General features: G+C 34.0%; 12 protein-coding genes, 1 long non-coding RNA gene and 1 pseudogene across 17 annotated transcripts; 8 read left to right on the top strand and 6 right to left on the bottom strand.

The window, feature by feature from the left end:
- The first annotated feature begins 1380 nt into the window (after positions 1 to 1380).
- Positions 1381 to 4883, top strand: LOC147391483 (secoisolariciresinol dehydrogenase-like). The gene is made up of 2 exons (XM_086417337.1): positions 1381 to 1540; positions 3891 to 4883. Exons 1-2 carry the CDS (start codon positions 1506 to 1508, stop codon positions 4675 to 4677), a joined length of 822 nt encoding a protein of 273 aa, XP_086273463.1. The 5' UTR covers positions 1381 to 1505; the 3' UTR covers positions 4678 to 4883.
- A 6245-nt stretch (positions 4884 to 11128) lies between these two features.
- On the top strand, positions 11129 to 15652 carry LOC147391484 (E3 ubiquitin-protein ligase At3g02290-like). The gene is made up of 6 exons (XM_086459073.1): positions 11129 to 11137; positions 11234 to 11248; positions 12809 to 13235; positions 13482 to 13633; positions 14309 to 14368; positions 15614 to 15652. The coding sequence occupies exons 1-6, from the start codon at positions 11129 to 11131 to the stop codon at positions 15650 to 15652; spliced, it is 702 nt and encodes a 233-aa protein (XP_086315199.1).
- A 6312-nt stretch (positions 15653 to 21964) lies between these two features.
- On the bottom strand, positions 21965 to 22842 carry LOC147391485 (isocitrate dehydrogenase [NADP]-like). Its single transcript, XM_086460008.1, has 4 exons — positions 22688 to 22842; positions 22478 to 22581; positions 22218 to 22286; positions 21965 to 22122 (listed from the first exon to the last, which is right to left on the bottom strand). Exons 1-4 carry the CDS (start codon positions 22787 to 22789, stop codon positions 21990 to 21992), a joined length of 408 nt encoding a protein of 135 aa, XP_086316134.1. The 5' UTR covers positions 22790 to 22842; the 3' UTR covers positions 21965 to 21989.
- An 878-nt stretch (positions 22843 to 23720) lies between these two features.
- LOC147391486 (YTH domain-containing protein ECT2-like) lies at positions 23721 to 31391 on the bottom strand. Its single transcript, XM_086417399.1, has 4 exons — positions 31251 to 31391; positions 25361 to 25441; positions 24381 to 24906; positions 23721 to 24264 (listed from the first exon to the last, which is right to left on the bottom strand). The coding sequence occupies exons 1-4, from the start codon at positions 31302 to 31304 to the stop codon at positions 24260 to 24262; spliced, it is 666 nt and encodes a 221-aa protein (XP_086273525.1). The 5' UTR covers positions 31305 to 31391; the 3' UTR covers positions 23721 to 24259.
- Positions 31392 to 33748: 2357 nt separating this feature from the next.
- LOC147391487 (uncharacterized) lies at positions 33749 to 35495 on the top strand. Its single transcript, XM_086457304.1, has 2 exons — positions 33749 to 33910; positions 35113 to 35495. Exons 1-2 carry the CDS (start codon positions 33824 to 33826, stop codon positions 35368 to 35370), a joined length of 345 nt encoding a protein of 114 aa, XP_086313430.1. The 5' UTR covers positions 33749 to 33823; the 3' UTR covers positions 35371 to 35495.
- Positions 35496 to 39469: 3974 nt separating this feature from the next.
- On the top strand, positions 39470 to 40239 carry LOC147391488 (uncharacterized). Its single transcript, XM_086457277.1, has 2 exons — positions 39470 to 39630; positions 39830 to 40239. Exons 1-2 carry the CDS (start codon positions 39544 to 39546, stop codon positions 40085 to 40087), a joined length of 345 nt encoding a protein of 114 aa, XP_086313403.1. The 5' UTR covers positions 39470 to 39543; the 3' UTR covers positions 40088 to 40239.
- Positions 40240 to 51985: 11746 nt separating this feature from the next.
- Positions 51986 to 60575, bottom strand: LOC147391489 (uncharacterized). Of its 2 annotated transcripts, XM_086458757.1 has the most exons (3): positions 60193 to 60575; positions 54568 to 54593; positions 54272 to 54466 (listed from the first exon to the last, which is right to left on the bottom strand). In XM_086458757.1, the coding sequence occupies exons 1-3, from the start codon at positions 60409 to 60411 to the stop codon at positions 54460 to 54462; spliced, it is 252 nt and encodes an 83-aa protein (XP_086314883.1). In that variant the 5' UTR covers positions 60412 to 60575; the 3' UTR covers positions 54272 to 54459. The 2 variants fall into 2 exon arrangements, with proteins under 2 accessions (XP_086314882.1, XP_086314883.1); XM_086458756.1 differs by lacking the exons at positions 54272 to 54466; positions 54568 to 54593 and adding an exon at positions 51986 to 52670 and having other exon boundaries at positions 60193 to 60570.
- A 2492-nt stretch (positions 60576 to 63067) lies between these two features.
- Positions 63068 to 72455, top strand: LOC147391490 (Clathrin adaptor complexes medium subunit family protein). Its single transcript, XM_086458325.1, has 13 exons — positions 63068 to 63416; positions 64872 to 65049; positions 66208 to 66298; positions 66500 to 66594; positions 66859 to 66948; positions 67027 to 67075; positions 67159 to 67297; positions 68313 to 68429; positions 69300 to 69390; positions 69477 to 69619; positions 70510 to 70624; positions 71482 to 71526; positions 71994 to 72455. Exons 1-13 carry the CDS (start codon positions 63334 to 63336, stop codon positions 72072 to 72074), a joined length of 1317 nt encoding a protein of 438 aa, XP_086314451.1. The 5' UTR covers positions 63068 to 63333; the 3' UTR covers positions 72075 to 72455.
- A 4325-nt stretch (positions 72456 to 76780) lies between these two features.
- LOC147391491 (DNA-directed RNA polymerases IV and V subunit 2-like) lies at positions 76781 to 89886 on the bottom strand. 2 transcript variants are annotated; one of them, XM_086457818.1, is made up of 8 exons: positions 89729 to 89886; positions 88356 to 88929; positions 86581 to 86793; positions 83656 to 84536; positions 81997 to 82291; positions 80026 to 80979; positions 77633 to 77904; positions 76781 to 77465 (listed from the first exon to the last, which is right to left on the bottom strand). In XM_086457818.1, exons 2-8 carry the CDS (start codon positions 88911 to 88913, stop codon positions 76964 to 76966), a joined length of 3675 nt encoding a protein of 1224 aa, XP_086313944.1. In that variant the 5' UTR covers positions 88914 to 88929; positions 89729 to 89886; the 3' UTR covers positions 76781 to 76963. The 2 variants fall into 2 exon arrangements, 1 of the variants encoding a protein (XP_086313944.1); XR_015182619.1 differs by having other exon boundaries at positions 77329 to 77465; positions 77553 to 77904.
- A 1615-nt stretch (positions 89887 to 91501) lies between these two features.
- Positions 91502 to 99892, bottom strand: LOC147391492 (uncharacterized). The gene is made up of 2 exons (XM_086458788.1): positions 99575 to 99892; positions 91502 to 92005 (listed from the first exon to the last, which is right to left on the bottom strand). Exons 1-2 carry the CDS (start codon positions 99805 to 99807, stop codon positions 91819 to 91821), a joined length of 420 nt encoding a protein of 139 aa, XP_086314914.1. The 5' UTR covers positions 99808 to 99892; the 3' UTR covers positions 91502 to 91818.
- A 580-nt stretch (positions 99893 to 100472) lies between these two features.
- Positions 100473 to 105678, top strand: LOC147391493 (uncharacterized). Of its 3 annotated transcripts, none has more exons than XR_015182508.1 (7): positions 100473 to 100764; positions 100868 to 100960; positions 102052 to 102183; positions 102282 to 102355; positions 104048 to 104168; positions 104889 to 104940; positions 105179 to 105678. It is a non-coding gene; the product is annotated as an uncharacterized LOC147391493 (long non-coding RNA). The 3 variants fall into 3 exon arrangements; XR_015182507.1 differs by having other exon boundaries at positions 102087 to 102183; XR_015182509.1 differs by lacking the exon at positions 100868 to 100960 and having other exon boundaries at positions 102087 to 102183.
- A 10739-nt stretch (positions 105679 to 116417) lies between these two features.
- Positions 116418 to 117100, top strand: LOC147391494 (uncharacterized). The gene has a single exon (XM_086459661.1). The coding sequence runs from the start codon at positions 116624 to 116626 to the stop codon at positions 116999 to 117001; it is 378 nt and encodes a 125-aa protein (XP_086315787.1). The 5' UTR covers positions 116418 to 116623; the 3' UTR covers positions 117002 to 117100.
- Positions 117101 to 123555: 6455 nt separating this feature from the next.
- LOC147391495 (Heavy metal transport/detoxification superfamily protein) lies at positions 123556 to 126146 on the top strand. The gene is made up of 4 exons (XM_086460013.1): positions 123556 to 123684; positions 124262 to 124443; positions 125516 to 125603; positions 125689 to 126146. The coding sequence occupies exons 1-4, from the start codon at positions 123561 to 123563 to the stop codon at positions 126024 to 126026; spliced, it is 732 nt and encodes a 243-aa protein (XP_086316139.1). The 5' UTR covers positions 123556 to 123560; the 3' UTR covers positions 126027 to 126146.
- A 5926-nt stretch (positions 126147 to 132072) lies between these two features.
- On the bottom strand, positions 132073 to 133353 carry LOC147391496 (AT-hook motif nuclear-localized protein 23 pseudogene; annotated as a pseudogene).
- Positions 133354 to 144179: the final 10826 nt, after the last annotated feature.

The following is a 144179-nucleotide window of genomic DNA, read 5'->3' on the forward strand; positions in this document are numbered from 1 at the left end:
ATTATAACTATTCAATTTTTCGATCCACAAACATTAATTTTATTTAGTGGATCGAGATAAATAGAGAATCAGAATTCACTGATAAAGCTTGTGAAGGTTTATCCAATTGATCTACACTTCTCTTTCGTATATTTTAGTTTTTATTTTAGTTGTTTGTTTTAGATAAATCTCGGTTACATAAACTTGAATTGGATTGGAAGTAAAAATACTTTAGATTAACATTGTTTCTTTGGTTCGACCTTTGTTTACCAATGTTTGCTTTTGTTCTTTATTTTATCATCATCGACAGCTCGAACAGGTATTACATTTTCACATTATAATTTTTTTCACAATACTCACACAAGAAAGAAAAAAAAGCCAAGAATGACCAGTATCGATAATAATCCATCAAAAAACAAGTTGACATCAGCTATTATCATCTACTCCAACTTCTTGATGTTGATCTCGTGTTCTTCACACTTTGATCTCTCTCCATCAAAGAGAAGTAAAAATCCAGACCTAATGTTCTTTCTTAAATTGAGAGAATGATAGTCTCGCCCTATTAATTTTTTGTTTTTTTTCAAGATTCAATTGGGGCATACTAAGTAAGAGTTGGGGTGCAAATAGCAATTCTTTTTATTATTTTTTGATCGAAGAGCAAAGACTTGCATAACCATCCGTTTCAAGTTGTGGTCTAGGAATGAGTGTTCCATATTTGATGGTTTAGGTTCCAAAGGGAATTGGGACAGCTTCGATATTGGATTTCTTCCAATTGATCCAAGAGCCACTGGTGGAAGAGACATTGCAGCTGCCAATATTCTAACAAGTCTCTTAATTTATTTTAGATGTCAGCTTATGCATAATTTAGAATGAGAATCATGTGTCCCATTTATTTTATGATTATTGTAAAAGTTTAATCCTTTTTGACCAAAAATAATAAACATCACGAATTTAAAACTCGGAAATTAGAAACAAATTAGATGCAATCCAGTTAAGATAATTGTATGCATAGTAGAAAATTTTATTGTGTAAATGGGGAAATAGAATCCCTATTCCAACCAACTTCAAACCAAGTTTAGGACTCCATCAAACATTTACATTTTATTGAGATGTGAGGAAGAACACAAAAATTCTATGGATTCTCACTAAAATTGAAAACAAATGCGAATACAAAAATTTACAAGGTTCACCAGTTAAATCGAAAAAAGACTTTTTTATTGTTCATCTTTACCATCGGAAGCAAAGGATCACAAAGAGATTCACATTCTTCATCTCCCCTTTTCTCAAAAATTGTTTTCTCTCAGCTCGAAATCCTAGTCGAAGTTATATGTTCACGATAAGTTTCAATTAGATTACATAAATATCCTCAGAAACATTAATTATAAGTAGCTGAACCCAACAACATGTACATTGGTAGGTGCTGATTTTTTTTTCTTCTTCCCTTGGATTATTATCTATAAACTGCAGTTCTGATGCAATTTGAAGATCAATACATCAAGCATAATAACTAGAGCAGAAAGACCAGAATGAGTGCCAGTGTTCTTGCTTCAATGGGGAGAAGGTTTGTACTAAGTGACTAAACTTTTTTCCATGGCTAAGGGCCTGTGTGGATACACCTCTCCATGCAAGAGCAAAAGCTCAATCACTCCCCGCAAGAGCAAAAAACCTCTCCGCGGAAGAGCAGGTCTTTGAAGCTTCTCCACAAAGAGCAAAAAACCTCTCCCCGCAAGAGCAAAAACCTCTCCACGTCAAAGCAAAAATCTATCCAAACGTTTGCTAGCTCCCCGCAAGAGCAGAAGTCGTCAAGAAGCTCTATCCAAACGCAGTGTAAGTTATTCCTGATGAAGAAAACCTTCACCCAAAAGATCTTAAGTTTTCCTTTTGGTTTTATATGATTATAGAGAAATATTTTTCAGAAAAAGAATTCCTCAAAAATAGACGTGAGAAATTTTTTTTTTTAGAAAATGACTTTTGGATATTTGATTGTACCTATAAAAATATCAAAAACACATTTGGTTTTAGTTTGGGTTGGAATCTGTTGACTCAAGACGAAAAATGACATATGATACATGTTTTAATTATTTTGACAATTGTTTCCGTGGTACAATAGTTTGGATTTTGTATTTTTTTCACGAATTATTTTTCATGAGTCAATGGATCCCAGTCCCTTTAATTTTGGTGTTGAGGATATAGTTTTTATTGTTTTTGATAACCGGGTATCCCAATAGACGGCAGACCAAGCTCATCTCTGGTCTTTGCCCAGTCCACAGACCATGGACTTGTCCAAAGACTAGTCCTTGAGGAATTATTGCTCATACTGAGTATCAAACTCAGAACCTACGAACTTTCATTGTTTATCGGTTTGAAATTGCCATTGAGCCAACCCCTCGAGGTTGTGTTAATTAGGCTTATGAGAGAGTAACCTCGCATGTTGTGTGATGGGAAATTTATTTCAAGCATAAATTTATTGCTGTCTAGATAAATATGTTTTACTAAAAAAGAAGGAAAAAATAATTACCTAGAATCTTGCATGAAATTGTATCTTCCTCTTCTCTGGTATATGATGGCTTCAGTGGCTTTCTTCCTTCTCTAACTTCTTACTTTCTCCCCATCTAACCAACGGTTGAGACAGAAACTTACTTCTAATCAATTACCCTAGAAAATGTATTTATTTTTTTTTATGCGACCAAGCCCATCTAATAGAAAACCTAGTTGGGCCGAATTGCATGAGTAGAGATGGACCATGAACTTAGCCGGGTATAGATTACATGCTGATGTAGACCAAGATCGAGATATTTTTTTTTTTAAGCCGCTTAACTCACTAAGATTGTATTTGGTATTATTATTGTAACTTTTGAGTAACTTCTTTAAATATTCTTAGGTCAGATTGGTCGTTTTTTTTTTTTTTTTTTGGTTTAGTACTGCTTTCTAACAATAGAAGATCGTCTGGTAATGCTGATTAGCAAAATTATTGACTGACTACAAGTGAAAAATATTACCATTGCTATAATTCATGATTAAAATAATAGTTATTTTGAACACATAATTAATTTATTACAAGCCTACTTGCCCGCTGATACATTTAACCACTAGCCTGAAAAAAAAAATAGTTTTAATGTAATTCAAATATTGCATATTTCTCTATTTTCTTTGAGTCATAAGTTAGTAAAATTACTTTCTAACTGTATTACCAAATGCATAATGGAAGAAGTACAGAAAAAAATAACAAATCGTGATAATCTGATGCTCTTTTCATGCTCCCTGATGTGACAGTGCATAGAATCATATATCTTCTTTCCCCAGTGTCAGGGAGCACATAAAGAGTGTCAGGTTTGAGAGCTTCAATTTACAATTAATAAAAAATACTTGCAGTGCAAACTAACTTGGTTGATAAAGTTTTTGGGTGATGATGCCATAGACTTGGCTTCGATTCCCCCAACACCACCAAGTTAGATCTCATTAAAGACAGGCTTACCTATTAAAAAAAGTTGAGCTTCCATTGCCACACCAACTTTTTTTTTTTTTTTTGATTGATCACACCAACTTTTGCTAACATCATCTCAAGATGTGTGTTAATTCTATGGTGCTTTACGTAAGAATTGGTGTGCTGATAGAAAAAATGGTGTGGCAATAGCATCTCTTTAAAATAAATAAGGTCCTTTAACTTACAGGGGTTGGCAAACTAGAAAGGTGTTCCAAACTGGTTAGCCTCCTAACTTGCTCTATTGTACGTTGGGAAGTTAGAAACTTCCGTGGAGTCAGGGCGTGCGATCCTAGGGACTACTCCCATTCTAAAATGTGTGGGGGGATCGATGCCCATAGATATCAAAAAATGTCACTAAATGTAACCTAATAGTTGATCTTTCATTTGAGGCTATAATCTCATATGTCCCTTTTAACTTGTTTGACAGACTAGAGGGTAAAATTGCCATAATTACTGGTGGCTCCTCTGGTATCGGTGCGATCACTGCCAAATTGTTTAGCCGTCATGGTGCTAAAGTTGTCATTGCAGATATCCAAGATGAACTGGGTCAGTCAGTTTGCCAAGAAATAGGTGTGGACAATGCCTTATTCACGCATTGTGACGTCACGAAAGAAGACGACGTTAGAATTACCATTGACCGTACTATTGCTAAATATGGAAAACTTGATATAATGTTCAATAATGCGGGAATCGGTTGCCCTATTAAGTCGAAGATAACAGATAATGAAGTATCCGATTTTGAAAGGGTCCTTAGAGTTAATGTCACAGGCGTCTTCTTGGGCACAAAGCATGCAGCTCGTGTTATGGTACCAACAAAACAAGGTAGCATCATTATCAATGGGAGTGTTGGCTCAGTGATCGGTGGGGTCGCCCCACACGCTTACATAGCTTCAAAACATGGAGTGGTAGGTCTTATGAAGAATGCAGCCGCTGAGCTTGGGAAATTTGGAATTAGGGTTAATTGTATTTCACCATTCCTTCTTGCCTCTACTTTGGCCAAGGATTGCAGTAAAATGGATGGGAATGAGATTGAAAAATGGGTATGTGGATTTGCTAATCTCAAAGGGGTGGTGCTAAAAGCAGAAGATATCGCTAACGCTGCAGTCTATTTTGGGAGTGATGAATCTAAATACGTGAGTGGACATAATTTTGTGATAGACGGAGGTTTTAGTACTAATAATGGAGCATTTGGTATTTTTAACCAAGATCTCTGAAGTTGATTTGTCAACAATTGATTAGGATTGTGTTGCAGAAATGTATTTGTCGCTTGTTTTAGGTAATGGAGTTAAATTTTGTTTATGATTTTGAATAAGGCACTACAACAATATTATTCTACGGATGACAAGGGCTGAACGAAATATCCGCTGCTACAAGTGTAATTTTTAGAATTTTTGTTTCACAATCTCTTCCCTTTCGAATTTGTTGGCTTCATATCTCTCTCTCTCTCTCTCTCTCTCTCTCTCACAATAGGAGCAGAACTTGAAAACTCCCAAAATCTGAAACTTCTCTCTCGCTATCTGATACAAACCTACTTTGATCGGATCACAAAAATAATAAAAGATGAAGAAAGCTCATAAATTGATCTCATTCGAGGGAGATCGGACCTCCAAAGTAATCAATTAAAGATTATTAGTCTCCAAATCCCAAAGAACTTTTGATAATGATAATTCTCTGCATGCCTTATTCACATTATTGATTACTTAAATAGATTTTACAAAAGTTTAGCACGTTGCACCATTCCTAAAAATTAGAAAAACTACTTCCTAAACCCTGTCCACTACTCAATTATTTCCTTCTCAGAGTAAAACGCTTACTTCCAAAACCATCCCCACTATTTACAAGGGAAATAACTTCCTTTTCCCACGTATTCTAAAACAACTCTAAAACTTGTGAGTTGTGATCATATGCTCCTAACAACCCAAGCTACAATAGTCCCTTTTCAAATATAGGCACATAACACTATTAGTCGCTCACAAATCCCCAAAACTAAAACATCTCTTTCTTTCTCTATCAGTCGGAGAAGAACTCCCTCAAAATCTAAAACATCTCATTCGCTCTCTCTTTGACAACATTTAGGATTAAGGAGATGAAAGATATAGGAAGAAACCCTAGAAAAATTGTGAAAATGAGGTCAAGATAGGAGGAAACTAAGAGAGATTGATAGTTTTCATAAATTGCCATCTGAATTTACTTTTCGAGACTGAAGAGTGACTCTCAGATTATTCAAATTGAAAGGTGTGTAATTCTATTATTCAATCTGAATTTTAATTTAATTTTTAAAGTCAGGTTTATTTACTTTAATTCAGATTCTTCTCCTCTTGATTTGTTTCAAAACTTTTCAAAATCAGTAAAAATCTTCATCTCTAAAATAAATCCTGAAAGAAATCAATTCAATTTCTCAAAAACAATCATTTCTGTCCCAACACTAGCTCTAGGTAGATGTAGCTTTCTCGTCCTTGTAGTTCCTCTTAATCTTCATCGAGTTCAGCTCATCTTGTTCATCTGTGTTGTTTTCATTTGTAATGTTTGATTCTACTCTTCTTAATCGAATATTTTTTACTTTGTCATATTTCGGTTGTTTTCTTTGGTACATTGATTGGAATCTATATGTTTTGTGGAGTTTGATAGAAATTATTACAAATCCGAGTGTTCATGCTAGTTTTGTTATCTAATTCGTGATTCTGAATTGATTTTTAATGGATCTTGACGCATGAGTTAAAGATCTAGCATTGGCAATACTTTTTTTTTTTTATCACTCTTGTGATGAACGAAGCTCTTCGATGTTTGAACTTATCATTGAGCCTTGGAAATTCAGATAACTAATTTTTTTCCTGCAATTCAGTGTCAATTTGGAAGTGAAGTTCTTGTTGTTTTCTTTGAAAAATCGATTAGTTATGGTATTTTGGATTCCTTGTTTCAAAAACTTGCTAGCAGTAGTTGTAATTAGTTGTAGTTAGCAATATCATAGGAAGAATTACTACTGTTAGTATTAGTAGCCAATAGTAGTTAGCGATAGTAGTAACATTAGCAGCTTTATAAAGTGTTGTCTGAAATAGCAATAGTAATAGATGTTTAATTGAATAAAATAGGCACAAATAGCGAACATAAATTGCATACCTTGCACCATTGCTAAATTCTTAATCATTTTACATTTCAATCGCTTATGTACACTGCATTCCAATCATGATTAATCCAAGTTTAACAAACCAACAAATTGGATTAATTTCTTTTGATTCACCTTCTCTCTCATCTCCATTATTATAAATAAATAAAATTATATTCTAGATAAGACACATTCATTTTATTTTCCAACTGAATGGATGTCTATTTTGGTGTCTTGGTTGGGTTCATGGCAATATATAGGTCAGAAACTTAACCCATTACCATTTTAGTGGGAAAAGTAAACATGGTAGCATGTAAAGGTTTGAGATTAATATTTCAAAAGAGTTTGGAAATATTTTGTTGGGTTTTATTAGTAAGATTTTTGCACCTTCAATTACTTGACCAAATAGTGAAAAGACTTGCATGTACCCGTGGGAGGAACCCATATGCCTTTGCACCGGCACTGGCTCTTCCAGTCCCCCTAGTTGGACGTAAGTTCAGACACCCCATCATAAAAAAATAGCATTCTCATTCTGATTAAAAAACCATTGAATCATGATTTATACATTATGAATTTTCCAAAACCTAAAGCTATAATATTACATGTAAATTTGATACATTCATGTGATTGCTTCAACATTCAAAATAATCATATATAAATCGGATCTTAGATTCACGAGATAATTGAATAAAATAGGCATAAATAGCGAACATAAATTGCATACCTAGCACCATTGTTAAATTCTTAATCATTTTACATTTCAATTGCTTATGTATTATGCATTCTCTAGATGCAAAAACTTGCACTACCTTGAGATATGTGATGCTCATTTCCTCGTTCTCCTAGGTGTGCTTGCAACACAACCTCCCGACGTCCAATTTAGAAGTTTAGTATAAAAATAGTGTCAAGTTTAGAGGGGGAGTACTCATACCTTTTAGTACCTCTGTCCATCTATTTATAGGGATGAAACATTAGGATCCATTTAGATCCTATTATCAATTTTACCCTTATCCAATTTAGAAGGAGATTTTGGAACGTATCTAGTCAATATCCCGTCCTCATACATTCCTTCTTCCTTGAGACTTTTTTTCACCAAGATTTTAACCCATTTTTATCTAATCCCTGCGTTTTAGGGATTTGGATTGTGATTGAACGGCTCTACCTTGTGTCATTGACCCCCGACCAACCGAGACCGACCTATGGTTGATTTGTAACCGAGCCATCAAGCTTACCTTTGGACGAGTTTGCTCGGATCTTCATGTCTAATTCGAATCCCTAAGTGTCACGTGTCACCCCTTAATACCTAACGAAAAATATCCTCCATAATACCCCCTCTCGGGGGTTTGAACTTTTAGTCCAAGCACCCAACAATAAATGAATGGTATCATGCAACACGTGGCCGCACACTTTATAAATTCTCATTTCGAAGTCTAAGATCTGTTCAACCAATGTCCATGACATGCATCATCAATCTGTTTTACCCCTGAAAATGTGATGATTACAATTACCTCAATTTATTTAAATCGTTGGTTTTGTTACATGCCTCAAGGTATTTTTTATTTTACAAATACATTGTCTATTCCCCTATTTTTTGTCATTTTCTGCTTATCAATTGAACTTTGTGCTAGCATGAACCGAAACGCCAAAGCCAGTAGATATAACCCCAATGGTCGGGCTTGGAACAAAAATCAATTAATCCCACTCCCAATTAGGGGACTTACTTCCCTTACGAACCAATCGTTATTAAAAACAAGGACGAACTAGCCTGACCTTCATCGGTCAGGCTTGGTTCCCTCATGAACCAAGTTTTAAGTAGTGAAGGACTGATCCCCAACAATCATGCTTGGTTCCCTTTATGCGTCAAAACTTTCGCTATGTGATAACCCCCTTACGATCGAGTTTTATGAGCTAAGACTCATTGTAAACCAACCCCCTTATAGTCGAGCTCGACTCCCGTAATGAGCCAAGGCTTTCGCTAAATCAATCCCATACAGTCGGGCTTGGCTCTCATGACAGGCCAAGATTTTCACCAATGATAGAAGAATCGATCGAAATCCCAAATCGGGTTTGGATCCCAGAATAATCCAAGACTTCGATAAATAATAGATGAAATGATCGAAATCTCATATCTGGCTTGGATCCTAGAACAATCAAACAATTAGATAAATAATAAATGAACTGATTGAAATCCCAGATCAGACTTAGATTCTAAAACGATCTAAGACTTAAATAAATAATAAAATGCTCAATCGAAATCCCAGATCGGGCTTGAATCCTAAAATGATCAAAGACTCTGATAAATAATAGAAAAATCGATCGAAGTCCCAGATTAGGCTTAGATCCTAGAACGATCCAAGACTTAAATAATAAAATAACCGATCGAAGTCTCACATTGATATTGGATTCTAGAACAATCTAAGACTTAGATAAATAATAAATAAACTAATCTAAATCCCAGATCAAGCTTAGATTCCAAAACTTAGACAAATAATAAAATAATCAATCGAAATCCCAAATCGAGTTTGGATCCCGAAATGATCCAAAACTTTGATAAATAGTAGAAGAATCGACTGAAGTCCCAGATCGGACTTGGATCCTAGAATAATCCAAAACTTCGATAAATAATAGAATGATAGATCAAAGTTCTAGATTGAACTTTGATTCCAGAATGATCCAAAACATAAATAAATAATAAAAGTACCAACCCCATACAATTGGGCTCGACTCCCATGATGAACCAAGACTTTCGTTAAACCAACCCTGCACGGTTGGACTCGACTCCCCTGAAGAGTCAACGTTTTCGCTAGACCAACCTCACACGGTCGAGGCCAACTCCCATAACAGACCAAGGCTTTTGTTATAAGCTGACCCCCCATGGTTGGACTTTGCACTAATTGGTCATGCACGTCTGACTTAGGATGTGGATTAGACTCCCCATATGAGTTGGGTGTAGTGCTAAGTGGTCCCATACGATTGACATAGAATGTGAAGCGGTCCCGCACAACCAACTTAGGATGTGGACCAAACTTCCCATATGAGTCGAGTATGGCGCTAAGTTGTCCCGTACGACCGACTTAGGATGTGGATTGGACTCCCAAACGAGTCAGGTGTGTGTCCAATTCCTTTGCATCATGCATCTTTAAAGTAACATTGACACAAAACAATATTAATTGCATAAAATAATAAGGTAATTAGTTCTCAGTCCGGTGTTGTCGATCTATGTAATTGTCTAAAATAACGTAATTTGTTCGAATCCAACTTATAAATCGATTTCCTAAATCAAACTCATTCGACTCGTTGAGTCAAGGTCAATTGCCCATTAACAAATTAGTCCTCTAAATTTGACTCTTATTTATACCATATGACCTGAATAGTTGGGCTCGAGCTAAACCCTCATATATAAACTTTCCATTTTAATCCATTGAGTTCCTTGACTCAATTAATGTCCCAAATATTCGTCACATGATTCGATGGAATCCGTTGACACGACCAAATTTTGAGTTATAAATTGAATTACCCGACTCAGTGAGATCCCTTAACTCAGTCAAGTTTTAGATTAATAGATTTACTTTCTTGCCTCGATGGAATCGCTTGATTTTATTGAATTCCTAATAAATAAAATCGCGCTACTTGAGTCAAAGGAGTCCGTTGACTCGGTCTAACTCGATAGTTCCTTAATTCGTCGAGTTCATGATAAATTGAATCCAATGTCTTGATCATATTACTTAATAATAAATTTAAATACTTTATTCGATTAAGTCCCTTGGCTCGATTAATTTATTGAATAATCAAAGAGCCGAAATTAAGTGAAATCGGATTGGCACCTGCAACTTTTTATATTTTATTTTCCATTAATTTCGGTGCCTATGGACATACCCAAATTTTTGTACCTCTTACTATCCTTACTTTATTACCAAGATAGGATTTTTATGCACATCAAAAATTGGTGTTAAGTCAAGCATTGAGTTTAAACCCTTTCCCATTTGAAACCATTCCATGTTATTGTGCGGTGTTTTACAAATGAAAATTGTTCAATGTATACCATAGATTAGTGTACACATGGTATACCATCCTTTTGCCTTTCTTATCCCAATTCCATTACTAAGATAAGGGCTTCCTATTTTCATTAGTGACTGATGGTCATTGTTACAACCCCTCTAAAACCCACATATTATTTACCTTCCTACCTTTGTGTGTAGTTTTTACCATTGGGGGTGTTCAACAGTCATTCAAGTTGATGCCTATTGACACATCAGAACTACCCCCCAATAAAAACCTTTACCTTTATGCATGAGTGGGGTCAAAGTAATTCTTGAATTTCTTAACCCCTTTTGGTAGCAACGAGTTGCCAATATCCCGAGTGATTCTATTCTGCCAGCTTAGATGTAACTCTCGGATTACGTTTCCCTTTTCTCTTTTCTCTTTTCCCTTTTTTCTTTCTCTCTTCTTGTTGATAAATGGAAGTCTTTCTTGATGGTAACGGTTGATATATTGGATATTTGTGATTGAAGTTTGAGAATTACCTTGGAGGCCTTTAGTTAAAGAAGAAACTGAAGTGTACCATGTGTGCTGTTTGTTGCTGTTTTCACGATGAGGACTTTGAAGAGTATGTAAATCCCAACAGTTCTGTTTAAAGAAACTGTTTCTGTCTCAAATGCTTTGTTCAGAACTGCTTAAATGCGGTATGTTTTTATCTTTTAAGTAATCCAGTTTTAACTTTTTTTATTTTTCCAGTTATCCGTTTTTAAGATTTAGAAAATCATTTGGGTATATTTTAGTTGTAATTTTAAATATTGTGGTTTTGTATGTATGCTCTTGGTTGATACATTATGTTCTAAGATTCAAAGGTTGTGTTTCCATTAAATGGAACCTTTAGTTCTTTTGAGCGTTTCTTTATGTTTCTTTATTTCTTTTCCCCATTGATCTTTTTTTTTTTTTGGCATTAATAAGAACCATAGGCAGTGTTGCTGACTGCATTTGTAGCTTTTGCCATTTTATTACATCTAACCATCTTGGATATATAGAGCATCTTCATTCTATCCTGCTAAAACCTCACTAGATCATATGGTGTGGGAGAAGAGTAAGGGAGAGGGAGGTTAAACGTGGAAAGGTGAAGAAGGGGAGGTGGTCTGAACCTAGCTATTTCTCAAGACATCTCCCAGAGATGCCATTGATTAGATGGCTTTGATCGTCTAACCCTTGTCATGAAGCACCACTAAGCATGGTCAAAAGGATCAACTAGCATCTTGCCACTATGCAATAATGTGCACCTATGCTTGCATCCAAGCACACGTGGTGCTAAGACAATGTACCTCGATACTCTGGATCGTTTGGTCTTGCGTTATATAACTCATAATTAATAACTAAGTGGAAATGGACAACGTTTATCCCACTGCCTAACTCTTTTCTTGAGCAATGTTGGACTATCTCCACACACTTCGTTTTAAAACAAGACATCATCAAAAACTGGTGAGTGGGGTGAAAACCATATGAATATGGGGTCTAACCAATATTAAAATGGGTTGTTCCCCTTGTTCAAATATTATAAATTATGTTTTAGATAATTCTAAATTTAAACATAAAGAACAGTTTTTTTTTTCTTTTTGTTTCCTTAAAGTGAAACTTGAAAACTCGGTTATCCGCAAATCACGGTTGCCTTGCATGTGGTACTTTCACGTTTCCATTTCTTAAGTTAGCTGTTACAAGAAATACCTCCTCCAATGCTTTTTCTAATGAATAATAATAGTGAATTATATCTATTATACAGACCCATGTCCTCCCCCCTTCCCCCTTATCTCTTGGCCTGCTTAGTGCTGGTAAATTTTGCAAGCCATAGCTTAACATTTCCTTGATGGTCTTCTGAAATTATAATGAAAAAGTATGCCGTGAATGATATGAGGATAGGATTGTGGGCTGAAATGTACAAATTGGCCTATAAACTTGCTAAGGACTAGCTATTCAGTCGAACTAGATAAATTTCATGCTCAAGGCAAAGTCTGTAGGGTTCTTGGGTTATAATGAACCTGGTACTACAAAGTTTAGGAGCTTCTTGCAACGGTGGTTAAGGTATGGATTAGTCATCTGTTTAAAGATTTAATCATGCATTATTCCAACTAGCTTTGGTTTTAGGTATGGAAACTTAATTTATTAATGTCTAATAGCTTATCATTAAATAAGATATTTCAATTTCGGTGATTCACAGTCATGTTCTGAAATTCTTCTTTTCTCCCCTTTCTCTGTAGTACACAGCATTGTTTCGAAGAGGGGAACTGCATGCCACCCCTTTATCTGTTCAAGGGGCGGCATCTTTGACTTCTACAGCATCACATGGCAGTACTCTTTCTGGCATAAACAGCTCTCCTCCAAGGCCTTTACCTTATGATGCAGATCCAAGATGTTTACTTTTTCCATGGGAAGGACTTGTCTCAAAACGTGAGAAGGGCTCAAGTCAGTCACATGAAGAATCTGAACCACTTAGAAAAGGTGACATTGATGTGCCTTTAGAATCTCTAACTGCAATACCCACATGGAATGGGTCTGATGGAATAGTATCGAAAGAACCTCCTTCGGAGTCCTCAGTGAAGCACTCCTCAACAAAAGTGGCAAGTGGAGTTGGGTATCTTTACATATCACCAGAAGATGATGATGTCTGCCCCATATGTCTCGAAGGTATGATTTATGGAATTTGTTTTGATTGCGTCCATTTTTGTTCTATATCTATGTGGGATCAAACATGAGTTCTACACCCTATTTGGCGATGAAGATACAATTTCATTAAGTTTACTCATAAAATCCTGGGTGATACTACTGGAATGGGTTTTGCATCGTATCTTTTACACTTATGTCTAAGAGTACTTTAGTTTCTTAAAGTCCAAACTGCAAATAACATTAATTCCTTATATTTTTTTCTTGCAGAATATACTCTACAAAACCCCAAAATTATGACCGGATGTTCTCACCATTTCCACCTTGGTTGTATATATGAGTGGATGGAGAGAAGTGAAACATGTCCAATATGTGGCAAGCACTACGTCATAATTCGCCAAAAACGACTGTCCAAGACAGTCGTTTTTTTAAAAAAACAACTACCCTACAGTCGTAAATGGCGTCGTTTTAAAAGGAGTGGTTTTTTAATTGCGACAGGCTAAAACAGTCGGAAAAAACGACTGTCCTTGACAGTCGGGAAAAAAACGACTGTTAAATTAAAAGAGGATATAGCGACGGTCAAATGAGGATATAGAGACGGTCAGTGACCGTCGCTATATGGTATTTTTTTTAAAAAAAAATTTATTTTACACCTACCCCCTCACATGTTGCTGAATATTGGAGATACCCTTATATTTTGAAATTGATGACCTAGACCCCAACTAATGATCCTTTAAGAATTGGCATGGGAGATGGTTCTGTCATTTGATTTGCATTTTCATAGTAGTGCTAAGTGTTAGGTCTGAAGCTCAAACTATTTGGCATGCCAATTCTCCAACTTGGCCAAGTTCTATTGGGTTTTTAAGCATACCTTTATGAACCATTAAGGTGCAAGTCAAGTGCGTAAAGGCTGACTTAGTACAGTCAAATTGTGTTAACTTGAATCAAATTGAGTATGGTGATTCAAAGGATCAAAACTTAGCGATGACTCCGCTGAGGTGTACGGCATTGGTTCGAAGTCTTGACCGAATAAGAACTATAGTAGAACAGTTGGTATGATTAATTGGACTAAACCTTAATTCTTGTGTGCTTCAAAGAATGCCCAGAAATCTAAGAGACATGTATTCCTACAGAGTAGTTGTGCTCTGCATGTACAGGTAAAGTGATAGTTGACAAAGATAAGAAGTTTTTCTCACAACCAATCTCAGGAAATAGGAATCCTAGGTTTGGTGTATATTTTGATTAATTATTTTTACAAAGTAAATAGTTTATATGAGAATAGGATTAAATGTGTATAAATTTGGATGGCAGCTTTTATTTAGTTATGATATCACATTCAATGAGTGTATTATATCTTCCAAAATAAAATGGCTGCTTATGTATTAAGCCGTTTAGAACTCAAACTTGAGATAAATATGCATTTAGGTATGAAAGATTCACTATTAAAAGGGGGAGGAAATATTTTTTTCATACAGAGTAATACACTTTGACATGATTAAAGGGGGTTGGATTTTGTTTATCCCTTTTCTTTTTGTCAGTGATTCCAAATCCGCTAGGTTTCTCACTCAATCCCCTCTTCTACAAATAGATCCGAGCAGAAATGTTTCACTTACATAAGTTTCAATTTTTTTTTTTTTTTTGGGTGGGGAGGAAGATACAAGGATAAGAAAAATATGAGGAGTTGTCGACTGTAAAACTGGGTCTCTCCTTTATCATGTAGAAAATATGGTAATCATCGTCCAAGCCTTATCCCAAAGATCTGTGTTTATCTAAACGAATCCTATACCTCCATGAACTTTCGTTCTCATCATGAGTGAAGAGATCCAAGGGTAGACAAAGAGTAAAATCTCAATGGCACATTCTGATTGAAATATTTATTTATGTTTTCTGGTTGAACTTTATTATGTTCTTAATATCATTCTTTATTATGAAATTGTTCTCATTTGGTTGGCTTTTCAAGATGATGGTATTCGATGAAACAACTTGATCTCAAAGGTTAAACTCATCTCTGTTGTAGCTGAAAGATTTACCATTTAGGTGTAAATCTTATTATTCATATATCAATCATATTGTGAATGGGATCCTATGATCTAAAATAGATCATAGGACTAACATTTGTAATGTTTTTAGGAGGTGCAATGTATTTGCTCATGGTATTAAATTTTGGTATATCTCCGAACAATTTTCTCGAAATATTTCAAATTTTGTTATATCAGTCAAATTTGTACACCAATAATGGCTTCATTTTATAGTTTTCTTGAATTTTCACTTACGTAAAATCGAAAATTTTATGTTGTAAATGCTACCAATTTGTATAAGTTTTAGGTTTTATTTAAAATTTACATTTTGAAACTGCTTTCTATTCTTATTCAATTACTAAGATTTGTACTTGTTTGTTACAGATTTTAGCAATGATAACCAATGATGAGAAACATGTATGATATGCTCAAAAAATGACATTAGGTGAGTTGCAGTATTACCTTACTACTTCTAATTTGTTGACCTTTCTTATGTTCTATTTCCCATGATAAATTTTGAAGGAATTTGCGCAGTATGGCTATTCCTTGAAATTGTAAATTTTACATGCATGCATTTAGTCTCATATATTTACAAGAAAATCTGGGCATATGTGTTTGTACTTGGTTCATGTGTTTGATGCATTTTGGATAGATGTGTACTCATGGTTTGATGAGTCTACATTAACTCTTTATTTAATTTGCATATGTGTTTCTCTATTGAAAATTACTACTTTAGTATAAATCGATTTGCATTACAACCTTACGCTCACATATCAGATCTTTTACATGATTTCTATAGTATTTATTTAAATGTTGATTATGTTCATATTAATTTTTACTTATTGCAGTTAGTGCATTATGGTGTTCATAATTAAATATGGGAGTACAACAATGTCAAAACACCTCATTTGCGTAGTTAATTTTTTGTTTCTTAATTTTATTTTCTTTGTTTACAATGTTAATATTTTAATTAGTAGTTGGTTTGTCACTATAAGAACAAACCCTTATATGTTTTATAATGTGAATGTTGTATTTTATTCTAATTATGGTGTGATAATTAATTGAAGTATAATAAGTAAAATGTGGGGTGCTAATAGTAGTTCTTTTTCTTAATATAATTGCAGGTTTTATTTTGGAACGAGAATTTTAATAAAAAAAATTTTACAACATTAGAGGCGGTTTTGAACCGCCTAAAATAATATTTATTTAAAAAAAAAATTTGTTATTAGGAACGATTTTCAAACTGCCTCTAAAATATAAACACTGCCCTTAAAAACATTAATTAGAGGCAGTTTTAAAACCACCCTTAAATTCTTATTATTAGAAGCGGTTTTCAATCAGTCTCTAAAAATATAAAAACCACATTTAATTCACATTATTTAGAGGCGGTTTTAAAAACTGCCCTTAAATCATATTCTTTAGAGGCGGTTTTAAAACCATCATTAAATTTATATTATTGGAGACGGTTTTTAAACAACCTCTAAAAATATAAAAACCGCCCTTAAATCATATTTAGAGACGGTTTTAAAACCGCCCTTACTTGGCCGCTAAAAAGAATTAGCGACACCACTATAGTAGGCAGTTTAACTAAACCGCTCTTATATATAGTGGAGGCGGTTTTCATAAAATTGGTGGTAGTTTAAAACCGCCTCTAAAAACCTCATATTTTATAGTGATTTATTAATTGTGTTCATGTTAATCTTATCACCAGGGCTTTATTGTGTTCTTGTTCCCTTTTTTTAAAAGAAAGCCTCTTTATAAACCTGTACTCATCAATTTAGATATACTTTGTCAAATCTTATAATTCTAAACCTTTTAGAATTCTTAACCTGTCATTATCATCAAACATTTTTAGAACTCTAAAACCTATAACAGTCTAAAGTGGGGTTGACTTTATAATAGGACTTAAAGTCCTAACACTTTGTTGGTGCTTGGGACGACGACTTTATCTCTATCAAAGGAGATGTTTAATGAATCAAATCAATATACGCAATGGCAAGATTTGCCCCACTGTTTCCACCAACAATCATCTATGTAATCCACTACCTTCGATGCAATCGATATGGATCTAAAAAATACATAGTTGTGCAATCTCGACCATTGAAGAATCTGATCGAAAAAGTATAATTCATTCTTCGATAGTGTCAGATCAAGAACCATAAATCTACGACTAAACTTATGAATAATTTTCGTCATATATATTGGTCGTTTCTTGTTGTAAGATCCTCACAGACGACATCAAATTATAGATGTAAAAAACTTACACTACCTTGAGATATGTGATGAAACATCGCGATCTCCTCTTCTCGTTCACCTGGGTATGCCTGCAATACAATCTCTCTAACGTCCAAATTAGAAGTTTAGTACAAAAATAGTGTCAAGTTTAGAAAGGGGAGAACTCATACCTTTTAGTACCTCTGTACATCTATTTATAAGGATGAAATCCTATTGTAGACATCCCATTTTTGCATCTACCTAATTCGACAATTCGTCACCTGGTTACCGTGAATTCTTAATGATGAGTGTAAAGATCTCAAAGGCTTGTGAGTACTATCTTTGTTTCCTCCTATTCCCAATCTTTTCACCCCCTACTCGCTACGACTCGACATAAAAATTTACGCACATCCAAAATCGCTACACGTTATACCCGATTTAGCAAGCACGTACACTTAGGTTCGTTACACAGTTCAATTAACCTAGAGACATCGCTACGTTGAAAAAATACGACTTTAAAAGATAGAAATAATCACGTTGGGACTGAAAGAAATTTCACGCTAAAATTAGTAAAAATCGATAAAATAACGAAAATACCCCTCATAAATTTCAGACCTCCAAAAAACTTCGAAAGTACTTCCATTACACTCAGAACATGATTTCTAGTCTAACGGGGCCCAAACCAACGAAAACAGAGAAATTTAGGAAAAATCATAAAAATGACCAAAATGCCCCTTAACATCCAAATTCAACTTAGAGATCCCAATCCTTAGGAAAATGTAATAAAAATCAAAATCTAGTTAAAAATCCAATCTAACTCAAAATAAAATTCAAATTAAAAATTAAACAATTAAAATTAAAATCAAGCAGGAATTAAAATTAAATAATTAAACAATTAAAAATAAAATCAAGCAACAATTAAAATTAAACAACAAAACATTTAAAATTAAAATTAAACAACAATTAAAATTAAACAACTAAACATTTAAAATTAAAATCAAATAACCAATCAAATCAAAATCAAAACACAACCAACAAATTGGATTAAAATTGAATCAACCAATTAAATTAAAATTAAAATTAATCAATAAAAAATTTTCAAACCAAAAATTGATTCATAAGAACCAAAGTCAACCAATCAAGACATAAATAATGAAAAATTAACAAGGTACGAGTAGCGTGAGATCGCCCCCCATTCTCCAAAAAAGAAACTAAGAAAACGTGTTAAGAGAGTATATTTTTTAAAATAGAAATTGATTTTCTATAAAGGAAGGGGACTTTGATCTTCTTCTTCCTGGGGAGCCCTCCTCTCTCTCTAGAACGCCCTCTACAGCACACCCAGTCGGCTCTCTTCTTCTTTTGGGGAGAAAACCTTTCTCTCTACTATACTCCCTTCCTGCTACACCATTAGAGCATCTCCCCTGTTGGCTGCAACAGCCCTCATCTCTTACAGTCCTCACAGTTCACGTCTTCTTTCTCTCACAATTCATTACAGTCCACGTTTCTTCTCCAACATCACCCACGGCAACCCTTGCTGCATCTCTTCTTCTTAGCCCACTATTGGACGACCCAATTTTTATTTTTATTTGCTTTGCATCTTAATAGGATTAGGAGAATTATTTTTATTTATTTATTTATTTATTTATTTATTTGTTTATTTTTGCATCTTTCTATGAATTTGTGGTTACATGATCCTTGTGTTTGAGCATGATGGTTCTATATGTTTTCTACAATGAATTTGTGATAAAGACTAATCCACGTGATGATATATTTTTGAGTTGACAAATATGCATGTCGTTGAATAATCGTTATTTCGATAAAAATCGAAAATCATGTATGCATGCTTGTTTTGGTTAGTTTAAGGATTTGATGAACATGAAATTTTTCTTGTGGATTTTTCTTTCAAATTTGGAAATTTTATGCAATGATATTTGTCAATCTCCAATTTGGTAAGTTTGATATCCTAGATTCTTTGTTATTTGATAAATTTTCAATTTGGTGATTCTTGGCAAATCCATAATCTTCTAATTTGGGACTTCATGTTTATATAATTCTCCTTATAAGAAATTATTTGCGAATCATTGGAAAATTCATATTTCAAAACCTTCTAATAGGAAATGGTGTAATTTCGCAAGATCGGTTGTTCTTGTGGTCTCTTTCTTTCCTTGTATTAATCCGTTGCCCACCACATATGCGTGTCCTCCAATGTATCCCCAATTCGCAACTTAAATTGCTTGTATTTATTGGGGTTAGCATATGACTTGTGAAATTCATTTTTGACTTCACTTGCTATAAGCTTAGCGTGCCTAATTTTTCATTTGCCATTATTCTCGTTCTGCTCGAGAGTGGGGTATACGGGTAAATGTTGCCCCATCTTCCCCTCAATCTCGTACGTCGTAAGTGGTATGGCTGCGTAGTCGACGCACGTTTTTTATTTGAATTTCCATACTCTTATGACTAGTCGCCAATTATCCTCTTGAAAAAGAAGGGCATGTCCCAGGTATGGCTTGTTTCTTCTGTGGTTTCTCCCCACAGGCTTATGGTCTTCATGTGCACTCTTCGCCTTTCCCCTCTCTTGTTCCCCTTCGGCTGTGGACACATATCTATAAATTTCCATTTTAGGAATTTCATGTTTTAATAATTTCCCAATTTAGAGAATTTTGCATTTTCCCATTCAATTTCATGTCCATAAGAATTTGAGATTTCCTAATTCAGAAATTTGATATCTTTCGGAAACTTTCCATTTTGGGGAATTCATTTTGTAAACTTCCAATTTGGTAAGTCATCATATTTTTTTTCAAATTCTAGATTAGAAAAATTCAAGTTCCTAATTTAGAAATTGTACAAATTTCAACTTAGTAGTTCTTGTATTTATGTTTTTTTTCTTATTTGGAGAATGTTTCGGGAGCTTTCTATTTTGAATAATTTGGGAATGTCGCTATGTGAATTCTAAAATGTGATGGGCACGCACTATCGCACGTATGTAGATTAACACGTGATGGGCAAAGCCTGGGTGCAGGGCATAGGGACTAGTCTGGTGCGCGTAAGCTGGCTTGGATACCCTTCGTTATCAAAAAAAATAATGTGAGGTGCGATTCAAGACTTTTTCAAGGTTCTCCTTTTTTTCGAAATTTAAGAAATAATCATGTAATAATCGGGACATTTTCTGCTATAAGGTTCGTTTGGCAAACCCGATATAAATTGGTGATGATGATTGGACCATAGTCTTGACTTTAGTCTCTACCCGTTGACCGTAGGTTAGTTTTGGATTGTAGTAGAGACTGATCATTTTGATCGGGTGGGTTCGATGCCTAACACCTTCCGAAACTTGTAATCTGATCCCTTACCCATATCTCTAATCCGTGGATCAATCCATATCCATTTGGAGTTATTTATGGTTCCTAGACCTAAACTAGGTGGTGACTCCCATTTTTCAAAAGTCCCCTATTTACAAATCAAACCACTTTGAGCTATTTGAGTGAAAAAGGGTCGAGACAATTTCACCTATGATCCCTTTAGATCTTGTTATCGATTTTACCCTTATCCAATTTAAAAGAAAATTTCAGAACGTATCCAGTTAATATCCCATCCTCATACATCCCTTCTTTCTTGAGATTTTTTTTTCACTAAGATTTTAACCCCTTTTGATTTAATATCTGCTTTTTAGGAATTTGAACTGATTGAACGGCTCTACCATGCGTCCTTGACCCAATATTTTCCTGACCAACCGAGACTCGAATCCATGATTAATTTGTAACCGAGTCACCGAACTTACCTTTGGACGAGTTTGCTCAAATCTTCATATCTAATTTGAATCCCTAGGTGCCACATGTCACCTTTTGATATCCAATGAAAAATATCCTCTACACATTCCAATCACAATTAATCCAAGTTTAACGAATCAACAAATCTAATTAATTTCTTTTGACTCACCTTTTCTTTCATCTCCATTATTATGAATAAAAATTACTTATATCCTAGGAAATACAAATCCATTCTACTTTCCAACTGAATGGATGTGTATTGCAAATATATATATATATAGGGTAGCGTTCAATGGCTAACTTTTTGGCAAACTTTTTGGCAAAACATTTTTCAAAACATGAGTTAGAAGTTTTGGAATGGGCTGAGTTTTGGTGAGGATGATCTCTACGGCGAGGAGACCATCCTCAACCAAAATCAGCCCATTCCAAAACTTCTAACCCATGTTTACAAGTTGAAAAATTGTGGGCCATCCCTTTTTTGTAAACTATTTTTGATGGGGTTAGAAGTTTTGGAATGGGCTGCTTTTTGGTGATGATGATCTCCTCACCGTAGAGATCATCCTCACTAAAAATCAGCCAATTCCAAAATTTCTAACTCATATTTTGAAAAATGTTTTGCCAAAAAGTTAGCCATTGAACGGGACCCATATATATATTTTGATAACCAAGTATCCCTGTAGCCATCAAATCAAACCTATATATGGGCTTTGCCCAATCCATAGAACATGGTCTTGTCCAAGGACTAGTCCTCAGGCACATGCAACGCCTACACATAACATGCACTAGGCACTACAGTAAAATAGGGCTATGAAATCACTCTGAACATCTCCATCATAGTTCTTGCATGCCCAAACATATCCCCCTTCACTCTTAACTGCGTAGGCAACCATATCATCGATGAGCCGATGTTCATACCTGCCAAGTGAATCACATAGGCTTAGTTAAACCACAAGCATTTGAAACAGCAAAGACACACCAACACCCGGGAGAGGGGGAGGGGGGTAACTCACCATATTCCTGCAGCCTCATACTTGGATTTCCATTGACTTTCATATACTTCTTCAAATATATCCTTGAACCTACAAAAATAAGAACAAAAAACCATGCAAATGCATAAAGCATTGTCATCTAACACAAAAACCCTAAAAATTTACAATTTTAGAGTAACATGGGCATTCCATGAAGTTACATTTTGATTGTGTTTGCTGGAAAAGCAAAACGAAGGAAAAAATCTAGTATAGAAAAAGCGCTAACCAAGCAAGACACATACCTCCCATCATATTTCTTGAGAATTGTGTTTTTTGTACTAAGATAAAGTGGCCACTTTTTCTTGTAAGTTGTATTCATTGAAGCCTCAGCAAAAGCGCGTATGGACTGTACAGGTTAACAACAAGAGGATCGTTAGTGCCTGGTAACATACAAATTTGATTTCTTATTGGGACCCACAAAGTAGCACAAATGGGGACTGCAAAATCCAAACCTCATCAGTGTTATACATGGCTATGGCTACTCCTCCAGCACCAGTAAAATTGTAAACCTCTAATTCTGTCTTTTCATCTTTTCCTTCTGGTACCGGAAACATTAAAAAGAGACTTTTCTGATGACCATTCTGAATAGATAAATAACAATAGAAAGCAAAATAACAATAAAGCATGCATCTATAATGTTAAATCCAATATCTACAGAGCATATTTGAATTTCAAATAAAATCATAACAAATATTGTAGGATCTGTAAGCTCTCTACTGGAAAAAGGCTCCTACCATATACCAATTTGAGCTTGCCAGGTCCTATGATAACTGCATCAGCTGCTCAGTATTGATCACCAAAAGCATGCCTTCCAATGCATATGGGTTTGGTCCAGCCTGGCAACAACAGAAATTAGGGTTATTCTATGAATCGGATTAAGATGATTGTGTCAACAAGCCATATATGCTTCTCACAAAGAAGCACAGAGGAGAATACTTAATACCTTTAGGTTGAACACACATGCTTAACACCTGCACACGCACACACAAAAATTCCTATTTACCAGTTTTCTTTCTTCTTGGAATAATAGAAATGAGCTTAAGTATGCCTATTAACCAGTTTTCTTTCTTCCATTTCTGGTTCTGCTGCCCATAACAAAAATGTCACAACATCTTTCCCCATCTGCACCAAAATTACAAAAGCTCAAGTCGATAATAAACTACTGTACACTTGGTGTCACTCAATTTCTTGTGTTTCGAATTAAAACTAGAAAAATCTAGGGCATTATATAAAATTTCAAATCAGAAAGGAAATTGACCTTGAATTGAACGAAACCCAGATGAATCTATATGATGAAGAGGAGCTCCACCGGATCTTCAGTCAAAAAAAGCTTACAAAGAGAGAAAATTTTCAAGGATTTTACAGAGAAAACAAAGTCCCTAAAACATGTAAGATGAGTAATAATGCTGCAACAGTAAGAACAACCAACTTGCAGAGAGAGAAAGAGAGAGCATCAGACCAACTTATTTAAAAGGAAAAGACATAGGTACTAAAATATATTGAACTGCTATATCATAAACACCTCTCCAGATTATAAACCATCAGTTAAAAATAACAAGTCTAAAATGAAGGGCAAATGAATTACTGCTATCCCAGACCTTTATTGTGACCAACAAACTCTTTCACTGGTGATATCGTGTTTCTCACATCCCAGAGTTGTGTATAAATATAATAGCCAATTAGTGAACTTAACATGCTTATTAAACTAACACCTAAACAGAAAAAGAATATCTCAAAAAGAGATTACTCTTAGAGAAGGTGAATTATCATCATCAGATGAAACAATGAGTTGGGTGGCGACATCGGGATTCCACTGCAGAACTGAGCACCGTCTTCGATTTGAATCCGAAAAATTGACAGCAAACAAAAATCAAATCCGAAAATTAGTGTTTGGTACATCTTTTACTATATGCCACTTAACAGGGAAGCTACCACTCCATTTATCTTGCTGCCAGAAATCCATATCCTTGTTAAAGTCAACTGTGCCAATCATCTCTACAACACCACAAAACTGCCCACTTGCATTAACCTGCATTGGAAAGAATCCCCATCAGCAAAGCTTAAAACAAAACCAAAGATGGAAAAAAGCAATACCCAAATTGATTATAAGAAAACTCACATTAAAGAACAGAAATACAGGACAACCTCTTGGATTTCCAGGAGCTATTGTTTGTGCATCTTGATACACTAGTTCCAGTCTCTTGTTCCCATTAGGAGTACTTGACCATACATTATATTTAATGCTCTGATGCACATCATCCTCACTATACGATTTGATTACGAAGAACTTGGCATTAGCATAGTTAACAGGAAAATCTTCCATATTATACTGATCAGTATAGATAATGATCTTTCCCTGTTCACTAGTAGATCCTGTCTTTGTTGAGTAGGCATCAACAGAATTAGTTGGCATCCATTGGCTTTTTGACCTGTTCATCCTAGGCCCCCGATTATGTTCACCCAGCAAATCCTGATTTCCATTTCCATTGTTTGAAACCCCACCATAGTGCAACCTAGGCCTATCCACCACTGCCCATCCACGTGCATTTGATCCAAAGTCGGGTAAAACATTAGTAATGGGAGAAGCAACTTTTAATGGGCTACGGATAGTGGAAACCTTCCTAACAGGCAATTGATCCACAGCTTGACTTGAGCCAGTAGCATTTCTACCCTGGAAACACATCATTTCAAACAATGATCTAAAGATCAATTCCTGGAGCATTTTGTACGAGAATAGGCATACATTAGTACACACAAGTTTAGTGGCTGAGTTTGGGGCTAATTTCCAAATTTTCACAATTTATGAAGCAACACCTGCATTCCTGATCCTTTTTGTCGCTACCATGTAAATGGAAGACAAAGGGCTATACCATGTACATTGTTAAATAGACCTCAGTGAATTAAGGGCTATACCATGTACCAGAAGTAAGATTAGTGTGTGCCACAGGCTGCTTACTAGATGCCACATTAGCTACAGAAGAATGGGTTCATGGGTGGGTTCGATTTCATTCAATTTTAAACATATCTATGAGTTTACATTGATATAAGAATCAAAAGCTCATATTTACACAGCAGGACACACATTAAAAACAAAAAGAAGCATAAAGAGAAAAAAAAATCATCACCACAAGCCTGATCTCATCTTTGCTCAACTGCCTTTGTTGTCGACTGGAGACCTTCAAAGCTACATACACTACGAAGATTTGCTGCATATAAAAAAAAAAGTTCAGATATCTACAAAACCTGATTATTTATGTCTTGAAATATGAAACAATACCTTATCTTTTCCCTCCTCCTTTCTCCGGGCTTGGGACCGGCAATGTAAAATATTTAATTTTACATTGGCGGAGTTAAAAAGGGGTTAGTTACAACAACAACAAAAAATAGTTATTAATTAAACAACACGTATGTAAAAAAGTCTAAAGTGGAGATATTAAATGTATCAAAAACTAAATGTATCTAATTGACTTTCAAGGTCATTGACTGGGAGGATGACTATTAGGAAACATGGAGCGAAAGTATAGGGCTATATGCTCTTGGACTTAGCTCTGTACTTGGCTATGGATCTCTCTTTGCATCTGCATCTGCATCTCCTTTTGTAGCTCAGCAATCCTCTCTTCATGTTGTCGATCTCGTTCCACTTGCATGTTTTGCAACTCAGCAATCCTCTCCTCATATTGCCGATCACGTTCCACTTGCGTGTTTTGCATCTCATTCAACTGGGACTGCATCTCGGCATAAGTACTACTACGAGATGAGTTAGAAGTAGATGTAAATACTGAACTCGGGGTCGGGCCTAGTCCATATGTACGCACTCTACCATGCCGCTCTGGTCCCATCTCCTCAGTAAATATCTTCTCACTTATGGATGTAGAATCAGATCTGCCACTATCTTTATGTTTTTTTATCATATTATTTTGTAGAAAAAAATACATTAGTAATTATCTTACAATAAATAATTTATTTTACAATTGACTTCTTACGTACAATAAGCTCGACCGATTTAGGATCACTGTAAGACCCATTTTTCCTAGTATGGATTTTCTTAAAAACTTCAGTCCGAGTAGGTAAACTACCATCTTCTTTACCATAATTACATGAAAAAAAAACAAATTAGTATATATCGTAGGTCACTTAAATATTTTATATATATATATATAATTAACATATAAACACGCACCATCTCCGACCAATACTGTGCACAACTCTTTGTCCCCCCCGTATGTTTAATTACTTAGTTTTTCCTATTCTTGCTATTCCTTTTTTAGATAACCTACACAAATTTAATAACATTACAAACATATCATTCTTTAAAAATGATTAGTTAAGAAATTTGTAATAATTTATACATGAGCCTCGGGGGTACTCCAATAATGGACAAGCCAAGTCCAATCAGCCTTTAAGACGCCAGTAGGAATATGTAGCAATCTCTTCATCTGTTTTATATTTTTTGTAATCTTTCTTTAAATCATTCTTCCAATCTCTATACCTCGCCGACATACGTTTCATCACCCACTTCTTCTTTGAATCATCAGTTCCGGTCTTATTCTACAAAAACACATAATTTAATAAATAAATAAAAAATGATATAATTAGAAAAATGACAAACACATTAATTTATAACACTGTCTCCAACATCCCCGAATGGTAGAACTCTAGAAGATTCTCCACGAGACATATCTAACTAAGCAATTCATAACAATGAAAATTAATATATTCACCAATTAGAAGGAAATTTCACTTAACAAACTATCAATAAGTACAAATTTTATTGAAAAATAGGTAAGGAGTCCTCAAGAGAAAAACAAGCAACAAGAAAAAAGAAGTAAAATAAAATGACTAAACATCATCATCATCATCATTAATGAAGGTATGATCACTGCCATTTCCTTCGACAAGTACTCCTTGGATATCATTCCTATACCAAGTGACAACATAGTCATCAATGTCGACTTCGGTTTGGTACAACTCATGCTCATTCTCATTATCTTGGAAAGTCTCTTCTTCAACATCCTCTTCAGGTATCATATTGTATAAGTTTCGTGGTTGCGTATTTATTACTACTCGCCAATCATCATTAATGTTGTCTTTAATATAAAAAACTTGTTGTGCCTGGTTTGCAAGGATATAAGGTTCGTTAGTTGATAATGTCTGTGTACTATTCACACAATTGAACCCATATTCATCTTGTTTGAATCCCCCACGACTCAAAACATCCCACCAATGACATTTGAATAAAACAACTCGATACCCATTAGGATACTTTAACTCTAAAACATCATTTAAGATGCCATAATATCCAACATTGCATGTCACCGGATTCATGTCCCTCACGCTTGCAAAACTATGTGTCTCTGCAGATACGAACACATCACCATTTTGAGTATTTCGCTGTCTGTCGCGCTCTTTTGTGTGAAATCTAAAGCCATTCACAATATATCCCTTAAAAAATCACATTATGTGATGGACCCAAAGCTAGATTCTCGATACATTCATCTACAGGCTCACCATGTAATCGCATTTGAGTAACCTATTTAAAATTAGAAAATGGGATAACTAAAGTTACAAGTATATTGAAATGTACTTAATAAAAAAAAATGTAATCATGATATTGAATACATACGTGATGTATAAACCATTCGGAAAATTCTTTAATATGTTTTCGCTCCATATCCCTCGCATTCATGTGATTATGGGTGTCTTTAATCAACTGTCTATGTTGTCTATAAAATAAATTGTTCCATTAATAAGTAAATAATGAAAATTATGAATATATAAAAAGTAGATTTGAAAAAATTTATCTTACCGAACAAATGGAGCAATTTCATTACAGTTGTTCAACACATAAAAACGTGCTTGTTCCCACTCACTAGATCTCAATATTTGTGGGATAGCCTTTCCAATAGCACGACCATTTTTCATAAAAATTGATAACATTCTACTCGAGCCAACATCAACACTGTCGTTATTACGCTCTAGTCGGTTGAATCTTGTCTCGACCCCATGCAAGTACCTCGAGCAAAATGTTAACGATTCTTCACAAAGATAACCTTCTGCAATTGAACCCTCTGGATAATTTTTATTACGCACATATGACTTTAGCCTATGCAAGTACCTCTCTATTGGATACATCCACCTGTAGTGCACTGGACCAGCCATCTTGGCCTCACTAGCTAAATGAATGGGTAGATACATCATAATATCAAAGAATGCCGGCGAAAAGATCATCTCCATTTTACAGAGTGTTAAAACAATTTGATGTTCAAGACTCTCCAGTTCCCTTATCCTGAGTACCTTACAACATAATTGTCTAAAAAATGTGGACAACTCAATCAAAACAGGACATACATTCTTAGGCAAGAGTCCCCATATTTCAAGTGGAATAAATTATTGCATCAGTACATTAAAATCATGACTCTTTAGTCCTGAGATCTTGCATTGTTTAACCTAAACACATCTTGAAAAATTCGAAGAATAACTATCTAGAACCTTTACACCCTTTAAACATTCACAAAACTTCTTCTTTTCAAGTGACGACATTGTGTAAGATGCAGGCAGTAGTAACAGTTTCTCCCTTTCCGGTATCGGGTGAAGTTCTTTCCTTATACCCATTAATTGTCTATCAAGACGACTTTTCAAATTGTCTTTTGTTGAACCCTCAATGTTCAAAAGTGTTCCAATCAAATTATCACATACATTTTTTTCGATGTACATAACATCCAAATTGTGACGCAATAAAAGATCTTTTCAATACGGTAAATTGAAAAAGATGTTTTTTTCTTCCAATTTTTTGGTAACTTGCAATTATCCTTTTTTCTCTTCTTCCCAATCTTATCTTTATTTGCCTTACTAAAAATAATTTGCTCGTATTCTCGTAATTGATCAAGCACATCCTCTCCACTCAACGGTTTTGGTGTATATTTCAACTCTTTTTTTCCATTAAACGAATTTCTATTTTTTCAGAATCTATGATCAAGTGGTAAAAATCGACGATATCCCAAGTAACATTCTTTTTTTCCTTTCTGCAATCTGACTGAACAAGTGTCTTTGTGTCAAGAGGGGCAAGCAAGTTTTCCTTTAGTACTACATCCTGATAAGTTCATATATGCAGGAAAGTCATTGATAATCCATAAAACGGCTGCATGCATCTTAAAATTTTTTTTTCTTGAGGCATCGTATGTCTCAACTCCATCTGTCCACAATTCATTCAATTCGTCTAGCAATAGTTGCAGATACACATCGATGTCGTTCCCAGGAGCCTTAGGACCTGAAATGAGTAACGACAACATAAAAGAAGTTTGTTTCATACACATCCATGGAGATAAGTTATACAGAATCAAAACAACAGGCCATGTGCTGTGAGGAGTACTCATGTAACTGAAAGGAGTAAAGTCATCGCTTGCCAATCCAAGTCTAACATTCCGAGGTTCAAAACCAAATGATGGATACTCCTTGTCTAAAGTTTTCCACGCCATAGAGTCAGCTGGATGCCTCAACACACCGTCTTTTATACGACTATCGGAATGCCATCTCATGTTCTCGGCTGTTTTTGAAGACATAAACAACCGTTTAAGCCTCGGTTTTAACGGAAAATGACGCAAAATCTTTGCAGCTATTTTCTTATCTTTTGTAGAAGAACGAGAAGGTTTTTCAGTTGACTCGCATCTAATTGATCTCCATTTAGACTCACCACACACTACGCATTCATTTGCATTCTCATGCTCCTTCCAATATAGCATGCAGTTATTCGGGCACGAATGTATCTTCTTGTAATGTAAGCTAAGTTCAAGCAGGATCTTCTTCGATTCGTAATAATTCTTTGACAACTTTTCACCAGTAGAAAATGCATCTTTTAATAATTCGAGTAACATATCAAATGATTTATTACTCCATCTATTAAGACATTTCAGATGTAACAACTTTACAATGAAAGATAGTTTCGAAAATTTAGTACAACCCAAATATAACTCAGTCTCAGCAGCTTTCAACATTTCATAAAACTTGTTTGCATCCTCATTTGGCTCATCTAGACTGTCATCATTCGACTCATTAACATCTTCACAATCAAAGTTTGAGATTTCAAATGCATCTTGTAATATTCCTTGCATATCATCACCCTCTTTGAACTCATCAATTATATATTCATCTTCGAATGTCTCACCATGACATGTCCAATATATATATCCCTTATCTATCCCATACCATAATAAATCACCATGCACGTTTTCTCTATTCTTTACCACCACGTTGAGACATTTGACACAAGGACATTGGATAGCATTATCGAACCTTAAATGAGAAAATGCAAAATCCAAGAACTTAATAACTCTTGCTTCATACTCAGGGGTATCTCTAGGCAACTGAATCCAACTTTTATTTATCGGCACATCCATTTCACAGCAATGTCACATTTAAACCAAAAACACATGGTCACATACAACTAAAACTAAGGAAACAACTAGTCAACTATTGACGAAATATTTTACTCAAATGAAACGATCCATCTACAGATCGTACTTGACCTAATATTATCTATAAATTGACCCAATTTACCCAACACAACCCATTAAAGTGAAGGATAAACTAGGCAATCTTCCATGAACGATTATCAAATATGTATTATTAATAATATGAGTTGCAATTAATATAATATGGTGTTATCTACGAAGCTCTTATCCCTTACTAGTGAAAATAGATAGAAGTGTCTATAAAAGAATAAAAGTCAAAGAGATTAAAAAAAGAAGAAAGAATTATTGATAAGGGTTGACATTGGATAGGAAACAAAGCCACAAGAATGATGTTAAAATATAACATACAAAGTACCATAAACTATAAATGCAACAGTGGTATTACTAAATCCAGGCACACAATTAGACTCGCACAACTTATGATTTCAATTAGATTATATATGTTGTACTAGAACTATAGCCCAACATTGCAAAATAGCTTCCTTTGGTACAAGGGAGACAATAATAATACATGACTATCATTGTCATCCTTCCACTCATTACATACAAGCTTAGTTAACACAACACTTCTGTATTTATCTGTAAAGAGTGTGTTTGTCATTCTCCTTCATTCAAGCAAGTATCATTTGGTATCACTTTCTTCTTGTTTCATATGTATTGGGTGTTGGCTTCTTCGTTTTTCCCCCTTTAGAGGTCATGTCGACCTCTCCTACAGAGCAAAGCCACCTTCATGACGAACAAATTTTTTTACTTGCGAAAAAACGTCTCATTGCTAATCAACAAATTTTTACCTGTACTAGCAAACATGATTCATGAATCCAACTTTTGTTTGCTCAATTAAGCCAAATAATTATGGGTTCATTTCATTTTATAATTGAGACCTTAACTAACGTGTCTTTTTTTTTTTTTTGTTGAAGCCAATGAAGATTGTAAGAGGAAGAAGTTTCTTGTTAGTTGCAAAAGGTTTGATCATGTAGTTGCTACATTGTCATGGATACGTGTTACTGGTAAGCGAAGAAAAACACAGCACCCACAATATCTTTTATTATTATTTTTTAAATTTTGGTTCTATTTATCCGGAAATGATATGGTTAATCAATTTTGATTGCTAGCTTCTCATCTGTATATGTAAATATTCAAATTTTGTGATCCAGAAATGAAATTCAATGGAGAGTTTACAAAATGTGACTGTGTGGGCTAGACTTTCTTTCAGAGCTTTCTAACCATTAACAAATGAAATTCCATACTTTATTTTTTGCAGAAAAAGGAAAAAAGAAAAATACATGTTAGTTATCAAAACCATTGTCTAAATATAGAATTTTAGCACAAAAATCTTTTACAAAATGAAACTTACTTCAAATTTATTCCCTCCACCCATTACATACAAGCTTAGTTAATCTGAACTTAAAGCAAATAAAAAAATTAATACAGATCTGAGAGTAAACTTGATAATCTGAGTGAGTTCTCAGATTTGATAAGCAGAATTGGGGAGTGATTGTCTCCTGAAATCTGATTTTGTTCAATTGAATATTAGTTAGCTATAAAAATGAGAAATTAGAGTCTTGGTTTGAAATTGAACTAAAAATTGAATTAAAATCATAGAAATTGGGATTTTGGTTTGAAATCAAACCAAAATTTGAATCAACCCTATAGAAATTAAGATTATACAGAAAAATCAACAAAATATGCAGGAAAACAAAATATGCAGAAAAATCTAGGGTTTAAGGATCGATTGAAGAGAAAAATTAACAAAATATGTATAAAAACATACCTAAATTTTCGATGTCGAACTCAGATCGGATCTGTTTAGTTGAACCCTCACGCGTTTGAGAGTTCAAGAGAGCGAGAGATCGATATAGAGGTAGAGAGGCAGAGAGGCAGAGAGAGATTGACAGAGACAGATCTGTCGAGTATGAGATGAGAGAGAGACAGATCTGTCGATTTGCAAACGAGAGAGAGAGTGTGAGGCTTCGTTTTTGAGTGTCGATTCCTTCTCCACTAAAACAATCAACGAAGATGAGAGAGAGAGTGAGACTTCATTTTTAAATTTCAGACGAGAGAGACAGATAAAATGAAGATAGATTTCGTTTGAGACGAGAGACAGAGAAAATGAAGATAGATTTCGGGTGAGTGAGTGAGTACAGCGAGAGTGAGTGAGTGAGTTAATAGAGTTAGCGAGTTTGGGCGAAATAAACATTATATTGCGACGGTCAAACTTTGACCGTCACAAAAAGTGGTTGTGGTAGCTAATTTTTCTTGTAGTGATGTAAGTGAGGGTGCACCCTCGCGGGTAGCTCCAGTCCTAAGGAATTAATGCTCATGTTGGGTATCGAACTCACGACTTATGGGCATTAACCGCTCATCGGTACGAAATTACCATTGAGCCAACCCCTCAAGGTTTACAAAGATTTTCTATTCGAATTCTATTTTTAATGCATCAAGAAAATTGAAAATAATATAACTCTTTTGTTTCTTATCTTATATTAAAATTTAAGAGAATTGAACTATTTTTTAGAACCTTTTAAGTTTTACTTGAACAAGAATGATATAGAAATCAAAAATAAAAATTATAAAGGTAAATCATTTAAAACTTTACATCAAACCAACGGCTGAGATGGGAAGATACTCCTAAAGATTTCTCAAAAAAAATAAAGTAGCATTTTTCTATCATCTCAGTGGTTTGTTTCATGGGGATTGCTAAGAAAGTCGAATAATATTAATATTTATTTAGGAAAATCCGAAGCATATAGTTTAACTCCACTTGTTACATGAACCAAAGAGGCACGTATAAAAATTACCAAGTCAGCAAAGATAACTCTGATATCAGTCCGGATGCTTATGCACCCAGGTAGAGGATTGAAAGTTGGAACCCTCGTTTTTAAAATATCTTCTTTTAAATGAAAAGATTCTATGCAATCTCCAATACTTTTTGTACGTGTCACCAAGTGAAGGTCTAAACAACTGTAACGACGACGCGTGGAAACTAACGTGGCAATGTGTCTTGGTTCGTTGGTGCATATAAATTATTGGGCGTCGGTATTACGAAGTAGCATATACACTTCTGTAGTAATCAAAAGTTTGTTTGAAGAGAGAGAAGTTTTATTTTTCCATCAAAAGAAAATGCAGTCTGCCAAGGAGAAGCTTAGCAACATGACCAGTGCTGCTAAGGAACGTGTTCAAATTTGTCAAGCAAAGGCCCAAGAGAAGGTTCTCTCTCTCTCTCTCTCTCTCTCTCTCTCTCTCTATATATATATATATATAGGTCCCGTTCGGCACCCTAAGTTTTACCACACACTTTAACAAACGAGTTTTGTCTTACATGGGTTAGAAGTTTCAGAATGAGCTGATTTTTTGTGAGGATGATCTCTATGGTGAGGAGATCATCCTCACCAAAAATCAGCTCATTCCAAAACTTCTAACCCCATCAAAGTTGATTTACAAAAAATGGACGGTCCACGATTTTTCAACGTGTAAACATGGGGATAAACATTTCGGAATGGGCTGATTTTTGGGGAGGATGATCTTCTAATCATAGAGATCATCCTCACCAAAAATCAGCTCATTCCAAAACTTCTAACCCATGTAGGACAAAAAACGTTTGTTAAAGTGTGTGGTAAAACTTAGGGTGCTGAACATTTCCCATATAGGGTCCCGTTCGGCACCCTAAGTTTTACCACACACTTTAACAAACGTTTTTTGTCCTACATGGATTAGAAGTTTCGGAATGAACTGATTTTTTGTGAGAATGATCTCTATGGTGAGGAGATCATCCTCACCAAAAATCAGCTCATTCCAAAACTTCTAATCCATGTAGGACAAAAAACGTTTGTTAAAGTGTGTGGTAAAACTTAGGGTGCTGAACATTTCCCATATATATATATAGGGTCCCGTTCGGCACCCTAAGTTTTACCACACACTTTAACAAACGCATTTTGTCCTACATGGATTAGAAGTTTCGGAATGGGCTGATTTTTGGTGAGGATGATCTCTATGGTGAGGAGATCATCCTCACCAAAAATCAGCTCATTTCAAAACTTCTAACCCCATCAAAAATGATTTACAAAAAATGAACGGTTCACGATTTTTCAACTTGTAAACATGGGGCTAAACATTTCGGAATGGGCTGATTTTTGGGGAGGATGATCTTCTAATCATAGAGATCATCCTCACCAAAAATCAGCTCATTCCAAAACTTCTAACCCATGTAGGACAAAAAACGTTTGTTAAAGTGTGTGGTAAAACTTAGGGTGCTAAACATTTCCCATATATATATATATATATATATATATATATACTTAGAGGCTAAGGAAGAGATCGACTCTTATATGACCTTCCTGGCTCTTTGTAGTCAATGTTTGGTCTAGTAGATGATCGATCTTCTTTTTCTTTATTTTTATGAAAAATTGTAGGTGGAGATGGCGACAGCAAGGACCAAAGCAGACAAGGAGATAGCATGCGAGCGAAGGAAGGCTAGAGAATACAAAGAGAAGATGGAGCTGAACTCGGCCAAAGTTCAACACAAGGCACAGAAAGTGCATGGTGCTGGACATCATCATGGACAACCGGTTGTTGTCACACACCATGGTCATCATGGACACAATGTAACCGCCACTGCAGCACCGGCTTTCCCGGTTCTAGGTCACCCTCCAACAGAGAAGTATATGTAAATAGGCAGAAGCATGTGTGTCTCTACGTGTAATAGAGAGTAGATGATGACTGAGGTGTGGGGTGGAGATTTATTTTGTCTATGTAATATTTAGTTTTAATAAGCTATATTATTACCTTAATAATACTCTCGGGCGTGTTTGATTGCAGAGAGAAAATGTTAATTGGCAAATCCTTTTCTACTGTTTGCGGCACAATATGGAAAATTCTTTTTTATTTTTCGTTTGGATTGCACTAAAAGAAATCAAATAAAATATTATTGTAATTCAACTTTTGTGATATTTGTATAAATATAATGATAAATTTTTTTTTTTTTTGAAAGATTAGAATTATTACACCCCTAACTTTTTAAATTATTAGAGAACTACTATTTGCACCCTAAATTTTTTAGAGAGCTACTATTGGCACTTTACGTTTTAATTATTCCACCCCCCAATTTCTTAAATTATTTATCGCACTCACATTAAAAATTAAAACACATTCTTCAAATATTACAAAGGTTTGACGCAAATTATAATCTTAACAATATGACAATCGTTTAAATAAATTTCGTAGTTATTTACAATTAAGATTAGGCTCATATAATCATAAATAAAAAAAATAGATTAAATTTAATAAATAATGAGAGATTCTTTTGGCACCACAATTTTTACTTATTATTTTTTTCTTTTTTCTTTTTTTGGGTGTAATCAATAAAATTTGGACTGCCAATATCAGTTCTCTAACTTTATTTATTAAAAAAATTGATATAATTTAAAATTAATTAGTCCATTAGAAATTTACAAAACATGAATTAATTTAGATATTTTTAATTTTTTTATAAAAATAATTCATTTTTAATAATTTAAATATTTATTTTATAAATAATATTATGATTTTGTTAAAAAAAAATTTGTTTAACTTTATTTATAAAATAAATATTGATTTTGTTTGATTTGTTGTGTGCTAGCAAATTATTTTTCAATGAGAGGGTAGTAAAAAAATGATTTGTCGCTAATGAAGGAAAATCAAAGGTGTTGGCAAATCATTTTTTACGCAAATTTAGAGTTTTTGACAAGTCAAACGTTGAAAAATTGTCATTTTTCACGAAATTTCAATTTTCTTCTAATCTTCCATGCAATCAAACATACCCTTAGTGGTTTAATAGCATATATTTGTTTTGAGAACTGAAATCGACACACCAATTTTTACTTAGATAAGAGCATCTAAAGATGTTACCAATGTCATATGAATTGGAATGCTTTAATTAAAGGTTAGTGTGGCAATAGAATCTTTTATCTCAGGATGCTCAACTGCACATATTTATGGGGATGTGCAAATGTGTATCCCATGGCATAAAATCTATGGTTCTAGCACATGCCACGTCAAAAAAGTATTTTGAGTACTCCACATGGGGGAGTCTAGTTATCACAACTCCAAAAGATATCCTCACTTCAACCATCCAAATACGAATTTTCACTAGTAACTTTTAGCAAAAATTACTTACAAGGACCTTGGAGGAGGGATTTCTTTCTAATTAGTCCCTATGTTTTGTTGATAGTCCATTTGGTAAAGTTTTTATTTTTTAATGGTTCCTCAACCTCATCTTTGTAGGTTATAACGTTTTTGAAATTAGTACCCAAACTATCATTTTTTTTCATCTTCACATACTTGGGTATTCAAACAGTGATTCCAATCATTTTCGACGACTTTTTTTTATCGTAAATGATGAATGGAAATGATATACTTCTAATTTTAAACATTTAGATGTATTTTTTCTATTTATTTCGACAATTTATAACAACAACAAAAATGAAAGAACGAACAAAGTTGAGATTCAAAAAAATTATATAGTGTCGAGTTCATCACCACCTTTTATTGTCAAGCTCATTTCTTATTTATCTATAAAAAAACTACTTACTTATTGTCGAGTTCAACATTTTTACTGTTGAGTTCACGAGTTTTATTTATTGTCTCTCTCATCAATTTTATTTATTGTTGAGCTCACCACTTTTTACTGTCAAGCACACCAATTTTTATTGTTGAATTCGACAATTTTTAAAATCGAACTCAACAATAAAAAGTGGTGAGCTCAACGTCGGAAAAACCTACCCATTTTTGTTCTTCAAATTTTTCTAACTAAAATACATGGAAAGATCGGCTGAAAACTTGATACAATGACTTGTGAAGATGATTTTAAACCAAAAAAATCATTCTTGATTAATTTTCATTCAAAAATGAAGCAAAATAATTTGAAAAAATCTTAGGTTTTTATGTACATCTTCAAAATACTTATAAAAAATCCTTGAAAATGACTTCTTTTTTCTTCTCAAATCCTTTCCATTATAATGGTGTCTTCAAAACTCGACTGGGATATTGAAAATCCAATTTTTTTTTTTAATGAAAAGAGTGAGTTCAATTGATTTGGGAAATTTCGACATTTCTCTCATGAGAGATGGGGTGTGGATTGGGGGTCCTGGGACTAAATGGAAATATTTACAAAAAAAATTTTGACATTTCTCTTATGAGAGATGCGGTTTTAAAACCGCCCGTACTTGGTCACTAAAAGGAATTAGCGACACCACTATAGTAGGCAGTTTAATTAAACCGCCCTTATATATAGTGGAGGCAGTTTTCATAAAATTGGTGATAGTTTAAAACCACCTCTAAAAACCTCAAATTTTATAGTGATTTATTAATTGTGTTCAGGTTAGTCTTATCGCCAGGGCTTTATTGTGTTCTTGTTCCCATTTTTTTTAAAGAAAGCCTTTTTATAAACCTGTACTCATCAATTTAGATATTACTTTGTCAAATCTTATAATTCTAAACCTTCTAGAATTCTTAACCTGTCATTATCATCAAACATTTTTAGAACTCTAAAACCTATAGAAGTCTAAAGTAGGGTTCACTTTATAATAGGACTTAGTCCTAACACGATGTTGGTGCTTGGGACGACGACTTTATCTCTATCAAAGGGTGGGCCTCGTAATTTGTTTTTACCCCCTCGGAAAATGTTCAATGAATCAAATCAATATACGCAATGGCAAGATTTGCCCCACTGTTTCCACTAACAATCATCTATGTAATCCACTACCTTTGGTGCAATCGATATGGATCTAAAAAATACATAGTTGTGCAATCTCGACCATTGAAGAATCTGATTGAAAAAGTATGATTCATTCTTCGATAGTGTCAGATCAAGAACCATAAATCCACGACTAAACTTGTGAATAATTGTTGTCCTATATATTGGTCGTTTCTCCTTGCCCAATCCATAGAACACGGTCTTGTCCAAGGATTAGTCCTCAGGCACATGCAACACCTACACATAACATGCACTAGGTAAGTAAGGGTACACCCTCGTGGGTGGCTCCAATCCTAAGGAATTAATGCTCCTATTAGGTATCGAACTCACGACTTATGGGCATTAACGCTCATCAGTACGAAATTACCATTGAGCCAACCCCTCAAGGTTTACAAAGATTTTCTATTCGAATTCTATTTTTAATACATCAAGAAAATTGAAAATAATATAACTCTTTTGTTTCTTATCTTATATTAAAATATTAGAGAATTGAAGTATTTTTTATAACCTTCTAAGTTTTACTTGAACAAGATTGATATAGAAATCAAAAATAAAAATTATAAAGCTAAATCATTGAAAACTTTACATTAAACCAACGGCTAAGATGGAAAGATACTCCTAAAGATTCTCAAGAAAATAAAGTAGCATTTTTCTATCATCTCAGTGGTTTGTTTCATGGGGATTGCTAAGATAGGGTCGAATAATATTAATATTTATTTAGGAAAATCCGAAGCATATAGTATAACTCCACTTGTTACATGAAAAAAAAGAGACACGTATAAAAATTGCCAAGTCAGCAAAGATAACTCTGATATCCAGTCCGGATGCTTATGCACCAAGGTTGGAGAATTGAAAGTTGAAACCCTCCTTTTTAAAATATCTCCTTTTAAATGAAAAGATTCTATGCAATCTCCAATACTTTTTGTACGTGTTACCAAGTGAAGGTCTAAACAACTGTAAAGATGACGCGTGGAAACTAACGTGGCAATGTGTCGTGGTTCGTTGGTGTATATAAATTATTGAGCGTCGGTATTACGAAGTAGCATATATTTCAGTCGTAATCAAAAGTTTGTTTGAAGAGAAACAAGTTTTATTTTTCCAGAAAAAGAAAATGCAGTCTGCCAAGGAGAAGCTTAGCAACATCACCAGTGCTGCTAAGGAGCGTGTTCAAATTTGTAAAGCAAAGGCCCAAGAGAAGGTTCTCTCTCTCTCTCTCTCTCTCTCTCTCTCTCTCTCTCTCTCTCTCTCTCTCTCTCTCTCTCTCTCTCTCTCTCTCTCTACTTAAATTAGAGGCTAAGGAAGAGATCAACTCTTATATGACCTTCCTGGCTCTTTGTAGTCAATGTTTGGTCTAGTAGATGATCGATCTTTTTTTCTTTTTTTATGAAAAATTGTAGGTGGAGATGGCGACAGCAAGGACCAAAGCAGACAAGGAGATAGCACGCGAGCGAAGGAAGGCGAGAGAATTCAAAGCGAAGATGGAGCTGCACGCGGCCAAACTTCAACACAAGGCACAGAAAGTGCATGGTGCTGGACATCATCATGGACACCCGGTTGCTGTCACACACCATGGTCATCATGGACACAATGTAACCGGCACTGCAGCACCGGCTTTCCCGGTTCTAGGTCACCCTCCAGCAGGTAAGTATATGTAAATAGGCAGAAGCATGTGTGTGTCTGTACGTGTGTTGGAGACTGTAATAGTGACTAGATGATGAATGAGGTGTGGGGTTGAGACTTATTTTGTCCGTGTAATATTTAGTTTTAATAAGTTATATTATTATCTTAATAATACCTTTTTTTAGGGCGTGTTTGATTGCAGAGAAAATATTAGTTGGCAAATCCTTTTCCTTTTCTACTGTTTGGGCACAACATGGAAAATTATTTTTATTCTTTTAGATTAGATTGCACTAAAAGAAATCAAATAAAATATTATTTTAATTAAACTTTTATGATATTTGTATAAATATAATGATAAATTTTATTTTTATTTTGAAAGATTAGAATTATTACACCCTAACTTCTTAAATTATTAGAGAACTACTATTGGCACTCTAAATTTTTTAGAGAGCTACTATTGGTACTTTACGTTTTAATTATTCCACCCCAATTTCTTAAATTATTTATCACTCAGTTTATAATCTCAACAATATGACACTCAGTTTAAATAAATTTAATAGTTATTTACAATTATGATTAGGCTCACATGATCATAAATTAAAAAAATAATAAATTAAATATAATAAATAATGAGAGTTTCTTTTGGCACCACAACTTTTATTTATTATTTTCTTTTTTATTTGGGGTGTAATCAATAAAATTTGGGGTGTCAATAGCAATTCTCTAACTTTATTTATTAAAAAAATTGATATAATTTAAAATTAATTATTCCATTAGAAATTTACAAAACATGAATTAATTTAAATTTTTTTAATTTTTTATAAAAATAATTAATTTTTAATAATTTAAATATTTATTTTATAAATAATATTATGATTTTGTTTATTTTTTTTGTTTAATTTTATTTATAAAATAAATATTGATTTTGTTTGATTTCTCGTATGTTAGCAAATCATTTTTCAAGGAGAGGATAGTAAAAAAAATGATTTGTCACTAATGAAGGAAAATCGAGAGTGTTAGCAAATCATTTTTTGCACAAATTTAGGGTATGTTTGATTGCACATGGAAAATAGGGTGGAAAATGACATTTTTCAAGTGTTTGATTGCACATGCAAATGGAAATTCATTTTCCACCCCATTCAAAAAGTCCACTAAATCATGGATTTCACTTTCCCACCCATATGGGTGGGAAAATGAAATCCACCCATATTTTCCATCCTCAATTCTTCCCTACCACCACCATTACACTAACCTTGCCGTCGCCGCCGTCACCATTGCTGTCGGCTCCGTCTTCGAACACCTTCTCTCTCTCTCTCTCTCTCTCTCTCTCTCTCTCTCTCTCTCTCTCTCCCTCACCTCCTCTGCCACCACCACCACCACTACGTTTTCCCCCCATCTTCCTCACTTACCTCCGTCGTCGCCGCTACCACCTAACCTCCACCATCGCCACATCCTCCCCCTTTCCTCTTCCTTGTCATCTTCTTATTCCTCTCCCCCTCCTCTCATCTTCTTCCTCCTTCTCCTCTTCTTCTTTTTTCTCATATTTTTTCATGATTTTATCGAAGTGAAATCAAACAATGGAATTTGATTTTCCAACCCTACCTATTTTCCACTACTAATTTTCCATGGATTTCAAATTCCATGGAAAGTGACTTTCCATACAATCAAACATACCAAGTTTTTGATGAGTCAAATGCTGGAAAATTATCATTTTTTCAAGAAGTTTCAATTTTCTTCTAATTATCCATGCAATCAAACATACCCTTAGTGATTTAATAGCATATATTTATTTAGAGAACTGAAATTGACACACCAATTTTTACTTAGATAAGAGCATCTAAAGATGTTACCAATGTCATATGCATTGGAATGCTTTAATTAAAGGTTAGTGTGGCAATAAAATCTTTATCCTTGGGATGCTCAACTGCACATATTTATGGGGATGTGCAAATGTGTATCCCATGGCATAAAATCTACGGTTCTAGCACATGCCACGCCAAAAAAGTATTTTGAGTACTCCACATGGGGGAGTCCGATTATCACAACTCCAAAAGATATCCTCACTTCAACCATCCAAATACGAATTTTCACCGGTAACTTTTTGGGAAAATTACTTACAAGGACCTTGGAGGAGGGATTTTTTTCTAATTAGTCCCTATGTTTTGTTGATAGTCCATTTGGTAAAGTTTTATTTTTTAATGGTCCTTCAACTTCATCCTTGTAGGTTATAATGTTTTTGAAATTAGTACCCAAGCTATCTTTTTTTTCATCTTCACATACTTTGGTATTCCAACAGTGATTCCAATCATTTTCAACAATTTTTTTAATTAAATGATGAATGAAAATGATATACTTCTAATTTTAAACATTTACATGTATTTTTTAATATTTATTTCGACGATTTATAACAATAACAAAAATTGAAAGAACAAAGTTGAGATACAAAAAACATTATATAGTGTCGAGTTCATCACCACCTTTTATCGTCAAGCTCATTTCTTATTTATCTATAAAAAAAACTTCTTACTTATTATCGAGTTCAATATTTTTATTGTTGAGTTCACGAGTTTTATTTATTGTCTCTCTCATCAATTTTATTTATTGTTGAGCTCACCACTTTTTATTGTCAAGCACACCAATTTTATTATTGAATTCGACAATTTTTAAAATCAAACTCGACAATAAAAAGTGGTGAGCTCAACGTCGGTAAAACCTACTCATTTTTATTTTTCTAACTAAAATACATGAAAAGATCGGCTAAAAACTTGATACAACAACTTGTGAAGATGATTTTAAACCAAAAAAAAAAAAACCATTCTTGATTAATTTTCATTCAAAAATGAAGCAAAAAAAATTTGAAAAAATCCTTAATTTTTTATGTACATCTTCAAAATACTTTTTAAAAAATCTTTGAAAATGACTTCTTTTTTCTTCTCAAATCCTTTCCATTATAATGGAGTCTTCGAAACTCGACTAGAATATCGAAAATCCAAATTTTTTTAATGAAAAGAGTGAGTTCGATTGATTTGGGAAATTTCGACATTTCTCTCATGAGAGATGCGGTGTAAATTGGGGTCCAGGGATTAAATGGAAACGTTTATAATGAGAAATAATTACTAACTGGACTATTAGGAGAAGCCCTAAAACTTAGGGATTAATTAAAAAGCAATCCCTCCTCTAAGATCATTTAAGTAAATTTTCTAACTTTTATCATGTTTTGATGGTGGCCTTATTACAATTACAAATATTGTTAGGAGGGAAGCCACGGAAGCAAACCACCTAGAGAGAAACCCTTTATCGAAACTTATACCAAGTTTCAAAATCGAAACTTATACCAAGTTCCAAAACACACCAATAAGCAATGACTAACACTACTAGCAATCAAAGTAAAGTAAAACTAACTATGAACGTAAATAACAAATAAAGAGATGCTCACACAATATTTACGTGGTTCAGCGATGTGCCTACGTCCATGGAGGTGAAGGGAGAATCCACTATATGAAGAAACCAACGACTTGCACAACCGCAAGTTCGTCTCAAAAAGAAAGCTCGATTTTTAATCAAAGAGAAGATCAACCTCTTCCTTTGTAATCTTCCTAGCCCTCTCTCTAATTTTACAGATTTCTATCTAACTGATTCTACCACAAGATAACTGTTGTATTTATAATAGAGAGAGATATGTTATTGTCACACCAACTATTGCTGATAGATGTTATTGCCACACCAATTACTATTGCTGATGCCACAATTCTCCACCTCGTACATAATTTGAAAACACCTCAAATTTTGAATGAACACAAGAAGAAGCTGCAAGCATGCAAAGCTATACCACACAAGAGTAACCTGTAACACCAACCCGACTGCATCATTCTGACCATGGCTGCCTATGTACCCTCTGATCGGGATCAAGCCATCGTAATTCTTTTCATCTCTTCATAAAGACTCCACCTCACCCCAACTCCGCCCTGAAAGGCCATGCCCTCTTGGGCAACTCAACACGAGCCAATATGAAGCAAGTCCAAGCAGTGCTGAAACTTGCTACCTGTCACCACCTTGGTTAACATGTCTGCGGGGTTCTCATTTGTATGCACCTTCATGAGAGAAACATCACCTTCCTCTATGACATCCTGCACAAAATGATACCTGACGTCGATATGCTTGGTACAAGCATGATGAACTTGATTCTTAGCCAAGTGAATCGCACTCTGACTATCACACCACAAGTTCACACAATCCTGTTTAATCCCCAAATCATCTAGAATACCCCACAGCCACAATGCTTCCTTCACTCCCTCTAACATGGCCATGTACTCGGCCTCTGTAGTAGAAAGTGCCACTGTAGCCTGTAACATCAATTGCCAACTAACTGGAGCACCATGTATACTAAATACATAACCAGTAGTAGACCGTCGTCTGTCTAGATCACCTGCATAATCTGAGTCAACAAACCCACTAATCTGACATGTATCTCCACCAAAACACAAACCCGTATCAGCGGTACCCTTCAAGTACCTCAGGACCCATTTCACTGCTTCCCAATGTGTCTTCCCCGGGTTCGCCATGAACCTACTGGGCACATTGACCGCTTGTGACATATCTGGACGTGTACAAACCATGGCATACATCAAACTGCCAACTGCACTAGCATAAGGTACACATTCCATGTGTGCCTTCTCTTCCGCTGTAATGGGAGATTGTTTACTAGAGAGCCTGAAATGTGGAGTCACCACTGACTTAGCACCTTGCATCCCGAACCTTGCGATGACCCGCTCAATGTAGCCTTTCTGACTTAAGAACAATCGCTGGTTTGACCTCTCTCTTCTGATCTCCATACCCAGTATTTTCTTAGCAGCACCCATATCCTTCATCTCAAACTCTTTACCAAGTTGAGATTTCAGCCTATTTATCTCCACCTTGTTCAACGAAGCAATAAGCATATCATCTACATACACAAGAATATAGATATAATCACCTCCACGAAGCTTCCGAATATAGACACAACAGTCATAATCACTTCTGGAGAACCCATGTTTTAGCATGAAGGAATCAAATCGCTTGTACCACTACCGAGGAGATTGCTTTAATCCATAAAGTGATTTCCTCAAGTGACATACCTGACGTTCCTTACCCTCAACCTTGTAGCCCTCAGGTTGATGCATATAAATTTTCTCATCCAAGTCTCCGTGCAAGAAGGTTGTTTTAACATCGAGTTGTTCCAACTCAAGATCACCATGAGCAACAATACTCAATAGCACCCGAATAGAAGGATGCTTTACCACAGGAGAAAAAATCTCATTGTAATCAACACCCTCTCTTTGTGCAAACCCCTTAGCCACTAGTCTAGCCATGTACCTTGTACCGTCGAGATTGGAAGGATCCTCTTTCTTTTTGTACACCCACTTACAACCAATAGCTTTCTTTCCCACGGGCAATGAAACTACCTCCCATGTTTGGTTCTTCCAGAGAGATTCCATATCTTCTTCCATCGTAGCTAACCAACTCTCACTATCTCTATCCCGAATAGCTTCTTTGAAGGTGACCGGCTCATCATCCTCCATTGAGAGTGCGTACTCAACCAAGTTTACCTGCCCATAATGCCTCAGAGGCTGATCTGAACCCAGTTTTTGAACTTGCTTGTATGCTCGCTTCGGCTTAATGGAAGCCAAAGACTCTTCAAGCTATTGTTGTTGAAGCGCTTGTATATTCTCTTGTTGAACCTCCTTATGTTCAAGCTCATCATCACTCTCATCTTGAGTGTCTCTATGAAGCTCCTCTTGAACATGACTAGAACCTGATTGGTCTTTAGGTTCTATATCAATCACTTGAGACTTTGAAGTCTCAACACCTTCATAACCGGGCACCATAGCTTTTGACAAAGCTACCATGGAGCTCTCATCAAAAGTAACATCTCTGTTGATTATGAACTTAGAATCCTCTACACACCAAAGGCGATAGCGTTTTACTCCCGTTGCATACCCCAAGAATATTGCCTTCTTGTCTCTAGCGGCAAGTTTTCCCTCGTTGACATGGTAATAAGCTATGCAACTTAAAATTCTAAGTCTCTCATAATCTGCATGCTCTCCTGACCACACCCTGTAAGGTACATCTCCATCTAACTTTGAATGTGAAAACCGGTTCACTATGTAGCAAGCTATAGCAACCGACTCTGCCCACCATTCTTTTCCCAAACCAGCATACGAGCGCATACACATTGCTCTCTCCCGCAATGTTCAGTTCAGTCTCTCTGTGACTTCATTCTGCTGTGGTGTTTTTCTGACTGTCCAGTGTCGAGCAATACCTTCCTGATCACAGAACTCCTTGAAGGCTCCCTCTGTATACTCTGTACCGTTATCAGATCGTAATGTCTTCAATTTTCTGCTCGTTCTGTTTTCAACCATTGTTTTCCACTTCTTGAATGTCTCAAATACCTCATTCTTATGCTTAAGGAAATAAATCCAAGCATACCTAGAATAATCATCCACGAATGAGACAAAATACCTAGAATCACCTTTAGAAGTTTCCGTAACCGGACCCCAAACATCTGTATGCACATAGTTTAATATACCTCCACTTCTGTGTTTGCTTGAAGAGAACTGAACCCGGTGTGCCTTTTCATACACACAATGCTTGCAAAAATCCATGCAGGCTTTTTCATGTTCTTCAGCAAACCTTCCTTACCGAGCAGATTTAGACCCTTTTCTGACATATACCCAAGCCGCATGTGCCATAACCTAGTGCATTCAGTTGGGTCTCCACCACTTCCAACTGTTCCAACTGCTACATTTCCTGTAATTGTAGTACCCAAAAGAGCATAGAGATTACCATGACGAATGCCCTTCATCACCACCAAGGAACCATGAACAACCTTTTTCACTCCATATTCCATAACTATCTTGCAACCACCGGAATCTAAAGTACCAACAGTAAGGTTTTTTCGCAAGTCAGGAACATGTCTCACATCCATCAAGGTTCTGACCACTCCATCATGCATCTTGATTTTAATTGAACCAAGCCCCACCGTTTTACAAGCATGGTTATTACCCATCAATACGGTTCCACCATCAATGCCTTTGTAGGTAGTAAACCACTTCCTATTTAAACACATATGGTAAGAGCAACCCGAATCAAGAATTCACTTACTGGAGATTTCTTCATCACTCGTAACGGAGTAGCATTCATCACTGCCCCCCTCTTCCGAGGCATAGCTAGCCTCTTGCTTGCCTTGTTGCTTCCCATTAAACTTGCTTTTGTTGTTGTTCTTCCCGCCTACTCTTTTGTTAGGGCAATTTGCCTTGAAATGCCCAAGCTCATCGTATTTGAAACACGGTCTTTCCGCAAGAGGTTTAGAACTCGATATAGACTTTCCTCCATTGCCTTTTCCTCGCTCATTTCTTCTTCTTCTTACAAACAGCCCTGTGCTTGCTCCTTATTACCACTAGTAGCCATGCCACTAGTTGCAATCTTTCGAAGATCATCCGCTAGAAGTGATGTTCTAGTCTCATTCATCGTTAAATTTTCACCCACAAGCATCAATGTTTGTGCAAAGTTCTCAAATGACTTTGGCAACAAAAGTGCTTGATCCTCATCTTCTACCTTCACATCAATATCCTTCAAATCTGATATGATCCTATCAAACTTGTTAATATACTCCCGGATTGGTGTATCTTCCTCCATCTTGCAAGTATACAATCTGGACTTCAAATAGATCCGATTTGTTAGAGTCTTCGTCATGAAGTTGTTTTCTAACTTTGACCACACACCCGTAGTCGTTACTTCTCCATCTAACAAGAAAGCTACATCCCTTTCAAGGCATAGAATTATCGACGCTCGTGCTTCGAGATCTAACTCTACCCAATCCTCATCAGACATGTCTTTGTGCTTCTTTTCTTTTCCTGCCAACGCCTTATGCAATTTCTATGAGATTAGCAAATTTTTCATTTGCATCCTCCAATAGGAAAATCATTCTTCCCATTGAACTTCTCTATCTCATACTTTCCCACTTTGACGGTTCCGCTAGTAGACGTCATTATCCGCTTGTTTAACAACACCAGCTTCTTTCAGGAATTTCAACAAACACCTTGTGTACACTACACAATACCCAAGCAAAAACCTCAAATCGTAGCTTAACCACCCTGATTTGAATAAGGGCTCTGATACCAATTGTTAGGAGGGAAGCCGCGGAAGCAAACCACCTAGAGATAAATCCTTTATCGAAACTTATACCAAGTTCCAAAACACACCAACAAGCAATGACTAACACTACTAGCAATCAAAGTAAAGTAAAACTAACTACGAATGTAAATAGCAAATAAAGATATGCTCACACAATATTTACGTGGTTCGGCGATGTGCCTACGTCCACGGGGGTGAAAGGAAAATCCACTATATGAAGAAACCAACGACTTACACAACCCGCAAGTTCGTCTCAAGAAGAAAGCTCGATTTTTAATCAAAGAGAAGATCAACCTCTTCCTTTGTAATCTCTCCTAGCCCTCTCTCTAATTTTACAGATTTTATCTAACTTATTCTACCACAAGATAGCTGTTGTATTTATAATAGAGAGATATATGCTATTGCCATACCAACTATTGCTGATAGATGTTATTACCACACCAACTACTATTGCTGATGCCACAATTCAACATCTGATTACTTGATTACAATTACAAATATCAACATCTTTATTCATCGTTCCTTAAAAGAAGATATAAGGATTTTTTATTTTTATTTTTTTAAAGCTCCTTATCGGATTTGAACAAATGACTTCTTCCTTGCTATATGACCTTATTCTATCAAATATTATGTTTTAAGTGTATTTTCTATAACCTTATGTTTTAAGTGTTGATTCAATATCACAAATCGAAATTGAGAACAATTGGGTTATTGGGTTTGGAACGTCATTACTTGATGGAACCTAGAAAGATAAACATGGTTTACATATTAGTTTAGAAAATATGGTTTCTATTTTCTTTCTTTTACAAGGAAGGGCTATTCTCGAGTTTTACCAAAAATCAAAACTAGTGAATATCTCACCCTTAGAAGTATTTTGATGTGGGACATTCACTTGATGTAGAACAAATTGCACTTTTTTTTCAAGAGAAACTGGATTATAAAAAATACGAAGAGAAAATGATTTTCATAGCCGAATCAATCCATCCAAATATGGAAGAGTTGACTTGGTTTGACCTGCCTGATTTGGGTTGACCAGTTTGGGTCCATAGTCAACACAATTTTGGTTTTAGTCATATATATGACTTTAGTTTAATTCAATTTTAAGTTATTTAGAAGTTGTTCGGTTAATTTCTATTTCAACTTTAGAAAAATTTTATTTTTTCTAGTTTCTTATTTGTTTTTAGGTTTCTATTTTTTCTAAATTCATTTTTATTCTTTAGACTATAATTAAAAATTCCTAAAAGTGTCCAAATTGAATTACAATAGATTTAAAAAGTTATTATTATATTATAGATAACTTAGAAAGTTAATTTTCATATTTTAAAAGATTTCTAAGTTGTTATAATGAAATTATCTATCTAAGGAGATTCAAAAATGAAATTCAATAAATCAATTCAATTCTCTTTTATATTATCTTAATTAATTTTCAATTTTTTGCGTTATTTTCCTCCAAGTCATTGTGTGTTTATCAATTGAATCTATTAATACACACGTTTTCGTTACATCAAGTGATATGAGCTTTTGTCACAATCCACAAAGCTTGATGAGGGTAAAATCTTATCTAACTGCTCAATTTGACAGGTTTGAAGCAAAAATTATATCTAAGTTGGAATCCCTTGATTAAGGCAAATTTCTCAACACCATTGAAAATGATAAAGGCAAGAAAAATCTTGGAAATGAAGACTCCAAGGATTCTCACCATCCCTCCCTCAATTGCCTTCATAATCCAAACATTACAAAAGAGAAGCCAACACAATGTGAAGAAAGCCCAAATTTGACGGCCTTGGGCTATCAAATTTCATAAAATTCAACAGACCAAGAGGTCAAATTGGTGTCGACTTTTTCATTGTCAAATTTTTTTTCGACAGGTCGAAACTATCAAATTAATAAAGGATGAGAGAAATTTGACAACTCTAAGCCGTCAAATCTGGGAACATCAAGAATTTCAACAGTCCTAGACCGTCAAAATTCAGTTTCTAAAATTCATGGGCCTTGACCCGTCAATTTTTTATGTCGAATTTTCCAATTTTCACGTGGTGCAAATATACTCAAAATCAGAACTTTGCTCTGAATTTTGATTTTAACCAAATCGTATCGTCCCAAATTGCATTCTATGTTCCCCTAAACCCTCAAACCTATCCTCCACCACCACCCCATCGAAACTCTTCCAATAATCCATTTCCCACACCTCATACCCCTTCCCTCAACTTTCTAGCCATAACACACGACTCCTAGCCCTCAAACTCATAACTCCAACCCTCCATATAAACCTTAAAACCCTTACCAAACTCAACATGTTCCTTACACTGATTATCTTGATGAATAAGATCTCTACTCTACTCTACTTTACTCCACCACCCACCCAAATCCATCAGATCAAATATTAGTTGAAGGCAAACATTTCACAATTTAATGACCTTATTCACATCAAGGATTTCCTTGATTGGTTGTTTATTTTGGAGCATTTCTTCAAATATAAGCATAAGCATTTCAAATCCTATGAAGAAGGAGATTTGGTGATGGTACTTCACATCCTCAAAAAAATTAGTGATAATGCTAACGTTGTGGGCTTACCAAAAGGCATGCACATCTTTCCTTACTATCTTCACGATAAAGTTTCCTTATCTGTGTCAAACTCAGGGATAAGTTCTTTTCAAGAACGGGGGCCTGACATAGGACATTTACTTGATATAGAACAGATTGCTCTTGATTTTCTAGAGAAATTATAATATAAAAAATGCCAAGAGGAGATGATTTTTATAGCCAAATCAACCCATCCAGATCTAGTCCAGTTGACTCAATTTGACCAACTTGGTTCAGGTTAATCAGGTTGGGTCCATACTCAACCAAATTTTAGTTTTAGTCATATGTCTTTAGTTTAGTTCAGTTTTAAATTATTTAGAAGTTGTTTGATCAACTTCTATTTTAACTTTAAAAGGTTTCTATTTTGTCTAGTTTCTAATTTGTTTTTAGATTTCTATTTTTTCTAAAGTCGTTTTTATGCTTTAAGCTATAATTAAAACTTCTTAAAAGTATCCAAATTGAATTATAACAGATTTAAAAAGTTAAACTTATATTATACATAGATTAGTTTCTTTGTAATATTTTAGAAGGTTTCTAAGTTGTTATGATGAAGTTATATTTAAAAAACGTCAAAAACGAAATTCAATACATCAATCCAATTCTCTTTTACATTATCTTATTTAATTTTTAATTATTTGCTTTATTTTATTTCAAATTATTGTTTGTTTATCTATTGAATTTGAATCTATTGATTCTCGCATTTCTGCCACATCATGTTTGCACAAAATTTATGCCCCCTCTGATTACAATTATTGTGGACATGAGTCAATAACCTTGGATCCTAACACAGGGTTGCTTGTTTGTGAACTTTGACATCTCTTAACATGAATTTTGAGTTTTTATTTAATGATTTAGCTATAATTAAATGGAAGAAATGATTCCTTCTGTTTGACCTTAGTAGGGCTTGTACTGATAGATGATCTCCATCCATTGGGGATTTGAGTATTTACAAGAACCATTGGTTTTCAGAAAAGAAGAAACAAAACTATTGTAGCCAAACATGTGTAGCAAATGGCTTTTTGGTCACAGCATCGTTAAACATTAGGAGGATTAAAAAGATGCACCACTTGAACTTCAAAAGAAGATGAAAAGAACATCATGCCAACTCGAGGATCAAATTTCCATGACCCTCTTCATCCTCAATCTTCCGACTAAAATTAGTCACTAAAACATACATGTAACTCTACAAAACAAGGCAGGTTCAAAGCTTCGTTCCATTTCAAAAAACTTGTGAACAGGACCATTACAATTTCAACTGAGGTTATAATGAAACGTTGACTCCAAAATATTAAATGTTTCGAATTATCTAAGAATGTTGCACCTGACCAAAAAGTTGCTTCAAAACAAGATTTTAGACCTTGAAGACGACACATAATTCTGTCAGTAGTAAAGATCATACAAACGAGAAACAGAAAATTTTCAACATATTAACAGATTTAATGGGAAGGGAATCGATTGAGATAGATAACTTGAGAACATAGACCAAGAACAGTGGGTTGGGTGTGGTTCCTCTATTCCTTCCATAATTGATGAAACAACAATACATACCCATCCTCGAAGAACTTTTCGGATGAGAACCCATCCCCAAGAAAGCCTGGTTGACTCTTTAACCAATTCCATTCACACCCATAGTAGTCTTCCCTGGTACTCCACACCCTGGTGGACCTTTCCTTCGACAGAGATCATCTGCTTTCTCACTTTTGCCGGCCGCGTGCTGTACTTCACCTCAAACTTTGGTGGCTTTCTCTGATCATCTGTGCCAGATGGCAATTCCGAAGCTTGTTGCAAGACCTCATCAAGGAATTCATTTGCAACATCCCCATCTTCGTCTATTCTAAGGCGTTTGGCATACCAACTTAAACCCTGACCTCAAAAAAAACATGCAACTATCATAAGCAAAGGGAAACATAACTATGATAGTAAATGGTGTTAACGAACAGAAGTAGTTTTTTTCATGGGATCCAATGAAAAATAAATATTTCAGTTATCTACTAATATGGCCTCGCATCCACTTAAAGATGTCAATGAAATGTGCTAGAATAGTTAGGAATTCCAAAATCTGTGTTCTGGTGCCAATTATTTTTAATACTTGGCTTTCTTAAGTGAAAGTCGGTAGACAAAACCAATGGTTCCTTTACAACTCTTTTGACATTATTTCCTCAACCACCTTAATCGTATCTTATGCTTACAAATTCCCAATTCATTATAAAAGCGAGCACTTTCGTATTAAGAAACTTGTTGAAGTTATGATATAATACAGCAGTTGCCCCACCATGATAAATGATAAATGATAATTAGACTCATCAAAAAAAAAAAAAAAGATAAATAATAATTAGTACAACAATATCTTTTTTATTTTGAGACGTTAGTTGGAGTTTAACACTTGGCCTCAAAGTTAAGTTGCAGTTCACCGTGACAAGCAACCAAGCCATGGGTCCAAGCACAGCTTAGTGGTTCATTGTGTGTTTTAACGTGATTTGTACTTTGATCGGATTTTTCTTATCCCACTTTTCATCAAATTGTGTAGAGGTATAATTTAGAACTATGTATTCTTTTTACAGCTTGCAGGAGTTACCAGTGGAAATTGAAAAGTATCTTCAATTATTCCATCATCAATGTATGTTGACATTGATCTTGTACAAGGAACTTCAGTTCAACATTGCATGTTCAGTCCCAAACAATGTAAACAAAAGTCATAGGTCAGACATACACAATGACTGTAAATTCAACAAAGCGATGAAGCATTATTTCTATTTTTTTTTTTCCTTTAGTGTTGAACCAGCAACTAATTGTTACAATATAGAATGTCAACCAACTAAGCCACAAGATTGGGACGAATTTTTTATGATGATCCAGTATAAAGAGGATGTGAATAAATTGACTACTACTTTTTTTTTTTTGCAAAGCAAGCAAGGATTAGTGGTCAGAGTTTTCGGTGGGTCCAATGGGTTTGGAACCCAGACTCCACACGCCTTATGAACTTAGATAAGTTGGCACCTTCAATAAATTGACAACTATTACGCTTAAATGAGACAGCAAAAAAAATGCTAAAGTTCATTTCCGCAGGTCAAGTTTATGCAAGGTAAATATAGAATGTAATATCAGAGCTGACAAGTTAGGTCACAGACGTTCACATTGTATGCCTCTACTCATCATCTCGTGGGAGACTTCCATATGAAGAAAGTGGGTACGTTCAACCATCAAAGAAAATGAATGAATTTATTAATGATAAAAAGAAAATGTTAATGATTGAATTTAATATGTAAATATTAGTACAAAATTGGAAAATACATAATAGGTACAATTTTTATTTTTATTTTTATTTTTTAATTCAATAAATTATCTATATGGTAAACACAACAGAGGACCCCACTCCTTTATCCCCCAACATAAAGAGGGGTCGGGATTTAATCTTGCTACGAATCTTGATGACAGCTTTTAACGTCATTATCTTTCCTCCTCTCTTCCCTTCAAAGAATACCCTTGCAACTTTATGTTCTTTCCTCTTCTACCTCCTTTTCCAAGAATACCTCTCCCAACGTTATTGTTTTTCCTCTATTATCCCTTTTTCAATAATACCCCTTCCAATTTTATGTCTTTCCTCTTCTACCCCCCTTAACCCAAAGAGGATGCCCGTGCCTACCGTATATCACTAATACCTGAAACAAGAAATGCCACGTAAGCGTACAGGCAGGTGCCTGGCACGCTGGCCAAACAAGAAACACTGAAATATTGACAAGTAATCTAATAAGATGGCTACCCTATATCTGGATAAGTAATGGCCATCTGCAGTGAACAAGAACTCCGCCTTAGTATTGATAATCATCTCAATGTATAGAGGCTAATGACCACACAAGTGAAGAAAAACAATAAATGCAATAACTACATTCCAAACTCTTGTTTGGGAAATTCTCCATCATCAACTGATAACCAGCTACCCTGGCATTCTTTCCGCACACTACTCTAAATTGGAAGTCCTGTTTCACAATTTAAAACTGTAAAACCTATCTCCTAGAATTCTTTTAAAAACAGGAAACAAAAAAGAAAAAGGGAGGGGAGAGCGAGGGGACCAAGTTAAGGGAATGATTTTTCAAAGCAAAGTAAGTTCATCCAAACTGATAAGTTCAAGAGAAGCACCTACCAAATAGCAGTTCCCCTCTTTCGCGGTCAAGCTTGACAATTTTGTTTTGATATGTTTGATAACCATTGACCTTTCTTCTTAGAAATACAGAGCCCAAAATCTGAGACCTAATGCATCCATTCATGACATTTCTCCTCTTTTTTAACGATGCCATAAGCTGAGGTCCTTAATGAATTATGGCGAGTACAAAGACAAATTTATGTCTAGATATTTTGTTTCAAGTTAATGCACAATTGTCTATTTTCTGAAAATTTTAGACCCATCTGAAGAAAAGATTTATAAAATATTCTCTTGGTGAGATACAATTCTTCAAGCATTGAGGAGTCAATATGCTAGAAATAAAAATCCTTGATAATTTTGTTTTAAAAGAACTACTCATTGAAGTGTCACCAATTGAATCTAGTTCTATGTTAAGTTAATTTTAGTCCTTTGATCAACCCGAGGCTCCAATAGCGGGTCAGGTCATTGATCAGGGGCCAGGTCTCAGATCTCAAAAATCAGGATGTGACATTCTGCTTATCAAGAAAATAAAAATAAAACATAGTCATCTAAAATCATGAGAATGTAACTCCTCCATGTTTACATCAGCGTCATTCTAGTTTTTGTCAACTTTAGTAATTGATAAATATGACTCAAGGTGGTAAAACAAGTCTAGATTGTATCTTCTTTGATTTGGAGTGAGATGGATACACCTACCCAGCAATAGGCTATCACTTCCATTTTGGAGAATGAACTAGAGTTGTGACACTCATTACTTGACAATTTCAAGGTCTGAATTGGAGGGGAGGGGGGAGGCAGAGATTTTAATCCTAATGATGCACATTTTTTAAGAATAGAATTTGCACCAGGTAAATTTATAATATTATTATTTGTACTTCGTAGCATCATACAAACTTTCCTGGTTATCTGTAAGACCATAACCGTGAACCGTGAATTGACTTGGACTTACGGTGTTACTTTCCTTTAGCATCATATTTGAAATCATTTGATTTTGATCCTCAAATCAAAATTGTGGTGGCTAAGTAACTCTTAGAACACCACGAATGGAAGCCATCCTTAGTGAAGCATGGACATATATGCTCTTCAGAAGAGCATCGTTACTCATTAGAGCCTGGTTGGATCATTTATAATAGCCATCCATCCTCTCATCCCCTTTGTAACCCTGTTACTTATCTCCAAACATATAGCTCCATATAGCATCCAATTTTTGGCTCTGCACTTGCATCTAATTTACAAGCTCTATCAAGAGATCATCATGCAGTGCTTGAAAGGTTTGGGAGCAGAAAAATGACCAATTCAAATACCGAATAAAAAATGAACAGAGATGTTTATAAAAGTCAACACCATGATTTGAAACCTAGTTTTTGGAATTGAGGCTGACCTGATTCATCCGATTTCCATCGAAAAACTTGAGAACATAAATACATATCTCTTTTGATAATTTACAACATTAATAAATATCTTAATCTACAACATATGTAGACCAAAAAAATGTAAGCAAAATGACCCAAAACAAAGATCTAAAAACTTCAGTCTCTTTAGCATGAGAATTTGGTAAAAGTATGAATTGAAATCTCATTAAATAAATAAATAAAAACCAAAGAAGGATGCCAATTACACAAATCTAAGACTTCTCCTTCCAATAATATTGATGCAGGACGATGAAGGAAGAATGCAAATTTGGGGAGTTAGCAAATTTGGTTTAGAATTGGGTTAAGGACTCGGGTAGGATAGGGGAATAAGGGACTTTAGGGAAATCTGGTTGGGGATTGGATTAAGGATTTGGGCTAGGATGTTATAAACCCAAAAGTAAAATAATTTTTTTTGCAATTACAACATTTTCAATAGGATAAAAGAAAAAGGGTTTTAAGGTTTATAAGATAAGGATTAAAGGTTAAGGGAATATGAAAAGTATCAAGGGTTGAGGTTTGTGGATTTTAAGAATCAAGAACTAAGAACCAAAAACCAAGAATCAAGAATTCAATAAAGTTAAAGAAAAAATAATAAAAACAAAAATAAAGATTAGAAGGAAAAAAAAAAGGGATAGAAATATAGTACCTTGGAATCACACCAAGGGTTTCTTGGAATCACATCAAGAATAGTGGAAAAATCACTTCGCTCCACGAAAAAGAAATTCATTCTTTATTCATCAAATTCGTCTTTTAAAAAATATCCGAATAAAATCTATATATAAAGAAATTAAATCCATGAACCCTAATCAAACTAAAATACCAAATAAATAACCTAATTTCATAACTTTCTCTTTCCTAATTTTCAAACCCTAATAAACATAAATGTAAAACAAACTAAAATTACTAAACTGCCATAAATATTATACTAAGAACATGAGCCAATAAAACATCAAAATATGCCCAAAAAGCATAAAATTAAAGTCCTAAAACAGAAAAATAAATAAATAACTACTCTAAAATAACCCCGAACGATAAACGATAAATCTAGACCCAAATAAGTGAAAACCTAAATCATTATAAATTTTTCATCAGAACCCTTGACCGTTGACTTGATTTGCGTTCCACATTAAATATTCTCCAATCACAAAATCAAATCAACAACAAAAACTCACCTTGTCCACCTAATTTCGATAGCTTCTATGAGTTGGTCAAGATTGACAAACCCATGCTAAAAACCATATTAGAACGCCAAACCTTAAGTGATGGGGACATCAGAGTTCATAGGCCTAACTTATTTGAGTCATGTTTTAGTTTTAGGATTTTATTTTATTTTAATAATTGGGCTTTAGTTATGGTCTTATACATTTTTTTTGTTTGAGTCTTATTTATTCTAGAAGTTAATTATTAGGTTAGTTTAGGAATTTGATTTAAATCTAGGTATTATTCATGTCATTTTATTTAAACCTTATTTTTGAGGGGTCAAAATTTATCGTATTAAATTGCTTTTGGTGTCTTTTGAAAGGTTATTTAGTTACCTATCCAACGAGCCCAAGATTTTACAATTCTGATGAGTTTTGATAAAGTTATAGTCAAAATAGTGAAAGGGTATCAGTTCTACACGAGATTTGCATCTCAAGGTCAAAAGTGTTAATTTTTAGGATTAAGTGTTGAGTCTAGCTTATATATGTTTATTGTAATTGATTTCAAAGAGTTGATGAATGAATAGAAAAACAAAATTATTTTCTTGTTTTGAATGTTAGTGCATTAAATGTGGTTGATGCCATGCAAATCATTGAGGTAATTCCAAGGTAAATATATCGTTTTCTTTAATCTTTTTATTATCTTCTATATTCTTCTTCAATCCATTTTTTCTACAATTTTTTTGTTTATTTGTGAGAAATCAAGAACCCTTTAATCTTTTCAAGAAACCAATACATAAACTATGTTTTTTTAATTTTTCAAGATATCTTCAATTCTTCAACTTTGATTCTTGAAAATACTTTTCCTCAACCCTTAAATCATTTCCCCATTCTCTTGACCTTTAATCCATACCCTATAAACATTATTCCTTTAACCCTTGTCAAACCCCAACCAAAATATCATAATTTACAAAACTCTGCATTTTACATCTCAATAGCCAATTGGGATTTTGGAAACCATTTTCCTATTGTCGCTCAAATCCTTAACCCAATTCCAAATCCCAAATCAGATCCCCTAACCCCCTTATTTTCATCTTCTTCTCTCATCGTCCTGCATCATTAAGTTTTGTAACAAGACATATCCTCCCAAACCTCCTCCACCATTATCAACCTAGTTCTCAAGCCTATTCAAATAGGTTTCCCATGCTACCCGCTTATCCCAACTATCATCAAGAAATTACAAGAATACAAATGACTTCAACATAGCTTCAATAAAAGCACAAAGATATACAAAAGAGCTCTCTGCCCTCTTTTATGTTCTTTCAATCCCTTGATGACTTTGGATCTAATAGAGAAGATTCGTGAACCTCCCTTCGTGATTTAAGAAAAGATATGAAAGATGTGAAATATGCCCATATCCATACAAGTGACTCAAACAATCTTATGAGATTACAAAGTCCTCTTGGCATTTTGACTTGCTGGGCTTTGATCCTAAGTGAACTTATGATCGACCAAGTTTTGAAACATTTATTTGAATAAACCTTTAGAAGAAATCGACAGAAATGAGAAACATTACAAAGAGAATCAACTCGTCAGAAAAAATGTATAGTGGCAAAGATAAAATTCTTTCCAAAGGATAACAATTACATGACCTTAGCTAGACTTCTTGGGCAGCATCTCTTCTATCTCCTACATGCAGCCAAGATATGGAAGATATACTAAAACCAACAACTTCCCATAACCAAAAACCTTCTACAGCTCCCACTTATTCTCTTACTTAAGCTCATCAACAAAATATTTTTTTGGAAAGTAATTTAGTTCTTTGAAGTACTTTCATTCGGAAAGGGAAAAGCAAACTTTCTATAAGATATATTGATGTGAAGAAACTGAATCAAGACTTTTCCAACCTAAGGTTAATCAAATCAAAATCACAAAAAACGGCATAAGCCCCCTACTTCAAACCAAAATCAACCTGAAAATAGTCTTCAAGACCTAAAACATAATAGAAGTATCATCTATCAACCCTAAAAAAGTAAACAATCCAAACCAATAATTAACCATGAATCTGCATTCTACCTGTATTGTAGTCATAACCGACTAAAAACTTATCTGAATTACATAAATTTTCTAGCATAATCAAAAGCTAACCCATCAAAAATTTATATAAGGGAACTCATTTTTTTAAGACGTTCGGTCACTAATCTTCAGTTCTACAACACAAGGGATATATTTCTTGAGTTCTACAACCCAATATAGCGAGCTTGTATCAAATGCACTGAGTTCTCATTTAAGTGTGCACAAGTAGCCCCCTAAATGTTATATTTTCTTCTTTTTCTCATTAATTCTAGAGTTCATCACGCTATTTCTTATGTTAATTCTTGACAAACCTAGGGCATCCGGAGCATCTCAAATACCCAATCTAATACCAAGAGGGAAAAAAAGCTTCTCTTGATTTGGCCCAAAGGAAATTGAACCCAATAATCAGATCAACACAATTTGGCCAAACATTGAAGAAGTCAACATCATAGAATAAGAAACTGACGAATTTAATTCAATTTAATCACACTCGCAATAGCAGATAACTCGAAATTCAATTTGATCGAATTGGTCATTAAGAAGATAGTCCGATAGCAGATCATGAGAATTAACAACAAATACATTGAGAAAGATCAAAGATCGGATGGATTGGATACCTGGACTCCACCATCTCCGAGATTGGAAGGAGTAAGAATAGGTCCAAGATGAGCTTTATCGATGGCCACAGGAACTTGAACCTTAAACCCTTTAGAAGGTCTGCGTGTCTCTTCCTTTTCCAAACGATTATTATGATGATCAACGATGTCTTCGGCTTCTTCGTGGGGTTCGTCCTTCAGAAACCCTAGAATTCCAGCGATCCTTCTCAGAAATCTCATCTGTGTAGAGAGAGAGGGATAGAGAGTTGAGAATTAGGGTTAGGGTTTTAGAGAGGATCGACTGGTAATCTTTAAGGAAGAAGAAAGAGAGGACGGCCGATGCTTTCTGGAGAATGGAGAATGGAGATTGGAGGATTTCAAAGCCTCTGGTTTCTGCCTGCCTTTGTGGGAGTGATAATTTTTTATTATTAATGTTTCATTATATTTATTAAAAATAAAATTAAGGGTGCTTTAGAGTTTTAGACATACATCCCTTGACCCTGGTCTTTGATGGGAGACTAACCGAAAAATATCTAAGTTCTTGGATAAATAAATAATTCTATGTCCTTGCAAGAGCCAAGAAGGTCTCGCTAAGTTGGTTAAAGCCTTTGTGTATTTTTTTTACAAGGTAAAAAGATTATAATAATAAAGCGGTTGAGTTGACCATTTAAAATCAAATGCAGAAAAAGAAAATAAAAGAAACACACAAATGTTACAATGCATCCCATCTAAAAACAAATTCCTCAAAGAAAATACCTTTAAAAACAACTTTTCCTTTACACCAAAAATACAATAACCCTTGAATGACCAAAATCATGTCGTGTTAAAGTCTTTGAGTATAAATTATACGGTGACTTGATTTTTAACATTTGTCTTCACTTACTAATTAGTAACCAATAATCTCATGCATGGTTTTCAAATTCAAATTTTCATCTGGTCTCATTTTTGAAAGATGATTCAACAAAACATCTTTGATTATTTCAAATAAAAGGAAAGTTTCTCCCCAAATCTCTAAACTAGAAAAGAACAAAAGAAAAAGGAAAAAGAGGATCGTCTCGGAGTTTTCATCTTATCTCGTTCATGAACAATACCAATACAACTCAGGAGATTTATCTTAGTTTAAGATGATTTTGGAAACCATAATCTCATTAGCCTTGCATCAAAATAAAAATCTATCTTCTTTAAACCTCAAGGATAGGATAGGATTTTCATGGAAGTAAAAGATGACAAGGTTTTCTTCAAGAGTTTTATAGGAGGTCAAAAACAAAGTATCGAAGGCGAGGTTGTCTAAACTAAGTATAATTTACCACAGTGATTGAAAATCTTGAACATGATGCATTTTTTTGGAGAAAGATTAAAGTTTTTTACTAGAAATTGTAAAATAAGGGTATATAAATCATTTTGCCTAATCCTCTCAAGTAGACAATAGTCAAAGGATATTTTATATATTCACCCAAATCTGGAATGGTTTGTCTAAATCAGCTTAATTTACTAAGGTAGTTGCCTGGTTGGTCAGTTAAAGAGACATATTATAGTTTCCCCTATTAAAAAAAAAACTTGATGCCACCTTGATATTTTGTAGAATACTTCATAGGTCCACTAACCTTATTTTTTAATTTATAAATTAATAGTCATCATTATTGCTCATTTTTTTTTTAAATTTTAATACTTGATTATATGCCTCCCAAAATATTTTTAAGCAAGAAAATCAAATTTATAAAAGCTATTCTAACCTGACACCATGCATAACTTCTATCAAAGAACTTGTAATGCAACACTATATTTTTTTTTTCTTATAACACATGATTTTAATCAAATTAAATAAATTTCAATGATGTGTGATAACTTCTTTTAAAAACTTTCTCATGATACCCACCTACTAATCTTAAACTTTTAAAATTATACAAGAGTAATGCTTGGGTAACACTTGGATTTACTGCGATTCTCACATTTCTAACGCGGAGATGCGCACATAACCGTATATACTTTTTACTTTTATCTCGAGGAAATACGTCTATGACTATCACATTAATGGAGATTCATAGTGAAAAACAAAGTGCTCTCTGGATTTATCTTAGGTACTCTAATTGCAAAGCCGGTTTTAGTGAATATTTTAGAATCCTTGTTTTTTCGACGGATGGCATGCTCTTCATGACCATGGTTTTTTTAACAAATGAATTAAAAGATGGCTTAAATGCGCTCACTTTTCAATCTCTAGCAAAAATTAACCAAAAAATAAAAAAACCCTTGATTTTTCTCCCACAATTATATAATCCTTCAAACTATTCAACTTTTTATTGTAAACTATTTAATCAATGCATCATTTTCAACCTCGTCAAATCCTTGATTTTTCTATCCAAAATTTCATTATTTTATACTTCTCTACATAGAATTTAAAGTTGAAGATGAGTATAAAAGAATTTCACCCAAGACAAGAAGATGATTGATTTTAGGAAGAATTGTATAGTCTCCTTTGTTCCTTTCAGAACTCCTTCGTGTCTACATCTCCTTTGTTTGCTAGGTGTGTGTGAGTGCAATATCGGCTCTCTTACATATCCTCAGTTTTTTCCACTTTTTCATGTCCTTAGTCGAAACTACTTCATGAGGTCTGCAGAAAAACCAAGGGTTATATTTAATTACAGGTTGAGATCAAGGGCATTTATGTCATTTCCAAGTAGTTTACTAGAGAAAACGAAGGTCAAGGGCATATCATCAGTTCCAAAATTCAGAAGGGTTATATCAAATATTCACCAAAAGATGGAGGGCCATGTCTTAAATAACCAAAAAATGAAAGGCATAGAACGCACGTGCCAGTGCCACCAAGAGAAAAGGTTGAGAGAGAAACGTTCACAATTTCACAAGTGGGCATTTGAAAATTCTCCATTTTTTTTCCCATTTGTCTGACGGTTAAAATGTTAATTCATTTCCCTTGAATTCAAGTCTCTCTCTCTCTCTCTCTCTCTCTCTCTCTAGAGAAAGGAGTCTTTTTTCCCAAAATTCTCTCTTTCGAAACCCTAGATCTGAGCTTCTACCTACTTCTTCTATGTTAATCTATGTTTCTCTAATTCATCTTAGATTCGATCTTCGAAGGTTCTCTTCTTCTTAGTGCTTCTGAATCTTTGTAAATCTAAGTTCTCCATCTGTTGATCCTTTGGATCAGATATGCCGGTTTCGGCTTCAGCTATCTATTTCTTGAATCTTCGAGGTGATGTTCTCATCAATCGCCTCTATCGCGATGATGTCGGGTAATTTGCACTTTTAATTCAATGAATTTAGTTTGTTTTTCTGTTTCTTTTCTTCTCAAGTTGGTAAATTTCGATTTTTGGTGGTTGTTGATTAGGTTTTTTTTATTATTTTAAATATCGTTTCGTTGGTTAAATTAGGGTTTTTAGGGTTTATAGGTTTTTTTAATTTTTATTTTTTACGATTCAAATCTTTTCATATGCTGTGGATCATTGTAGTTTGCATAGCATAGTTAGTTAAATCATACCGATTCGTTTAACATAATGATGCCAACATCAAATTGTTGCCAGTCAACAGCTCTAACACCAAAAACTATTGCCATATAGAGGAAATAGAGAAGAAACTTATACCAAGTTACCTTTTATGATTCAAAGAAGCTGTTGCCTGGGAAACCTTGTCATACCTGCGTGCCAGATACACGAAAACAAACTTTTACCAAAGAAATCTTTATTCAATTATTTATATTTATGCAGTGTTTATATTATTTTAATCCAAATCAAATTGTCAAAATACATTGGTTTCTATTGTATACTTACTAGTAATTAAAGTAGTCAAAAAATGTTTCCTGGTAGATGAAATGAAGTGTACAAATATGTCGGCATATCTGGTGTATGGGATCACTGTTCTTGACACTTCTTACCCATTTTAGACACCGAGACACTTTCAACATGTTAGAATAGAGTAGTACATGGGATACATTTAGATGGTTTTACACCAGTTCCTATCCTTCCTTGTGATACCTGAACTCTCCCAAATTAAAGAATAAAAAGTCTAAAAAATCTGTCTGTCCAATACCCATTAGAAATTATTTTCAAATATCATCCTATTACAATTAAACTATGTGAACCAACTAACTACTCCAGCTAGCTTAGTTGGTAAAGTCTTTGGGTGAGTATACCAAAGACTTGGCAAATCCCATTAGCACCGAGTTATTGAACTCATTAAAAACAGGCTTACCGATCTAAAAAAAAAATACAACTCCAAAAGTTCGATCTGTTGGAGAGGGGGAGAACTTTAATATAAGAGGGTCATGAGGCTTAATTGGGGTATGAAACACCTGAGAGTGGAGGAAAAGATACACTCAACAAACTATAGCAATATGAAAATAGTAATTGCTTGACTCGTATTGAAAACTATGTTAGGAGAAATCAACCCACAAAGTAACCTTGGAGATATTTGGGCTGTTTTTCTATTGGTGCAAGCTAAACAAAGACTTTGAAAGACGGTTCTTAAAGATTTTGTTTTCAAGAGGGAAGATATGTGCTCTTCTTAGTTTTGTGAAAGCTGGATCTTTGTTCTGTTACACTTACAAAAAAATAACTAACTACAACAAGTTAAGGTTTTGGGTTCTGTTTTCAGCTACATTACATAATCAGAATTTTGTTATGTTCTATTTTAATTATCTATTGGTGTAATCACTTGTACAAATCACATATCACTACAATATTTTCCCCCAGTGGCAATATGGTGGATGCATTTCGGACACACATAATGCAAACAAAAGAACTTGGTACATGTCCTGTTCGGCAGATTGGAGGTTGCTCTTTCTTTTACATGAGAATCAGCAATGTATACATCGTGATTGTTGTCAGCAGCAATGCTAATGTGGCTTGTGCATTTAAGTTTGTTGTTGAGGTACACAACATCTTTTATTTTATGCTGATTACATGTTCAATAGTTGGTTCATTTTTATCCATTTTTGTAAAAATTGGACCCATGTAACTACTTCTGGAAACAGTTAAAATGTGAAATCTAGACTTTCAAATGTTTTCATTTAGCTTGGCAAATGATACCATATATTTTCCTAAATGTAATCGTTTGATGTTGGTTCGACTAAAATACTCCAATCCCAGGGAACTGCAATTGTCAATTGCTAGTAATGCCCATTCTCTATTGAGGAAATGTCTAGGGTACAAGAACCATTGTATACCAGAGAATTTCTCTGTACAATCCACACTGTCTCCTTCAAACCCATTTAAAATGCTAACATTTTTGTATTTTTTATTCTTTTTTCTATAATCATAAAGTTCCAGATATTTTATAATTTAAATATCATTCCGAAAATCAGTAAAATGTATAATTTTTGTTATACATTTTGATTTACTCAAATACATTTTATTTTTGAAGTCTGACTATGTAGAAACATACAAATTGCTTTGTTTTCTCAAGTGCTTCTGGGAGCTGTTTCTTGCCTTCATCACTTGTTCACTCATTACACAACTAAGATCTCACTTTTTGAAATCTCAAATTTCCATGATGCCTATTCTGCCATAGAAGATTTAGTAAGAAAGTTCTCTCCATTGCCATGACATCATTTTGCCTCTTGGATTTCATAAATTATTATTTTATTTATATTCTTTAGTGGACCTCCAAGTCCAAGTATGTTATTATGACAATAAATTTACGAGGATAATCTTTGTTAAAGCAATGGTCCTAAGATATGGTTGATATGCGTCTATAGGTGTGTCTTTTTTATTATTATTATTTATTTATTTATTTTTATTTTTTTGGGTGGTGGTGGGCTCAAAACATTATTTTTACATAACAGGTGTTTTGACTAAATTTAGATATAGCAACATGTATTTGCAATCACCAATTAGAATGCATGCGTGTATGGTTTGCTTTTTTATTTTGAATGTTTGTCATATCATATTGGCCAGTGCCCTTGCAACCATTAAAATCCATACTTAAAAACCATGGTTACAAAATAAAGCTGTAGCCCTCTTTGTCATAGTGGTTAAATCATATCTCTTCCGTGATAGCTGATACCTAGGCTCACTGATTTCTGTGCAGGCTGTTGCTCTGTTTAAATCTTATTTTGGTGGGGCATTTGATGAAGATGCTATCCGAAATAACTTTGTTCTGATTTATGAGCTTTTGGATGGTAAACATTTTCATCAACATTTTATGTTCTTACATGATGGAGCAATACCACTTTGTTCTTTATCATATGTTTGGATAAACAATAAAATTTATTCTGTAATATCTAAGTGCTTTAACATGTGCTTGGTTGCTGCAAAAATTTACTGTTAGTATTGTTAGGTAACTGTATGATTGCTTGACTGTCTGTACTCGTTAACTGCAGAAATCATGGACTTTGGTTACCCCCAAAATCTTTCTCCTGAAATTTTGAAGCTTTACATTACTCAGGAGGGAGTGCGGTCACCATTCTCATCCAAGGTTAGGTTTTAGGAGTTTTATGGTTATAGGTTCCAACGTTCATAGCTCCTAGGGTCACCATTTTCATGCAAGATGGATCTGTGAGTTTTATAATTTAGGATCCATGATTTGCCGGTGGAATTTTGTTGTCTCCTATGACTATGATCTCTGACACGTTTATTTGGTTAATTAATTTGGAGATTTTTCTTTGCTTTAACGTGTAAATATATTTGAACTGGAAGGTTCTTTTGACCATTTGTTTCTTCCATTTGAAAAACTTAATAGCCTACTGATAGACCAGTCCCGAACGCAACTCTACAAGTTACAGGTGCTGTTGGCTGGAGACGAGAAGGCCTCATGTATAAGAAAAATGAGGTGATTTTACTTATGGTTTTTGTTATGATTTAGTATGCTGGGGCCATTACACCATTAATTTATGCTAATGCATTACAGGTTTTTCTGGATATTGTTGAAAGCGTCAATCTTCTTATGTCTTCAAAAGGTATGTGTTGGTCGCCTACATGCTTATTTGTGCTAGCCCAATGTGTCGTTTTTTGTCAATCCCTAATATTTCGACAACTATAGGTAGCGTTCTGCGATGTGATGTGACTGGGAAGATTCTTATGAAGTGCTTTCTTTCGGGAATGCCTGATCTAAAGTTGGGCTTAAATGACAAAATCGGTCTGGAAAAGGAATCACAACTTAAATCCCGGCCCACTAAAAGGTAGATTCTGAGTGCACACCTGTTTCGTTTTTCACAGAAATTTGTATGCAGGTTTTTTGCCAACACATTTCTCTCCTTCATACAAATTTGATGTCATTCATCAAAAGAAAAACACAAAAATTGAGATGTTGTGTATAAATCATTCACATATTCTTCTGATCTATACATGCCAGTGGGTCTAATTAGGAAAACTGGTTAGGACATGCAAGAAAAAAAATTATATTAATATATTTATCGGTAAGTGGAAACATCCCCCTTGTGTTTCCATCCACTTGGCTTTGGAAAAAAATTCCTTTCGTTTTGACATCATATGTATATGTTAGTATAGTTGATCAGGATTTGTGCTTTCCTATCAATCTGGTGTTAGTTCTGCACCTACTAATTTCTTCACCTTTTTGTTTGCATGCTTTGAACCTAATTTTTAATTATTTTTTCAGACTGTAACAAATATTTTATGATAGCTCAATTTACCAATTGTATATTCATCAAGGGGTGTAATGTCAACTTATCTAATTTCCTTTCTCAGAAATTCTATTCTAAAAATTGTCAAGTCTTAGTTTGCTCTTAGCTTCTCTTCACTGCTTTCCATCATACCATTTGAATGTACTCATGTCAAAGGCATGCATTAAAATAATCAAGGGTTAAGGAGTTTTTTTTTTCAGACTGTAAAGGTGCCTCATCGCTTCTAGTGTGAAAGTGGATGAATCGTGTCAATCTTGGGACGTCAGCATAATAATAAATCTTGTTGGGCTCATTCGAAATTTAATTGTTTATATCGCTTAATTACTCTAGCATCATCAGACATGCATTTCTAGGTCTCATAAATTATGCTTGTTTTATTTCCGTCTCTGTTATGCTATATATTGAGCATTACATCATTTTTCCTAAAAGGGATTGCTAATCTTTTAAAAAAAATTGTCTAGTGATCTCTCTTTAAGCATTTTATTTTTGCTCAGTACTTTGATCCTTCTAGTTATTTTGGTAACCCACTACTCAAATATGCAACCTTTTACAGTGGAAAAACTATCGAGCTCGATGATGTTACTTTCCACCAATGTGTAAACTTGACAAGGTTCAACTCAGAGAAGACTGTTAGTTTTGTGCCACCTGATGGTGAATTTGAATTGATGAAGTAAGATCACTACTCCACTTGTAATTTATATCTGTTTTAACTTTGGTACATTTAGATTTATATGGATTTTTTTTTTCTTCTATGGTTTCTGGTGAGACATGCTGATTTCTTTTATTTTTCAAAGTTCTTCTGTTTTGAGAATAGATTAGAAATTTATTGGTAAATAAAGCAACCCCCTTTTCAGTATATGCACATTGGAAAAAATCCCACAAAATGAATACAATTTTAATAATTGCGTTCTTGATAGTTTTAGTGGGTGATAGTGATAGTATGGGGTATTAAATTCTTCTTGAACCACTGTTAATAAGTGTCTATTGATATAACCGAGGATGCTTGGTGGAAATTATGGATGACTAATTAACTGTATTTTAGCATTCTTGATAAACCTATGTAGCATCTTGATTATACAAGTGTAAAATGTGTTGAGGATATTTTTGCTCCTATATGAGCTGCCTATGTTTCATCAATACGGATACCAGCGGCATGGAATTTCGAATTTGGTTCTATAGGATTCGTGGACATGGCTAAAATACTTCAAAATATTGTGAAAGAAGTATGTAGGGTTATATTTCAACATTGTTGGATATGGTAGAACTCATGGGCTACGGTTGATGTCAGTAAATATCTTGCAATACTGAAAGAAATCACTAGAATCCATAGAATGTTGGAATTTGACTGACTGACACAGGTAGTTATCCTATTTAGATGAATCCATTCAACATAGCTATTCAATGTTTTTTATTGTATATAAATAGTTTATACTGCTGTTTGGAGAGCTTAGTATATGTTGATTGGTAGGTGTATGGATTAGTAGCGTATACCTTTTTCTGTTTCTCCTGTATTTTCTATTAAAGTCAATTTTTTTCATAGGTATCGTATTACTGAGGGGGTAAATCTTCCATTTCGGGTTTTGCCGACAATCAAGGAACTGGGAAGAACACGAATGGAAGTGAATGTTAAGGTTTGTATTATGGTATCAACGTTGTGAAGGACACAAATTTCATGCAAGCATGTTTTCACATAGTCTTACTTCTATTAAACCTTCAGGTGAAGAGTGTCTTTGGTGCGAAAATGTTTGCACTTGGAGTTGTGATCAAGATCCCTGTACCAAAGCAAACAGCAAAGACAAGTTTCCAAGTTACGTCTGGTCGAGCCAAATACAATGCCTCTATCGATTGCTTGGTCTGGAAGTGAGTGTCTAATATGCTAGAATTTCTAAAATGTTTATAAGTTCAGATTTCAAGTTCTGTCAATCTTTTAATTTATATTGTAATCCATTTACAAAAAAAATATATGCCAAAAGCAAATATTTGCCTTCAGTAGCTTACTGAAACATGGGTATACAGAAAAAGAAAGACTTAAACTCAGCTGATTCCAATCTCCATCAACTTTAGGGGGGGAGGAGTTTTCTTAATATGTTCAATAATTAAATATTAACTCTTCTTTGTTGTCTCTAAATTTCTAGGACTTCATATTTAGTTAAAATTCTTCAAAAGCTTAACATCAACAAGCCAATTGAGTGATAGAATAACTGCTAACTAGGCCAATTTTCAATAATCTATGGAAAGCTTTGTCTAATTTGGTGGACAGACGTGAATTTTATCCTAAAACCATCCCTAGAACTTTTTTGATTGTAGACCATATGAAGTTCTTTGTTGCTTTATAGTGTTAAGATGGAAGAGATAGGTTACAACCACTTTCCCCATCACTTCAAAATGTGGGCATTCCTGTGCCCAAAACTTCATTTCTGAATGAGAATCTGAGTGAAAAGTGGTTCATTACGGATCTTAAAATAATGAGCAAACATTTAGATACCCTTTTTTGGAGTTGGGACTTAAATTTCAATGAACTATTTGGTTATTGATTTTGATTGCACATCCACAGTGCTCTTGTGATATTGCTCTAATTTACTTTATTATTACTATTTGTTAACCAATAAGCTCTTTTTTAAGAGAATGGAGCATACAAGTTAACGCCACAGAATGGATTTTCTCAACCCATTAAGTCTACCATCTCAAGTCCAGCATGTAGCATCTTTCATTATAGTTAATTTATGTAATTTCCTCGTGAAAATTTGCAGGATAAGAAAATTTCCTGGACAAACCGAGCCAACTATGAGTGCAGAGGTTGAGTTGATTTCCACAATGACAGAAAAGAAGTCTTGGACCAGGCCGCCAATACAAATGGAATTTCAGGTGCTGCATTAATTGTCCAGTGCCACTTTATCATCATCATTATTAACAGTGTCTTATCTTAACCATCCATTTTCTTTATTGGTATTATCCTAACCGTCCATTACCACTTCATAAATTCTTTATAAAATAATATCTAGTTAATTTTATGGAGAAGAGATAGAAAACCTGTTTTAGCCAAACCCACCACCAAAGCTGAGAAAGGATGGGGTACCCACCATTCATACGTTTGTTCATTTTTTTTTTTTAAATTCATCTATTGACACTGTTGCAGTCATAGTTTCTCTCTTCTTCCTTTCTCCTTTTATTTATGTCTAAAGCCTTTCACCATCAAAACTTACAATGGAGAGGAGCAGAGGCAAATATAACATAAAATTATGCAGTGAGATGAATATTGCTTTGGGTTCCCATTTTTCTGCGATTTAAAAGATGGCGGGATCAAACTCTCTTATAGGAGAAACAGCTAAGGGGTAACAACAAAGCATGGCTTCAACCTTGGTAGTGATTCTGGTTCTCTTTTTTATACCACTAGTCATTATTCTGATGAAGAGGATCCTAAAATTATGTATTTATTATTATTTTATGAGAGGGGTTGGTTAATCGATTAAGTTTGAAAGAGCTGTTGTTCTAGTTGACTTTATAAAGAAGATATAGGGGTTATCTATGATTCTAGGATTTCTTACTCAAAACACGCATGGAGCAGGATCAAGAATTAAAAATTTATTTATGCAATTTCTAGTATATTTGGAGAATTCTCAATATTATTTTGTTTATTTATTATCTATAATTGTTCGTCTATCTTTTGCTATAAACTGGCTCCATTGATACAACAGGTTTTATGAATCCTGTTTTCTGTGCAGGTTCCAATGTTTACAGCATCAGGTTTACGGGTCCGATTCCTCAAGGTATGTAGAACACTAATACTCCAATTTTTCTTTTATGAAAATTTGGTGAATAAGGGATTTCCCTAATTAATTCACCAAATTAATTGGTGATTCCTCTTTCTATTGGGAAAAAAAAATTTGTTTTTTTCTTCTCTCTCTCAAATTCCTCCCTCTGTAATTCATCTATTTTATTTCTTAAAACATCATTTTTATATTTTCCGAATTTTTCTCAATCTTTCCCAAACTAAAGCCAAATTAACCCTTGCTGAATAAATTGTTGAATCCAGACTTGGTTACGATGTTTCTTAAGTATTCACACACAGATCAACTAGTCAACATTATCTTATTTCTTAAAAATATCATTTTTACAATTCTCGAATTTTTTTGAATCTGTCCCCAATTATGCCAAATTGACCCTTGCCGAATAAATTGTTGAATCCAGACTTGGTTACTATGTTTATGAAGTCTACTAATCAACATTGGTGCAGGTGTGGGAGAAGAGTGGGTACAATACTGTCGAATGGGTTCGTTATATTACAAAAGCTGGATCATACGAGATCAGATGCTAGAGACCTGAGACCAACTCTGGTTTTTTCTTTAAGACTTGTGGCTGGAAACATTTCTGAGCAAGTGAAGCCTAACGTGTCTCTTGGATAAAGTAATATAGCCTCGGATACCCTTCTAAAGATGCAAGCAGCTTTTATTCTATTTTCATGTATTTTTTACGTCATTTTTTTTTTCTTAGAATGAAAATTCCTTACTGGAACTTACGTTTGATATTTGGTTTTGTTCAGAGATGGCCCCCTCTTATAGCCTCAGAAAGTGTGTTTTTTGGTTTTATTGTTTTTTAATTTTCTGGGTTTGGAGTTACCTATTGTGATTTACACTGAATTTTTCTTTATCTTGTTTTGTCACATTTGTTTTAATTAAGAATGGCTGTTATTCTTCAATTTTAGCTAATTGGGTGAAGCCCCCTAATCCCAAAGATTCAACTAATGACCCTGTGATGCCTATGTGCAATTGTTTTGTCTTTTTCTTGTTCTTATAAGACCTTCAACTTGAATGTATATGTATGGTTGACGTTAGGAGGCCCTAAGGAGAGTCAAAACATATATATTTTTTTTTAATTGTATGGATTAGAAGTTTTGGAATGGGATAATTTTTTGTGAGGATGATCTATATTATAAGGAGATCATCCTCTTGGAAATTAGCTTATTTTGAAACTTTTAACCCTATCAAAAGTGGTTTGCAAAACTTGGATGATTCATGATTCTTCAACATGTAAATTAAGGTTAGAAGTATTGGAATGAGTTGATTTTTTATGAAGATGATCTATTTATCATAGAAATCATCCTCACAAAAAATCAACTTATTCTGAAACGTCTAACCCTTATGGGTGGCATTCGGCTTACAAACTTATTCTTACAACACGTTTGTCCTATGTGAGTTAGAAGTTTTGGATTGGGTTGATTAATAAATTAATTCTTACAACACGTTTGTCCTATGTGAATTAAAAATTTTGGATTGGGCTGATTTGCGAGGACAATCTTTATGGTGAGGAGATCAACCTCATAAAAAATCAGCTGAATCTAAGACTTTTAAATCCATCAAAAGCGATTTACAAATTTTTGATAAACAATCGACGGTTTACAATTCTAAAATCATTTTTGATGGACTTAGAACTTTCAAATTCAGTTGATTTTTGTTGAGGATGATCTCCTCATCATAGGGATCATCCTCACCAAAAATCAGTCCAATCCAAACACATAAGACAAATATGTTATGAGAATAAGATTGCGAGCGGAATGCCCACATAAACATATTAAACGGAGTGACATCTATTAGGGAAGATCCAATGGTGGAACTCTTCCCACTAAAACGACCTAAATTACGCATGTTTCTATCTTTTACATCACTAGCCGATGATATGTAATATTGTAACCCAACAACTTAAACAACCCATGATTTTATCTTTTCAATCCTACAAAACTTTGTGTCTTTCCAATCCTAAAATACATCTCTCTCTCTCTCTCTCTGACGCGCGTTTCTCTAAAATCCTAGAGATCTGATTTTTATGGCTTCACATTAGGTAAGATAAGACTAGTTTAGTCAAATATTAAGTTCCTCTTTGATAGGATGTTATTAGTCGTTTTTCCATCACTAAAGATTTAGGTGTTATTTGTTAAACTGAAAAAAATAAGTACTGAACAGAATTAAGCACTGAAACTTATAAGTGCTGAAAAAGTTGTTTGTTTAGATACTGAATCATGTTTGTTACACAGCGCTGAAACTTATAAGCGCTGAATTCTGTGAATTTTTCTGTTTTTTTGCTAAATCGATCTTTTACCAATAATAAGAAGGAATACCGAGAATCAAACATATAAACGTAAAAGGAACACATGCTCGTGGCATACAAGTGAGGCATGGGACTTGTATATAAGCATATACAAGAGCATATTAGTCTTTTACACAATAAATACATTTATTATGTCATTAATAAATGCATTTATTATGTCATTAATAAATGCATTTATTATGTTGGTATTGATTGTTAAAGTATTTACTACAAAGAAAAAAAAAGATATTTAATTCAAAATACTTAAATGCTCATAACATTTATCATGTTAAATAATTATTTATTGTGTAAAAGATCAATAAGCCCTTCTCTTTTTCACTAAAAAGACAAAATGAAGAAGGGTATTATTGAATGTTGGACAACGTTAACGTCCCCATGAAGTATTGGACGTTAGCATTTCACACACACACACACTTTACCAAATGTGGGGTGGGGGGGAGAGATTTACCAAGCTGACCTATCTATCACATTTATATTACAAAAACTCACGTACTTTACTAAGTTCGTTACTTAAACAAACCTTACTTTTAGGGCTGCAACTTGGGCAAGCTAACCCGAACTCAACCCGATTGAGGGGCGAGCCTGGGTTGGGTTATGTGGAAAATGAGTTAAACATGGGTTAGAAAGTTTCAACCTGAATTCAATTCGAGTTTATGCTTTGGGTAACCCGATGCTATATATTTACATATAAATGTTTTTATTTATTTTTTTAAAAAAATTTACTTTTCTCTTCTTAAATATATTTGTAAAATTAACAAAAAAATTATAATATTAAAATTAATGAATTTGGAGGTTGTGTACAAATTTATTTATTATTGATTTTATTTTTTTATATTATATTTATTTTTTAATATATAAATAAAATTTATTAGTTGATCAAAATAAAATTAGGCTTGCTCAATAAGCCCAACCCGTCCAACCTACCCAAAATTACCTAACTTGGGCTAACTTGAGTTCAAGCCCATTTTAGAAACTCAATCTCAGGTTGAGCTTGGGTTAATGAACTCTAACCTGATGGTCGAGCTGAGTTGAACTCAAGTTGGGGGTTTTACAACTTGAGTTGACCCTCCATCCCGCCCAAGTTGTAGCCGTACTTACTTTATGAATCAACTTAGCACGACTACCTGTGTAAGATATTAAATCTTATTATGAGTCGTTGGGCCCACATGGATTATAAAATTAGTAATCCAACACTATGCATTCTTCTAGATTTCATAGAAAAACTCATATTCAATTAAAACAATTCAAAAAAATATCTTTTTGGTCTTGATTATAAGTGTTTAAAATGGATGACTATCGAACTCTCAAATTTAAAACTAAAATTAATCGATGAAAATTAACTTTTATTTCGATGTTCTTTTAAGGTTTTAGAATTTTTTCCTTTATAACCCTGTGGCATCAAATCATGTTTTTGGTTGTCACAAATTGATTAGGTTAGAATCCACTCCAAGGTACATTAATTAGCAAATTAACCCCATAAATTTGAATTTTATGAGGGGGATCCCCACTCCATGGTTTACTGGGTGACAAACTTGATAAAGTGAGGTTTGGTGGGTAACAAACTTTATAAAGTAAGGTTCCCTTAGAGTTGTCAAAACTCCAAGGGAGTTTTTGAAATAAAAATGCAACAGTTTGATCTGTTGGAGAATGCTCATGGGGACATTAGCATTCTCCAATATTTTCACTTTTCAATAAAGCCCTTACTAAATTTGTCTTTTACTGAAAATGACAAGCGACATATTGATCTTTTATATAATAAATGTTTACTTACATAATAAATATTTTTCTTTTATATAATATATGTTAAGGGCATTTAAGTTTTTAGATTATAAATAGTATGTTTGCAATTAATGTGAACATAATAAATATATTTATCAAAGACATAATAAATACATTTATTATGTAAAATACTAAGATGCCCTTGCTTTTTTCACTAAAAACTAAATGGATAAAGATATTTTTGGAAAGTGAAAGTATTGGAGAATGCTGTCCCCATAAGATTTTGGACATTAGCATTTCCCTATATATATTACATATGTATAAAATGATTTTATTTGGTAACCATTCTTTGAGAATTAATTATATTTTAAGCATTATGATAAAATCAATTTTTGAAAAAATATTACTAAGTAAAAATTGGATTTTGAGAATTAATTATATTTTAAGCATTATGATAAAATCAATTTTTGAAAAAATATTACTATGTAAAAATTGGATAAGGAGAAGTGCTCGTATCTTTAGCTTTCTACAGATAGAGCTATATCCACATGTAGACTCATGAAAATGAACACGTATGCTCAACCATCAGAATTTATCTTAGAGATACATATTGTGAAGGTAAGTCTTTTATAATGACCATTGGATTTCACATCTACATGGTTCAGTGGATTTGTTTGAAACAGAGGTTCAACCTTCTTTGAAACAAACCAGAAAATCCAAAATATTTATTTAAACAAATCAACCAAAGCAAGCTTCCTGCTTATTCAAATCTCTGAATCTCAGTCGATAAAAAAAACACCCTGAATCTCAGAAACTAGTTAATTAATTTATCACCACATTCATGTTAAATTTTTTTTTTTTTTTTTGGATAGTGTAGTTCATGAAATACAAGTATAGCTATGATGAATCATATAGTAACCATAATTATGATGGCAATAAATCTTTAATGAAAAAAAAAAGGGAACAGCTTCATTCACCAAAATCACAAAAATAAAAAATAAAAAGTACAAAACATATCAATTTCATCCAATCTGCATATCTGGCCCACCAAATCATCCAGTCAGCAGTTGGGCATTTTGCTTGATCACCTGACAAATTCTTGAGATAGAGCCTATACAATTGCAGAAATATCATAGTAATTTGAGAGAGAAGACAACCGCAAAGGAAGTGTGATTCATCTGAAAATCATTGATAAAGGAGTTTGAAACCAGAAGATTAAAATCTTTGGATTACATGATAACAAGGCTGTACATTACATATATACATCACAACAATTGATTTTGCAAGTTTTTGTCTCCAACCCAATTTCGAAACCCATCCACCAATAAGTTTACCCAAGAAAAAGTGCTCGATAAGCAAACAAAAATTTGCAGTCTCTTCGACTCAGCATTGTTCAGTATCAAACTTGGCACAAATACCCATGCTGAAAAGCTCTTGACAAAGCAGCTTAGCCCCGTATGGCACGTTCACCTTAACAATGTTCTCTGAAGAATCACAAAACCGACAATACGGGCCCCGGATCTTACCACCTCCAGGCACCGCTCTTTGGATCACATTTGTAATGTTTTTGCATTTACCACATATGTGCATCTGAGAGAAGTCACTGAGCATGAAAAGGCGTTCATGCAAGTTGGCAGCGGCACCGTGGGCAAGAAGGCAGTCGCGCTCCATCTCTCCAAACTTGATCCCACCAAAACGCTTCCTGTCCGCAACGGGTTGCCGAGTGAGCGGGTGCACAGGTCCAGTGTTCCTAAACTTCACTTTATCTTCGGCCATATGTATCAGTCTCTGATAAAATGTGGGCCCAATGAAGATCAAAGCTCGCATCATTTCGCCGTTATGACCATTATGTAGCCTCTCACTTCCCCATCTTGAATATCCAGACCTGCAATGAGTTAATGATAAGAAAACTATTGCTCTTTAAAGAAGTCCATTTTGTTTTTTTTTTTTTTTTGCATATGGTGCACAATACCTTTACCAAACACTAGCACTATGTTTCTTATTCAGCAGAGGGGAGGGATGATAGGGATTGCCTTGGTCCCACACTTTTACCTGTGCAGCTGATCTGTTATGACATCTACAGATGGAGTAGAGAACGGGGTGGCATATCTCGTTGAACCAACACAAGCTATTCCCTTCCCCAAAGCAGCCTCAAGAAGCTGGCCCGGAGTTTGCCGAGTAGGAAATGCGTGTGGGTTTATCACAATATCTGGAACTATCCCTTCGCGAGTAAATGGAAAATTTTCTTGGGATTCCAAAAGACCCACTACACCTTTCTGGCCATGCATGCTTGAGAACTTGTCTCCAAGACAAGGTGATCGAACCTGCACCCAAAAATTCAAACATGTAGTTAATACAGTTGGAAGGAAAATACTTTCTAGTTTGCTTTTCTTATTTTATACCAGAACAGCCCAGCCTTACATATGTTGCATTGATAAAACAACCAGGTCTTTAGAGCCCAACATGGGTACATAAAATTGCACCCAATGAACTCAATCCCAGATGAATAATTCACCTACTGGAACTTATTTTGTACTATATAAAGAAGAATATTTTTAATATAAGGAATTAAATGATGAGATACCTCAAATATGAATCATATAAAGGGGAATTTTTGTTATCCGTGTATGTACAAATGGAAAATAGAATACTGATGTGTCTTTCAACTTTTGAAGCCTCAAAGTGCTACGGGAAGTCCCTTGATTATGTTCTCATTCACTGTAGAGTTTGCTAGATTCATTTGCAATCATTCTTTGTCCCTTTTCATATCTCTGTGTCTTTTGCCAAGTCTGTGTCTTTCCCTTTCCCCATGTTGGCTTTCCTCTACTGGTCAAGGCTGGAAGAGAATCCTATGGAATTTAGCACACTTCGCTATCTGTTGAGGCTTGTGGAAGGAGAGAAATGAGAGAATGTTCCTTGGGAAGGAGCAATCGGTAGCTAATGTTCTTATATCCATCTTAGAGCTAATTTTCTTTTGCTGTAAACAGTACCCTGAATTTAGAGGGTTTCTTTTGAGGATTCATGTTCAAATGGGAGATGATTTGTACCAACAGCTCAGGTGAGGGCCAATATCTAAGCTTCGGTTTTTTCACTTGAGGTAGGTCTCCTCAACCTCCTTTGCATACTTTCCTTTTTCGTTTTCTACTAAATTTGATTTACCAATCAATATTAGAAGAGGGTATATTTCTCCGAACCGGTGTTGTATGTGTGGTTCTCAGGCAGAAACAGTGGATCATCTTTTTATTCATTGCCGGATGGCTCATCACATTTGGTTGCACTTTTTGTCTTTATTTGGGATAGTGGGTTGTTTTCCTCGTTCCGTCAAGTCGATTTTGGAAGCTTGGATGTTTTGGGGAGGGTCATTTTTGTTATAGAAGTAGATTCTTTGGTTCTTGGCTCCATTTGCAATATGTTGGGGCATTTGGAAAGATCGCAACCAATACATCTTTGAAGGGAAAGTTTCCATGGTGGAAATATTAGTTCTTTCTATTTTGGAGTTTATGTTCTCTTGGTGCAAACTTTATAAGGAATTCAAGGGGATTTTCTTTTAGGATTTTGTTGTGCGATGGGATAGGGTGTGTTCTTTGTCGTGAGTGCATTTTGTTGTTTGTGCATCTTTGTTTGTTGTATTTTTGTGCCTTTTGTTGTGTCTCTTCTCTTTGTATTGGGTGGGTTTTCTCGACCCCCTTATTTTATTTTCATTTCAATAAATTTATCTTTATCGATCAAAAAAAAAAATCAATATAAAGAGCAAAGAGAAGTAATTTTATATCTGCTATGAAAAGAAATTTCAATTAGCAAATTTTATATTTCCTAATTATCAATCAAAATCTTGCAAGTACAAAAATTAAAAATCATTAACTGTGACATTAGAATCTGAGGGGCTGTAATTTTCTTTCTTCCTCTTTCGTAGGTTAATGGGGTAGGAGGCCCCTTCTCTTCTCTGTTTGCTTTATTAGTATATAAATCATCACTTACCAAAAAAATTTAATAATCTGTGGGGCTAGGAAGCTGACATGGGCACTTACTGACATATAAAGAGCTCAAGAAACATAATCTTTAACATTCATGATTGAGAATATTAACATCTTCTATAAATTGCATTCTCAAGCCGGAATTTCTTAAGAAGATTGGGAAACAGGAGCTGAAGGCATTTAAAAATTCTTCCAGTTTTTTAATCAACCCATCCCTACATTTCTAGCCCTACGAAATGTGAACCACAACTTGAAAAACTGTGGACATCTGCTTCACCTATATCCACATTTCAGAATGGACAAACTCATGAAACAGAGCTTTAAATCCACAATTTAGGGTGAAGAATTTAAAATTTCAGTATGGGGTAATCCATGAGAGAACTTTATGTCCACATTTTAGGGTAAAATTTCCAAAAATTCAGAATGAAGTGATTCATAGGCGTAAGAGAGAGAGAGAGAGAGAGAGAGAACCTGTCTAAGAGAAACAACTGCATAGTTCGTACCCTCGTCATTTGCAGACAGTACAACCTTTTGCACTTTTCCTCTTTCAGTGTGTTTTAATTTGATACTGTGATCTGCACCAGATTCTGCACGCCTACCAATAACTATATCACCACTCTGCAAATTCGCACCAATAAATGGGAACCCATCATCATCAAGGCTGTCAACTCGTCCAATTTTGCTCTGTATTTTACCAAAATCCACTCTATCCTTCGTCTTTAGCCGTTTGGTCTCAAATAATTCTTTATTGTCAACCTCAGCCTTGTAATTCCTGACATGTTCTGTTCGGAACATTCCTCGCTCCAACGAAGCCCGATTCATAACCAAAGAATCCTCTTGGTTGTATCCTTGGTGAACATTGACTGCCACAATGGCATTTTGGCCATTGAAGTATTCTGGTTTCGGCAGAACACTAGTATGACCTCTCGGATACTCGGGTCTTCCAAGATTATCGGAAAGCATCGTCCTAAAAAGTGGCCTCTGTGGGTAATATAGCTGATGTGATAATGTATCCACTCTAATATTAGGGTTTGTAGTTGAGAAACCAATTGCCTGCTGAGAGTGTTTTTCAGATTGATAGAGGACTCTCCTCGCATGGTCATGGTTGGCAAATGGGATGATACCACAGCTTAAACCCAACAAGAATGAGAGGTCCAACTCACAATGTGTGTAATCTACGGATGGCTGGTCTTTATCACCCGTCAAGAGGTATTTGATACCCCATGCAGTTTTGCAATCTTCCTCCTCTTCGACGCCAATGAGTTCAATTATTCCTTCATCTAAAAGGGATTGAAACATATAACCTCCTCCTTTAAACATGTTGATCTTCTTCAAATTCTCAACAACTAGAAGCGGTCGTAGAATTCTCCCAGCATCAGAAAAAATGCGGACCTCTCCCTGCTGTTGATCCCTTTTAATTTCCACCTGCAGAAGAAAGTCACAAAGGGAATATTTAAGATTTCTCTGATTCTCTTTGGATTGTTCGGGGAGATGATTCATAATTTATATATTTCATGGTCTATTATTGTCCACACCTAGTTTTATTATCAACCACTGAAAAGACACAGTTACAGATACCAAATTAATGCAGCAAAATGTGGATGTATGGGTGGGATATGCATGTGATTTCAAATAGAAGTGTGTGAATATTTCGTCTGTGTCAGTTTTAGTATTTTGGAGATTATTAAAAGGCATATACACGATAATACTAATAAAGAAATGGAAACAAATCACTTCACTAGAGTGGCAGAGAATTCTTTACATGTGGCAACTGTGGTGGCAGGCTCAATGTGGTATCATCTTTGATCAAATCGGAACCACCCCATGTGGCAGGTGAAGCCCGACAGCACTCCAACATATAGCAATAAGAGGAGTATTTCTTCTGCAGTCTTAGATTTAAAATATTTGAAATTTAAGGGCTGCAATTCATAGTCCAAACTTATGATACATAATAGTAGTACAGGTATCATGTGAGCATTCCATGCGGCAAGAGTAGCCCTGTACCTTGCGAAGCGGTTTGCAGTGTTGCCCCAGAAAACATTTTCCTATAAGAACTGAAGTTGAAGTATGGGTCTGCATGATTGTGCATGGAAAATGGACGGGAATATGATTTTCCCAGGGAAATGCGATTTTCAGGTATGTGATTTTTCATGGGAAAATGATTTTTCCACTCGTAATGCTATTTTCTAACAATTACCACCAACCCCTAAACTAAAATCTAACTTCCATTTTGATAATTTCCTAGGTGCAATCTATCGACGGAATTCATTTTCTTGAAGAATTCACATTCCATACAATCATACAGACAATACAAGTTATAGTTCCACTTGCCTGAACATTAGAGAGTGTAGTTCCACAAATAATTAAAAGAAGCCAACAGTGTCATGGTAAAGAAAAACTATTAAACAATTGCAGACTGCATAGGTAGGGTAAAGGAAGAACCTCAGGTGGGATCTGTTTGCTGCGACGTTTACTTCTTAGATTCATCACAAATGCAAGAGAACCCTTGCAAATTCCAACCCACTCTCCATTCAGAAAAACTTTATCCCTTCCCTTTAGTGAAGTAAGAGAAGGATCGTCTGCCAGATTCTCCATTCCACACCCTAACAACTTATCCAACAAGGGTTCCACCAAATTTGTGCTGACAAGTCCAGTAGCGGCCATATTCTTTACCAGCCCACAGTTTTCCCCATCTGGAGTTGAAAGGAAGCATAACTTTCCCCAATGAGAAGGGTTTCTGCACACAGGAAAATACAGTAAGCATATGAATAAAGACTATCCATCATGCATTGCAAAAATACAGTAATCTGTAGAGAAAAGTTATTCTAGTCAAGTATGAGTAAGATATTTGAATTAGATATCTAGGAAGTATGTTCTATGTATGGTTAGTGTTTGGAGAAGTACCCAAAATGGCCTTGAGAAATTCCCATAAGATGTTCAGTTCAAGGTGAGCAAAAGCAATATGGTCCAACTTTAGGAGCAAAGATCAGGATAAGGAGTTCCTTAAGGCGTGAGTTTCTGACTCATTTTGCATCATCTAATAACAAATATCTTCCTATTAAAAATTTCTAAATGGATCTGGCATCAATTTCTATTGGAACTTGTGACTAGGAGAAAACTCAGTGATTTGGGAATTGTTTAGAGGCAAATTTTCTTGCTCATCTTGATATAATGAACCTTTCCACTATGATTGAGATAAATAATTGTGGGTGAAGGATTGTAATTGCTCTTTCTCAATTAGAACTTTTTACACACAGACAGAAATATCCCACTCATCACTTTTGGGTTACCAGCATCGTTCATTTGGGATTCCAAAAGTCCCTTGAAGTAGCATTTCTTAACAGGACACTCACTCGGATAAAATCCCCACAATAGACCACATAAGAATCATCGTTGCTTCTGCTCCAAGTCAAGTGAGAAGTTGTCAATCACCAATTTATTCATTGCAATACTACTAGGCTTGTATGGACAGCCTGTTTTAGTTCTCTCAAGGATGTTTTGGTCCTTTGGAAGGGACTGAGGAGGTAACACAGCAAGAGAGTGCTTGAAGAAAAGGAGGAATGACATCCAATCCATTGTTCTAAACATTAAAGCTTCTACAGAAATTTAAGGGCTTCTTTGAGGATTTGTTTCCAAGTGGGACTTGATATTTGAAGGATATGATAGCCAATATCCTATGCCCTAGACCATGGTCTATGGACTGGGCAAAGCCCAGATACAGGCCCGGTCTGCTGTCTACAGGGATACCCGGTTATCAAAAAATATCCTAAACCTCTTTTCTTTTCTGTTTTGGCATCAGACGTATTGAACACCTCTTATGATAAAACAATTCATATGCTCTAATAAATTTCTATACTAATCACCAAAAGCAGAAAAAAGTTCCAAATGTAAGTCATTGTTTCGCATGAAAATATGCCATTTAATTCAAATTGTGAATCACAGTTAAATATAAGATTCATATAGAAAGTGTAGGATATTTATCTATGGGGATTCATACACAAGGTTTACATCATTTGGATTAATATTTTTTTGAATAGTAGGATACAGATAATAAATTTTAGGAATTGAAAAACACTGAAAGTAGTTCATATTTGTACTTACGGGAACCTAGCATCTCCAACCTTCCCAGTATAGGCGACCTGCTGACGTGTTTTTCTCAAATCTGCTGTCATTTGTAAGGGATTTGTTCGCCTAAGGGTTGCCACCACACCGGCTGTGCGCTCTGTTCTCTTGAAGGGATGAGACCATGCTCCAGTTGAAAATGCCCTAGAAAGGCCATTTGTTATAATCGAGGCATCAAGATAGTGTTCGATTGGCCGCAAATTACGGTCTCCATATAGATCTCTTTGCATCGCTTTGACCATCCTCCTTTCCGCATGTCTGATATGGACACGTAGCTCCCGCTCAAGTAGCTCACCAGCTAACTCTAACCTTTTGTTTCTAAAATCATCCCTATTCTCACATTTTCGTCGTCCGGTATAGGAAAGTAAAAGACACTTAACCATATAGCCAAGAAACAAGGCCTTCAATTTAAGGTCATGAAGAGTGGGAAATAAGTACTTGTCCATACAATCCTTGATAGGTTCCCCTGGAGGAAATTTCGTTTGACTCATCAGGTCATCTATGTATTTTAGAGGTTTTCCTTCTTTACGGAAACCCTCACAATTCTCATCAGCATATTTGATAGTTGCAATGAGAATGTTTACAAGGATCGGATCATCTAGGTTGACATCTATCATTTCAATGATTTCTCTATCGGATGACATTCCTAGGTAAAAAAATAAGATCCAAAGAGGAATTGACATGGATAAGAACTGGACATTAAGGATTTTTAAACCTTGAATAGACTCATTATTGGGCAAGTCTATTAGTTTAAGATATACTCTTCTCCTCTTAAGCTCGGACCTATAAGCCACGCTCCAATTTGGTTTCTCAGAAACCCAAAGTCTCTTCAAGCATATTTGCTCTTGTGCGATGAAGGTCTGCAGCACATCATAGAGAGATTAGCACCATAGTCACCAAGTCGGGGTTCGAGAATAAGTCAGCAAGAGAAAAAGTCGAAAAAAAACGAAAAAAATCAAGAGAAAATTGGGAAAAAATCGAAATAGTGTTAAGACAATGAATTTTTTTCTACTAAGTAGTGTTATCATTTATATCATCAAATCCTATTTTAAACTATAAGAATAAATAGTCTTTGAAAAAACCCTTCTAAAAAGTGACGTTTAAATCACATTTTTTTGTTTAAATCACGACTTTTTCAAAAAGTCAGGATTAAATCGCGACTCTTTCAAAAAGTCGTGATTTAATCACTAGTCTTTAAAATAGCGATTTAAACACGACTTTTTGAAAAAATCGGTGACTTTGGTGATTATGATTATCACTAAGCATCTAAAAAAAATGAAACACATTTTGTGAATAAAATTACTTCTAAGGAACATAGATGTCTCAAAAAGTCCACAAGTCTCAACAACTATTGAGAGGAAAGGCAATATTGAAGCTAACTTATTATAGATACCGTACCTTGATTAGCATAGATGGTAATTACCATCTAAGACAGTAGTGAACATGCATTTTCTGAACGATAAAAAGCTTTTTCTATAATTTTCTATTTCTTTCATATATTTCAGCTATGTTTGTAATAGAAGTTTCATTTGCACAAATGAGCAAACTTATCGACGTAAGTTTCATTTACACAAGATATAGTTGTATCTTTGGGACCTCAAGAATAAGATAACTAGATAAGAATAAAAAAACTTCTTAATCTTGTCTTTCATACAATTATGTCAATCTATGTTGAGCACTATGTATACTGCATGTGCCAATCCTATTGGTTCTTTCTTGTGATGTTACAAGGTTTACTATCAGTGATCCAAAAAATAATCTAGCTCAAGTGAAGCTTAACCATCGAGAAGAGGAAGAGAGTAGTCTTAGCCTTGATGCTTAAGCCTCAACTTGTCTACAAGAGAATTTACCTCATCTCATTTCCGCTCGGGCAAGGTTTAAGAAACAACTATACAAGTACATAACCCTTCATGTTTATTATCTTCTACAACAAAGCAAGCATGACCATGATGATCAAAATCATCTTCTTCATATCATTTATCCAATAAATCTGACTTACATGGTCTTAATAGTTTCAGTAAGAAATTTTGCAACTGAAAATTTTTCCTTTTGGACTAGTAAAATAAGCAATGATGGATATCTAACCACTTAAAACTTGTCATTTATGAGAATAATTCTCTTGAGATTAAGTCATGAACACTTGGATACATCTTCAATCCGCCATTCTAATCAATGTCATTATGTTTGCTGAGAATTACCTCGTCAAGGATGATACCGCATAAGCAATGTATATATATATATTTATAATGATAGAAGAATAAGTAATAAAAGCCTTTGCATGCTAAGAAAAACTTTTGCCACGTGTACACAACACAATAATTAGCAATGTTATAAAATCCTATCTTGATATGAGCAATTTTGTCATGCCTTGCTCTTTTAAAAACATAAGTACTCAACTTGTCATCATTTTTTATGTTATCTTTTACACTAAATTGTATGAGGAGTTTTTCCGTTGTTTTGGAAACAACTCTTCAAGTATCTCTTAGTTGGTAAATCTTACAAAATTTCTCCATGTAAAATTAGACTTACTTGAATAAATTCCCTTTTTTTCACAGAACGGAGCTTATGGAAAAGTCAAAACGAATGCCGCATAAAATATTTAACATAGTTTACACCATATTTGGATGAATCCTAGCATTCCATCATATAATGCTTATAAAGCAACAGCTATGCTATATAGCAGCATATGGGCTGCCAGTGGTAATATGTCCTCTTTCTGTTAAATTTTTTTGAAAATTAAGAAATATGCTAAAATAATGTTAAAAAAATTGTATGAGTAACCAATTCCAGTTTCAAAGGAAACAGGAATTGGTTGATTTTGTGCATGTATTGAATACCTACACAACCTACATACCAAGAAACACACACACAAAATGAAACTGATAAACTAGATTTAAAACTGACCTTCTCTGCACCCTTGATCAAAAAATAGCCTCCATGATCAAAATCACAATCACCTTTCTTAAGTCCATTCATCCAACAGAGGTTTGACCTCACCATCACAGGGATCCTACCAATTAAAACATCTCTTTTGTCTTCACTCTCGACATGCTTTTGAACAAATTGTTCTTTACCAGTTTTGAATTTGTCACTCTTCATTAGCTTTTGAGTATAAACCTGATAAAAATATATATGCAACAAAAATTAGACAGACTATTCCCACAGGCATATAAAATAAGAAAAAAGCTGTCACTTGAATCAATTTTCAAAAATGACAATTGAGAACGTCATCATCATCAATAAATTGGGACATGGGACATAAACCAGCACTTTATCACAACACATGAAATTGGATTTCTGTTCTTAGAAACTTAATATATACGTCAAGCATGTGATACTAAAGATCTTTGAGGAAGTAAGAGGAGTTAAGGATAGAAATAAAGCAGAAAAAATGGCACATAAATTCTAAATGAACAAAATGACTGTAACACTTCATTTATAAGCCCAATGGTTGGGACCTGGGCTTACGTTTAGCACCCAATACATCATCATTGAGGCACCCCAGATATCAAGGGAGTTGAACGAATCACGTTACTTCATCTCAATTCCATATAAAGCATGGTCTTCTGTTAGTTCCAGTGTCTTCATATGTGCTCCCAATCCACATCCTTTTGGAGTTCTTCTCCCTCTTTTAAAAACTTCAACATTTTCATGAATTTGCCCATTTCTAAATTCTAATTATCTTGCCTATCCAACCATCTATCTCAAGTCAAACACCATCATCTTTTCCATGTCAGTTTTATGAATGGTCTTCTTGATTACCCAACATACTGATCTAAAAATCATGATTGGTCTTCTTGCCATCTTATAAAGTATTCCTTTAAACTTGATTGTTATGCTAAGGCCACATAACATTTGAAAGCACTCCTTCAATTTAAACACCAAACTCCAATTATAAGGACAACATCTTCAATATTTCCATCTTATTGAAAACTAGAGTCTGGGGTATTATTAAAAAATCTTTGGGGGTTAAGAGAGTAAAAGAGGAAAAATAATAAAGTTTGAGAGGTATTATTAAGAAAGGGGGGAGAAGAGAATAAAGTTGGGGGAATTTTTTAAAAGCGGAAGAAGAAAAAATGCAAAACCTGTCCTCGAGATATGTTGTGTATGGGAGTATAAATCTTGAGACAAAAAGAGTGGGACCCATCATTGTGTTTTATTATATAGATGTAACCAAGATATCGAAGATGATCACTTCAAGGTATTTCCTAACCATCAAATTTTACTAGTGCATTCTCTCTAAGCGCATTCCTTACTAATGTTATGCTCCATCAATGAACACTACGCCATTTGAAAATAACATGTGGAAGGAAACCATTGCAGCAATCAAATCTGCAAGGGATCAACCAAAGTTCTAAATGTAGCACCGGCAATATTATTCGGTGGACAATTGTATAGTTATAGTTTCGATCACACAGACCAATTCTCTCATCACATTCAAGGGAGACACTAAATGATAATACAATTAAATTTGGCAGTTTGTACCGTAAAAGTTGGATGATGAATGATCATCCAAAAAATTATGAGCAGACAAATAGTTATGATCATCCAATTAGATCAATTTTTAAACTCCAAGATCTTCTAAACAGGGCCCCGTTCATAGCATGAATGGCAACATATAAAGAATTTCAAACTATTTCAAAGTAGCAAGAAGAGAATAATTTATCCTTCTAATTTACCTGAACACTCATTTCGACTTTCATTCGAGATGAGTAAGTCATATTCTGAAGCCGGGCGTGCCTTGGCATCAACTTCAGGAACTCTTTGCTATCTTTCTGAGGCTTCTCAGTACTCCAAAAAGTTGGAGGCTCTAGCGTCACCTTTCCAAATGTGACCGCCGCGTACCTCCATTCTCCTTGACCCTTCTTTGACGGATCATAACCCGGTTCCACCGTGATCTCACCAAGGGAATCGAAGAGTTTCTGAATTCCATTTTCAATGAAGGAATTGTATGAGCTGATTTGGTGACTGATTAGACCGTACTCGCTGAAGAATTCCATTGATGCCTGTCTGCAGAACTTGGTTAGAAGCTCTTCACTCAAACAAGTGTCATCATTGGCCGTGGAAGTAGAAGCTTTGTTGACGTCCTTAGAAGTAGATGAAGGATTCAGTGCTTCAGCTGTATCTGTTACAGCATTGTCGTCTAACATCATGTCGTCTCCATTTGGAACATGGTCATCACCATCATCATCATCACTGCTCATCCATGAATCCTCTTCCATGGCTTTTGAACCCATCAATGAAGAAGAAAATCTGGAAAAAAAAATACACATGAAGTGTTAGAAAAATTAAAAGCAAATATAAACCCAAAACAGAGCACCAATTTGAGCAACCATAGATCCTAAAGTAACTAATGCATGTTTTTTCTTGAGTGTTTTAGGGTTTTTTGCTTGTATTCAGGTAGGAGACGAGAGTGTTTAAACATTCTAGTTTTTGTCTGAGAATGCGAAGCATTGGAAAACTTTTAAGCAAACATAAACCCTAAACCTAAAACCACAAACAGAACACTCATTTGAGCAACCATAAACCCTAAAATAACAAAAATGTGCCTTTTTGCTCATTGTTTTAGGCTTTTTTGCTTGTTTTCTGGTAGTAAATGAATTGATATAGAAAGCCTAGTTTTTGTTTCAGAAAACAAAGTGTTACAGACCTTAAGGAAAAAAAAAATCCTCAACAGCATTCTGATTTGAGCAACCATAAACCCTAAACTACCAAAATGTACATTTTTCTCAGTGTTTTAGGCTTTTTTCTTGTATTATTTTTGGAAACCCTAGTTACGTTTCAGAACATAAACTGTTACGAAACTTGAAAGAAAACATAAACCCTAAGCCTTAAACAGAACACCGATTTGAGCAACCATAAACCCTAAAGTAACAAAATGTACCTTTTTTTTCTTAGTGTTTCGGAATTTTTAGCTCTGGTTGGATACGAGAGGGTTTAGAAACCCTAGTTTTGTTACAGAGATCAGTACACAAAGCATTCAAAACTTAAAAGCAATCATAAAACAAAACCCAATTTGAGCGACTGTAAACCCTAAAATAACAAAATGTACCTTTTTCTCCTAGTGTTTTGGGCTTTTTTGCTTGAATTCTGGTTGGAGACGAGAGGGATTAAGAAACCCTAATTTTGGTTTTTAGAGTACAGAGAGTGGAAAACGGAAGAACGAAGACGTGGAACAACGACAGTTCTTGCGTTCGGCTGAGAAAACAAAAGCACTGAGAAGAGAATAACTTGTGTACTCTAAGGAGTTTGTTAGATATCCAACTCAGAAGTTTTTTGTGCACCACGTCGAATAACATTTTGGGTCCACTTGCACTAATGTTTCACCTACCCATTTGGGAAAATCAAATTCTCAGAAATTCGATTTCTCCATCTTCTCTAGAAATTAATTTTCACCAAAATAATGAAGCTTGTGGAAAATGCCTTTTGTCAATTTTCGTATAATATATAATTTTTTTGGGAAAATCAATTTCTCAGAAAAATTGGATTTGTCAAAGATTGCCTAAAAATTAATTTGCATAAGGAAAATGGTTAAATTGTTTTCATTTGAGATATTTTCTTCATCCAAGTCTGAATCTCTGTTTGTGATCAACTATCAATAAATGATTTCTTGAAAAAGTAAATTATTCATACAACAATTGATTTTCCTTGTAAAAAATTTCAAAACTGTAAAATACAAAATACTAACTTTATCTCATGTCGGTATGTGTTCGCCAACAGAATATTTTTTGGAAAATTTTTGTTTGGAGGATGCTGGATAGCGCATTTTTAAAAAATCATTTTTCCTTTGAAAATTATTTTTCTTTTTGACTGAGAAAGAGAAAGAGAAAGAGTCTTCCACCTAACGTCTTAGGAAAATGTTTTCTGGTGAGGCGAGGCAAATCCTAATGATATTAACAGTTACTTACACTTATCCCCAAAACCTTATTTGACATTTTCTAAGTTGCAATTAAAGACTATAACTGAAATTGGACATGACATTTGATACTTATTCTCTAACTGTAGAAAAAAAAATTTACAATTGGATCGATTATTAAGAAAAATCTGTTTTTTTAAGTAGTGTGTTAATTTCTAGATAACAAGAGGGGATTATAAGTTTTTTTTTTTTTTTTTTCCAAAAAATTCGTTATCTTTCACTTATAACTGATAGTCGTGATAATCAAAAGCTCTTTTTTTTTTTCATACACTCCCATCACATAATTATAGATCATTTGCCTCGAGATACACATGTAAAAGATTTATGATTTTGTAACTACCAAATCAAGGAGCGTATGGGAGGCGTCTGAAAAATGGAGTGTGATATTATCATTAGTCTAACTAATAATTAACTATCATTATTAAATTTAGGGAGTTGCTATTGCCACACCTACTATGTCTAGCCATTTATAAAAGAATTGGTGTGGCATTAGTAAAAGTTGGTGTGGCAATAGCAATTCTCTAAATCTATCGATGAAGTAAAACATGACTCACTCCCTTTATTTCCCAAACATAGAAGGCATTGATTTTCTTCTTTTTATCTTTTTTTTTTTTTTCCGATCCAATTTATTATATTTCCTCTACTATCCCTTTGATTCAAGATTATTGATAAAAATGACGTGTTAACACCTACACGATCAATACAAAGTTGACATGACAAGGGCACAAAATCATAGATTTTTTTTTCCTTATGTATCCCGAAGAAAAAGATCTATGATTTTGTACCTTTGCCACATCAGTTGTGTAACAAGACTCTTTTCAATAATATCCACAAATATTATTACCTTTCCTCTTCTACCCTCCTAACAAGGATGCCATGAAGTAAAATATTATCTCAAAAAAATAATAATAATAACAATGCTAAATATGATGGATAATAAATCAACATATATATCATCTTAAAAAGCAACAAAATACTTAAAATGATGCACGCAATGAGATTCTTCAAGAAGAACTGTTGGATAACAAAATTAAAATAAACTTTTTTTAAAAACTACAAAATCTCTCCTTTTTTTTTTTAGCTCAATTATTTTTCATAAACCCCCTTCATTTTTTCCAGTATTTTGTTGTTTACCCCCCCTTAACCAAACAACTCTTCTTAAGTATCTGAAGAATCAAATCAACTTCATTCTCTTTCTTTGCTAGTGCATCCTCTCTCTCACTCCTTCACAAATCTTGTTTGGTCTCTCCCTCAGAACTTGAAATAGTTTTCTTCACATTTTCAGCAGTTTTGTGCACAGCATCTCCAGCAACTTTAGCTGTTTGTCCAACATTTTCTTTGTAAGTTTCAAAGCTCTTAACAACAGCTTCTTGCACCACTTCACCAGCACTTGAAGGAGTTTTCTCACTTTTCCTACAAAACAAACAGAAACTTTAAATAACATGGCTAAATATATATATATATATAGAAACAAGCACCATTTTGACTTAAGTACTTCCTCCCTCGGTAATGATGCATATTTCATGAGTACTCCTTGGACTAAAAGAAATTTAAATTCCCTCTTGAACCGTTGACCTTGACCCAATAATCGAAGAAACTATCTAAATCCAACACAATACTTGAGACTTCAGCCCCTCTCAAATTGGAAATCAATCTCAATAAAATAAGTGTCTCTTCTCCATTTTAGGGCATCTAAGATAAAAAGAAGTTGTGTATGTCAGCAATAAGTTGTTTAAAAAAAATTTGTGAGCTCTGTGTGCGACTTTTACTTTATATAAATATGCAAGTTTTACTTTGTGATATTCTCTTTTACAAATCTCATTCTTCAAAAATGCCTCCATAAAGTTATACCATTTTGCATTGTAAGGGGCAAAAGTACCAGTTTTATTGATGTTAGGCTACTTTAAAGAGGGAGGAATCTTTGGAAAAACTATGGTTTGGAGGTTTGTTAAGTACAGGGCTAGGTGTATGAATTCATTAAACACTACTAAGAGAAATTTTTTTTAATTTATTCGACAAAGAAGGAGTTATTTTCGTAAAATACAATTATTAAAATATAAAAAGGTAAAAAGAGTTGGAGATATTCTATGTTCTTGAAACAAATATTTTAAATCCAGAAAACAGATTGTAGAAAGTGCAGATTGGAAAGAACTTATCGATTTTGATGTGACTGAGACGTGGAAGAGTCATTGTCCATAAAACCAAATCTACGTCCCTTTAGGATGATATCCACAGTGCAAAAGGCTCCAGCGTAAGTTAACTATCATATCATACATATTTTTCTTTCTAAGTCGTTCAAGTTCTTATGGTTTGACACTTTTTAGTTATGTGTCGAATCTTGATCTTTTCATGCTAGAATACTTGTCCATAGTATTCATAGGAAGCAGCCCCACTCTCACATTCACATAGGTAAGTCCATCAAGTATATTATATGACTATTACACACCACCCAAGAAGATTATGGACTTTATAAAAAACTTTTATTCATCTTTAACTTGTCATAGACAAGCACTACTTAACACCATAGGAAATGGACTAAAAGTTTATTAACTCATTTTCACTAGTGTTTCACCAATTAATTCAGTAACTTGTTATTACCCATTGAATCTACTTCTTGAGATCTACATTCATATAAATTGGGTTTTCATCACAAACTACTTATTTACATAGGCATTAATCTCATTCCCCTTGATGATTTATTCACTAACCCTCTAGTTAATGATTTTGTTAACGGGTTTGCTGGTTGCTTTCTGACCTCTTAAAGTCAACAACAATCACACCATCCATTATTAATTGTCTTACTATATTGTGTCTTAGACAAATGTGTCTACTCTTACCATTATATATGTGATTTTTTTAACCTTGGATATAGTTGCCGAATTATCACAATGAATGGATATTGAAGGCATTGATTTTTCCCATAAAGGAATATCTAGTAAAAGATTTATCAACCATTCTGCTTCAGTTCTGCCAATTCCAAAGTAATGAACTCTAATTACATTGTTGATTTGGCCATGCATGTCTGCTTGGAAGATTTCCAAGAGACAACTCCTCCACCTAGTGTAAAGACATAACCACTAGTGGACTTAGCTTCATCGGATTTTGAGATCCAATTAGCATCACTGTACTCTTCAAATACATTTGAACTTACATTAAAATGTAAGCCCAAATCCATGGTTCCCCTTAAAAATCTAAGAACCCTCACTAAAGTTATCCAATGATTTCTACTAGGATTATTGGTGTATCTACTTAACACCCCACAACAAAAGTTATGTGTGGGCGAGTACAATTCATCAGATGCAATAAAATTCCTATGATCCTTGCATACTCATTTTGTGACACATTATCACCTTTATTTTTCTTTAATTTCACTTTAAGATCAAAATAAGTTAAAATGGATACACTATCAAAATGTCCAAACTTCTTAAGTACTCTTTCTACATAATGGCTTTGAGATAGAACATACCCTTCATATTTATTTGTGATTTAAATTCTTAGCATGATATCAGTTTCTCCTAAGTCTTTCATATCAAACTTAGACTTTAAAAAGGATTTGGTATCTTCAAATACTTTAAGACTAGTTCCCATGATCAACATATCATCTACATACAAACAAATATGATTACACCAATCTTACCTCTAAATTTGCTATAAACACAACTATCACAATCATTAAAGACATACTCACTAGATTTAAGCACAAAATCAAATTTTTGACCTCATTGCTTAGGTGCTTGTTTTAGTCCATATAAAGACTTTACAAGTCTACAAACTTTATTTTCCTGATCATGTACGTCACACCTTTCTGGTTGGTCCATATAGATTTCTTCTTCTAAATCACAATTTAAGAATGTTGTTTTGACATTCATTTGGTGAATAACTAGCTTATATATAGAGGCTAAGGCAACCAAAACTCTAACTGTAGCAAGTCTAGATACTGGAGAATAAGTATCAAAGAAATCTAATCCCTCTTTTTATTTAAAGCCTTTTGCTATTAACCTCGCTTTAAATTTATCTATGGACCCATCTATTTTTAATTTCTTTTTAAAAATCCATTTGCAACCAATAGATTTGGTGTCTTTAGGTGAATTAACCAACTCCTAAGTATTATTCAACATAATTGATTCTAGTTCACTATTGATAGCTTATTTCCAAAAGACTGCATCAAGAGAAGTCAAAGCCTCTTGGTAAGTCATAGGATCATTATCCACTAAGTAAGTATAAAACCCATCTCCTAAGTTAGTTTCTTTTCTAACTCTCTTACTTCTTCTAGGTTATATTTCTTCTACTACCTCGGTGTAATCTTGTGAAGAACATTCAATTATTGATCTTTCACTAATGTTCTCAATAGGTATATTTTTTTCCTTTAGCATTTAAGGATGTTTTATCCTTCATTGGAAAAATATTTCCAAAAAATTATGCATCCCTAGCTTCAATGATAGCATTATCTTCATAATCATTTCCATTTGACCTCAAAATTAAAAATCTATATGAAGAACTATTTTTTAAATATCCTAAGAATGCACAGTCAACAGTCTTAGGACCTATATTTCTCTTTTTGATTTTTGGGAGTCCTACCTTATACAAACACCCCCACACTTTGAGGTAACCTAGGTTAAGTGCATAACCCTTCCATAACTCATAAGAAGTTTTTTCCTAATTTCCTATAAAGAATCCTATTAGTAATATGACAAACAGTCAAAATAACTTCTCCCCACATGTTTAAGGGCATTCCTGATTTTATAAGTAAAGCATTCAACATCTCTTTAAGTGACTTATTCTTTCTCTCTGCTATACCATTTGACTCGGGAGAATATGGAGGAGTTACTTCATGGACAATTCCATTTTATTCACAAAATTGACTTAAAATATTTGACTCATATATTCTTCTCCTCTATCTAATCTCAAATTTTTTATTTTCCTATCAAATTTGTTTTCTACCTCGTTTTTATACTTCAAAAACATATCTTCTATTTCATTTTTATTTCTTAGAAGATAAACTCTCATATATTTAAAATAATCATCTATACAGGTAATATAAATACCTTTTATCTCCCCTAGATTCAAGGTTCTTAAAGTCTCCTAGATTATTATGTATATGACTAAAAAGTTCTAACATGGTTCTAGATACATTAAGATGTGGATTGTGGGTAAACTTTGATTCTACACAAACTTCACATTTTTCCAACTCTTTAATTTCTAGATTTGGTAGAATGCCTAAATTCTTTAATTTCTTTAGTTTTCATATACTCGTGTGACCTAGTCTAGCATGCCAAAGAGAAGTAGATTCAACATGATACGTGGAAGAAGTACTTTCATTCATAACATTCAGTACAAAAAGTCCTTGATTACAATACCACTTTCCTAGAAATACCCCATTTTTAGTCAATACAAGTTTATCAGATTCAAAAACAAGTTTCACTCCTGCTTTGTTCAAGAAAAAACCAAAAACTAAGTTTCTTCTAATAGTAGAGACGTGAAGAACATCAATAAGCACCAATGTCTTTCTAAAAGTCAGTTTGACCAGTATTTTGCCTTTTCTAGCAACTTGAGATGTCCTCGAGTCTCCTAAGTAAACTACCTCATCCTTTACTAGATAATAGAAAGTAAACATCTCTATGTTTCCACAAATGTGCCTTATAGCACCAGTGTCAATAACTCACTCCCTTATGTTTTTCACAAGGTTGACCTCTAAAATAACTGCCACTATAGAGTCTTCGTCTGTCTATGTCAAATTCACTACATTCTGCCTTAGTCTTTCTTTAGTACTTCTGAACCTATACTCAGCAATAAAGTGTCCAGGCTTTCCACAGACATAGCAATTTCCTTTAGGTTTTTTAAATCCACCAACGTTCTTTGCCTTAATTCCATCCTTCTTGAATGTCTTCTTTGACTTGAATTTGGTGAACTGAGAACCCCTTCGACAAGGTTAACTTTTGTAACATGTTCCTTCCATTTTCCATTGTTTTTTCTTCGCCTACTAGTTTCTTCTATGTTGATGTGAACGATGAGATCTTCAAGAGTTTTGCCTTTCTTTTTGTGCCTTAAGTTTGTTTTGTACTCATTCTAACTCGGAGTTAATTTTTCAATTAGAGACCCACCAACAAATTATTTAGCTAATTTCATACCTTCATAAGTCAATTCATGAGTGATGTTCTGAAACTCGTTCACTTGGTCCATGACCGATTTTCCGTCTACAATGGTAAACTCTAAAAAATTCTTAACAACATATTTTTTAACCCCGACATTTTCAACAACATATTTCTTTTCTAAAGCATCCCACATTTCTTTAGCAGACTCATAAACACAATAGATATCATAAAGTATGTTCACAAGGCAAGACAAAATATAATTTCTGCAGATCCCATCTGCTATATTCCAATTTTTCATATTAGGGCCGGTCTCTGCAAGTTTTTCCACTTTAAGTACAAATACAACATTCAAGGTTTCGAGGAAAAAATAACATTTTTAACTCTACCTACGATAAAATTTTCCATTGAAAGGTTCTGGTTTCAACATGTCTAGTCTAACATGTTCGAGTTTGAAGTCCATGATTCAAGATTTAAACAGTAGATAATGAAGAATTTGGTTTTAAGATTGTTGGAGATATTCTGTGTTCTTGAAACAAATATTCTAAATCCAGAAAACAGATTGTAGAAAGTGTAGATTGGAAAGAACTTATCGATTTTGATGTGACTGAGACATGGAAGAACCGTTGTCCTTAAAACCAAATTCGCGCCCCTTTAGGATGATATCCACAGTGCAAAAGCTCTGACAGTTGGTTTTTAAGATTCAATAATCACGATCATGCTAGTCGTGCACTCGAAAGTAGCAGGTCTACAACAAACTCGATCGATCTAGTATGAGCAACAAGAGATTTAAAGTAACTCGAATAGAAAATAGTACACTCCGCGTGCATGTCACATGCGCACACACGCATTAAGATTTTTCGACGGATTGGCTCTAAACAGAATGGGTTGTAGTTCCATGATGCCTTGGACCCCCATGTGTGTGTAAGGTCCACTTTCTTTCTCATCCACATTCAAGCATGTGAGAGATTGGATCATTTATTAGATGACCACCACTCCTGTATTTATCCAATGTGAGACTAAAATTTGGAAGAGTTGTCTCTACAATTCTCACAAATAAGAAAGCTAAGAGAATATTTGACTTTCAACTTATACGAAAAAGGGAAAAATACTTTTACCTTATGTTTCAACAATTGAGAAAATCTCTACATTTTACAAATAACACTCAAAAGTCTTGAGTTCAAACCTTGTCCCAATAAAACATACAAAACATAATAATAGATTACATGATAAAACTATGGATTTTTCAACATAGTGCACATCTCAAATATTACAATTGTCAAGAGGTTTGAACTTTGAAGACCCAATAAGTCTCCCAAAACGCTTTTTGAGACAATAAAGGAGATTCTCACAAAAAAAAAAGTAGGATTTGGATGCAAAGATGGCTAGAGAATCTTCAGCCCAATTCCCTTCTCTAATGATGAGGAATGTCCCATTGAACACCTTTTAGCAACTACTAACAATTAAAAATCAAGCTAGAGCATTAGTAAGACTTGGGCTCCCATCAATATTATGATCAACTAGGTTTGTTCCAACTCACCAAAGAAACCCTTTTTTTGTCATACCCAATGATTTACTATGGGCTCTCACAAGCTCATTAATCAAGCTATAGATTTTTTTTTTTCCATTTGTGTAAAATCGAAGAAGGAACAGTGGATAGGAAGAGTTTCAACGTGCACATATTGTGCCTTCACCGTAAAATAATCCTAAAACAAACATGCCTATGGATCATTCATACAATTCCCTAACATCAAATCTCTCTTACTCAAGTTCGTCGGAGAAGATCTTTTGACTGAGCATGTACGAACGGAACGGAATACGATGGTATTTTTTCTTTGAGCATCAAAGATTCTACCTCCTCTTGGGTCTTGACTCACTTCCTATCTTCTCTCTAACTATTATGATATGCAATTGCAATGTAATTGAGATACATATCTCTAACTATTATGATAAAGAGTTTCTTTTCCATTATATACTTTCTAACTCATCAAGAAAGTTAATTTTCACAATTAAAATTCTTATGTTTACCAATTTTAATATAATCTAAGAATTGATTTAGAATCAAATATCCACAAAGGGTGGAGGGAATGTGATGCACATCAAAAATAAAAAATATATATTTTTTACATTTACAATTTTTTGCTGGCCCATAAAAAGTATCTTGCCTGTTTTATTTCCCTATAGAGAGAGTTTTAAGAATAGTCCCACTTTAGAATTTTTAATCCAAACCAAACATAAAGAAAGCTGCTATGGCACCCAACTTTTACTTATTACACCCCCAATTTATTAAATTGTTTATCACACCCCAATTAAAGATTAAAAACACACCATTCAAACATTACTTAGGTTTGCCTCAAATTATTGAACAAGCATTAGAAAACAATATAACACACTCGTTCAAACAATTTCAACTTTACAATTATGATTAGTCTCATATAAAATCTTAATCCCAAAAAATAGAAATCAAGAAAAGAAAAGGAAAAAAATTAAAAAAATTTGAGAGAGAACTTCAATTAGCACCCCAACTTTTACTTATTGTCAACCATGTTATTTTCTTTATTATTAATTGGAGTGTAATAAGTAAAAGTTGAGGTGCCAATAGCAGCTCTCAACATAACTCATGGTGGAAGTCAATGGAGCGTTTGTTTTAAGAACCTGTGTTCAAAATCTAGAATCAAGAATCTCCTTTTGTTGGTCCTATTTTTACATCTATGACACAAAATATAATATATCTGACTACAAAATTAGATGCTAAACCTATTTATGATATTAACTGATTATGGGAAAATTAATTTGTAATCCAAAACAAAACAAATTATAAGATTCTAAGATCCAAACATCAAGAGAAATTGTAGAAACTAAACGATGGAATCCATAAAATCATGAAACTTACTGTGAATCAGGAGAACTGAAAATCATCCAAGCTTGTTGTATCCAAGATCTAGCTTTGTCCCAAGGACTTGTAGGAGTTGGAGTTGTAATTCCTATGGCTCTTTCAGCAGCATTTGGGTTTTGTTGCTTCGAGTTTTGGGCTTCTTTCCCTCCATCTTCAATTGTGTATGTAATTAGGGCACAGAAAATTAACACATAAATCAGCAATTTAGTGGTGCCTCTAAATTTATCCATGATTTAAGAATCCAAATATCAAGAAAGTAAAGTGGTTGCAGAGACTGAATATGGAACACTTGCGAATTTTTAATGGTTTTTGACTGAAAGTAGAGTGGGTACGTGGAGAGCAATTTAAATGAAACGGGCCACGAAGAGACACGTGTTACATTGCATATATTTAAAACTAAAGTAAATTACAATTTGAGCCCTTGTAGTTTGGCATAATTCCATTTTAATCCATAATATTTTGATAATTGCACTTACCTCCCTTTTCACTAATGGTGTTAAAATGTTGATGTTATTTTACTATTATACCCTCTTATTTTATATTATTTTTTTATAAAAAACATAGATTTTAAAACAATAATTAAAATGCCCCACCCTAAGCATTCACTAATTTCTTTTTTTTTTTTTTTCGCAAACATATTTTTGTTTAGCGTCATGTTGGAGTGACCTCAACTTGAAATCTTATATCGTACTTCTTGATGTGAAAGTGGATAGAAACTATAGATTTTTCCCATACACACTACGTGAAAAATTTAAAACTTGATGTAGCATAAGCCAAAGAATTTTAAAAAGTTTAATTTGTGCGTTTCAACCCGTCAAATTGGATTTTTTTTTTTTTTTATTAAAAAAAAAAAGGAAGTCTTTCTGAACAAAACTTAACAACAGTATATATTCTCTCATTTGCTTTGTCTACTCTCTTTTCAATCTCCATCTAACATTTCTCAAATTTTGGAGATCTCACATCTCTTGATCTCCCATGATCGCCCAATCTCACATCTCTTGATCTCCCGTGATCATCTGATCTCACATCTGTCGCGATCTCTTGCGATCTCACATCTGTCACGATCTCTTGCAATCTCACAATCTCCCGATCCCTTGCAATCTCGCAATCTCTCGATCTCAAATCAATCTCCCGATCTCTTACGATCTTGCAATATCTCGATCTCACATCTCTTGATTGTTTCACTGGTAATCTCTCTCTCTCTCTCTCTCGATCTCTCAAAGTTGAAAATGGTAAAGTTTTAATGGTCTCTGTATATCGATCTCACATCTCTCTCTCAATCTCTCAAAGTGGAAAATGGAGTTTGAAGGGTCTTTGAAGTTCTTAGAACTCAAATTGAAGATTTCATAACTTTGAGCTTTATTTGATGCTTTGCCGAATGAGGTATAATCCCCTTAAACCCTAGATATGTTTTCTAATTTATATCCCGTTCATCTTATCAATTGATCATCATCCAATTCATAACATGTATTGGTAATTTGTTTTTCACAAGGAAAAATGTTGTTCTGAAATGCCTTGTTATTCTCTCAACTCAGATTATTTGATAGGTGGAGGCTTTTAATAAGAATTCCCTTACACTAGATGATAGATGTGATCCCAAGTTTTCTCAGATATGTAATTTTAGTTGGAAATATTTAGGAAATTGGAGTGCCTAGAGCATCTAATTGTGAAATAACTTACTAGAGGAATCCCAATCAATGTAAGTTAATGGGTAGAATGTGCAGACTGTGTGTACCTTGTCCAATTTTGCTGAATATTTTCACCTTGACAGCTTAATTAGAGCCTAAACATCCAATTAGCTAGAACTAGACTTCTATTGATACTATTGGCTCCCATGAACCAGACATTTAATCACAATTAATTATTTAAGAAAATACAAATTTAGCAATTTTCAATATGGACATAGCTTGTACTACGCTCACTTGAAATATAAGATGGAGTATTCCAAGCCATAGGCGATCTCGATTACCAAAGTAGATTACAATGCATCAATAGAATTTGCAACTACAAAGCGACTCCTAAATGCTGAGATTTCCCATTTCTTGCATCTGCTAATTTTACACTTGTAAATGTTAGTATGTTTGAATCATTTGAGTCACAAGATAATTTGTTTAGCAAATCTTTCTTAACGAACAAAAAGTATAATTAACGTTTGGTTCCATCAATATAAACTTGCTCATCAACATCCTTTATATTAGCAAGTCTGTCTGAACAAACAAAAAGTATAATCAGCATTTGGTTCTATAAATATAGACTTGCTCATCAACATCCTATCTGTTTAGCAACTTTTGAAAAGATATTTACATGCTCAAACAAGTTTTTATGTACATATATCTTCTACTTTTTGGATAGTTTAGATCAATTTGCATATCTTCTTTTTTTTTATTAGTGTTCTACCTATTCTTATTCATACTTAGCATTGATCACATAGAAACATGAACACTTCTTTATTAATTAAAATAATGTTTTCAAAGGCGTTGAAGGCTTACACCTTGAAGATCATGTCCAGGCAATGTTTCAAAGGTGTTGGAGGCTTACACCTTGAGACTCACCTCAGTGAAAGGCTCTCCAAAACACATTAGGCTTACGCCTTAAGACTTTACCTAGTAAAACATCTCAATTCACCCCTTAGATTTTAAAATACTAGGTGGTGTGCCTTGTTAATTACTCGAACTTATTTGATTTTTTCCTCCACCTTGTGCAGCCTTTGTGATCCGTCATTTGTTCAAGAAGGATGAGAAGATTGAGCAAGCCCTCTACTTTGATTACAACAAGCAGGTTTGCTCCCCTCAAACTGATTTTTATTATTTTTGGTTGAATATGCATTTTTATGGGGTTTGTTTATTTGTTGAAATTGAAGTTTTTATTGTGTGAATTGTTAGGAAAATTGAGTTTATTTGTTTTTTACATTTATTAGTCTTTAGTTTCTAATTTGGTTGGTAGAAATGAAATTACTATTTTTTCTTATTTGATGAATGTTACAATTACTAAGTCCCGCTTTAGAACTTTTAAATTTTCTTGTAAGAACCATCAGTGATTTGGTCATATCTACCAAGCTGAAAATCCAGACCAGGCATAGGTTTATTGTTTGCACTTTAATCTTTGAATTGTTATTGTTGGGAAGAAAAAGTAGGTATTTTGTGGGAAATCTAGTGGTGGTAAAGAACTGAAAATAGAAGTAGAAACCTTCATGATCCAAGATTAAATTTAGGGAGGAATTAGAGCAGTTATAGTCATATTGGGTATGGTGCATTTTGCAAATATATGGACCTGTTTGGAAGAATAGCCAAATACATACTAAAAAAACAATTGAAATAGAAATTCTTTTACAAAAGAATTTGATGCACAACAACATATATACATTTGAGATGGGAGTAAAAGCAGAGCTTTCCTAGGGATTGATAATTATCCTAGGTATTTGTTTCATTAGGGACATCCTAAGGAATATCCTCCCATCTAAGTTATTCATTTGACAGAGATCTTCTAAAGAGGCTTGAGGCTAATGTTTATCATTAGTCTTTCAACCTTATTTATTTTTGGAGGCTTGAGGCAGCATTAATGGGAGTTAAGATTAGAGATTTCCTAGGGATTTGTACTAATTTCCTAGAAATTTGTTTCTAAAAAATGCTAGGAATATCCATGTATTTCATATCATGCCTCAAATGTCAATTGAGGCTAGCATTTCCTTTATGAAAAATGCTAAACTTGAAATAACACTTGAACTAGCACTTTAGTGTGCAAAAATCTATATATGCTTTTTCTCAAGATGTATATGTTATACACTTGAGGACAATCAAAGGTTGAGTGTTGTTTTGAGTCACAATAGTAAGGCTCTTCCTCAATAGATTTATTTTTTAATTGCACATTTTCTTAAAGGACTTTTATAATCTCAACCCACGATTGTTGATTTAATTCTTTTCCGAAATAAAAGATCATTCTCAGAATTTATTGCATGCATAGTGGAATTATTTTGGAAATTATATGAACATATTGTGGTTCTTTTGTCACATTTCTTTACCAAATGGAGATATTGTCTTCACTTTTCGTGAGCTTGGAGTTGAATCCTTATAGAAGTTAACTATATGGAATTTTGGATCACAGAAGCACGCTTAGTTGAGCAATCTCAAGAGTGAGTGATACAAGTTTATTCCCAAGTTCTTATTTTCTTTTTGTGTTAATATTTCCATTTTATGGATGAACTTAGTTATTTAATGTTGTATGATATCATTTCAACAAAATGCTAGCATATCACAAGTATCCCAAATTTGTCTTTCCTCCTTTCCTTGGCTGAGATTGTCTTCAATATAGGAAGTTTCAAAAGCTTAGGTCCTATGAATGTGGTTGGCTTGTGAGAGGGTCTCGACTTGTGCTTCTTTTGTCACATTTCTTTTCTTTTTTCCTTTGATGACTATGATGTCTACTTTAATATTGAGTCCTAACGAGATATTTCTCATTTATGTCATGAATCAGTTGCTACCCAGCTTGTCAAGCTAAAAAGAAGATGCTAAATGCATGCCTTCAGATGACAGTTGAATTAATAAATCAATTGCCTAATCACACCATATCTCCCTGCCCTCGATTAAAATAAAAGGTAATCTCTCTCTCTCTCTCTCTTGGGTGCAGGCATGCATGTGTTTAGGGGTGGTGGGTGTTCAGAAATATTCTTCCATTGGATTCATTTTGAATTGTTTGAATCGTAGAAAATTGCCAATCCTTGTTTTTGTGTGTGATCTTGCACTCAAGCAAGTTTTAGCTGCATTTTCTATTGGCCGTATTAATTCAAAAGGTGAGACACAGAGTCAGCCCAGTGTACCCTACGTGTATTGTTCTTTATAATAGGTTCTTCTATTTTTATGGTGTTGCTATTCTTCATGTCTATTTTGGAAGGTAATTGATTAGATAACATGTAACTTGTGCATTTATTCTAGGTTAAGATTTTGCTTTGTAGCATGGGATATGCTTAAGGGACAGATTTTGTGGAGCTACACTGCAGAACTCTTCTCTGGGTTGGTGGGTTTCCTTTTATATGTGACATCTATTGCGGCAGGCCCAAAGGAACCCACACATTCTGCCATCTCAACATCTCATCTCATCTATAGTCCTCTTTTCTGGCTATGTCCTTCCTAGATATTTTTTTTCTTTCTATAATTTATTTTTGTGTTTAACAATTTAAATAAGAATTCGGTTGCTCTTTGTCATGGTCTCCGTAGATGGTAAATTTATTACTTTCTTGTCTTCATCGGTTGTATTGTGAATTTTAATAGTTATAGGAAAGTACTTATATATTTTGCTCTCTTTTCTTACGTTTCAGGTTATTCCAAACTTGGATTTTTGGTTAAGTTTACCTAAATCTCCTTTTTCAGGTTAGACTTCTTTATTGTTGTATATATCGCCTGAAACTTCAACATGTGGGTATTGTTAGTTTTGAATCACAAACTATAGTTGTAAGAGCATAAACAGTTTATTGCATGATTTGTAATTACTTTGTACTAAGGTTGTCAATGGGTCGGAATTTGGCCCGGCCTGTCATTACAGAATGAAATGAGAAAGCCCTAATGTTAGTATGATATTTTTCTTTGTACTTCTTGTCGTGTCCAATAGGGAAAAGAGATGTTAAAGTGAAAGCCTTGGAGGCTGCTGAGGCTGCAAAATGTATTGAAGAGAAGAAGAATGGTCGCAAAATGAAGAAAGAGGTGACAAAGATGGAACGGGCAAGACTCGAGAAAGAAAAAATCAAACAGTTGGAGTTGCAGCCAAAAAAAGAAAAAAGAGAAAAAAAGGGGGAAAAAAAAGCGGATGTATGTGACAGTAAGGAAAAGGCAACGGGAAGAAGACGAACAGTTGTTTGTGAAGATGTTGAGACTTTCAAAGAGTCTCGTGATATTGAAAATGTGCGAGTCTAGAACAATGGCAATGTAGGGGAAATCCAAACCTTGAGGAAAATAAGAGGATGATAGAACGGAGAGAGCCAAAAAAAATCAAAGGTATCACAACCATTTGCTTCTGATTGTGATTTATTTCTAAGCAATTATGTGATTCAATCTCATTTGTAAGTACCCAATTGCTTCAATTAGAACTTGTTTAATAATGGAATTTCAATATATAATATGACTTTTGAGTTTAGTTTAATTTGGAGCTTATTTTATGAGTTTTGTTTTGTTTTATATATTTTCCTGATTTTTTTATATTACTATTTCGTTTATTGTGATTGGTGAATTAGAGGACCGTCCTATTGTTTGTTAAACCTCCATATTCGACGGTCATATTCTATGGATTTTTTTTATATTTATTTTAAAGCTCATTCTCCAATAATTTGATATTTCAGGGTCGTCAAAAAAAAATTCTACAAGAAAATATTTGACGGGTATATTTGACAGGATGGTTCGTCAAATTTCTCAAATTTTGACGGGCTATGACCGTCAAATATGGGCTTTTTTCACATAGTAACACTTTTATGTCGAGGAGTGTGATATGAGGTTCTAGGTTGAGGTCACTTCAGCATTATTGTTTTGTTTAAAAAAATTAATATTTTAAAAAAGGTATATAAAAAGAATTTAACTGTTAGGTTGAGAGTGGGGATACAATTTGATTCAATTTAAATCAAGAACCGAACCAAATCGATAGTTTTGGGTGATTTGATTTGGTTTAGAACAAGTTGCAATTCGGTTCTGAATTACGAAATTGGATAACTGATCAATTTAGTTCAATTCTCGGATCAAACTTGTATAAAATCAAACTAAATCAAGAACCGAACCAAACCCTTATGCAATATATATATATATATATATAGGGTCCCGTTCAGCAACAAACATTTTGGCAAAACATTTTTCAAAACATGGGTTAGAGGTTTTGGAATGGGCTGATTTTTGGTGAGGATGATCTCTACGGTGAGGAGATCATCCTCACCAAAAATCAGCCCATTCCAAAACTTCTAGCCCTAGTTTACAAGTTGAAAAATCGTGAACCGTCCACTTTTTGTAAATCATTTTTGATGGGGTTAGAAGTTTTGGAATGGGCTGATTTTTGGCGATGATGATCTCCTCACCGTAGAGATCATCCTCACCAAAAAATCAGCCCATTCCAAAACCTCTAACCCATGTTTTGAAAAATGTTTTGCCAAAATGTTTGTTGCTGAACGGGACCAATATATATATATATATATGGGAAATGTTCAGCAACAAACATTTTGGCAAAACATTTTTCAAAACATGGGTTAGAGGTTTTGGAATGGGCTGATTTTTGGTGAAGATGATATCTACGGTGAGGAGATCATCCTCACCAAAAATCAGCCCATTCCAAAACTTCTAGCCCTAATTTACAAGTTGAAAAATCGTGGACCGTCCATTTTTTGTAAACAATTTTTTATAGGGTTAGAAGTTTTGGAATGGGCTGATTTTTGGTGATGATGATCTCCTCACCGTAGAGATCATCCTCACCAAGAATCAGCCCATTCCAAAACCTTGAACCCATGTTTTGAAAAATGTTTATTGCTGAACATTTCCATATATATATATATATATATATATATATATATATATATATATATGGACAGCGTTATTACGACCCCCTTTGCGACTCACCGTTTGTCTTATATGGGCAAAAATGTTTGGAATGGGCTGATTTTTTGTGAGGATGATCTCTGTGATGAGGGGATCATCCTGGAAAAAAATCATCCCATTCCAAAACTTCTAACCCCATCAAAATTGATTTACAAAAATTGGACGGTCTGTAATTTTTTAACAAAAATCGGACGGTCTAGAAGTTTTGGAATGGGATGAATTTTTGCCAGGATGATCTCCTCACCATAGAGATCATCCTCACAAAAAATCAGCCAATTCCAAACATTTTTGCCCATATAAGACAAAACGGTGTGTCGCAAAGGGGGTCGTAATGAGGGTCGCAGGAACGCGACCCTATATATATATATATATATATAATACTTATTATGAATCATTTAAGTGTTAGGATATAGATTATGATCTTTTATGGATAAATTAATGAATTTTATTGATAGATTAATAATTTATTATATAAAATTTTATGTTTATTATATATTTATTTTTTCATTAAAAAATATTACTTACAATTTATAAAATAGTGACAACCCATAGAATCGAACAGAATCAAATCAACTTTTGCTTGGTTTGGGTTGGTTTGATTCCATTGGAATTTCATTCAGTTCCAAATTGCCTTCAAATCGAACCAAGTTGCATTCCTAATTGAGAGCAATTTGACGGAAAGGGTACACCCCTTAGATAAGTATGAGCGAGGTAAGTGCAATTATCAAAATATTAGCGGGTTATAATGGAATTAGGCCAAATCATAAGGGGTCAAAGTGTAATTTACCCTTAAAACTATGTACGCCCATTGACCAATGTTTTAAAACTTTGTACATGACTGAGATGACTCGGATCTCCAAGGCCACTTGGTGAGTAGTCAGCGAAGATACTTGTTGGCTCTAATTTTTATCAAATCTCGATAATGGATCCAAATCTAATTCAATATAAAATATAAATAGAGAAATTTCTGAATAACTTTTAACCTAATTCTCATTCTGTCTCACTATTCATTTTAATACCCAAAACATAAAGTGCGAGATCATAGGTTTTTCAAAGTGACGATCTCATTAATATAAAATAACGAAATCGTTGATATATTTTCTTCAAAGTGATAATCTCACTGATTGTAAAAGTGATGATCTCGCAAGTTTGCTGTAAAATAGCGGGATCATCATTATATAAACTAGCAAGATTTTCACTTTCTTTTTAAAAAGAATATCAACAATTTGTCACTTTGGAAAATTTGGGATCTTGCACATCATGTTTTGTTGAATTAAAATGAAATGGTGTTGGAATCAAAATTTTGTTATATTTATCTCACAAAATGATGTTTTACCCATAAAATTAAGATCAAGTGTAGATCATATCACATCTGATTTGATGTACAAAATTTGATATCAAGGCCGTGCTTGGTACAATACAAATCATGAAAATGACTCTAACTTATTTGATCTCATCAAAGAAATTATTTAAATTATAAAAGTACCCCCTCACCACTCGCTACATTAAGATACATATGAATTTACTAAATATTCCTATACCTGCAAATTGGAATTACAAAATATTTATCACCAAATAAACTATTAGGCTTCAAAAATACTTTCATTAATTTTTTTTTGTATAACCATGTATCCCAGTAGACAGAGGATTGGGCTCGTATGTAGGTTTTGCCCAGTTCATAGACCATGGTTTTGTCCAAGGACTAGTCTCGAGGTACCTGCAACGCCTGCTCATCACACACATCAAGTGAGGGTGCGTCTTCACAAACCGCTTCTGAGGAATTAATGCTCATATTGGGTATTAAACTCATGACTCATAGGCATTAACTGTTTATTGGTTCCAATACTTCTATTACTTGATACAATAATATGTATATGAATTTACAAAAATACTCCCATGATGAGAGAGATTTTGCAAAAACATTGATGAGGGGTATTTTTATAATTATATATACAAGTAAATATAGCTTTGATGCAATGTTGTTTAGTCAAATATTAGTTATACCCTAATAGTATTATAGTTATCCTTTTTTTTTATTTATTTAAATATTGAATCCTCCATATTTTTGTCAATATTAGAGATATTCCCGTGTTTTGAAATTGATGATATACCTTTGGATCTAGGATGTCTTCATTGAGACAAACATAAATGATCTAAATGCCATCTATAAAATTATTTTTCTGAGTAACCCAGCTCATTTTAGAGCAGTGAACCACAATTCGAATTCGAACTCGAACTCGAATGGAGAGAACTGACCCAACTAGTAATGTTGTTTAATACTTTAGTGTTTGGTAATCCTATCTATCGAAAATTAGTCTAATTGATTGACTCTGTTGTTGAGTCATGCATATTTTGATTGGTGATTTTTAGCTGTTGACCCGTCAATTTGCAATGGACCAAATGGTGAGTCAAACATTGACAAGTCAGCGGAAGTGCGAGACCGAAAGAATGCTCCATGTGGGAGGCTTGTGGTCTCCATGCAATAATAGGCCCATGTGATATGTTTCTCAACCCATTTCCACACTTAATCGCACATGGACCCAAAATCCATCAGTGGCTAGCTACTTGGAAAAGCCATCAGCCAGGTTGGTCTTGGAAGGGAAAATTACAATGTTTAATGAACGGCTGAGATAGAAAGATATTCCTATAAATTAATACTTTGAAAATCTTAATTTCTCTTCTGTTTTTGATCAATTGTTGGACCTTGATATCCACTCGAGAAAAGCCCTTTTGAAAGTAGAAAGATGGGATTTTGCTATTTGTTTGCAAAAGAAATAGGGATTACACTAAGGAGTCACAATCCATAGTGACGGTGTCCCATTCTTATAGCAAAAAACAGTGTCTACATGACACTTTTTGGTCGAAGATAAAACACATTGGACTACGTTATATATAGAAAACAGCTTGTTTAGGATTCAATGTGTTTTAAAGTCCAACCCAAAGGTGATGTTGCTCATGAAGTGAATTTATCTTTCATTATATATATATTAAAAAAATTAAATTTTGAGGATAGGATAAAATGATCACGTGTCTTGATGTCAATTAACACATACATAATATCTTGTCATGAAATATTTTTATTAGGGGGTCACTAAGAATCTCAGAAGGGTTCAAGATTGTAGTCCCAAATGTATCTGTAAATTTCTAAGTGTATTTTATTGTTTAATAAGCTGCGTATGAGCATCCAAAAAATTAATGGTGAGATCTTTTTTTTTTCTTTCTTTTTTCTTTTTGTTGATATTGAGGGTGTCGAGACCCATAAGTCCAACTAACAAGGCAAGACAATTAGTCTTAGAACACCATATCTTGTCCAAATCCCTTGGATACATGTATTACCCCACGAATCACACATGATAACTTGGTAAGACGACACTTTACATCTCTTTTATTTATAAGTGTTGGAATATTTCTGATCCTGGTTTGTTGAAACATTGAATTATAAACAATAATATAATGAAAATAATTCAAAAAATTGGAAGAACTTATCGGTGACTGAGGCACGGAAAAGTCGCTGTCCTTAAAACCAATTTCGCCCCCCTTAAGATTGAATCCTTAGTGTAGTTGGTTTCAAGCGTCTGGTTTCTAAGATTCAACAATCATTGTCTGCTAATCGTGTACTCAGAAATAGCAGATCTACGACGAACTCAATTAGATTAAACTTTTCACAAACAGTAAGATTATGTATCAGAGAGAACAGAAAGTTTGTATCGGAGAAGAAGAGAGATCAGAAAGTATTTAGTTTCTGTACTTGAATAAAAGGGAAAAGACTCTGCATAAAAATAAAAAAATAAAAGAAGTTTTTTTATGTTTCACCAAAAAAGAAAAATACTATTTTCTACAAGAAAACACTCAAGAGGTCTTGAGTTCAAAACTTATCCTCAATAATAAATAAAATATTATATGAAAATTAAACTATGAATTTTACAAAAATAAGTAGACCAAAATATATTGAGAGAAAACCAGTCATAGAAAAGTTGCAAGTTATAAAAGTTAAATGAAAAAAATAATGTTAATTTGAACACAATGACTTTCATTTAAACATAAAATTATCAAAGAACACCCTTTTGAAATTCGAGTATTATTTGCACCAAAAAACCTAACACCTCCAAGTTAAAATTTGGAAGCGCCATGGGAAGATCATCAAACACTCTTCAATTTCTTGCCCTCCACTTTACTTAACACTTTAAATCTCATGTAATTAAAAGTTGAGGTTTGAAAGAAAACTACAAAGTATGGATAGACTCTGATTTAGTAAGTTCAAGGTACTAGTAAAAGAAAATCTGCAAATAAAGGGTTAAAGTTCAAACAAAGGTAAAGGTATCCAATCTTCGACACTCTTACCATAACAATTCCACTTGAAATCATTACTTACCTGACTATCAGAGTGTTTTCGTAAAAGCCCTTCCCATGAGACTAGTAAATAAGAAAAAAAAAGGACTAAAGATCGACAATGATTTGACTCCCACAATACTTTTCGATCATCGAATCAATATCCTCTATGTACTTAATGACTTATTTTACTCATTAAGGTAAAAAATAAAAAAAAGGAGATACTCATTACTAGGGTATTGCGCATTGCAAAGTGTTTGCCAGGTTTGCATTATTGCTAATTTAGCAAATATTTTTTTAAAACGATTAGTTTTACACTAAAATACTAAATATCCGTACTGCTCTTCAACCCAATACAGAGTCAACTCTCATTGACTCAAGTCCATGTCAGCCTAGTTGACTTGATTGAATTTAATCCAGTTGAATGGACTTGGCCAAGCACATTACTCTAGTTCGGAAGTTTTGAAAATGTTAGAAACAATAAATAGGTGCAAGGCACTGGTCTAGGAAACTTCTACTTTTGTACCATATATTTAATTTTTGAAATTTTATTAGCATGTGCCCTAAGGCCAGATGTTTACATGCATTAAATACACCTTGAAAATAAGCAATTGAGGGGTATATTTGCTTGAGTAGGGATTCAGAACGGTGCCTCATACCTAACCAAGGTCAGATAGCACCCCATTTATGTCATGTGGTATTTTTGACAATCCACTGACTATATGGATATGTGATCCATCTCTTGATGAATATACACAAAAGATCAGTTTGATTGGTGATGTGCATCCATTGATGATAGCATTGTCTTAAGAATGATTTCTAATCGTTGAATTAAACTCTTTTTCAAGAGCTTAGATCTAGTGAATACAAGTTATATATCAAACACTATGATTTTTGGTACGTAGTTTCTTTAAGGGATGGGCCATATATCCAGATGGTCAGTGGATCCCAAATATGCCATGTGGCATAAATGAGGTGCCACCTGACCTTGGTTCGGAACATGACATGGTTCTGGATCTCTACTCTATTTGGTAATGAAAAAATAATTGAAGGCATTTTATGGGAAAAAAACTTTGAAACAGGCAGGCCACTTCAAAAGTTTGAAGGAGCTCTTAATTTTTTGTATTTGATTTGAATTCAAAAAACCAAATTATTAATTAATATATTTAAACATCAAATCTCATAAAGGGGTGTTGTTATAATGTACTCTTAAAGCACACTTTAAAGTGCATTAATTACAACTAGGAAATTGAATTTTGTATCGAAAATACCCTCAAAAAATTATCATTAGAGTTGTGTTAGGGTGATACAAATGATACACAAAGGTAACAAAATGATATAGTGTCGCGCACATTACCATAGATGCTTTTCCGCGAGATACAAGTAAAAAAGCATCTACGGCTTTGTGTGCACTATCACATCATTTTTGTCTCCGTTTGTGTCATTCCAACATTTTCCTTATTATTATCAAAATACATCTGGATGCTTATTCCTTAGGTATATTTACTTAACTTTAAGAGCACACGTTAACAAGACCCTTAATAAAATGCTTTTAGAGGATTAAAAACTATAAAGTTAGCCTTCAAACATATTACACACTATGTACTTTAAAATGTGAATTAATTGATTGGGATAGTGAAAATGGATATAAGTCAGTCTGCAATGACATAAGTCATGGCTTTAAACATAAATAAACAAAGGAACAAGATGCATTTAACCAAATCCCAAATCTTTATTCTAACGTTTTCTATGATCATGGGCTCTTAAACATCGCAAGCTTGTTTAGAAAGCCTTAAAGGTAAGACGAGACCTGAAGTTTAATAATTAATCTACTCCCTACAGTATAGGATATATATTTTGTTCCGAATCAAAACAACAAAAGTTTGGTAACATCCGACTAGGTGGAAATGCAACGACTTATGAAGAGTGTATGTGATGTTCCAGTGCGTCGACACCTAATATACCAAACCAACCGACAACGCTTCAGCGTAAAACCTAAAACCGCGTTTTAGGCACGTGTCAACACCATTTTCCTTTTCCCTACAGCTGTTTACATGGCTTCTACATTTTACAATTATAAATAATGAAATTACCAGATACCCCTTCTTTTTAAATATTCCTCTCTTGGGTAATTTATCTAGGTAGAAAATATTACTTTTTAATGTTTAATTTTTCCTATTTGGCCTGAGTTGTTTACCTAAGTAGTAGATTTTCCTTGTGAAGACCACATTCGAGGCCTCGACTATAATATTAGGGTTTTGTTGCAATAAATACACTTTGAAAATTGGAATCTGAGGATATTTTAATAAAATATATATAATTTTAAGGATATTTTCGATATAAAATCTAATTTTCAATATGTATTTATTGCAATTTAAGACACACGTTAACAAGACACATAACATTAAATATTAGAATTTGCCTATACCTAACTATCATTTTCTTTAGGGTTATAGATGAAAGTAAAGTTAGAGGGGGTATTATTGATAAAGAGAGGAAAAAACCACAATAAAATTGAAAGGGAAAAAAAGAAAAAAAAGAAAAGAAAAAGGGATTGTGTGAATCCTACTCCTTTATCTCAATCTTTACGCATCTCAAAATTATAACAAAGTGGAGTAAATCGTTATGATTTATTCGATGATTGCTGATTTTCTAATTAAAAAGTCTTCACTCGATCAATACTCATATGATGTGGTACGGTCACGGAATAATATATCTTTTTTTTTCTCGGGATACACAACTACACATCAGCATAGTATCGACCAACTGAAGACTTTCTAGTTAGAAAATCATTATTCTTATTATATAAGTTGTTTGAGTATCAGATTGTTTATATTTAAGAAAAAAATCAACACTTCAACTTGTGGGTATGAATGTTGATGCAAATACCCAAATAGCCACTTCAATAATATCTGATTTGAATATGATCAAATATAATAATTATATTATGCATAATATATTAGATTTGAAACATACAAAATTGGATATTTGTCAACCGTATTCAAAATTCAAAAATTAATTTAGAGTATCCATTGGATTTTGGATTCAAATCCGAATATCAAAATTTTCATTGGGAGTTAAATTCAAAATTCTTAAATAATTCAATCCAATTAATATCTGTTGACAGCCCAAGTAAGATTTAATATATCAAATGATTCAAAGTGCAAAAAACCTAAGTCGTTTTGATATCACCAATCAGACTTTAACCAACATAGTAAGTTGGCACCTTCAAATTCAATCCAATCTGACATCCGTTTTGATTAACATTAGTTTAGAGTAGATTTTATTTTATGTTGTTAGTTTAAGTTATAGTGTTTTGTTAACTTGGAGGTTGAAGATGATTGATTTTGAAAATAAAAATCAAGAGTGATTTTAAGTATCAGTTGAATATGAGGGTAGTTTAGGTCATTTTTTTATTATTCTTTTAAAAAGACAGAGGTCTAGGAAGGATAACATTAATTTAAAAACATAGGGACATATGATATATTTACAAAACATAGAGGGGTATGTCTAAATAACTATGAGTCACATGCATTACGTTGCCTGCCTGCAATTTCTCCGTGCTTGGCTCTGTCATTTTAACCTTACTATCTCTTTTGTCTTGATGACTACATGCCCCCTTGATGTAAGTTTTGTTTGAGAGAATAGTATAAAATGACTTAGATACCCCTTCTTTACCCTTGATTTCTCTTAGAGAAAATTTGTGATCTTCAAATTATTCACTGCTTCTTGGATAAACTATCTTTAAAATATTGTAAAAATTCCTAGATTTTTCGGCCTCAAATCCACCCTTCTCCTACAAAAATATTTTTCATGAGATTTGAAGTTTGAAGATGATGAACTTTTAAGAGGTTGAAAAATGAGTAAAACTTCATATATCATAAAAATCTTTCATCTTCAAATTGCTAATTTCTAGTGTAAACAAATTTTAATTTATTCAATCTGTCATCTACGATGTCTTATAAAAATTCTCGATTTTTCTATCCAAAGTTTTGTACCTACACTTCTAAATAATTAAACTTATTTTTTTCTTTGAGAGATTTGAAGGTTGAAGATATAATCTCTAAGGTTGAAGGTGCGGCTAAGAAAATTACCATAATTTTAAAGACAACTGGTTTTGAGGATTGGTTGAAAATAAGGGCATTTAGGTCATTTACAGTAGTTTTTTTAAAGTAGACTTAGGTCAGGGGCATCTCACATTTGTGTCCCAACGTGGTGTATGTTGCACCATGCGTACGTTAGCGAAAAAATCAATATAAAACAAAGACCGTCCTTGACAAGAGGAGCGTAGCCAAGTCAGTCGGCAGTCGTATTCTCTCTCCTACTTCCAAGAGATTCTCCATCACTCCAACGGCTCTTTCATCGACAAATTAAAGTAATATTTAAGAGAATTGATACTGCGCGTACCTATTTTTCTATGGCCAGAACAATAAATCAATTACAAGGAAACTTTAAAATCATTTTAGCAAAAAATTTAATCACCAATCTTAAAAATTATCACCTAAAATATATTTTTGTGACTCACATGCCCACAAATATTTGTCACTCACTAAGGATTAATCAATAAAAATTAGTCCGATCGCTGATAAAAAAGAACTTCATTACCAATCCTAAATCTAATAAATCTCCATTAAACAGATGATTGAGATTGACAGATGTTCCAGATACAAAATAAATTTGAAAAATTTTTATTTTCTCTTCCGTCTGGACATGAACTTCATTCACTTGAGGTTAGAAAAGTATTTTGATCGACTAGTGGGTCCAAAAATATATGCCACATGTAGCCTTCTCCAAGGGGTTGGAATCAAACTTTGCTTCTCCAATATCATGAATCTAATTTACGTGGTCTTAAAAATTATGCCTGATTATATCACTTTTCCAAAATAAATAAATGAATTATAACTTATAAATAAATCTTATTATTAACCGTTGGAATGGCCAATTCAATAGCGACCCAGTCTTAGCCATTTCATTGTCATCTCCAAACAAGCAATCCAATTCTCATAAATAAATAAAAACCCAAACTACAAAGAAGCAAATAGAGAGAGAGAGAGAGAGAGAGAGACTCCTGTATATCTTCTTCACCTCAAAACTCTAGAATTCATCACTTTCTATACATCTTGTTCTACAATTGATCAATCTAGGGAATAAAGAATTTATGGATTGCTTAGTTCTTCCGATTGTAAAATGGCGACGACGTTCAATGGGGTCACGACTAGGCTACAATCCTCTTTTAAACGACGATGATATCTGCGGGTTGGATAATCCGGTGACTGTGGTGGTTGGGAAGGAGAAGAAGAAGTTCTTGGTTGATCCATTTGTATTAGAAGAAGACCCATTTCGAATCTTGATTAATATGGTGAGACAGGATAACAAGGGGAGATTTGAAGAAAAAATTGAAGAGAAACGGGTAATTTTCGTCGATGTTGATTCGATTTTGTTCGAGCATATGCTGTGGTTGATGTATAATGATTGTTCTTCTCTTTTTAAGCTTAATCTTAAGGATATTATAGACTTTTATGCTCAAGATGGTTAGAAATTCAAAGAAAGGTATAATTTTACTTTTATTTTATATAATTCCTCTATAAAAGGACCTACTGATTGTAATTTAAATAAAAACTGTTGTTAACATGTATACTTTTTTTTTTTAAATCTTAGAAAGGGTGTGTTCTTTATATTATTAAATATAGTTATTATTGAAATATCTCCCTGAAAATCATGATATTTTCCCCTCAAAATCAACCTCATTGGTGGTGAATAATAGCTGTCGGATTTGAGCTTGGCATCGATCCATAAAGCCCATTATCGAAAAAATTCCCAATTTTAGGCTAATTTTTGTTCTTTATGTAGTCTCAAATCCTATATATCTGGATTTGGCTGGGGTCATTTCTGTCAATTTGGATAAATTCAGGAAATTTTGGGTATACGTAGTTATGTAGGATAGGCCAGGAAAAAAATTGAGGGGGGGATACATTAAAAATTGTTTTCAGTTTTTTTTTTTTTTTTTTTTCTTCCTTTAACTAAGTAAGTAATTTTTATAAATTATTGGTGAATAATTCAATTAATCACTGGTTTTTAGTAATAACAAATGATTATTTTAGTTAATCATCGGTTTTTCAATAAACCCCTTTTTTGACGATTTTTCCTCATAATTACACAAAAATTCTGTGATTTTTTTATGATTGAGCGGAAGAAAGACACAAATTTCTTAGATACCAATATTGGCCTCCTAGGATTGGTATTGTGATTTGAACCCATTTAATGGACTTATATATAAAGCCCATGGAGACAAAGATAAACTCATATAACTCTACTAAGGATTCAAGAAGAACAAGAAGGAAAAGGAGAAGTAGAGGGAAGGTCCTAGCCTCAAGTTGGGCTCGACATAGTATTGCACCCTTTCTCTTCCCTCTCCATCTCCCTTTCTATCCCTCATCTTTCTTTCACTTCTTTAATTTTTAATTTTAAGAAGCCTTTAAAATGTAATGTTCACCCTCCCCTACCCTCAGTAGATCAAACTTCGGTTTGGTCGAAAGTGTAGGGGTTATAACCACCTTTAAAAGAAAATCATTTTTAATGCTTAATCACAAGTTGCACACACCAAAAACTCATTTTGAGGCTAAAGGAAATTGGGTCTTTTTCATTCCATGAGAGTAGACCCATAATCGCAAAGTCGACATTTTTCTAAAATTTGTTTTCTAAAGGCAAAACATGGTAGGGTCTCTTTTCTCAATAAGATGACACTCCTAGTTTAAAATGACATTAAAAGCCCCTTTGTTCGAAGGGCACAAAATCGTCGATTAATTAGATTTTTCTATTTTCTTTTATTTATTTAAGATAACCATGCTTTTCGAAGTTACCATTATTTAATGAGAGAAAGGGATACCTAATACCTTCCCCTCTCTCTAATTAGACCATTTACCTAGATTTTAGGTGGATTGATATTTTATTCGTATGAAAGTCACTAAATATCAAAACAATGTTCTTTTTTCGAAAAATACATTCCGGGTGACCATTCACACCTTCTTACAAAAAGGAATGGTGGTGATTCCTAAATCCCGTGAAAGTGATATTCGGATTCAAAAATCACGTATCTACAGCTGATGACTTCATTGAGGAAGTTAGGTTCAACCTTCTTGTTGACTTGATCATTTTTCAAAAAAAAAAAAAAAAAAAAAAATCTATTTTGCCTTCTAATCTTATTTGTTATTTATGTGTTTCTTTTGCCACGTTGGATATGTTGTACTATTTACTTTTTCTTTTCTTATTCAATCAAATGCTTGTAAGAGGTCAATGAAAAAAAAATGAATTAAAATGCACAAACACTTGCGGTTCATAGCCCATTGCACAACCACCCCACCTCCAAAAATATCAAACTCCGATGCTTAGTAATTCTACGGTTTGAGATCGTTTATTTCAAGTGTCGGGAATGAACACATCAAATTCAATCACCAATTTATGACCTGTGTACTCTGGTATGCATCGAGGTTTGAAGATCGAATAACCGTAATCCACCTATTAGCTGCATGCATATTCTCGACTAGATATGCTAGGACACACATTCCAAATGAATGCATTGACCCCAATTGAAAATTGTATTATCCGTTGGGCCTTGGAGCCCAAAATGTAAGTCTAAGAAGGCACCCTTGTATAGAAGGTTTTTTTTTTTTTTTTTTTTTGTTCCTTTTCGTACCCCCTTAAGTAAAATGGGAGGAATTTGTTTGTTGCATCATGTTCAAAAAAAAAAAAAAAAAAAAAAAAACAGAAAATGGCATGAAAAATTAGGGACCAGTGGGCAATTTTCAAAATAGGGGCTAGGGAACTAGTTTCTACCACTTCCAGAAAGCTGGATCTCTTTCTAGTTCCTAAGTTGCCAAGTTACTATTTTGAAGCTTAATGTCACTTTTGGAAGAACACAACGGTTGAGGCCTTCAAAAAAATTCTTAAGTACAAAAAATTAAACAAAATGATTTTTGCCTAACCTATGATTTCCTTAAAAAAAAAAAAAAAACAAAAGAGTCCCATCATATTTCAACTAGCTGAATTGAAACCGATTAAGACCTCGCTTGTCATTGGGACTCAAGCGGGTCCATTGATCTTCACAGGACTAAGGTAGGTTACTCAATCAACCAAATCGGCCTCGAGACCCAAGTACAAGTAAGGGCTTGTACATTCAAGTCTTCCACCAATCATGTTAATTAAAAAAAAAAAAAAAAAACATAACTTGCTTTGAAGAAGAACGCGTCAACCCTCCAACTTGACTCAACTCAAGATTTAGGCATTTCCACGCATTTTTCATCAACCCCTTGCGAACCCTATTATGGAGATCCAATGTACTAAGGTGATCAATATGGTGTATAGTATGTCTTTTGAAATAAAATTAATGAGAGTATCAGGTAGGTTTTCTTTATAATCTTATAATAAATAGTTTTACTTATGGGTAAGCTGCTGGACTATAACCCTAGACCTCAAAGTTGTTTTGCCATGCGTCGAACAAACTGAGTTATGGGTCTAAGCCCAATCTTAGACTTAGGTAGTGTTTGTTTGCGCTATTTTTCAGTGCTTATTGCTAAAAAAAATTAAATTCAACACTTTCTGTCAAAATAGCGCGTTTGTTTACTCTATTTTTTCAGCGCTTATTGTTGAAAAAAAGTGAAAAAAATTCAGCACTATTTTGATGCTGAAAAAAAGTGCTGAAGCGGTAAGCGCTTCACTTTTTTAGACATAGACAAATATGCCCTTCGTTTTTTTGAGCATGGACAAGTATGCCCTTATTCTTAAAAAGGATATTACCTCTTATATCCCATAGATAAGTATATAAGCACCCCACAAATTAATAAACCCACACCATGGCTAAATTATTTTGTCTTATATGAGTTAAAAGTTTTGGAATGAGTTGATTTTTGGTAAGGATGATTTCCTCATTAGTATATAAGCACCCCACAAATTAATAAACCCACACCATGGCTAAATTATTTGTCTTATATGGGTTAAAAGTTTTGGAATAAATTGATTTTTGATGAGGATGATATCTACAAAGAGGAGATCATCCTCACTAAAAATCAGCACATCCTGAAACTTGTAACCCTTTCAAAACAAGTTCAAGAACCGTAAATCGTCCATTTTTTTTTTTTTTTGAAAACTATTTTTGATGAGTTAGAAGTTTCAAAATGGACTGATTTTTGGTGAGAATGATTTCTAGATCATATAGACCATCTTTACTAAAAATTTGCTCATTCAAAAAATTTTAACCCATATAAAACAAAAAAATTGACTATGGTGTGAGTTGCCCTTATTAATTCATAGGGTACTTTTATAATTACACATCCTTCAATTCCATCGAAAATTATTTATCCAAAATTAAGTTCTTTTAATGTTGATTTCAAATTTTGATGACTTGTATGACATTATTATTTTTAATTTGAAATTTATGGGTTTTTATAAACAGAAATTATTACTTATAAATTGACGATTTGAGTATTATTTATTATTTAAAAATGAATTGTATTTTAATTTTATAAGAAATAATATATTTTATTGTGTTTGATAAGAAATAGGGATTTGAAATAAGTAAACAATGTATAATATGATTGTAAGGGTAATAAAGACAATTTACCAGCTTCAGCAATGTGTAACAAACAACCTTTTCAGCACTTAAATTCAGCGCTTATAAGTTTCAGCGCTTAATGCTTTTCAGTACTTATTTTTTTTCAGTTTAACAAACAACACCTTAATATAGGTCATCATTCAAACCCAAATGCTTTAAAATCCAAATCGATAGAATTTACTCGCTAAAAGTACTCCTTTAAACTTTCCATTTTACAAATCTTAATCCTAGCAAAAATTGTAAATTTGGAAATTTCAAAAGATTAGAGAGCTCATCAAAGGCAAGACTTAGAAATAGTGAGGAAAAAAAAAGCACTAGTAAAAGGATCGCCCGCTTCAAAATGTGAGGAACATTGCTTGTTACATGGCACGTGGCATTTCGCATTTATTTCATGCCCCTACATTTTCCCCAAAATTTGAAATTTCTCCTTAGAAATGTCACATGCAATCCAATGGAGGTGGCGGGCTGTCCGCCCGCTTCAAAGTTTTTTTTTTCCTGAGAAGCAATATGCAGTATATATAGTTATGAGGCTCAGGTTGGTAATGGTTGCAGTGCCTAAGGTCTTGGTCGAAACCAAACTCTTTTTTTTTTGAACTTAAAAAAAATAAAATAAAAAATCAAACATTTCTATATTTTAGCATGGCCAAAGTCCCAAATGTGGCATTGAGCCCATTAATGGACTCATTCTGGCCCCACCAAGCTCTGCTTAAGCCCATTTGTATTTAAAACACGTCTCTCTACGGAACTTAGTTAGTACCTCTTTGGAGCCATAATAAAATAAAAGTTGTGAATAAATCAATATCTCTTTGGAGCGACAGAATTTCAATATTCCTAGAATTAAGATATCAGCTATAGAAGTGCAATCCAATTTTTCAAGCAAAGTTGCAAGTAAAAGGATAGGTGGTTCCAAGACTCTACCGCCTTCAACTTCAAACACAAGCAACATCTTGAGACGCTAATTGAATTCTTCGATTCTTCTGAAGCTCATCTACCGGAGATTCTTTGTCTAACAATTCCAAAATCAAACATTTTGGTTTTCATCGGAATGGAGATTGCCAAAGGCATTGTGCTTTGAGATACCTATTCAACATCATTACAAATAAAATATTAAAAAACTGAGAGAACAATAAGAATTACGTGGTTTGGCAACGATGCCTCTATATCCAATATTTTTCACAATGAGAATCAAAAGGAGAACAATATGTACAAGGAGAAATTCTTGAGATTTAATCTAAAGTTGCTTTGAAATGTGTCAAATTAACTCAGCTAATATGGATGTAAGCCCCAAATTATAAAATTAATTAAGTTCTCTCTTATCCAACCAATTTTTTCAACAAGGATTGAGATTTGACCACTATTTTGATGAAATGCAATACCAAATTTCTCCCTCCCATTGATTTTAAAAAGTGCATGATTTTTATTTTTATAAACCCAAAAATCAAATTGAACTCTCATCCTGTACTTGTTAGCCTGAATTTGGGCTTATTAGTTGACTTCTATTCGATAGAGGTATAGGGTTGGTCTAAGGGCTCGACGAAGCCCAGCAGTCCTTCTCAACCAAACAATCTGGGCCTGTGGACCCGAGAGCCGCACATAGCACTAAGTTCCAACCCACCTTACTTACCCTCCAGGAATTGGTAGTACATGTAAAATTTCAAACTAGTACTTTTCAAATGGCTATCAGTTATGACTCAATTCTCTTCAGAGTTAACCCATTTTAAACTCAAATTGAGTCAACTCAATGACTCTTGAGTTATTGGGTTAAAAACTCAAATTAAACCCCTAAAAAACTCTCCAAATTAATGATTTTTAAAAACTAAAGTAACCCCTTCCTCCTTAATTAATTTTTTTTAAGGAAAAAAAGAGAGGAAAGAAACAAAATATGAGCTGAGTGAGTCATTGAGTCACCCAAATGATTGAGTCTATATTTTGAAGAGTTGACTCAAGACAAGTCTCAATAGGGAGTCCACTCCAGGGGCGGATTTAGAGTGGGGGCAATGGGGGCACTTGCCCCCATAAGAATTTTCAAACCTTCTTTGGAGTAATGAACTATTGCAATAGATAATAATGGTGAATAATGAACTATTGCTCTCCCAATTTGTTTTACACTCTTAGTTGCCCCCACAAAACAGTTTCCATTGTTATGTTGCCCCCACAAAAAAAATTACAATCTTCGTTGCCCTCACAAAAAAACTTTTACTCTTACATTGCCCCACATGAGTTAAATCCTGGCTCCGCCCCTGGTCCACTCAACTTGTTTTAAAACTATAATAAATAAATTTAGGTATAAGGAGAGACTCTTTCTTGTCTTCATGGAGAGTACAAAGAAATAGTCAGATTTAGTTTTGAAGAAAACTCTCATCTCTTTTAACAAGCTACTTGTGGCTAGTGAACTAACCTCAGCTAATCCCACCAACCCATTTATACAGTACAGATTTATATCCAAACTGATCAAATATCGAATTCCCTTTTGTTTGTTTGAGTAAAAATGGAAAAACATGAGAAGAAGGGTGGAGAGGAGGGAGATGCAGTGATCACTGCTGTGTATAAAGTCAATCTGCATTGTCAAAAATGTGCAAGGGAGGTCCGAAAACCTCTCATGAGAACCCAAGGTGATTTGGTGTTCTTCTTAGAAAACATAATATAATATATATTTATATTTTTTTTTCTCTCTTTTATGCCTTTGTTACATTAATTTTAATGGGAAATTTAGACATACCCCTCCAGGTTTTGGTGAATATGTGAGATACCCACACCTTTTTTTAAAATTGATGGCATACCCTCTGACAGTGGTCTTCACTGAGAGACTAATGAAAATGATTGAAATACCATCAATCTTCAACCTCTTGCCCTTGATTTATTCCCTAAAAGACTCCTGGTCTTTAGCCTTAGGTTAGGATGACTAGATTTCCATTTGTTTTATGAAAGATTTGAGGAATTACCCAAGTTCCTTTTTAGTATTTTATGTCTAAATGAGAAGAAAATAAATAAAGTTTTCAATCTAGCCGACTTTGCAAAATAAAGGATTGAAGATAATGGGTTTTAGATGGGAAAGTCAAGGGTTGCCAAATAAATTGAATATTTTATCTTAAAGATTGAAGAAGTTGAAGACCATTTAATTTAGTCAGTTTTGCTAATTAAGATCATTAACAGATAAAAACCAACAGAGGTAACTATCATATCATGCAGGAGTTCGGACAGTGGAAGTTGATATTGAGAGAGGTGAAATTAGTGTGAACGGTAGGGTTGATGCAAAGAAAATTCATGAAAGAATAGAGAAAATAAGCAAGAAGAAGGTTGAGATGGTAACTCCCTTGCCTAAGCCTAAGAGCAAGGACAGTTTGGCATCCGAGAAGAAAGGCATCAAAGAAGTAAGCTTCAATTTATTTCCTTAATAATCATTCTTGTGCAAAATCCTTTTATATTTTCTATATGGTTGTTTAGGAATTTTTTCATAAAAGAAAATATTTGCTTAGATCCTCAAGTGTTTAGGTAATTTAAAAATACCCGTTAAGGTATTGGAGAATGCGTTTTCAAATTCAAACTGGTCATATACCCCCTTGACTGAGGTCTCCTTTTAGAGACTAACATAAGTGACCAAAATACCCTTGTCTATGGCATCTTGCCAAAACTCCAAAAATCCTTGATTTCCCCCCACACCCTATGAATTCTTCTTCTTCAACCTTAGATTTTGGTGAGAAGATCACCAGCTCCACCTATATTCTGCACAGTTGATTACTTGATTTTCACTAATGTTGTCTTTTAAATCAATGAAAAGAAAATGAATAGAGTTTTTGTTTTTTACTTTGAGTGACTTTGCCAAACAAATCAATGGGTTGAAGATGAGTTTTTATTTTAGAGTTGTGCTGGAGTAACATTGAAATGTACATAGTAGGGGACATTTTTAAAATCAAAGTTCTACCCCGAAAAACAAACAAAGAGTGGAGGACTTTTAGAGGATAATACGGTTTTGGCTAGAGGTTTGATGATGGTATTTTGGTCATTTTTTGTTTGTTTCTAATATAAAATCAGGATTAATTAAAGGAGTATGCCAACAGTTAGAAAAATTTAAGGTATCTCAAATAGATTTCCTTTGAAAATTAAGAGATTTAATATGAATTCTACAAAATCGATACAGATAGGTATGATATTCAACATAAATTAGTGTAGTGTGATATCCCTCTACAATTGCTACGATGCATCTCATCACATATCTTATAGATTTAGATTAATATAAATTTGGATCATTTGGATTGATTAGACTAGGTTGACTGTCCTTCCACTTTGCGTGGTTAACTCTTGAATCTATACAAACCCAATAGGACTAATGTGATCATATCAAGAATTGGCTGAGATCCTTTTTAGCTATTTTGATGATTAAAAAAAAAAAAAAAAACCGTATACTTCAGGAATCCTTATGATCAATTTTTGAATCATTTTCAGCCTATTTTGAGAACAACAATTATGAAGGTTGACATGCACTGCGGCAAATGCGAGTATGACCTAAAGAGGAAGATTCTAAAACTCAAAGGTAGCAGCAATTAATCTAAGAAAAAACTTGTCAATTTGGACTAATTTGAGGATGCCTAGCTAACATATGTTGGGGAACCATGCAGGAGTGTACAGCGTCAAAACTGATATAAAAGCACAGACTCTAGCAGTTGAAGGAACCATGGAACCCCCTAAATTGCTCGAGTATATCCGCAAGAAATTTCATAAACATGCAGAGATCGTGACTCAGAAACCCGAGAAAAAGGAAGAAAAGAAAGAAAAGAAAGAAACTGTAAAAGAAGTGGATGTTAAGGTTGTGGAAACAAAGAGGATTACAGATGAAAGGGAAGAAAAGCATTTGGAAGTTAAAATTAAAGAAAGCAGTGTTCCTTACATAGTTCATTATGTCTATGCCCCTCAGTTGTTTAGTGATGAAAACCCAAATGCTTGTTCTATATTGTAAATGGGTAATAAGGGTCATATATATGCCACAAGTTTATCTTAAATTTAGATATCAGATCATTAATTTATTTGTTTTAGCACTGAAATTTCGTATATTAAACCCATATTATAAACAAAATTTCTTGTATCCCATTGCATCCCATGTTCGTGTTTACCTTTCAAGGTGAAATATTTTTATGATTCATTGTTTAATAATTTCTTTGTTATCCTGTTTTTCTTTTTTCCTTCTTGTATTGAGTCGTGCTGGAGTAACATTAAAATTAACATAGTTTGGGACATTGGTGTGCAAAATCTCGATGAAAAGCATCTATGATTCCATAGACACATCCACATTAGCAATGTCTGAAACGATATCAATTTCAATGTTACTTCAGCATTTTCCTTTTTTATTTGATAGATATAAGTAAAATTTATATTAGAAAGAAAGGATAAGAAAATAGAATACAATGACAGCTAGGAGGTTTAGAAAATCTATCAAGGACACAACTAAGAACAAGCCAAAACAAAGCTAAAATAACAACTATAATGAGTTTACAATCAAATTAACCCTAATTAAAAACCAAATCCTCAAGCCTACCCCTTTGAAATTCTTAGACCATTGGAACAACAAAATTTTAATGTTTAACTATGTTGTGGATGATCTCTACTTTACCTATGACATTCCCCCCCCCCCCCCCCCCCCCCCCCCCCCCCCCCCCCCCCCCCCCCCAAAAGAAATAAAAAATCAAAATGTCCTAATTAATAGAAAATGACAGTAATCTCCAAAAGGTATGCACCTGAAAGAACCTTATGATCATTCGCATTGATGTTGTTTTTACCATTAGAATTAAGATAATCATCAACTGGTAGAAATTTTCCCTAGACGAAGACTAGTCAATATTCAACATTTATTATTGGTCAAAGCGTTGCTGGATGACAACTTCCATTGGAAAGCTAATAAATGGCTTAAAGACTGCAGAAAGTCCTTGATGGGCATGGAGTGCAAGGTTGATTAGTCATTTTGTTAAGGAAGTGAACAAAGTAGCAAATATGCTTGCTTGCTTCGCAACACATGTAGGAGAGTCACTCAGGAATTTGCCCATAGAAGATTTCCAATTGGTGTTAAAAAAGCTTATGTTAGGAGATTTAATGAGAGTTCCCTCTATTTGTATGACTGCTCCCCTTCTCTTTGTATTTCCCAATTTCTATCGATAGACCACTTTTGCTGTCAAAGCAAAAATAAATAAACAAATGATTAAATGCAGACAATAATGCAGTATTTGGTCCTTTTGGTGTTAAAAAAGCTTATGTTAGGAGATATAATGAGAATTCCATCTATTTGTATGACTGCTCCCCTTCTCTTTGTATTTCCCAGTTTCTATCAATAGACCACTTTTGCTATCAAAGCAAAAATAAATAAACAAATGATTAAATGCAGACAATAATTCAGTATTTGGTCCTCTTGTATGCTAAATTCTGATATTCTTTGATGAAAATTTATTTTAAGATGGCATCAACTACGATCTAGTTGTTCCAAAGTTGTTGTTTAAGCCTTTTAATAGGTAGAGTACCAGGTCCTACACTTGATTACATCTCCATCAATATTTTATTATTTATTCTTCCCTACTTGTATCTATTTTATTTTGTTGAGTTTGGTATGGTCTTATAAGTCCTAATCACTCATCCATAGGGACAACCCCACCTCTTAACATGAATAGTATTGAATTTGATGATTATTACATGAATCCCATAGGAGTTTTATAGAAAATTTCATCAGTCAAAATATAGAAATCAAGCCTAAATAAAATGATTCCAGATTTCCTAATTTACCTAATTGATTGATATTTTTCTATTTAGAAAATCCTTATTGATACTAGACCACAACAAAATTCTAAAAATCCCAACAAATGACTACGCTATTGTGGTCATATACATGCACTCCAAAGATACCTACTACTAGAAAAAAGACTTTACACATCACTGTTTTTTAAAGACATCAAATTTTAAATCTTAAGTGCATTTTTGGTGGGTGGAGGGATTGCGCAAAAGAGTGAACTTTAGACATCGATTTATGTTTGATCATTTAACATTGTTTTTGGAAAAATCGGTCTCTGAAAACTGCCTTTTATAAGCACTTTCCATCCAAAGAATAGACATCACTCTTATAGACACCATTAAAAAAGTGATGTCTAAAATCTTTTTTCTACTATTATCTCATTCATCTTTGTGAAGTGCACCTCTCTGCTCTAAATTAATACCTCTCTTCTTCTTGTTGTCTTTTGTGTGCCAAATTGATAATTCACAAACCATAACTTACAGCCTTTGAGAATAGATATTGAAATGCAGAGATATTTGGTTAAAACTTAAACAAACAGCAAACAACTTGTTGGCTGGACATGAGCTCCTATCACAATTACTGGACGTTCCTGATTGCAATAATGGGGTTTTTGGGATCGATTGTAGCTTACATAAACACAATTACAATAGAATTGGAAAATTTTAAGTGCAAAAATTGGTATTTCATAAATATCTCTTACACTCAAACATTTTTGTCACGGTGACAAACTTCAAAACTTCACTTTATTGCTTATTATTAGGTAGATAAAGTACACCTAGATTTTCCACTACTAAATAACAAAGCCAACATTCTTGCTCTTGATGTTAACCGTGCCTTGGAAGTAAACACTCTCCTGGATAATGCTCTTTAAATAATGTCATAAACAAACATGTTTTTTCATTATGGCTTCTAAGGTAGAAGAAGTTATCATAAGCAGCTTACTTGGTGAAAGGGTTAAGCCAAAAAATTGCAAATTAGACATCCTTCTTCAAAATTTCAAAAGGCTGACAAGAAATCAATTCATCGAAATGGTTAAGAAATAGGAGTGCGTTTCTTCAATATGAAGATTTTTTGTACAGCTAGGCCAATTACTTTCTTTTCTAACACTTCAATATAGATTTTGCAATTGGTGAAAGAAACAAAGGCATATAGCTCCTTTGCAATATGTAAGCCTATCTTATATGGAAAGTCTTTTCATTTGGAAACATACTGTAGAAAATTAGCAACATATATGATATTATTTAACAATTACTAGTCTTCAAAAATTGATGAGAAATCAAGGAAATTATATATAACGTATATATACAGTACAAGATTCAGGTTCATATCTCCTACTATTACAACTTTGGGGATCTAAGGATTGGTAGAACCATTAGATCCCCCAACCAAAGCCCTTAAACATCCCTAGAGAACACAGAACCCAAGTTAAATATTTTATCCAAACTTAATACTAAAAACTAAAAACAAGAGATATTGCAAGGGGATCTGCACAGTGGTTAACTTCTTTGTAAACATGGGAGACTTCCCAATTAATATCCCAGGTTTTTCTGATTTTTTCAATCCATTTTTTCCAATAATAATGGAAATCCTTATGTCGTTGATTTTGGGCTTATTGGAGGGTCCAGATGTGACCAAGACCATCTACTACTTGATCTTTCTTTCTTAAACCTTGTTAGGCCTCATGATCCTTATGTTGAAAGAAGTTTTGGTGAGCTATGTGTTGTGAAGTCTGATAGTACTGGTCACTAAGGAGGTATTGTTAATCAAGTCATGTATTCTGGTTGGTTGAGATTTTTGTAATTTCTCTAGTATTATGTAAAATCCTAGTTAGGTTTATATATATAATTGCGAGCATTCTCTTCATAGTGGAATTTGAGATAATCACATAAAAACTATGTTTCTGTGTATGATTGCATCTTGTTTCCCTTTTCTTCGTTATCAATTGTTCCTCTTTTTCTTAAAACTATGGTGGGTTTATTATGAGTGTGGCGAAAGGAGCGTAAACTGTATGGAACTTGAACTTCATGCCACTTCAATAGTCACAAACCTAAGTCCAGAGGTGAATGCAAGTAGACTTTACCACATCAATATGGTTCCTTCCATGCATGAAATTGTCTTCTAGACAATTAACATCACTGATGGTTGTAATAAAATGCCATTTTGAAGACCTTATGAGTCTCCAAAATTTCAGATTCCTATCCATGTAACATAAGGGGTTAGCCTTTGTTGTACTCTTCACTCAACATAAATCTATTCTTGCTTTTATAAAAAAAAAAAAAAAAAAAGACAGAAATAATAGCATGTTGTCGTTCTTCTACATGCATTGCAATGGTTGCCAAAGCAACACAAAAGTGGGGAGCTAAGTGTCATGGACCTAATCCCTCATTGGTAGCAACCATCTGGTACTAAAGCTAGATCCTGTGATCTAGATCGAGTCAGCTAACCTTCCCGATGAATCCCAAGGAGAGTTCACAAACTCTCTAAGGCACTCTCATTGTTCAACCTTGTGCATAGATAACCAATACTTCCCCTTATACAAGCATGGGGAGCTAGAATGGACAATCGAACCACATGGAAAGTCCAACGGTTACAATAATTCCCCATAACATTCTAGTACAACTCTACCTCGCTTACAACATGTCCAGATCAATCCTAGAGCTATCTACTATCATTTTAATTTTTTTGTTAAGTATGCTACTATCTAAGATATAGAATATATTAAAACCCTCTAAATTTTTCTAGAGTAGTCGACACTTTTCTAGTAATCTCTAGGCCTTTCTAGAAGACTCCAATTAGTACTCTAGCATCTGTATATACGAAGAAGTCTTGGATTGCACAATAAGCCCATCACGTAAGACTTCACAAATCTACCATTGATGGATAGAGTTTTATGAGTGTATTTCCATTATTGAATGTGATGTGTAGTCTCTCTATCATTTTACAAATAATTTTGGTAATTTGAAGATTGGTTGTGGGTGACAGTTATCAGTGTAACCGAAAGATTGTTCTGTTAATGTTTCACTTGGCTCGGATGTGATCACATACAAACAATGGATAAAATGAGAAGCCAGACTTAAAACTCCTAAAGTGGTTGCTCTAAGACATGACTCAAAAATGTACAAGGCCAAATTTAAAGATTTTATAAATTCTAGATTGCCTTCCTATTAATAAAAGAAATACTACTTTAGCTTGGATTATATCTCAAAAGACCTCCTAAGTACCCTCTGTTAGAGAACTGGATGTAACATAGTATGATACATGAGATACATTGTATCTCATCTCAAAAGGAAGGGGAGGTTGGAGAATAATATATGTAGCAATATCAATTAAGATATTCTGCATTAGGAAATTCTAATAAATTAAAATATTTATGTTAGGCTAGTTTCCTTATCTTGATTGATGTAATCCCTATAGATATTCATGTAATATTCAACTAAGAATTACACAAATAAATTTCAGATTTCACACCCTCAAAAGAGCCTATGTAGGAGATTACATGGCGGCTTTCCCAAATTTTGATTGTCTAATGTGTAAACTTCAGTTTATGTCTACAAAATATTTGTTATAAATAAAAAAAATCTAGCTAGCTTATATAGCCAAAAAAAAGTTTCTGTTTTTCTATTGAAACACAAATTTGGAGCATATATCAAAGAGAACTAGATCAAATAAAATAAATTAGCTTTCACTTTTATCCAATAAAATGAAGTTTGCAGTAGAAATCCTACAACAAATATTAAGAGCAAAGGAACGCTTGCTCATGACAACTCATCTTTCTCTCACTTCAATTTCATTCCGTATGAAATGAACTAAAATAGAAAACTATTACCTTAGATCCAGCAAAATTTACTTATTAGCAATTTTATAATGGGAAATTCACAAAAACTAATGATTTTTAGTGGATCCACAAAACCAAATGTTTACTTAACATCACTTCTATAATGAGAAATCCACATAAAACAAGTTATTTTTAGGGGATCCAAAAAACCAAAAATTTACTTAACAGCACTTCTATTATGGAAATCCACAAAAAACTAATTATTTAGCCGTACCACAAGACAAAACAATTGCATGTGTGTGAGTGATGCTCTAAAAATGGAAGGTGGTTATACTTCCATCACTAATGACTAAATGATAGTCTTAGTGTGGTAGTCATAATAGAAGAGGTAGAACTGTTAATTGAGCTCCAAACGAAATCCTCAAACCAGTTGGTTATAGAGTAGAGAGTTCCATCAAGAAGAACAGGAAGATTTTTCAGAAATCATAGACAAACGAAGGACAAAAACAAAACCAAAACAACATGAAGATCAGAGAGAGAGAGAGAGAGAGAGAGACTAATTGTACATGATGATACATAGATTTGCTGACCTTTGTAATCCCAATAGAACCATCTCCTTCAATTCTCAAAATCAGCTTGAATTTCTCGACAAAGCCATTTCTAATATTTATGTCATCATCTATCACTCAATACGAAGGCCGGCCTGCCGAATTCCCTGCCCAACCGTCGATCGGTAACTGAAAATTACCCGTATTAAGTGGCAAATTGAAGAATGGAAGAGCTGATGATGGATCAGGAAAAGGGTTATTAATACCTCCTCCACCACCACCACCACCACCACCACCACCACCAGAAGACTGAGAAACTGGTGGCTCTATCTGAAGTGGTTCCTCTTCTTCCAATGGCAACCTCTCATAAGCTACATTAGTAAACGATGCAGCAATCACAATTACCGGACCCGATGCAATCAACGCTCCCACTACACTCCCTCCCACAACCTGTCCCTGACCTCCAGCCAAAAATATTGTCAAACTTGTTGCACCAGGTGGCGCTGGAGGTGGTAAGAACGAACCCGATAATGATAATATCTCGAATCGCCCGTGTAGAGTAACGATCGCACCCGCCGTTGCTGGTTGTCTCAGACTCACATTAGTTACAGTTCCACTTCCACTCAAGATACAAATCCCACGTTGACGCCGACGAGCATAAGTCGCCACACAATCGAAGACATCGCTACCGTTACCGACTTCAAGTATGTGAGCCCGAAGCGTATTGGCGCTTTCCCGCGTAATAATTACGGGTGGTTTCGGTTTGTTTTTAGAACCAGGTGGTCGGCCTCTAGGACGGCGACCATGGATGTCGCCGTGTCCGGCGTTTGCAGTTACAAGTTCAAGGCCTTGGTGATGACCACTGTCATCTTGATCACCGGAAAACTGACCCCTATTGTTATCTTCGTCAGATTCCGGTTGTCTTTGGAGGTGTAAATCTGAACGGTGGAGTTGATGAACATAACGAGACGCAGTGCCTAAATCCAAGCCAGCCATCACCACATCCAAAAGAAAACAGAAAACAAGGAAAATAAATTAAATAAAAAAAAGTAAATTAAAAACTGAATTTTTTATGTCGATTAAAGAAGAGAAAATAAAAGAAAATAATAGAGAAATAGTGTGAGAGATAGCTCGGGAACTCGAACCCTAGACTGAATAGAAAACAAACGAGGATAGAGTACAGGGAAAGGGAGAGAGGAGATAGGAAAATGGAGAGAGAGATTAAAGAAGCAAAACGCAGCTATTCTCACACACTCAAAATGTTTAAATAATTGTTTTTAAAAGAAGAAAAACATGCACACATGAGAGAGAAAGAAAGAAAGAAAGAGTGCGATGTTGTACTCCATTAAGTAGTTTAAGCTATTCTACTCCACGCATACGTTTAATCCACAAATTTTGTTTCATTTCTTTGACTAGGGCATAAATAGCATTGGTTGTACTTGAACGGTAACCCAAGTGATTGAAAAATCAATTTTAACGAATTTGGATCCTAAGAATATATCTAAAATATGATTTAATGTTTCTAAACTCTGTTTTGAATAATGATGCATCCCTAGATTGACCCATAGGTTTTTTAAATTATATTTTTAGATTTCTTAAAATATTATCTTCCACTATTTTTAATTTTTACAATTGGGATTCTTATAAATGAAAGGGTTATAATGGTAAAAAGGCCAAATCATTTGCAAAGAAAATAAATCAGGCAATTTTTGCAAATAAGTAAAGTAGAAAAAAAAAACTAAGATAGAAAAATCACCTAACCTAATCGATCTTGAATCAAGCAATTCTGATTTATTTGGGTCAAATTTAATTTGAATGAGCTCAAAATGATTCAAATATTATCTTATTTAATTAGTAGAATAGAAATCCGATTTAGTAGAAAAAAAACTCCGAATTTGAACATAGGAATGGGAACACAGAAATGGGAAAGTGGGTTGATTATGATTTAAATCAATCAATCAAATGGACGGAAATCATGAATGAAGCACAATTTTGATGTGGATAAAAGGTGGTTCAATCACCTGCAACAAACACGTTTTTGGTGTCTACTAAAAGGAGACCTTGACTCCTGAATACTGGATCTAAACCCTATATTGATGTTTATGGGGAGTAGCTAACTATGGTAAAGAGAAGTTGACCAGGTTATGTTATAACAATGCAACATGTAGGGATGCAAATATAAATTACGAAAACGAGTGGCGTGGGCAAGTGGGAGCTGGTGCTACGGAGGATGGGCCCCTTTCTTGTCGTCTCTTAACACCATTGGACGGCCCTCCTAAATTCTAGTCAGCCGCTGCCTCTACTTGACCAACTCAGCTTATTTAATTTATCACTCTCTCAAGGGTTGTTTGGTAGGAGTTGCAACTTTATATTTGAAACTTCAAGTTGCTCTCCTATTACTAAAGGGAAATGTTCAGCACCCTAAGTTTTACCACACACTTTAACAAACGTTTTTTGTCTTACATGGGTTAGAAGTTTTGGAATGGACTGAATTTTGGTGAGGATGATGTTTAGCCCCATGTTTACAAGTTGAAAAATCGTGGACCGTCCATTTTTTGTAAATCATTTTTGATGGGGTTAGAAGTTTTGGAATGAACTGATTTTTGGTGAGGATGATCTCCTCACCATAGAGATCATCCTCACCAAAAATCAGCCCATTTCGAAACTTCTAACCCATGTAGGACAAAACGCGTTTGTTAAAGTGTGTGGTAAAACTTAGGGTGCCGAACGGGACCCATTACTAAAATAGAAATTATGTATTTGCTTCGGCCAACTATATGTAACAATTACAGTAATGAGATTTTCTTTTCACCACTCACAAAAGAGTTTATTCAGGATTTTATAGAATCTTAGATGACCAATCACACAATGCCTACCGAAGATACATGATGCTCTCAATATATAATTAGAGGTTTCGTGAAATCTTGAATTGACTTTTCTACGAGTAAAATTTGTCCAATAATAATAAAATCTTTTCACAAAAATGAAAGGGACCCTTTTTTTTTGCTTATCCATAGTCTCCCCACACTTCGGGTGAGACTAATCCTACGATCACATACACCACCACCTCGAAAAGTCTTACGTGCAATTAATTGAGTCGAGGGTCAATTAGACCCTAAAGGGTGTCCCCAAGGAGTTCATTGCTTTGTGGGATTTCAAACACTTGAACTACCCTTCCCAAGGAGCTTATCAAGGCTCGGCTTGCTACTAGGCCAACCTCTTGGGGTTAAAATAAAAGTACGTTAATTAAAAATTTTTTTGTTTATATATTCCTTCTATGGATTTAAAAATTATCTTAAGATACAGAAAATTTGTCTAAGTCATCTTAGTTTGCCTATGACCAACCTTTATATTGTCTCATTCACAATTCAATATGGCTCGTTTACTCTTTTATTATTGTCAAGTATTGAAACTTGTAAGAGTCAATAGTTTTTTTTATTTATTGCAAAATAAAAATAACTTTTTAACGATTAAATTATTTAAATTTTTTAGTGGTTAAAGCATTTATTACCGAGATAGAAATATCATTTTGTGACTAAGCATCTTCTTATCAATCTTATTTTATAAAAATATGTATTAGTAAATAACTTTTAAATCAAGCTAAACAATTCTGATTTAAGATGAGATGACTCGAGCAAGTCAATTCCACATGGGTGGGGACCAAGACAAGACGAGAGAGAATCCTAAGTTCTAAAACCATTATTCTCTCAAACTTTTAAGGGTGCACTACTATTTTTATTGGAAATAAACTCTTCACAAAAGATTTCAATGACCTGATCTCACCACTAAATATTTCTAAATCTCATGTTATACGATAAGTATTTGATGAACCACTTTTCTGTTCTCTGATTCAGCTATCTCCTCATCATCTTAGAGGATCTTGTTACCTTTTAAGAACTAGATCATGAATTTTGAGAATATTTCAACTACAGATACTCCACCATTCTCTTTGTTGACCAAAGCCCCACCATTCCAAGTGCAACATATCTTCGTAACCATCGCCATCTAAAAACAGCATACCCCAGAGTGTCTCAAAAAATATTTGCGTGATATGATGTGACTTTTAAGTGTCAAAGCCATCACTTTGGAACTCATGTTCTTCAAACCTAATTCAAAGTTTACCCACATTAACTATATCTGGTTTGAGCAATACTAATCACATGATCATGATATCAAAGAATAAATAACAACAATTGTGACTACTTGTATAATGCGCCATCCTCCAGTAGAGATGTTATCTCTTCTTTTAATTTTGCCGTACGACAATATTGCACTACCTTGATAGCTAGATAATGGGTGATACAGTACTGGATTTTATGAAGTCCTCATTGAGGGGCTGACAAGGAAGAAGAGATGCAAGCTCTGCATCAAAATCAATCATGGACACTTACACCATGAATGTTTGGAATGATGTGGTCGTGTACCTCTGGATTTTCAAAATCAAATTATTTTGTCAAATGGTTCAATTGAGCATAATAAAGATTATATATGATAGATACATTTTATTAAGGTGTCTAATGGTGGACCAAATCATATTCGTGGAGATGAGTACTGTACATGCAAAAATTTTGCACTACCTCGTGATTCTCCCTAATTAAAATACTCTCTCCTTCTTGTGTTTTTGGGTGGGTTTGTAACAACACCACTTCGACGCTCAAATTATGATTTTTAGTATAAGAAGTAGAGCGAGGTATTTTCAAAGAGAATTTTTATACCTTTTTGTGCCTTGCATCTCTTCATGTATAGAGGTTTCCTCCCTTAGATCTTCCTAGATCCTCTCCTTGATTTTCGTTTGAACGATTATACCCGTTTAGGGATTTACCTTGATTTCCGCGGACACAGTTATATTCCTTATTTTATGGGATCTGTATCTCCCATACTTCAAGTATATTCCCTCGGATCTCGGTTGAATTCTAACCTAACCTTTTTTCCGCTTCTCTATTATTTCGGATGTTCAGCTAGTTCGGTGAGGTTGTCCTATAACTCGGGCTTTCGGCTAAATTTTCTTGAGATTGCCATATGTTACTTTTTTTGAAAAATATCCTCCACAATACCCTTTCTTGGGATTTGGATCTAGATCTGAGACCCCGAAACAACCTAATTAATGGTGTACAGATGGTGACTTTTTGTTGGATGGTTGAACGGTAGATTCCCACTTATGGCATTAAATCTGAAGTCCGACTGTTCGAACTTTCAAGTCGGTGCTCTGAATGATTTCTTCGTAAGGTGCATTGTCGACTGCTCTATTTTGTGGCATATTTATGCGCCGTACACACGTGTCGTTTCGCTAGTAGTTAGTTGCGCATGCGTGTTTGTACCATTTGACTCGTTTCTCGTGCCCATCAATGCGTCGCCTCACTCATTATTGCTTTGTTTTTCGAATGTTTCTGGGTCTTTCACTTGTTGTGTATCTCGAGGCTTTTTGAAGTTTATAAATTGTAGATGCAAAAATTTGTACTACCTCGTGATTCTCTCTAATTAAAAAACTTTTGCCTTCATATGCTCTTGGGTGAGCCTACAACAACACCACTCCGACGTCCAAGTTAGGATTTTTAGTATAAAAAGTAGAGTAGGATTTTTTCAAAGAGAATTTTCATACCTTTTTGTGTCTTGCATCGCTCAATTTATAGAAGTTTCCTCCCTTAGATCTTCTCAGATTCTCTCCTTGATTTTTCGTTTGAACGGTTACACTTGTTTAGGGATTTGCCTTGATTTCTGTGGACACAGTTATACTTCTTATTTTATGGGATCCGTATCTCTCGTACTTCAAGTATATTCCCTCAGAGCTCGGTTGAATTCGAACTCGACCTTTTTTTCTCATTTTCTATTATTTCGGACATTGAGCTAGTTCGGTGAGGTTGTTTTATAACTCAGGCTTTCGATTAAATTTTCTTGGGATTGCCACATGTTGCTTTTTTCAAAAAATATCCTCTATAATACCCCTTATTGAGGTTTTGGATCTAGATCCGAGACCCCGAAACAACCTAATTAATGGTGTACACGTGGCGAATTTTTGTTGGATGGTTAATTGCTAGATTCCCACTTATAACATTAAATCTGAAGTTCGACCATTCGAACCTCCAAGGCGGCACTTTGAATGATTTCTTTGTAAGGTGCATTGTCGACTACTTTGTTCTACAGCGCATTTATGTCATACACACGTATCGTTTTTCTAGTAGTAAGTTGCGCTGTGATCGTAACGTTTGCCTCGTTTCCCATGCCTTACTCATTATTGCCTCATTTTTCGAGTGTTTCTTGGTCTTTCACTTGTTGTGTATCTCAAGGCTCTTTGAGGTCTATAAATACCTTCATTCTTTTCGTTATTCATTTTTTACTTTTTACTCTCTGCTCTTCTGATTTCGCTTTTGCCTTCACACTCTCCTTCGCTCGGCGCTAGCAGGTCTCCCTCATCAAAGCACCAACTTTTTAGATTCTCTTTTGACCATTTGTGATCTTGTCGTTTTGCTTCTCTAAGCCCTGATGCATTTCTTTCCTCATCTCTGTTAACAAACAGTGGTGCAGCACTAGCATCGGCTCTTGCGATGTTGGTGGTGAGTCTATTAGTAAGGGATTTGTCGGCTCTCCACGTTTTTCACGTCTTATTCTCACCATGTTGGTCATTTTTCTCCTTGTAACATTTTTCACAAATGACACCAAATTGTAGATGCAAAAATTTGCACTGCCTTGTGATTCTCCCCTGGTTAAAAAACTTTTGCGTTCTTATACTCCTGGGTGGGCCTGTAACATCGCCACTCTAACGCCCAAGTTAGGAATTTTAGTATAAGTAGAGTAAGGTCTTTTTAGAAAGATTTTTCATACCTTTCTGTGCCTTGCATCCCTCCATTTATAGAAGTTTCCTCCCTTAGATCTTCCAAGATTCTCTATTTGATTTTCGTTTGAACGGTTACACATGTTTAGGGATTTGCCTTGATTTTCGTGGACACAGTTATACTCCTTATTTTTTGGGATCCGTATCTCCCGTACTTCAAGTATATTCCCTCAGAGCTCGATTGAATGCTAACTAGACCTTTTTTCATTTTCTCTGTTATTTCGGACGTTCAGTTAGTTTGGTGAGGTTGTCCTATAACTCAAGCTTTCGACTAAATTTCCTCGAGATTGGCAAGTGTTACTTTTTTCGAAAAATATCCTCCACAAGTACCATACCAAATTAATTAAAGATTGGGATTGAGTAAATAAATTAGATTACACTTTTTTTAAAAGGCAAACCCCAAAACCAAATAACATTTGAAAATTCGTTGAAACAACTCCTTCCAAACCTTGCTTTTTAAAATTTGTTAAAATCTCTCAATTAATCATTCATTTATCTTTCAATGACTAATTTATTATCCTTCTTTATAACAATTTATGTACAAATTACAAAATCATAATTATAATGTTCAATGATGTTAGACATAAAATTTCTAGTACTAAAAATTACTTATTTTATAATACACAATTAAATACCCTTCAATTTTAATTAGGCCATTAAGATTAAAATATTCATATATTGTGAATTTGATAATCATGGTAAGCTTTTATTCTTCTTTTTTTCTTGAGTTTCATTTTATTTTTGTCACTATTGCGTATTAAAACAATACAAATGATATCAACAAATTTATACATATATAGGATTGGGTTCCGTTGACTCAAGAAATGACACAAGATCTTGACCATATAAACACAAAATCCAATGGTTAAAAATTATCCTCGCGATAAGTATCATCAGGATATGTATTGTTGATATATGCATAAAATTTCAACCATTGGAACTCTTGATGGTGATAGAATTTTTTGTGTACAATACTGTGGTATATTAAGAGTAGTTGATATTTTATCTACACAAAAATTGTACTCATCCATTGAAAATTAGGGGTATTTTTGTTTATTTATTTATTTTAAACATGTGATATTTTAATGTATTGAATATTTTATGACTAATATCTTTGGACAATATAGTTTTTCTTTAATAATTGAATAATACTGAAGTGACCTCAAGATTGACCTCAATTTGCACTTTGCTGGCATGGATATGTGTATAGAATCATATATGTTTTTCATCAAGATACGCTCGAAAAACATCTATGATTGTATGCACACCTCCACATCAATAAAGTGTAAATTAAGGTCAATCTTAAAGTCACTCAAGCACGAGTCCTAATAATTTATTATCAATCCTTGCAAAATGAAAGGTAATATTGTCATTTGAAAATAAATATTTTTCTGAAAGAAGAATTTGATAAGTTTAAAGAGCAAGGTTTGGGCAATTATTTCAAAATTTAAGGGATTATATGTAAGGAAAATGCTAAGATCCAAGACCTCAAGATGGATGTTAGCATTTTTAATCACATTTTTTTTTAATAATATCTCTCATTTTATTTTTTAGTAAAAAAAAATTGTATGTTAATCTTTTACATAATAAATATATTTGTTAGTTTCTTGAAAAAAATATTTATTATCTTGGTATTGATTATTAAAATATGATTAGAAAAATATATTTAAATCAAAAAATTAAAATATTTTTTAATATTTTTTATTTAAAGAAGATTTTATTATGTAAAAGAAAATAAAATAACTTTTACGAGTCTTCTTGGGCACATGTCAAAGTCAAAGTGCAATAGATACACTTTTGAAATTAGATTTTATTTCGAGTATACCCTTAAAAAATTATTTTTTACCAAAATACCCTCGAATTCCAATTTATACAGTGTATTTATTGTGTTTTAACTTGTGCCCTTAAGGTACACGTCAGCAAAACCCAACTTTTGTTGTTTTGAAAAGACCGAACTACCCTCGAAAAAGAATGGCAACGTATGATCCGCTGAATAAAAACAGGCTTCCTCAAATCACTTGCCTTGTTCTCGGTTGTCTCATAGTATTTATTGATTTTACGTGGGCCCAAGACTTTAGGAACCTATCTCAAATGTCAAATCCAATCGTGGATCCACGTAACCTGAACTAATGGGAAGGGAGGGCCTACTACCACTCCTCGTACTCATTCTATGTTTTCTAGGCCCACTCTCTACATTTTCACAAATTGCCAAAATCCCATTTTCTAAAGTTTCCAAAAAAAGCACTTCACAGTCCAGAAAAGAAAATTTGTACTCACAACAAGAATATTATTGTTATTTGAATAAGTGGAACCCACAAAAGTACAAAAATGGTCTACCTTGGGATCTCTTGTACCAATGTAAGAGTTGCATGTTAGTTCAACAGACATGTTTAATAAATATGAACCTATCCATATAAGTAATTTAATGGTGGGCTCTTACCCCACGTCCAAAATATTTTGCAGAAGTTTTATATTCATAAATTATCTTAATTTATTTTAAGATCTATGAAATGAGTGATTAGTTTTATCAAATAAAATTTGTGGTGGAAGAACAATAGGTCCCACTGAATTTGTACGGATGTTAAAAAAAAATCTACTGAATTGGGCGACAATATAATATGGATAAGTAATTTAGGTTCTTGCCCCATGTCCAAAATATTTTATAAAAGTTTAGATTTAAAAAACCTTAATCCATTATATTATTTCTGAAAGAAATGATTAAGTTTTATAAAATAAAAATTTATGGTGGAGGAACAATGGGGTCCCATTACCAATCAAAGAAAATAAAAAAAAAAGGATCCCACCCAATTGGGGTGGATATTAAAAGAAATTCTATTGATTTGTGCAAAATATAAGAATCCTAATAGATTTATACAGACAATTAAAATAAATGAAAATAGAAGAAAAATCTACTTGACTTTGGATCTTTGCTAATTTAGAAAATATTAATGTATCAATAATAAAACAACATTAGAGTTTTTTATGGGTAAGTTATTCAATGGTTAGGGTCTTTCCTGACGTCCAAAATAGTTTGTAAAAAATTATGACAATGACATTTTGTAACCTATTATAATATTTATGGAGCAAGTGATTAAGGTTATCAAACAAAAAGAGAAATTCTATTGGCACCCCAATTTTATTTATTAAATCCCAATTATTTAAATTATTTATCATACCCGAAGTAAAATTTAAACAAGTCATTTAAAATAGGAATATTCAACATTTTCACATCAAAATTTTATTCATATCACTTGAACAAGATAAAAACAAAGTCATGAATTGTCACAATCGACAATAACCCATCAAAAAGAACAAGTTGACTTCTACGATGATCATCTACTCTAACCTCTCGCTGTTAGGGTTGGCAATGGGTAAGATTTTTCTATCTTATTAAGTATTCAAATAATATTACCCGATATTTGTTTACCTAAAAATTTTGTAGGGTCAAGTATGAATGTAAGACACATCCGACCTGATTACCCATATAATCGAGGGAAAAATTGAAATTTTATAGGTAACTTTGTCTTTTCAATTGCAAGTTGTTGGGATATGTATCAGATTACATGATATAGTATTTGTAAAAAAATTTATTACTTAATTTTATTACTAGAGTAAAAATTGCAGGAGAGAGTGGGTACAAATTTAGGTGACCCAAAGTTTAGGCTAGAGTGCTTAAAAAATCGGATTTGGGTATTACCCTAATATTCGGATGAAAAATTGGGTATAGGTGTGTGTGTTTCTTAATTCAGGTATGGAGTCAATAGAGGTCATACACGACTCACACCCAACTCGTTGCTAGTTCTACTTGATGTTGATCTTGTGATCTTCACTCTTTCCATTTCTCTCCTTCAAAGAGAAAACAATATTCAAACATAATGTTTTCTCCTAGAGTGAGATAATGATATTCTCACTCTATTAATTTTTATTTTTTAACACTTAATTGGGGTGTAATAAGTAAAAGTTGGGGTGTCAATATAAGTTCTCAATAAAAATTTATGGTGGAGGAACAATGGGTCCCACTGAATTTGTACGAATATTAAAAGGAATTCTATTGAATTGGGGTGAAAAACCTAGATAATTAGTTTAAAGGTTAGGCTCTAACCCTATGTTAAAAATATTTTGTGGAAGTTTTATATTCATAAAAAACGTTAATCTAGTATAAGATTTATGAAATGAATGATTAAGTTTATCAAATAAAATTTTATGGTGGAGGGAAATTGGTTCCCACTACCAATCATATAAAAAAAAGGATCCCACAAAATTTACATGGATATTAAAAAAAAATTCTATTTAATATTTGGTTGAAAATATAAGAACCCTAACATTTATATAAAGAAGTAGAAGAACTAAAATTTGAAGAAAACTCTACTTGGCTTTTATCTTTCCTAACTTAGAAAATATTAATATACCAATAGGGATATAATAAAATCTCATTCAACTTAATATATACATATATTTGATGACAAGGTTCCGAACTCATAAGCTCAACTAGCAGGGACGAGGCAACCGACCTCTTAAAGCACCATATCTCACCAAATCCCTCAAGTATATGCAATACCCCACAAACTCCATATATCAGGTAAACAAGGATAAATCCCACTGGGTGACCAACGAGGTGGCTATAAATCTTTTTATTCTTTTTGATATAGAGGCATTATTGAATACCTAGTTAATCAAGGGCCATGATCCAGTAACTCATGAAAAATGATTTATGAAAAAAATGCATGATCTCAACTGTTTGAACACAACATCCAATGATTGAGATTTATTCTAAAGAAATCTTTGTGATGTATGTTAAGGGGATATGTATAAATCCCGGCCATTGGATTTTGTGTTTACACGATAAAGATCACTTGTTTTCTCATAAGTCATTCTTCATGAGTCACTGAACTTGACCCATTCATCAATACTTGGAGGGAACTTAAAACAATCATCCTAAATAGCAACAACCAACCAATCATTGCACAAAACAGATTTATGATCACACTAATACACAAAATAGATGGAAAATTAAATGAAATTAGAGGCCTTAAAATCAATTTCTAAGGATGTAAAATTTCTTTGGAATTCTTTACATTTCTAAAGTTGGTATATTTGTCAATTTAAGTTATTGATCAATGTATTATAATACAATTTCCATTATTTTAACTTTGTCATATTTTAGTTACTAAGCCAATACAAAATAT

Source organism: Akebia trifoliata, chromosome 11, assembly GCF_017979445.1.
Source record: "Akebia trifoliata isolate Shusen 1 chromosome 11, ASM1797944v1, whole genome shotgun sequence".
NCBI classification, from domain to species: Eukaryota; Viridiplantae; Streptophyta; class Magnoliopsida; order Ranunculales; family Lardizabalaceae; genus Akebia; species Akebia trifoliata.

Coding starts and splice junctions, on each gene's coding strand:
- LOC147391484 (XM_086459073.1), top strand. Junction 13,236..13,481: donor CTGCCCCATATGTCTCGAAG/GTATGATTTATG, acceptor TTTTTCTTGCAG/AATATACTCTACAAAACCCC. Junction 14,369..15,613: donor GTTGTGCTCTGCATGTACAG/GTAAAGTGATAG, acceptor TGTTTGTTACAG/ATTTTAGCAATGATAACCAA.
- LOC147391488 (XM_086457277.1), top strand. CDS start 39,544: ATGCAGTCTGCCAAGGAGAAGCTTAGCAACATCACCAGTGCTGCTAAG. Junction 39,631..39,829: donor AAGCAAAGGCCCAAGAGAAG/GTTCTCTCTCTC, acceptor GAAAAATTGTAG/GTGGAGATGGCGACAGCAAG.
- LOC147391486 (XM_086417399.1), bottom strand. CDS start 31,304: ATGACAAACACACTCTTTACAGATAAATACAGAAGTGTTGTGTTAACT. Junction 25,442..31,250: donor GTGTTGTGTTAACTAAGCTT/GTATGTAATGAG, acceptor TTTTATATGCAG/CAAATCTTCGTAGTGTATGT. Junction 24,907..25,360: donor AAGATGAGATCAGGCTTGTG/GTGATGATTTTT, acceptor ATGTGTTTCCAG/GGTAGAAATGCTACTGGCTC.
- LOC147391494 (XM_086459661.1), top strand. CDS start 116,624: ATGGATTGCTTAGTTCTTCCGATTGTAAAATGGCGACGACGTTCAATG.
- LOC147391487 (XM_086457304.1), top strand. CDS start 33,824: ATGCAGTCTGCCAAGGAGAAGCTTAGCAACATGACCAGTGCTGCTAAG. Junction 33,911..35,112: donor AAGCAAAGGCCCAAGAGAAG/GTTCTCTCTCTC, acceptor GAAAAATTGTAG/GTGGAGATGGCGACAGCAAG.
- LOC147391492 (XM_086458788.1), bottom strand. CDS start 99,807: ATGGATAAATTTAGAGGCACCACTAAATTGCTGATTTATGTGTTAATT. Junction 92,006..99,574: donor TTCAGTTCTCCTGATTCACA/GTAAGTTTCATG, acceptor TTTGTTTTGTAG/GAAAAGTGAGAAAACTCCTT.
- LOC147391495 (XM_086460013.1), top strand. CDS start 123,561: ATGGAAAAACATGAGAAGAAGGGTGGAGAGGAGGGAGATGCAGTGATC. Junction 124,444..125,515: donor AGAAGAAAGGCATCAAAGAA/GTAAGCTTCAAT, acceptor AATCATTTTCAG/CCTATTTTGAGAACAACAAT. Junction 125,604..125,688: donor GAAGATTCTAAAACTCAAAG/GTAGCAGCAATT, acceptor GGAACCATGCAG/GAGTGTACAGCGTCAAAACT.
- LOC147391490 (XM_086458325.1), top strand. CDS start 63,334: ATGCCGGTTTCGGCTTCAGCTATCTATTTCTTGAATCTTCGAGGTGAT. Junction 67,076..67,158: donor TCTTCTTATGTCTTCAAAAG/GTATGTGTTGGT, acceptor CGACAACTATAG/GTAGCGTTCTGCGATGTGAT. Junction 68,430..69,299: donor GGTGAATTTGAATTGATGAA/GTAAGATCACTA, acceptor TTTTTTTCATAG/GTATCGTATTACTGAGGGGG.
- LOC147391489 (XM_086458756.1), bottom strand. CDS start 60,411: ATGAGATTTCTGAGAAGGATCGCTGGAATTCTAGGGTTTCTGAAGGAC. Junction 52,671..60,192: donor TCGGAGATGGTGGAGTCCAG/GTATCCAATCCA, acceptor TTTTGAGGTCAG/GGTTTAAGTTGGTATGCCAA.
- LOC147391491 (XM_086457818.1), bottom strand. CDS start 88,913: ATGGGTTCAAAAGCCATGGAAGAGGATTCATGGATGAGCAGTGATGAT. Junction 86,794..88,355: donor AAGTCGAAATGAGTGTTCAG/GTAAATTAGAAG, acceptor TATTTTTATCAG/GTTTATACTCAAAAGCTAAT. Junction 77,466..77,632: donor ATAACAGATCAGCTGCACAG/GTAAAAGTGTGG, acceptor AACTCATTGCAG/GTCTGGATATTCAAGATGGG.
- LOC147391483 (XM_086417337.1), top strand. CDS start 1,506: ATGAGTGCCAGTGTTCTTGCTTCAATGGGGAGAAG. Junction 1,541..3,890: donor CTTGCTTCAATGGGGAGAAG/GTTTGTACTAAG, acceptor CTTGTTTGACAG/ACTAGAGGGTAAAATTGCCA.
- LOC147391485 (XM_086460008.1), bottom strand. CDS start 22,789: ATGTTTCCGGTACCAGAAGGAAAAGATGAAAAGACAGAATTAGAGGTT. Junction 22,582..22,687: donor CCATGTATAACACTGATGAG/GTTTGGATTTTG, acceptor TAACCTGTACAG/TCCATACGCGCTTTTGCTGA. Junction 22,287..22,477: donor CTCAAGAAATATGATGGGAG/GTATGTGTCTTG, acceptor TTATTTTTGTAG/GTTCAAGGATATATTTGAAG.